Source organism: Quercus suber, unplaced genomic scaffold (assembly GCF_002906115.3).
Source record: "Quercus suber isolate HL8 unplaced genomic scaffold, Cork oak 2.0 scaffold_232, whole genome shotgun sequence".
In the NCBI taxonomy this organism is placed as follows: domain Eukaryota; kingdom Viridiplantae; phylum Streptophyta; class Magnoliopsida; order Fagales; family Fagaceae; genus Quercus; species Quercus suber.
The window spans coordinates 910,053-1,032,581 of NW_027069689.1; the positions used below are offsets into that span (position 1 = coordinate 910,053).

At 35.1% G+C, this 122,529-nt stretch overlaps 6 protein-coding genes, 1 long non-coding RNA gene, 1 other non-coding gene and 1 pseudogene across 9 annotated transcripts; 4 read left to right on the forward strand and 5 right to left on the reverse strand.

Annotated features, from left to right (window-relative positions):
* Window positions 1-41,878: 41,878 nt before the first annotated feature.
* Window positions 41,879-44,221, reverse strand: LOC112016536 (uncharacterized). The gene is made up of 2 exons (XM_024049092.2): window positions 42,393-44,221; window positions 41,879-42,193 (listed from the first exon to the last, which is right to left on the reverse strand). The coding sequence occupies exons 1-2, from the start codon at window positions 44,155-44,157 to the stop codon at window positions 42,084-42,086; spliced, it is 1,875 nt and encodes a 624-aa protein (XP_023904860.2). The 5' UTR covers window positions 44,158-44,221; the 3' UTR covers window positions 41,879-42,083.
* A 4,517-nt stretch (window positions 44,222-48,738) lies between these two features.
* On the reverse strand, window positions 48,739-52,849 carry LOC136070413 (putative F-box protein At4g05475). Its single transcript, XM_065780324.1, has 4 exons — window positions 52,281-52,849; window positions 52,100-52,124; window positions 50,083-50,537; window positions 48,739-49,377 (listed from the first exon to the last, which is right to left on the reverse strand). Exons 1-4 carry the CDS (start codon window positions 52,697-52,699, stop codon window positions 48,951-48,953), a joined length of 1,326 nt encoding a protein of 441 aa, XP_065636396.1. The 5' UTR covers window positions 52,700-52,849; the 3' UTR covers window positions 48,739-48,950.
* A 20,550-nt stretch (window positions 52,850-73,399) lies between these two features.
* Window positions 73,400-74,407, reverse strand: LOC112016514 (uncharacterized). The gene has a single exon (XM_024049075.1). The coding sequence runs from the start codon at window positions 74,405-74,407 to the stop codon at window positions 73,400-73,402; it is 1,008 nt and encodes a 335-aa protein (XP_023904843.1).
* Window positions 74,408-78,103: 3,696 nt separating this feature from the next.
* Window positions 78,104-79,338, reverse strand: LOC136070411 (uncharacterized). The gene is made up of 2 exons (XR_010631652.1): window positions 79,118-79,338; window positions 78,104-79,011 (listed from the first exon to the last, which is right to left on the reverse strand). It is a non-coding gene; the product is annotated as an uncharacterized LOC136070411 (long non-coding RNA).
* A 5,686-nt stretch (window positions 79,339-85,024) lies between these two features.
* On the forward strand, window positions 85,025-85,717 carry LOC136070414 (uncharacterized). The gene has a single exon (XM_065780325.1). The coding sequence runs from the start codon at window positions 85,025-85,027 to the stop codon at window positions 85,715-85,717; it is 693 nt and encodes a 230-aa protein (XP_065636397.1).
* An 11,723-nt stretch (window positions 85,718-97,440) lies between these two features.
* LOC112016542 (uncharacterized) lies at window positions 97,441-98,227 on the forward strand. The gene is made up of 2 exons (XR_010631653.1): window positions 97,441-97,606; window positions 97,812-98,227. It is a non-coding gene; the product is annotated as an uncharacterized LOC112016542 (transcript).
* Window positions 98,228-103,342: 5,115 nt separating this feature from the next.
* LOC111987176 (proteasome subunit beta type-4-like) lies at window positions 103,343-108,405 on the reverse strand (annotated as a pseudogene).
* A 1,493-nt stretch (window positions 108,406-109,898) lies between these two features.
* Window positions 109,899-114,556, forward strand: LOC112000859 (uncharacterized). Of its 2 annotated transcripts, none has more exons than XM_065780320.1 (2): window positions 109,899-110,893; window positions 112,120-114,093. In XM_065780320.1, the coding sequence occupies exon 1, from the start codon at window positions 110,311-110,313 to the stop codon at window positions 110,890-110,892; it is 582 nt and encodes a 193-aa protein (XP_065636392.1). In that variant the 5' UTR covers window positions 109,899-110,310; the 3' UTR covers window position 110,893; window positions 112,120-114,093. The 2 variants fall into 2 exon arrangements, with proteins under 2 accessions (XP_065636392.1, XP_023888796.1); XM_024033028.2 differs by lacking the exon at window positions 112,120-114,093 and adding an exon at window positions 114,126-114,556 and having other exon boundaries at window positions 109,900-110,893.
* Window positions 114,557-117,676: 3,120 nt separating this feature from the next.
* Window positions 117,677-120,091, forward strand: LOC112000852 (G-type lectin S-receptor-like serine/threonine-protein kinase LECRK1). Its single transcript, XM_024033019.2, has one exon. The coding sequence runs from the start codon at window positions 117,677-117,679 to the stop codon at window positions 120,089-120,091; it is 2,415 nt and encodes an 804-aa protein (XP_023888787.1).
* The last annotated feature ends 2,438 nt before the right edge of the window (window positions 120,092-122,529 follow it).

Consider the following 122,529-nt stretch of genomic DNA (forward strand, 5'->3'; position numbering starts at 1 on the left):
GATGATCAATTTGGTTTGAAGGACCTTGGTTCATTAAGGTACTTCTTGGGTTTAGAAGTGGCAAGGACTAATGCATGCATTAGTTTGACACAAAGAAAATATGCTTTGGAAATATTGAAAGACACAGGTTTTATAAGCTGCAAACCTGTCAAATTCCCTATGGAACAAAACCTAAGATTGTCTAAGTATGAAGGAAAATTACTTGCTGAACCAAGGATGTATAGAAGGCTTATAAGAAGATTATTTTACTTGACTTTGACAAGGCTTGATATAACATATGTTGTGCACAAATTGAGTCAATTTGTGTCACAGCCTAGAGAGCCTCACTTGTTGGCAGCACAGAGTACTTCAGTTCATCAAAGCTTCCCCAGGAAAAGGGATTTTCTTCCCTAGCAATACAATTGTATATTAAGTCTTTTTGTGATGTAGATTGGGCTGGATGCCCTAATACTCGTAGGTCTCTCATAGGATACGCAGTGTATTTGGGGGATTCTTTGATATCTTTGAGGTTTAAGAAGCAAGGAGTGGTGTCTAGATCCTCTACAGAATCTGAATATAGGGTAATGGCTAGTGTGGCTTGTGAGATTACTTGGCTAATGTAGTTGCTTAAAGACTTGAAAATTGACCATCACAGGCTTGCAATGTTGTTTTGTGATAATCAGGCAGCCTTATACATAGCTACAAACCCAGTTTTCCATGAACAAACCAAACATATAGAAGTTGATTGCCATTTGGTTAGGGAAAAAATTTTGGAAGGTAAAATCAAAAACTTTCATGTAGCAACTAATTCCCAAGTTGCTAACATATTTACTAAGGCTTTGGGCATGGTAGCATTTACAGACTATCAAGTAAATTGGGTTTGAAGGATATATTTTAGCCGAAGTCCTTGAAGGAAGCTAGTTCAGTTCAAGTCACAGAGTCTAAGACACTGGACTTGAGGGGGAGTGTTGAAGCTGAGATAGGAGTCCAGCAACAAGATGAGCAAAACGACAATAGTAATAGAGATGAGCAAAATGACAATAGTAACAAAAGTTGTGAATATAAAACGGCAAGGAAGAAAAAGAAGGGAAAACACACCATTTCATTTAAGTAACAGTTAGTAGCAGTTAGTTACATTTTGTGCTAGTTGTCATTAGCTTATTGGCTGAAGGTTTTGAGAGTTAGTTATGCAATTTGGGTGCCAATTCTTAGCCCCTGTTTTCTGTGTATATAAGAACTTGTGGCTAATTATTTTGGTAATTGCTTGTAACAATTTTGATGAGTGAATATAGATTTTATTTTCTCTCTCAAAGTTATTTGCAAGCTCTTCATGTTTTTTGCTTTGCATTTTCTGATTTTACACTTTCCATTAGATGACCAAAACATCAATAAGTTTTTTTGTGTAGGTAAGAATTGAATCCCAAATCTCTTATTCAATTATAAAAGTCTACTAGTTGAGTTAACTGAAACCACGTTTAAGGTTCGAATGTAATTTAATAGTGTTTTAAAACTTAATAATACGTAATGTTAAGTTGTCTCTTTTTAAGAAAAGTAAAATAAATAAATAGATATGTTTGAAATGAGTTTGGATTTGTTAAATATATGTGGAACAAATTTAAGATTAAATTGTTAAAATTTAATAGAATTTGGAACGAGTTTGAGATCTATGATTGAATGGACCGAAGTGGACCGAAATGAACCAAATGAACTAAATTAGACCTAAATCAACCAAGAGGACTGAAATGGATCCAATGGACCGAAGTTCAACCACCAACTTTGCAAACTTTCCCATATACAACGTCAACCTTCTTCAAACCATAACAATCATGATTTTTATTGGTGATTACAGTTGCAATAAACCTACAAATAGCAACCTACAACTCTACATCTTATTACACTAATTACAATAGAAGCAAACCAGCAATATTCCTCATCCATTAAGTATTGTATTCCTGTGTCATTTTATAGTATTTATTTTGAGTGCTTGGATATACATTTTTTGGATAATTTTGTGCTCAAAATTAGAGAAAGAACACACAAAACATATACAACATACAAAGAAGAATCATATACATTAACTAAATTGAAATGGTAAAAACGAGAGACAAAGATAGCCCCAAATAATCCATTCTACTGACCGAAGGTCCTCCTTAAACCTTCTAGAAACCAATAATCTTGTGCTTCATTGTAGCAAATCCTATATCAAACACACCCAATCAATGTCGGCTCAATTCATTTTGTGTACTAAGGGGAGCATTTTACAAATAGTTTTTAGTTTATTCCAATATTCCAATGAAGGTCCTATCATCGAACACCTCTTTACAAAAAACCATCAATTTAATATATATTTTTTAACAACTTAAGCCTAGATTGAATTTTTTTTTTTTTTTTTTACTAATACAATTATGATCATGCCAAAATTATGCAATATTAACCATTTTATTGGCATGTTAAATGTTTTTCATGCAAAATATGGCCACATTTCTATGAAGATTTTTCATATGCATAGAGCATTTTAAATATAAAACAAAAAGTTTTAAAAACTTGTAAATTTTAAACAGTGTTATTTTTATTAAATACCTTGATTCAACTTTAAACAAATTCTTTTCATACCTCGCTCAAATTCACAATCTACAAAAATAGAACCTAGTTTATGGCCTACTTAACACATTTTAGGGTCATACACAAATGTAAAATGTATTATTATTCAATATTTTATAAACAATACATGAATTAGAAAAAAGAATCCAACATTTTTATATTATTTAGTACATTAAGTTGACAATTTTTATATATTTATATAAACGTATTTTAAAACTTTTAATTCTAAAAATATCAAAACAATCCTTATCAAAATAAATTCCATATTTTAAATGAACACCGTCTGTTTTGTCAATTTTGATTTTTAGTAATGAATTTGTCTTGAAAATTATTAGTTCTAATTTTAATTTTGATCGAAAAAGAAAGAGTAAATTTTTTTAAAGATTATAAATTTTTACACTCATAAACTACCACAAACACACAAATCTATTATCTATCCATTTAACTATATAAAAAGAGCCTATGCGCTTAACTACAGTAGTTTTGGTTTAGTCAAGTGTTGGGCCAAAACGGTGCGTTTTGGGGAGAGAAAGGCAAAATTTAAATGGTGCATTTTGCTGGGAAAAGAAATTTTCAACACACAGGCTTCCAGAGAAAGAGGCGGTGAGAGAGAGAGAGAGAAGGGAGCAGACGAGTCGGTCAGATTCGGCTTCTACATTGCTTGCTCGATATCTTACTCCTTATGAGTATGTTTCTTTCTCTCTTTTACTTTTTCTAATTTGTCGTTTCCTAAAAAATTTCTCGGATTGACAAATCCTTCTTCTTTTTTTCACCCTGAAATCCCCCTCCTCCTATTCCATGAGGAGCCTTTGAATCTTTGGAGAATACAATAACTATTATCATTTATTTATTTATTATTATTTATGGGTTTCTAGAGAAGCTAAATGGCAAAAATCTTAGTTAAGTTGGGAAATTGTTTTTTTTTCCTGGGGTTTTGTGGGTTATATTAACCAAAAAATGGGTACCCAAAATTCTATTTTTAATAAAATGCATTCAAGAACTTTATATTCATTTTGATGGTTTTGATATACCTCTAGTTGAGGTATTTATCAATATATATATATATATATATTTACACACACCTTTGGTTGAGGTTGAAACATACTTCTTGTGTATGTGTCCACCAAGTGTTACTTATCAAAAAAAAAAAAAAAAATGTGTCCACCAAGTGTTTGTGGAAATGTTTTGCTATCACAGTTTGCTTAGGAATTAATATTTTCAAAATGTGTTTACTGAGTATTCACTGGTCTCTCTATTTGGGGTGGGGAATACTCTTATTTTTATGCTATAACTTTGAAATCAAAGTACTTATTAATATGAAACAAAAGAAAACAGAAACGTATAATCACAAATTTGTCAAAAGTGTGTCGTTTGTACTCCATGGGATTATGTAAGATGTTGAATTAGGGAGTTCATTAATGACATATGGTGGTTTAGGTGTGAGTTGGAAAGGGCAACTGAAATTTACTTTTCTTTTTGATAAGTAACTGAAACCCAGAGTACTTTCTTATTGGAAAATTATGAACTTTACATGCATAATCTTATTTCATTGGAAAGAAAACCATGGCATTGTTGGAATTTGTTTTCCTTTTTGGTGGAAATTGTTCATATGGAGATTTATGTTGTTCTGGTTTTTTAAATTGCAATATATGTAGTCTCAAACAATGTTATTCTAATACATATATTTTTTTAGGGTAAGGTGAGTGACAACAAAAAAAATTATTTTATATAGAAATATAGGGGATTAATTAAGACTCAGATTGATAAATGGAGGATTGTTTGTTTTTTCAAGATTGATAAATGGGGGAATTAAGGATTTTTCTCCCTCAATACAGTAGAGGATAAAAGGGGATGTTTGTGGCTCTTGGTGTTCATTTTTTTTATTTTGTCTTGGTAAGAACAATCTTCTTCTTCTTTTCTTTTCTTTTTATTTTTTATTTTTTATTTTTTATTTTTTATTTTTTATTTTTTATTTTTTTATCTTCATAATTTGATGATGGATATCTTGCCATTATCTAAATACTTGATTTCAGGCACTCCGTAGTATGTATTCATTCTTTATGTTTGATGCACTAGCATTGATTTTGGTGATTTTGGAATCATGCCTGAAGTCTATAGCTCACCAATCATTTGCCTATAAATTACACAATGAGACAGAGTTGCATGGTTAGTGTGTGTGTGTGTGTGTGTGTGTGTTTTTTTTTTTTTTGTTTGGTGCAATTTAGTTTTATTTTATTTTTTAGTGTTAGGATTAGAGATATATTGAATTGGAGATTCATATAAGGGCAATAATTTATTAAGTACTTTCAACTAGATTGGATTGGTAATTAGAATTATTATAGCTCACCTTCATGTGTATGTTGGACCATTAGAGAACATCATATTGATTGATGCTCTTGACAACTTGTGTACAAACAAATGGTAGTAATCACCAAAGGTTTTAATTTTTACCCAAGAATCTCTTTGATGTCCCCAGGCTTCTGATTTTTTGCAATTAATGACAGAAGTTGAAATATTTCTTAATACTAATTTTTTTCTTTGTTGTTATATGGTATGAGCATATCTGGCGACCCTAATTTTTGTTTTAAATAGTAGTTTCTCAAAAAAAAAAAAAAAAAAAGCATATCCTTATGCCTTTGTTCTTTGCAATTGTTCTCATAAAATCTTCTTGGTGTATAATTTATCGTACTAGAGGAATTAATCTTCCATTGAAGAACCTAGCAAGATACGGGATGGAGGAAAAACTAATAGACATGGCATAGTAGTTAAAACTTAGAATTTTATTTTTTAGTTTTCTTGTTATAGAGGATTGTTACAAATAAGATATTCTATAGCATCAATCCGGAGATGAGGATGTTTTCTTTTGCACATGGTGCTATGCTGAGTTTCAAGACTTTTCCTAGAAAGGTTTATCTTGATGTGAATAAAGAAAATAACAGAAGTTTGATTTGAGTTGCATGCAACATGGTTTGCCAATGTAGCACTACTTCCACCAAATGATCTGCATACTAACACACACACACAAAGGAAAGATAAGGAAAGAAAAAGTTTTAGATAGAGCCACAGAGTAGCAAATCAAGATTCAAAGATGGGAGCTTTTTGGATAGCATATGTACTTAACTTTATGATGTGTCTTTATTCAAAGCAAATGTATGCATTTGAACTGTAGGGTTCAAGTGATAGCTCAATGGTAATAATATATTTTGTATTGACCCTGTCTATGATTCAAAACTCACATTCTCCTCTCTCACTATCTATCTACTAAAAAAAAGTATATATTTGAAATACGTTATGATGTTTGTATTATATCAATTCCAACATTTTGGCTCACTTTTTATTTGCATTTTATACTCAATCAATAACAACTTTTTATGTATTCTTTTTATTTTTCTTATAAAATAATCAAAATTTTAAATGGAATAAAATTATACACATGACATACTATGATTAGTGGAGTATAAAGCGAAATACAAAAAGTGGGACATGATATCTATTCTTGTTATATGTCCTATTACATCATTGTTTCTTTTGCATATAGTAAAATTAATGTCTCTTTTGATTAACAGTAAATCTCTCAGTATTCTTTAAAAATCAAATTATTTATATCTTTTTATTGTGTTATAAATAAAATCTAGAAATTTTCTATAAAAAATAAAATAAAATCTAGAACTAAACTTAATCATGACTCTTTTTTCATGGCAAGCACGTGCCTTGCACATACTGCACAAACTAGTATAGTAAAATGTATTAATAAAGTATTGAACAATAAAAAAAGAGTATAATATTTTATTAAAATTTTGAGTCTTAATCAAAACTTTTACAACGTCAGATAGATAGACAAAGCATACATTAAAAAGATGTCATTTTTTTTTAAGTGAGAGCCCTTGCTTTTTTTATTATTATTTTTGTGCAATATTATAAGACAAACAGAAAAAAAAATATATATATTTTTTAAGGGACCTTCTTTAATTTGGGGTTTTAGTCTATTACCTAAATTGTCTAATGGTTGAGCTGCCACTGCCGTCAATCTACAATCAAAGCCAAAATAATGACAAAACTTATAACAACAACAAAGAAATAAACAAATATCACATTGACACACACACACAGATATGTACAACTCTTAGTTTGTGACCTAAAATTACATGAAAAGACAAAAAAGAACTTCAGGAAATGTTCTTGAGAAACCCTAATCCTAAAAATTTATATAAATAATATGCTCAGTTGTAGAGAAAATTAAAAAAATAAATAAACATACACATATTTACTTAAAAAATACCATACTCATCCTGTAAATTGCTTCCAAGTGCGACTATGGATCAAAATAATTGACCCAGATTGAAAATTTCGCAGTCTTCTACAAGCATTTAGGATACAGGTAATGGTCAATTGTTTTTTTTTTTTTTTTAAATCAAAATGAGGCCCATCACATGTTACATATATATATAATTATATATGATGAATCTGATGGCACACACCGTATATTTGCTCCAACTTGGCCCACTGGACCTACATGGATCGAGCTATAACAGCTTTCTTTGATCTCCTTCTTGCCCTTTCCACTTTTCTCCTATTCACTTCTTTTACGAGCAGAGGCTCTTCAATAATGGTGGACAAACCTGCAAAAGTTACCATCAAAAAGTGATTGACATTTTGCAGTTTGCATATCACACGCTAAAAAGTTACACAAACGTTGGGCACGCTATGGCGTAATAGGTAAAAAGTGGGAAACCCCATTTGAAATTCAAATTAATCACACAAATTTAATTCGTACTACATATTTATATAAATGATTAAACTCAAAAAAACTTTTACTTACCAGATAGGAAATCCTTGTTCTCCATCATCACCCTCATCATTTCACCACGTTGTTGCTCGTCATTGTTGCACTCATGGTCACCGTCAGATTCTTTGACTTTTCTAGCTTGATTGCCCATGTTTTGACCGGACAACAGTGAATTGGAGCGTATTATCCTACATTATTTGAGAAAAAAAATACACATTGGTATATTAAATAATCACATAAATTATACATTCATTCATAAAAAACCAAAAATTTGCATCCATTTGATATAATTACCATATATCACTACATCAAATTATAAACATCATTTAAAATTATACACTCATTCATTAAAAACCAAAAATTTGCATCCATTTGATATAATTACCATATATTACTACATCAATTTGTAAGCATCATTTAAAAAGGTCAAAATCCTCAAAACGTGACACCTTGAGATGTTATTTTTTACTTAGGTCAAGCTAACACTCTATCTTTCTACATTAGAATAGCAAAACTTGATTTATTGGGATGTTATTTTTCATTTAGATCCAACTGAGTTTTCTGTCAAGTTAAAGAAGATTACAAGAAACCAAGATTGTTTGGGATTGTTAAAATCGTACGATCCTTCCGATCCTGAACTATTGCAAAGATCTTTAAAAGATCCAAATCATTTTGAGCAGCAGGTTCATAAAATCGTAAAATTCAAATCGAGATTTTGACAACCATGACTAGAGCTCTAATTCCATTAATAAAATAATAAGACTTTTCCAACCATAACAATAATAAAGTCTTCCAACAAAAATAATCCTTTTCCATAGAGTCCAAATTTCTCGTGGTCTTTCATTACATCAATAACTCTCCAAAATAAAAGATCCTTAGCAAAGACAAAATTACAATTTCTCAAACACTTAATCAAAGCTAAACAGTAAAGCGAATGAGAGTTTCTAAAACAAACTATAATTGGTGTCGAAGTAACTAAAGGACGGGGATTTGGGAGGCACCAGATTTATGCCATACCAATAGGGCTATACCTATGAGGAATATAGTATAATCTTGGTCACTGTTTTATAATAGTAATTCAAACATTAGGGTGGTTTCATTTACTGACATAGAATCATGAGATAGCAATTAATGTTATGTTGTGATTGATGATGTATTGATACACCTTTGGACTCATCCTTACAGGTTCTACGAATTGGTTTTGGAACGCATGAGTGTTGGGTTATAGGGACTTAGGAAGGCACATAGGTACATAGGTAAGTGGTGTTCAATGTTTTTGTAAGGCATGAGTGTTGATGTCACCACCCAAATCCAAACCTCTTTTTTTGCAATTACGTACTATGTGTTGATTCGAAACTAAATAAGTAATATTTGATTTGAAACTAAATTGTTTATGAGCACCTTAAGAAATGGTTTTTGGAAACCTTATGGCAAGTTGTGAATAGAAGCATAGTACCGTAGCTAGTGCTTAGCAAGGAGTCGTGAATAGAAACACAGTATCATAGCTAATGCTTAGCAAGGGGATGGTCCCAAATAGGGGACAGTGTACATTGGTAGCTCCTTAGAAAGGGAGTTTACAGGCATGGTTCCTAAGAGGGAGTCATACCAACTTTAGGTTCCAAACAGGGAACCTCTCCAAAGAAGGGGAAAGGGACCGCACAACCTTTTTAACGGGGCGTAAATTTTGTCCAAGTATAAAGGCTTAGGGAATTATTTATGTGATTATTTTGATTTGTTATGATGTTGCTCGCAGTAAATTGGATTGGTCATATGACATATTTTGTAATCATGTTAAATTCATGAGATATATGTTCTACAATGATCTTTTATGAAAAATCTGCTTATGAAATTTTGAATTTTTGCAAAGTAGTGATTTTCTTAAAAATGTACTATTTTTTTTATATGGTTTATCCCCACGCCTTATGTTATAGTAAATTTCACTTATTGAGTTAACTCACATCTCTTTATCCCCTCCTCATAATTCTTGAGGCAACAGAGGATTAGAAAGTTCTCAGGTAACAACTGTTGCAAATAGGTTGAAATTGGAATCTTTACTGTTTAGCTTTGATTAAGTGTTTGAGAAATTGTAATTTTGTCTTTGCTAAGGATCTTTTATTTTGGAGAGTTATTGATGTAATGAAAGACCACGAGAAATTTGGACTCTATGGAAAAGGATTATTTTTGTTGGAAGACTTTATTATTGTTATGGTTGGAAAAGTCTTATTATTTTATTAATGGAATTAGAGCTCTAGTCATGGTTGTCAAAATCTCGATTTGAATTTTACGATTTTATGAACCTGCTGCTCAAAATGATTTGGATCTTTTAAAGATCTTTGCAATAGTTCAGGATCGGAAGGATCGTACGATTTTAACAATCCCAAACAATCTTGGTTTCTTGTAATCTTCTTTAACTTGACAGAAAACTCAGTTGGATCTAAATGAAAAATAACATCCCAATAAATCAAGTTTTGCTATTCTAATGTAGAAAGATAGAGTGTTAGCTTGACCTAAGTAAAAATTAACATCTCAAGGTGTCACGTTTTGAGGATTTTGACCTTTTTAAATGATGCTTACAAATTGATGTAGTAATATATGGTAATTATATCAAATGGATGCAAATTTTTGGTTTTTTATGAATGAGTGTATAATTTTAAATGATGTTTATAATTTGATGTAGTGATATATGGTAATTATATCAAATGGATGCAAATTTTTGGTTTTTTATGAATGAATGTATAATTTATGTGATTATTTAATATACCAATGTGTATTTTTTTTCTCAAATAATGTAGGATAATACGCTCCAATTCACTGTTGTCCGGTCAAAACATGGGCAATCAAGCTAGAAAAGTCAAAGAATCTGACGGTGACCATGAGTGCAACAATGACGAGCAACAACGTGGTGAAATGATGAGGGTGATGATGGAGAACNAAAAAAAAAAAAAAGTTGATTGAAATATTATCTTCTTGTAGTTATGGAGAATTATATATAAGTATACATCCATTAGTTGTTTTTTTTTTTTTTGGTAAACTGGAAATATTGGACAGAAACTAAAGATAAGAAGAGCTGCTAGTGCAGCGTCTACAATACAGAGTCCCTAAGGCATCAAGCCTGATTTGGTCCAGAATACAATCAGGGGAACATCAAAAGAAATAAAATCTACATCCAAATCAGCACCCATTCTGGCAAGAGAATCAGCACACCGATTAACTTCGCGAAAGCAATGTTGGATCCTGTGAATAATTCAATCAACTTGATATCTATAAATCCGTAACAAATTATGCCAATATATATAAACTTTGAACAGACCATATGCAATTTAGACCTCATCATGATGATCCACAAACAATAGATTGTTCTAAAGCAATTTCTTAGTTTAGTCCAAAATCAGCCCCACGCCACGAGGAGACGAAAGCCAAATTCATTCCCTTTAGATTTATCATCCCACGAAACAACTGAAGTCAAGCATGGTTATGTCCTAAGAAACAACTGAACCATTCATATGGTATGTAGATACAAATAATAATAATAAAGAAAAAAAAAAAAAAAAAAAACAACCGAACAAGAGGTTGTGATTAACATACCCAGAGAGGAAGCCCAAAAGCGTAGCAGCCATTGATGATAACGTCCCCTCCAAACCGGGAATAAAATGTATAATGCTTAGAATAAACGTAATAATTTCCAGATACTTTCTGCGTATGTCTCCCTGGTGGCGGTCTGAAAAATTACAATGCTAATAAAACGATCTCTGTTAGATGGTATGTCGTCATCATCATCGACTCCATCCTCATGGATCTGAGGCGGTTTGCCAGTCCTTACATAACAAAAGTAACGCCTCCCCAAGTGAAGCAGGGTTGTCGAGGATTGCAACTGCCGAGGAAAGCGGTGGTGATAGGCTATCAATCTAGCTACTAGTTGAAACTCGTCTTCCTCTTCTCCCTCACGCTCCCCCGTTGTGATCATACGAAAGCGGTTGTGATAGGCTATCAATCTTGCTACTAGTTGAAACTCGTCTTCCTCTTCTTCTTTTCCCCATTCTTCCTCTTCTCCCCCTTCTTCCTCTTCCTTAGACTGACACCCTAAGTCTATCTCTGTTAACTCCTCTTCTGTTACGGCTAATTTTACTACTCTATTGTGGTAACATCCATAAAGGTTATTTCCTACAAACTCAGTCTTGCCCGTGAAATTACGAAGATGAGAGTCAAGGACGCTAACCTTATATGTCCATTGCTTTGTGTCAAGATTGAAACGGTAGACATACCTTCGTCCCAGCCGCATTCCTACAAGGAAAGCCACCCTTCCCACAACAGCATTCCCCACCCATCTCCCCCTAATTGGAGGATTTGGCAAGACGGACCACTGATCACAGCAAGGATCATAGAACTCAAAGTAAAAAAGCCTTTCGTCTTCTAAGTCCTCGAGGTTGCTTCCAATCACGTAAATCTTCGCATCGGCCACAAAGGCCAGAGGGCTGGCCTTTCCACTATGCATCGGTGTGCGCGGCAACAACATGTCCTTCATTCTACGCAGTAAATCAGGGCATTTGTGGTAGAGGGTTAAATTGAAAACATAAACATCTTTTGGCAAAACATTCCGTGTTCTATTCATGAATTTTCCGCCAAAAAAATACAATTCGTGGCGCAACTGAACACAACACATGCCGTCAGGATATTTACTGGTTTCAAGTTGGAGGATGGGTTTGAGCGGGCTTGGATTCCTTATTTCAGCGTCTTGGGTGGCTTTCGTTGGAGGATGACGAAGAGAATATGGTAATTCAATCTCAAACAAGGCATACGAGCAACTGAAGTATAAGTACAGCTTGTTCTTTTGCGTTACATGTGACGGTCTATCTAAAAACAATTGTGACGGTGGGTACTTAGATTTCCGCAACGATATTGCTTCCTTAAAGAAGGGGCAAGATTGCAGTCGTTCAATAATCAATTGTAACGGCGGTGAATCAACTTCGGAAATAGTCGCCAACACCAGTGACAGAGAGTGCCATAATTCAATAAAAATCCAATAATCATCCCTGCTTCCAGATTTTATAATCTCCACCGCCAATAACAGTGAGTCGCGTAATATTTCAAAATTCGATTGTGACGGCGGTGAATCAGCTTCCTCTATTTTCGAATTTATAGTCTTTAATTCCAATAATAGAGAGTTGCGATACGAACCTAACAGCCATTTTTTTTCCAAATACGTTTCCATCGTCTCCATCTCTAAATACAGCTTCTTTGATTTTGTTAATGAATTGGTAAAGCTTTCTTTGGTCAGTCAAAATGAATGAAATTGGGTTCGTGGGTTGGTTAGAAAGGAATTTTTTTTTTTTTTTTTTTTTTTTCACTGGGTCATCCACGTTACCAAAATTGGCTCCAAGGGTGTATTTGGGGTTTGGGTTTGTATGAGAGTGTCTTCAAGTCATTGTTGTAATCTCCAAAGTTATAGTGAAAAATTATTCTGTCGCCTCCCGTGGAGGTAGGCATATTGCCGAACTACGTAAATTCCTTGTGTCATATTATCTTCTCTCTCTCTTTTTAACTTTGTGTAAACAGATTTATTTCACCCAATTCACACAACATTATGTATAGGTGTCATGCTGCACTGGTGTTAATTTAGCAGAAACATACTATTGTAATTTATCCTCAAAAAAAGTTCCTCTTCCTAATTTAATTTAGTTTGATGTGTCCTCGCAAATATAATTTATGTTCCCGCAATTGTCTTCCTCGGTAATTTTAATGTAGAAGGTAATAGAATCTGCATATAATCTGCATATTGATGTGTGCTTCACAATATGTTCTTGCAGGTGTGCTGCCTTGTCAAATTTGGAAGAGAGACCTGTTGAAATCCATTTTCCAAATGTAATATACCTTTATATAAATCTCCAGAATGCGTATATATATGTATGCTTTATGTGTATATGTATATATATATTCAGTTTTTGGATTCTATAGCTTTTTTGTATGAAAATCAGTTAGGTGCTTATGATTGGGTGACATATATAATATGTTAGGTTTTAAGGAATTAGGAACTAATGTATTAGAACTTCATTTTGTAATGTTAGCAAATCATAATCAAAATGTTTTAGTCTTGTTTAGACTTGCTCAAAATATATATTTTATGTAAAGTTGGAATCGAGTTGCTGCGGGATTTACTGTGTAAATCTGTCTAGCTCGATCAATCGATAATTAGACTCGACCGATCGAAAGTCGTGCAGATTGATTTTTCTGCAGAATTTCCAACTCAGCCCAAGCCCGTTTGACGTGTAAGGTTTTATGTTTTGTTTTAGTATAAAAGGGAAACCCTAGCCACGTTTTGAGGATGCTCTTTATGCTGTGTGTGTGTGTGTGTGTGAATCTTCTGTGAGATCTAGAGTTGTTTACCTCTACACATACTTAGGGTTTCCAAGATTCAAGATTATGTCAAGAACTTGGCGATCATTCAGTTGCATATTTAAGAGCTTAAAGATACACAAGCAAGAGTGCTTGTACTTGTTGGGAATCCAAAAAAGAAGTAGTCCGTGGACTCGGAGCTGTCACGTGGTCATGATAGTAAGTTTCCTACTCGATGTAGCAATTGGATGTTAGTGGTCTAAGTTGCTATTGTGTAAACTTTAATTCTTTCATAGTGAATTCAGTTTACCTTGAGGATAGCTAGGTTAAATCCTCCCCAGGTTTTTTACTGGTTTGGTTTTTCTGAGTCATCATATCTTTGTATTTTTTATTTTCTGCACTTTACATTGATATGATATATTTGTGTTACCTGGGGGGGGGATGCACCTATATTTTTCATTAATTAAATCACTTCTTTCTTTTTTTTCTTTTTTTTATGGGAAAATCACTTCTTTATTAATAAAATGAAATTCTGATTGATACGATGTTTTATTTGTCCGATGCCTTGATGCCTGATGGTCTATCTAGGGCGGCCCTAATCAGGTGTCCCGGTCTTAATTTTATTTATATACCTTAAAAAAAATTAAATTTTAAATTAATATATGTTGCTGTGAAACAACATCCCAATTCCATACCCCCTCATGCCTTAAATCAGCAACTGTAAAAGTCAAGGTCATTTTGAGTAAGGGGTCCCGCAATTAAACTCCCGTAAAGACTCACCGCTTATCCAGCTGTCTGACCAAACTCTAACCTTTGACCCATCTCCTATACCCACAACAAACACCTTTTAGAAATACTAGTTTCAGACCTTTGTAAAGCTTTTGCAAAAATTTTAGCCTGTTTATCTTTCTTTTAGCATCCCTTTGTAATTATAACAGAAAAGAAGTGTATTTGTTATTCCACCGTTTGCAAAAGTTTTAGCCTATTTAACTTACCAATTTGCTGGGTATCTTTTTATTTTTCCGTATTTGCTTTATAACCAGTGAGGGATACCATGCAGCAATGTATCAGTGGTTCCAGATCTGTATAGTTTAGTGTTTGTATCAATGTATCCTCTAAACTCTTTTATTAGTTACCATGTCACCCATTGTATAACTTACCAATAAAGAAAAAGATACCAAGTTACTCACTGTGTTGGGTTTTGTTTGTTCATTGGGCACCAATTACAGGGTTGCTTGCTGTTTCATTGATAAAAGGAAAAAAAATGAAGAAGTGCACTTGATTGAATCACTTTCTCAATTGTGCATATAGCTAGAATCATGAGAAGAGTCACTGGAAAAGCAGCCCCTCCTTTATGTGAGCTAGAGCTCTTTTTTGTTTTTTGTTTTTTGGTTTTTGTTTTATTTTTGGTTTTACACAAACCTAGTTAGTAAGTCTTAAATCCACAACCTTACCCTCCATCCCATTTTTATGGGACAAAATTTTCATTTGAGTAAGAACTCATTTGCATGCACTTGCTTTTAGCATCATAATAAATAGATAGATATTTGAATTTGTTATGTGTTGGAATGGCTTGAATTGTCAAAATTGGTGGCTTGACAATTAGACAACAAACAATCAAGAAGTTGCATTTAAATGTTGCATGAACTCATAGCCGAAATTATTGACATCTTGGTTGATAGAAGTCTTGCACTATTGACATGTGTGGGGCCAGAAAATCAGGCAACCTCGGCCCACCTCAAACCAGGCCCAGAGACCCATGCCGAGGATGCATGTTGGGTCCGAGGATGAAAGTACGGTGTCCAGCCCCCAAGGAACATATCTGAGGATGACCCCATCCTCGGACATCCGAGACCTCAGAAGTACACGAGCACCATTCCACCAAAGAGGGGTCTTCTGGAAAATCCGAGGAGGAAAGGGCAAGCGCCACGCGTCGACAACGGGAGCACGGTGAAGGAGCAAGTCTAAGGCGAGCTGTCAGCTTCACATTAAATGCCCTCAACTAACGTCCTAGCCGCATTAATGAGGATAGGACTTTTGAACAGTGTTGTCTTGGGTGCTGCAACCCACAGGAGAAATGGGGATGCGGCTGATAGGACAAGCTCTCAAGTGGTGGCCTGGCTGATCAACGAATGTGGGGTTAGGATCAGTTTAGAGAGGTGTATATAATGTAAGGAGTCTCTCTTGAAAAAGGGGAGGAGGAAAAAATCTGCATTAAGAAGTACTGTAGCAATTTGTATTCTCCCAACCCTTGTAATCAATCTTCAAAGAAATAATAAGAACTCCAAGCTCCGGAAGACAGGTCCGATGAGCATCATTGTGCACCCCAATTCATGTTTAGGTTGTTTAGCCCACATGCAACCATGCAGGCAGTTGCATTCCTTACTAGGGCCTAGTTCTTAAGTCCACTCTCTATAAATTCATTGAAGGGCAAGCTGGGCTTGGGTCCACTCTCTCAACCCGTAAAAGTGCTCAAATCTGGTCCCTACAACATGCATGCATGCTTCACCTCTTAGCTGAAATGTAAGACTCCTTGGCATTCATGAATTGTCTAGAAAGTGCAAGGAACCGATTTGAACAATATTCATGCATTCTTTGTTCTAACTGAAAAGTATGACTTGATTAACAAAGTCAAAGATATACAATTCATTGTATGAAAGCTTGCGTGAAGAAAGACAACATTCATGCATTGGATGTTTCATGAATTGCTTAACCACTATTGTTGACTTCCTTAACAATAGAAGTCTCTAGTGTGCTGAAATTATGGAGATTTTGGCTGACCTTGGCTATAAATACAATATGTGTGGAGCAAATGAGAGCATGCAAGTGAGCTACGGATAACTTCTTCTGTGTGTGTGCACCAGAGCTAGGAAGTTGTGTCTTGTAATTTGCCTAAATACAATAGGGTGTTCTCTATTTGTTTGTGAGAGAACCAAGGGTGTATTTGGGGTTTGGGTTTGTATGAGAGTGTCTTCAAGTCATTGTTGTAATCTCCAAAGTTATAGTGAAAAATTATTCTGTCGCCTCCCGTGGAGGTAGGCATATTGCCGAACTACGTAAATTCCTTGTGTCATATTATCTTCTCTCTCTCTTTTTTAACTTTGTGTAAACAGATTTATTTCACCCAATTCACACAACATTATGTATAGGTGTCATGCTGCACTGGTGTTAATTTAGCAGAAACATACTATTGTAATTTATCCTCAAAAAAAGTTCCTCTTCCTAATTTAATTTAGTTTGATGTGTCCTCGCAAATATAATTTATGTTCCCGCAATTGTCTTCCTCGGTAATTTTAATGTAGAAGGTAATAGAATCTGCATATAATCTGCATATTGATGTGTGCTTCACAATATGTTCTTGCAGGTGTGCTGCCTTGTCAAATTTGGAAGAGAGACCTGTTGAAATCCATTTTCCAAATGTAATATACCTTTATATAAATCTCCAGAATGCGTATATATATGTATGCTTTATGTGTATATGTATATATATATTCAGTTTTTGGATTCTATAGCTTTTTTGTATGAAAATCAGTTAGGTGCTTATGATTGGGTGACATATATAATATGTTAGGTTTTAAGGAATTAGGAACTAATGTATTAGAACTTCATTTTGTAATGTTAGCAAATCATAATCAAAATGTTTTAGTCTTGTTTAGACTTGCTCAAAATATATATTTTTATGTAAAGTTGGAATCGAGTTGCTGCGGGATTTACTGTGTAAATCTGTCTAGCTCGATCAATCGATAATTAGACTCGACCGATCGAAAGTCGTGCAGATTGATTTTTCTGCAGAATTTCCAACTCAGCCCAAGCCCGTTTGACGTGTAAGGTTTTATGTTTTGTTTTTAGTATAAAAGGGAAAACCCTAGCCACGTTTTGAGGATGCTCTTTATGCTGTGTGTGTGTGTGTGTGTGAATCTTCTGTGAGATCTAGAGTTGTTTACCTCTACACATACTTAGGGTTTCCAAGATTCAAGATTATGTCAAGAACTTGGCGATCATTCAGTTGCATATTTAAGAGCTTAAAGATACACAAGCAAGAGTGCTTGTACTTGTTGGGAATCCAAAAAAGAAGTAGTCCGTGGACTCGGAGCTGTCACGTGGTCATGATAGTAAGTTTCCTACTCGATGTAGCAATTGGATGTTAGTGGTCTAAGTTGCTATTGTGTAAACTTTAATTCTTTCATAGTGAATTCAGTTTACCTTGAGGATAGCTAGGTTAAATCCTCCCCAGGTTTTTTACTGGTTTGGTTTTTCTGAGTCATCATATCTTTGTATTTTTTATTTTCTGCACTTTACATTGATATGATATATTTGTGTTAACCTACGAAACAACTAAAGTCAAGCATGGTTAAGTCCTAAGAAACAATTGAACCATTCATATGGTATGTAGATACAAATAATAAAAATAAATAAATAAATAAAACAACCGAACAAGAGGTTGTGATTAACATACCCAGAGAGGAAGCCCAAAAGCGTAGCAGCCATTGATGATACCGTCCCCTCCAAACCGGGAATAAAATGTATAATGCTTAGAATAAACGTATTGTGCCCCGAAAAATTTCCAGATACTTTCTGCATATGTCTCCCTGGTGGTGGTCTGAAAAATTACAATGCTAATAAAACGATCTCTGTTAGATGGTATGTCGTCGTCATCATCGACTCCATCCTCATGGATCTGAGGCGGTTTGCCAGTCCTTACATAACAAAAGTAACGCCTCCCCAAGTGAAGCAGGGTTGTCGACGATAGCAACTGCCGAGGAAAGCGGTGGTGATAGGCTATCAATCTAGCTACTAGTTGAAACTCGTCTTCCTCTTCTCCCTCACGCTCCCCCATTGTGATCATACGAAAGCGGTTGTGATAGGCTATCAATCTTGCTACTAGTTGAAACTCGTCTTCCTCTTCTTCTTTTCCCCATTCTTCCTCTTCTCCCCCTTCTTCCTCTTCCTTAGACTGACACCCTAAGTCTATCTCTGTTAACTCCTCTTCCGTTACGGCTAATTTTACTACTCTATTGTGGTAACATCCATAAAGGTTATTTCCTACAAACTCATTCTTGCCCGTGAAATTACGAAGATGAGAGTCAAGGACGCTAACCTTATATATACATTGCTTTGTGTCAAGATTGAAACGGTAGACATACCTTCGTCCCAGCCGCATTCCTACAAGGAAAGCCACCCTTCCCACAACAGCATTCCCCACCCATCTCCCCCTAATTGGGGGATTTGGCAAGACAGACCACTGATCACAGCAAGGACCATAGAACTCAAAGTAAAAAAGCCTTTCGTCATCTAAGTCCTCAAGGTTGCTTCCAATCACGTAAATCTTCGCATCGGCCACAAAGGCCAGAGGGCTGGCCTTCCCACTATGCATCGGTGTGCGCGGCAACAACATGTCCTCCTTCATTTTACGCAATAAACGAGGGTATTTGTGGTAGAGGGTTAAATTGAAAACATAAACATCTTGCGGCAAAACATTCCGCGTTCTATTCATGAATTTTCCACCAAAAAAATACAATTCGTGGCGCAACTAAACACAACACATGCCGTCAGGATATTTACTAGTTTCAAGTTGGAGGATAGGTTTGAGTGGGCTTGGATTCCTTATTTCAGCGTCTTGGGTGGCTTTCGTTGGAGGATGACGGAGAGAATATGGTAATTCAATCTCAAACAAGGTATACCTGATTCGGCCAAATGAGCAACAGAAGTACAAGTACAGCTTGTTCTTTTGCGTTACATGTGACGGTCAATCTAAAAACAATTGTGACGGTGGGTACTTAGATTTCCTCAACGATGTTGCTTCCTTAAAGAAGGGGCAAGATTGCAGTCGTTCAATAATCAATTGTAACGGCGGTGAATCAACTTCGGAAATAGTCGCCAACACCAGTGACAGAGAGTACCATAATTCAATAAAAATCCAATAATCATCCCTGCTTCCAGATTTTATAGTCTCCACCGCCAATAACAGAGACTCACGTAATATTTCAAAATTCGATTGTGACGGCGGTGAATCAGCTTTCTCTATTTCCGAATTTACAGTCTTCAATTCCAATAATAGAGATTTGCAATACGATTCTGATAGCCAATTTTTTTCCAAATCCATCGTCTCCAACTCTAAGTACAGCTTCTTCGATTTTGTAAAGCTTTCTTTGATAGGTCGAAATGAATGAAATTGGGTGCGTGGGTTGGTTAGAAAGGAATTTTTTATGTTTTTTTTTTTTTCAATGGGTCATCCACGTTACCAAAATTGGCTCATTTAGTCAAAAGACTCAAAACTGGGTGATGCATGATAGGGGACAGTGGACCAACCCTTCTCTGCCATGGTACAAGGTCGACGTCGATGGAGCGGTATTTGATTCCCAACAGGCCTCGGGTGTGGGGGTCATCATCAGGGATCATGGTGGCCTAGTAGCAGCGGCCTTGAGCAAGAAGGTGGTCTGCCCTTTGGGTCCTTTAGAGACAGAAGCAAAAGCTTTGGAGGAGGCTGTGGACTTCGCTTGGGATGTTGGTATTAGGGATGCTCATTTTGAATGTGATTCAAAGATGGTTGTAGATGCTGTGCTCGGTGTTAGCTGTGCTCAAGCATCCATCTATAACATCATTACAGGCATTGGTCAGAAGGTACAAGCATTCAGATCTTTCCGGTTCTCACATGTTAAGCGCATAGGAACTGGTCAACTCACATCTTGGCTCAGCATGCCAAGAATATTAACAACTATGTAACTTGAATAGAGGAGAATCTAATTTTTGTTGAGTCCGCTTTGGCTCAAGATATACTGTTTTTATCTTCTTATTAATAAAGCTACTGTCTTTCTATAAATAAAAAAATAAAAAATAAATAAATAAAAAAAAACTGGGTGAGTAGCATGCACCTCTCTCTCTCTCTCTCTATTTTTTTTTTTTTTTTGGTTAAAAGGAAAATACATTAAAGAAAACTAGGTGGCCATAGTGGCCAAAGTAGCGGTAGTAAGTCTACCATAGCATCTGTAGTTACATAGGATTCAACTTCTAAGGATGGGGAAAAATCAAAAATAACAAAATCTTACTGGAGAGAGCACCCTCTTCTCGCCAAGGCATCGGTGCACCTATTCGCCTCCCTAAACATGTGCCCCATTTTGACTTGGTGAAAATTGCTTGGGAGTAATCTACAATCATTAAGAAGGGGGAGGAAAGAGTTATTAACTACAAAACTTACCAAAAAAAAAAACAACTGTCTTGGCGTCAAGTTCTACTTCAATTTCTTGCATGCACCTATATTTTTAATTAATTAAATCACTTCCTTATTAATAAAATAAAATTCTGATTGATACGATGTTTTAGGGCTATTTGGTGAGTTAGTTTGAATAATGTTGTTTGAGTGTTTTTAATATATGTGTGGATGAAAAAATGTGTGAAAATGTGTGTTATGTTGTTTAAAATGTGTAGTTTTGTATTTGAGTGGGGCTGCCAGAAAGACCCTTATTTGTCCGATGCCTTGATGCCTGATGGTCTATCTAGAGCGGCTCTAATCAGGTGTTCATGTCTTGATTTTATTTATATACCTTAAAAAAATTAAATTTTAAATTAATATATGTTGTTGATAATTTTTTTTTTTTTTGAAATAAACACATACAAAGCAGAGAGAAAGAAATATGTCGTTGACAATCTTAGAAACCCCTCAAGATTAGGGAATACCCTTGTTTTTTAGATTTGAATCCATAAAAAAATTAGGTAATGCATTTTTCTTTCTTTCTTTTGTATAAATATGATAGAATTTCAAATGTTCGTGATTATTACTTTTAATTTTCAGGTGAAGAAATCAATTAGTTTTTAATGTAGGCAAAATTTAAACTTTATATCTCCTATTTGAAGGTAAGAGATTTTTAAATTGAGCTCACTAAAATCTAAATGATTTAAGTATTATTTTTTATAAATACGATAAAATTTCAATTTATGACATATTTAATATGCATAAAGTATTTTAAATATAAAGTAAAAAATTTTAAAAACTTGTAAAATCTTAACGGGTGTTTTCTTTATTGAATAACTCAATTTAGCTTTAAACAAATTCTTTTCATACCATGCTCAAATTCACAACCCAAAGAGCCTAGTCTAGGGCTGACTTAACACATTTTTGGGTCATACACAAATGTAAAATATATGTTATTATGTAATATTTTATAAGCAATATGTGAATTAAAAAAAAGAATTCAACATTTTTATAAAATTTAGTACATTAATTGGACAATTTTCATATAATTATAAAATGTATTTTAAAACTTATAGTTTAAAAAATATCAAAACAATTAGTATCAAAATAAATACCATATCTTAAATGGCAACTGTCTCTCTTGGCAATTTTTGTCTTTAGTTATTGAACAATGGATGAATCTGTCTCGAAAACTACTACTTCTAATTTTAATTTTGATAGAGAGAGAAAGAAATAGTAAAATATTTGGAAGATTAAAATATTTTTCACTCATAAACTACCACAAACACACAAATATAGTAAAACGTATTAATAAAGTGTTGAATATTAAAAAAAGAGTATAATATTTTAAAATATTTTTTATTAAATTTTTGGGCCTTAATTAAAACCTTTACACAAAACATTTTATTGGCTAATAGAATATATCCCTTTTTCTTTTGTTCCTTTTAAAGTGAGAGGTCTTACTTTTTTATTATTATTTTTGGGCAATATTATATGATAAATAGAAAAAAAAAATACTATTTTAGGTGGTCTTCTTCAATTTAGAAGCTTTAAGTTTGAGCTGCTCCTGCCCTCAATCTACAGTTAAAGCCAACATAAACACAAAAGTGATGAAACCTATAACAGCAACAAATATATAAATAAAAATCACATTGACACACACACAAATATGTATAACACTATAACTCTTAGTTTATGACCTAAAATTACATTAAAAGACAAAAAAGAACTTCAAGAAATGTTCTTGAGAGACACTAATCCTAAAAATTTATCTAATAATCTTAGTGTTACTAACTGTTATTATTAAAGGTGTTCATGTCTTGATTTTATTTATATACCTTAAAAAAATTAAATTTTAAATTAATATATGTTGTTAATAATTTTTTTTTTTTTTTTTAGAAATAAACACATACAAAGCAGAGAGAAAGAAATATGTCGTTGACAATCTTAGAAACCCCTCAAGATTAGGGAATACCCTTGTTTTTTAGATTTGAAACCCCACTTTCCATAAATAAATTAGGTAATGCATTTTTCTTTCTTTCTTTTGTATAAATATGATAGAATTTCAAATGTTCGTGATTATTACTGTAGGGTAAATTTTTGTTGCCCAACCCCAAAGGATATGGGTTAAAGGCCCAACGAACCCAGAACAATGAATTTGTAAAGAGTGGATCGAAGGTTTAAACGCTGGCCGGCGTTCACGAAGCATGAACTCTTTTCTTTCTTTGAAAAATACTTAGACCAGTTTACAACTGGGGGATGCTCCTCGGACCATGGCCGAGAAGGCTTTCTCTCCCCCATTCCAAAGAACCCCCAAAAGCCCCCCCACTACATTTTGCTCACATTTCTTATATATCCTCATCTTCTTCCCTCTGTTAATCATCTATTGGCCTTCCTCCTGACTGCCTATCCTATCAAAGGTCATATCCGTGCTCAAGTGGCTCACCCTGATCGATATCACCCCGGCAAAGGGTTACATCCCCATTAATGCAGTCAGAGGGGTTAGGTGAACGTATTCAATACCGAGGTGATAGTTCGCCCAGAGCTCGCCCTTCTCCATACCGGGGTCTCGGACGACCGAGGATAGGGTCATCCTCGGACCCATCATGCGTCCTCGGCGTGGGCCATTTGGGCCTGGGTTGAAGTGGGCCTTGGCTACCCGATTTTTTGGCCCCACAATAGCCCCTCAAAATCTTGCTGCACGCATCCTCGGGCGGGGAGAAGGATTTTGACATCCTCGGCCTTACCCCCCTACCCCTCGTCAGTGCTAGGGTCCATTCACCTGCCAAGGGCACGTCGCTGACGTTTCAGAGCACGTAACGTGTCCATCATTAAATTCAGGCGGCTCTGTGCTCCCCACGTCCAATGGGGCGTTACCCATCCAACGGTGGAGATTCGTCTTGCATTTATGGGCGGGAAAAACCCGCATGGTTCCTCGATTTGGGGTATAAATACCCGTACAAACCGTTTCTTCCTGCTCCTCATTTGTAATCGAGAATATTCGTGCGCCCCTCCTGAGTTCAGCCACACTCTCACTAGCATTTCCAGTACAAAAGCCTGTCCGAGGAGCCCTTCCTCTTTCCAGTAAGTCGCTCTGTCTATCTTTGACCTCTCTTTCTCTTTACCCTTTTTTCTACTTCGCCTGTTCTTTCTTAGTTCTTTTAGGCGTCAACTGGGATGGATAGGTTTAAGAAATACGTCGATACCGCGGAGGTGATGGAGAAATTCATCACCGACCGCAGAATTCCCGGCAATGTGGGCCTGAAATATTGTGAGGACAGGGAGTGGCGCATACACAGGCAGGAGGGCGAGGTGGTGATTCCCATAGTCGCCTTCCTTGAAGGAGGGATAACAATCCCCATGGGGCCGGTAATGAGGGATTACCTCATGCACTTCCGGTTGGCCCCCACCCAGTGTGGGATAAATGTCTTTAGGATTCTGGGCTGTGTGGACGCCCTGAACGAGAAGATGGGGCTGAGGTTGACCCACCACAACATGAACTGGTGTTACAACCTTCAGCTTCCTAAAGGCAAGTCGTATTACCTGAAGACGAGAGACGATAGGGTGCGGCTCATTCAGTGCCTCCCCGAGTCCAGCAAGGGGTTCTATGAGGATTTCCTCATCGTGTCAGGGGAGTGGCACGATGGCCTTCACTGCCCAACAACAGAGGGAACACCAGGTGGGGCAGTGGGAGACAGCTAGGGTTTCAAGCTCTCGTCTTTTTTCTTTCCCCTTTCTTTTTTTTTTTTTTTTTACTAACGCGGTGGTGCTTTCCGTTTGCAGACCCGCAGGCCTTCCAGCGTCACTTCCATCTGGTTAACCGGGAAGATTTGCAAAAGGTGCTGAGGGCGCCAGTGTATATAAACAAGGATGACAACCAGGTTAGGGCCGCCCACATAATTTTGGGTTATACACCTACCCAGAAATCGTTTCCGGTTCCGAAGCACGTCATCCTCACCAACGATCGTCGACTTCAGAGGATTACTGTGACCGAGGACGGATTTTCGTTCCCCGAGGAGCCCTCCGACCAGGAAGCTGTCACATTAGCCGTCCCCTCCTCTTCCCAACTGTTTTCCGAGGCCACCGAGGAAGCTCCAAAGGGGGAAGGGGAACGTTTGACGTTTTCGCTCAGCTTGATCAGTCCGAGGATCCTCCCGGGGACTTGGGTGATCCCAATTTGAGCAAAGCAAACCTCCTTGCTTCAGAAGCCCCTCCTCGGCCGACAATGGGTTACAAGAGGAAGCCCACCACCAACTTGCTGGACCTGCTTGAGGGCCAGCCAGGGGAGTCCCAACAGAAAACTCCTACTCCTCCTCCGAAGGCTAAGTCGACTTCCGCTCGGCAGAAGCTCCCTCCTTCTCCTTCTCAGACGCGCTCGCCCTCTGGGTCCATGCCTGCTGGCCCTAAGAAGAAGAAGGATAAAGGTAAAAGGATCGTGGAGGATAGGACGGTGTCCTCACAGGAAGAGGACACTACTTTACGGCCGTCCAAGCAACTTAAAATAGGCGACTAAAGCCAGGAGAGGCAGGTCGTCGACACCACCTCCTCCGAGGTCCAGGCTTGGCTCCCAGCCCCGATACTCCATGGGTAGCCCTTGAGGGATAACGCCTCCCTCAGGGATTTCAATAAGGGCGAAGGCGCGCGCGTGGCTGATGCACTGGAGAGGAGCTTGCTACTCCCAGCAGATATGGCTGAGCTTAACTCTTTGACAAGCGAGTAGGTCTTCCTCAGCCTCAAGCGATATGTAGGGATGGTAAGGGCTAGAACCTCGACTCTTCCCCCACTCTTTTTATTTTATTGGGCTTATAATACATTGGTTGTTCTGGCAGGTTGTCCAAGCTATCTTTATGTTGGAGGGGGCGACAAACAAGCAGAAGGAGGACCTCAAACGGGAGCGTGCTTGGTGCTTCCAGGCCACCGAGACTCTGAAGAATTCCGAGGCTGACCTCACCAAGGCCCGAGAGGCTTTGACGGCAGCGACCAGGGAGCGGGACAGTGCACTGTCTGGTCTCGAGGGTGCCTAGACCCAGGCCAATGAACAGACGAAGTGCCTGGACGAGGCAGAGGAGCAATTGCGGACCGCGAGGGGTCTAATCACTAATCTGCAGGCTAAGGTTACAAAGGCCGAAGAGTCCCAGAGGGAGGCCGAATTGGCCAGAGACCAGGCTCGGCGGGCTAAGGACGAGGCTGACCATGGCAGGGAGATGGCCGAGCGTGCCAAGGAGGAGGCTGAGACCGCAGCCTATACTGATGGGATGGCTTTGGTAGAGGCCATCTACAAGGCTCAAGTCCCGGGGGTGTGTAGGCGATATTGTTCCCAGGTTTGGGCTGAGGCCCTCAAACAAGCTAGGGTGGAGGCCACGTCCGACCTATGGAAGGCAGAGAACGTGTACTACCCCCCCGCCATCCGCGAGGCCGCCTCTGAGGACCCTAAGGTTGGGGACATTGTTGAAGAGGTAGGGGCAACTGAACTGGGGGAGCATTTAAGCGAGGAAGTGCCCCAAGAGATAGTGGACATCCCTTCCGATGATCCAACCCTCACCACTGAGGAAGCAGCTGCTCTCGCCGTACCCCCGCAAGCCGTCCCCTCAAGCCAGGGCTAAGAGGGATTAGGGGTTGCCTCTGTTCAGCCTGAGTAAAAGGAGTAGGCTCCCCAGCGTCTCGGCTTGTCCTACTTTCATGTTGTCATTTTATTTTGTTGTGCTTCTCCTCGGTGTACTGTGGCTCTTGCCATGCAATTTTTACGAACTCATTGTTGTAAGGCTAATTTAATCTCCCTTTATTTGAATTGCTTATTTGTGTACGCGCTGCCTGCTTTTCCTTTTTTCCTTAGATTTGTACGATTTTAGCCTAAATTGTATGTCGGCCAATCGCGCCAGTAACGATGATAAGGAGAGAGAACGTATGCATGGGCAGCTCTCTTGCGTCTCAAGGGCTAGGTGGGGCTTGGTCCTTTCCTAACTTGGGATATTTTGTAGTTAGCCTCCCTGTAGGCTTGAGTCCGAGGGCCATGCGATGCCCCTGTTCTGTTCGGCACCCTGGTCTAATTGAGCGGTTAGTTTCCCCATAGGCCTGAGTCCGAGGACCATGCAGTGCCTTTGTTCTATCTAACGCTTTCATTTCTCTGCAAGTATCTAGTTTTCCCATAGTTTTGAGTCCGAGGACCATGCAATACCTTGGTTCTGTCTAATACCCAGGTATAGAGGAGCGATTAGTTTCCCTATAGGCCTGAGTCCAAAGACCATGCAGTGCCTTGGTTATGTCTAACGCTTTCATTTCTCTGTAAGTATCTAGTTTCCCCATAGGTTTGAGTCCAAGGACTACGCAATACCTTGGTTCTGTCTAGTACCTAGGTATAGAGGAGCGATTAGTTTCCCCATAGGCTTGAGTCTGAGGACCATGCAATGCCTTGGTTCTGTCTAACGCTTTCATTTCTCTATAATTATCTAGTTTCCCCATAGGTTTGAGTCCGAGGACCATGCAGTGCCTTGGTTATGTCTAACGCTTTCATTTCTCTGTAAGTATCTAGTTTCCCCATAGGTTTGAGTCCAAGGACTACGCAATACCTTGGTTCTGTCTAGTACCTAGGTATAGAGGAGCGGTTAGTTTCCCCATAGGCCTGAGTCCGAGGACCATGCAGTGCCTTCGTTCTGTCTAACGCTTTCATTTCTCTGCAAGTATCTAGTTTTCCCATAGTTTTGAGTCCGAGGACCATGCAATACCTTGGTTCTGTCTAGTACCCAGGTATAGAGGAGCGATTAGTTTACCCATAGGCCTGAGTCCGAAGACCATGCAGTGCCTTGGTTCTGTCTAACGCTTTCATTTCTCTGTAAGTATCTAGTTTCCCCATAGGTTTGAGTCCAAAGACTACGCAATACCTTAGTTCTGTCTAGTACCCAGGTATAGAAGAGCGATTAGTTTCCCCATAAGCTTGAGTCCGAGGACCATGCAATGCCTTGGTTCTGTCTAACGCTTTCATTTCTCTGTAAGTATCTAGTTTCCCCATAGGTTTGAGTCCGAGGACCATGCAATACCTTGGTTCTGTCTAGTACCCAGGTATAGAGGAGCGATTAGTTTCCCCATAGGCTTGAGTCCGAGGACCATGCAATGCCTTGATTCTGTCTAACGCTTTCATTTCTCTGTAAGTATCTAGTTTCCCCATAGGTTGAGTCCGAGGACCATGCAATACCTTGGTTCTGTCTAGTACCTAGGTATAGAGGAGCGATTAGTTTCCCCTTAGGCGTGAGTCCGAGGACCATGCAGTGCCTTGGTTCTATCTAACGCTTTCATTTCTCTGTAAGTAGGGGTTTGTCCTCGGACCGCTTTACTGGAGACGATTCCTCCTTAGGTCGGATTATGATTTTACACGTGGCGTTGATCCCGCCTCCAGCTCAAGCCCCCATCTTTTTCATTTACGAAGAGCCCCTTGGCCGTTCGTGTTTCGCGCTTGACGCTTCGGTGCGCGAGACGCGCATTCATTAATGTCCTCGTGAATTAACACAAGTCCAATGGTCTACGGCCCCCTTGGAATTTGGTAGCTTCATTATTAGCCCTGCTGGTAACTCTCTTTTCAAATTCTGCATGGATTAATTCTCACCAACCTTCATCCTCTATATAAGGCTTTCCGGGGGGATGGCTTCTCCATAATCCATGAACCTCCCAACACAAGCAGAAAAAACACACCCTTTCAGCTCCTCAAGCCCCTTTAATGACCCCGCCGGAATTGTGACCGGAGTAAGTAGATATGGGGCGGCTTTGGGCGGGTGTGAGGACATCCGTGCCAAGAGCCGTTGTGGCTGCAGCCCCCACTGGGCTTCCGCTGCGGCAGAGTCTAAGCGTAACCCCGATGGCGCCATGCACGGTGGCTCGGAGGGATGTCGTTAAAATACTTAATGTCTCTCCTCGGAGTGCACCCCCGACGGAGGAGACGTGCGAACTCATGTCATGGGCGGTGCTCGAGTGTTGCCGACTCCAACGGCCAACGCTCGTGAGGATTGGAGAAAATCAAGGGAACATCACGGGGGAGGGCGTCTCGGAGCCCCTGCATCTGCTCCTCGCTTTGTTCAAGCTCCGCCGCTCCGAGAAAGGAGTTGTTGGTGGCCTTGAAGCGAGCTAGCCTCAGCCCCCTTCCGCCCCCTTATTGTCAAGTTCTCCCATTCTCTTGATGCCAGTAAGGGTATGAGTTGACACTTCCCTCTAGCTAGCTTTAGGACGGGTCCGTCTGGGCCTCTGATTGTAGAACCTGCTTGTAGGAATGGTTTTAAAACACGCCTGCCTGAACCTCTGATTGTATTCTGTACTTTTCTTTTTTTGAAATAATATCAAGCTTCCTTTCTTTGCTGTATTCATTTTTTGTATCACCACCAATCTTTCATGGAGCGATTACTTAGAACCATCGCCTGTTGCGCCGGCCAGCGCACTAATCCTTCCCACAGACGGCGTCAATTGTAGGGTCAGTTTTTGTTGCCCAAGCCCAAAGGATATAGGTTAAAGGCCCAACGAACCCAGAATAATGAATTTGTAGAGAGTGGATCGAAGGTTTAGGCGCTGGCCGGCGTTCACGAAGCATGAACTCTTTTCTTTCTTTGAAAAATACTTAGAACAGTTTACAACTGGGGGATGCTCCTCGGACCATGGTCGAGGAGGCTTTCTCTCCCCCATTCCAAAGAACCCCCAAAAGCCCCCCCTACATTTTGCTCACATTTCTTATATATCATCATCTTCTTCCTCCTGTTGATCATCTATTAGTCTTCCTCCTGACTGCCTATCCCATCAAAGGTCATATCCGTGCTCAAGTGACTCACCCTGATCGATGTCGCCCCGGCAAGGGGTTACATCCCCATTAATGCGGCCAGAGGGGTTAGGTGAACGTATTCAATGCCGAGGTGACAGTTCGCCCAGAGCTCGCCCTTCTCCGTACCGAGGTCTCGGACGACCGAGGATAGGGTCATCCTCGGACCCATCATGCGTCCTCGGCGTGGGCCATTTGGGCCTGGGTTGAAGTGGGCCTTGGCTACCCGATTTTCTGGCCCCACATATATTATTACGTAATATTTTATAAGCAATACATGAATTAGAAAAAAGAATCCAACATTTTTATAAAATTTAGTACATTAATTGGACAATTTTCATATAATTATAAAATGTATTTTAAAACTTTTAGTTTAAAAAATATCAAAACAATTAGTATCAAAATAAATACCATATCTTAAATGGCAACTATCGCTCTTGGCAATTTTTGTCTTTAGTTATTGAACAATGGATGAATCTGTCTCGAAAGCTACTACTTCTAATTTTAATTTTGATAGAGAGAGAAAGAAATAGTAAAATATTTGGAAGATTGAAATATTTTTCACTCATAAACTACCACAAACACACAAATATAGTAAAATGTATTAATAAAGTGTTGAATATTAAAAAAAGAGTATAATATTTTAAAATATTTTTTATTAAATTTTTGGGCCTTAATTAAAACCTTTACACAAAACATTTTATTGGCTAATAGAATATATCTCTTTTTCTTTTGTTCCTTTTAAAGTGGGAGGTCTTACTTTTTTATTATTATTTTTGGGCAATATTATATGAAAAAAAAAAAAAAAAAAAACTATTTTAGGTGGTCTTCTTCAATTTAGAAGCTTTAAGTCATTGCTTAAATAGCCTAGTGTTTGAGCTGCTCCTGCCCTCAATCTACAATTAAAGCCAACATAAACACAAAAATGCTAAAACCTATAACAGCAACAAATATATAAATAAAAATCACATTGACACACACACAAATATGTATAACACTATAACTTTTAGTTTATGACCTAAAATTACATTAAAAGACAAAAAAGAACTTCAAGAAATGTTCTTGAGAGACACTAATCCGAAAAATTTATCTAATAATCTTAGTGTTATTAGTTGTTATTGTTAAGGCAAAAAAGTAATTTTAGTGTTAGATTTAAATTTGAACCAATAATAACTAACTAATTATGATTTGTTGTAAAAATATTACAAACGTAACAAATTTCTTTTTTATTTATGAGACAGGGCTTATTGTGAGGGTGAGATGCGAAAGAGATGTGAATGAGGGTGATGTGAATGAGGGTGTGGAGTACGTGGACTCTGAAGGCTAGGGTTTTGGTGTTTATGGGTTGACTTATTACTTTGTACATGGGCTTTTTTTTTCCTTTAATTGTAAGTTTGGTCCACGGGCTATTGTTTAAATTTCTTCTACATGAATGTTGGGCTTGGGCTTCTTTAGGTCATTAGTTCAAAGACAAAACCCCCCATACACATCAAACATTTTCACAGCTCCCTTTTTTGCAGTAAACACTCTCTTATCTTTTCACGGTTAACTCTCTCTTCCAAACCCAAACCATAGCCGCCACCACCTCTCTCTAGAAATCTGGTTGCCACCACGTCTTCAATCTTGGTTGCCATTGAGACTTTGGATGAACCTAAAGCATCTCTTTTTCATTGTGGTTAACTGGGTATAGATTGTTAAGGTATTTAGCTTACTTTCTTCTGATGTGGTTTTCAACTTTTGATCTCTCTAGCTTTGGGTTTTTGACCTATGGTTGTAGTGTGGGTTTCGATCTATGAGTATATGGGCTTTGATCTGTCACTGTGGTTACATGAGTTTTGATTTGTGGGTATGTCTTAGAATGACCGACTCAACCGAGCCGCACCGGTGCTCAAATACCGCACCGATGGACGCCGGAGAACCGATCTTTAGTGATGATGAACGGAGGTGGTGGAGAGGTAACCGATCCCTACGGTGCGGTGGCAAATTTGGCCAAAAACCCCGCCGACTGCACCGTGCACAGCCCCCATAAAAACCCGCACTGTAAGTTTTGCTCACATGCCTGTATTTTGAACACATTTTGTTTACACATGCTCAGATTCACATTCATACGTGAACACAGGACATACACACACGGCCACCCACAGCCCAGTAAACTCATTTTGACATGTCCTCAAAACCCAACCTGAAGATACCCACCCAAAACAAACCCCAAACCCAAATCAAATACCCACATACTCACACCTATAGCAATACCCATTTTGAAATCAACAACTACAACCAAACCTTGAATTTGCAAATAACCATACCCAAAAACCCCATTTTTCGAAACTCCACACTCAATCACAAAAATCAATCAAAATACAGCATAAAGGTAAGAACTTTCAAGCCATGGTTAGAGGAAAGAGCAAAAAGAAATTGAGAGGCCTCCACCGTGAAGGTGGACCGGTGGTGGTGATAAGTGGCAGCGAGCTCTTGGAGCTGGCCGTATAGGCTCGGCCATGGCTGGGCTGAGAGAACCAAGGGAGAGAGTGAGAGGGAGGAGCTCGTATGGTGGCTCACGGTGGCACGTAGTCATTGTGGTGAGCTTTGAAGCTCCAACCATGGGTTTGGTTTAGAGACACAGAGATTGAAGAAAAGGCACGGGTTGGTGGGATTAGGCATAATTTGATAGTTATTTGGGTTTATGAAATAAAAAGAAATATAAGGATAAGATAAGATGGGTTGATTGGGGTTTTGTGTTTAGGCCGGATTGGACTTATTTGGGTCAGCTGTCGTTTAAAACTAGAAACCACACAAGCCCACTCCACTAAAAATGCCCAAACCCACGCATTAAAAAAAACTTGTAGCCAGCCTAACCTTTAAAGTTTAAACCCAGCTCCAACTCAAGATTCATTTTAGACTCAAGCCCATCAGCTCACATAATCCCACAAAGTCCAACCCGTGAGTGTGTGCGCAAATTAGAGCCAGAAAACTGAATTTGAACCCAACAACAGCTCAATCCGAATTATTCGGCCCAATAATCAACAAAGACCCACTCATTTGACGAACTTTCAAAGTTGCATGCTGTGGTCGGTGGCATATCTTCAGTACCGATGTAGGACCAGTGCAGCTATCGGCGTCGAGATGTGCACACCGACGAGAACCTAACCACACCAAGTATGGTTAATATATATATAATTTTGGTTTTTTTTTTTTTTTAATATATGGCATGCTGAGCCCTCAAACTCTTAGAGCATTAGCATTGGAAGATGCTACTGCTATTCTATTTTACCATTTCAAAACCTCACTTTATCATTATACCATCTAATTTTACAATACCTCCTACATCTCAAACTTCTATTTCACTCTTTTACTCATTAAAATATTATTTTTTAACATTTCTTTATTATTTATTTTCAACCATTTTTTTCTGGGCTTTTCAACAGTCACACACTCATAGCCACACACAGAGCAAACCCACACACAGGGCCACACAGAGTAAATCCATTCAAACCCACACACACAGCCACACACACACACCGATCAAAAAAATCATCACCGGAGCAAACCCATTCAAAAAAAATCATCCCCAAAGCTACCGGAGCAAACCCATTCAAAAAAAATCATCACCGGAGCAAACCCATTCAAATCCATTTAAAAAAAAAATCATCACCGAAGCCACCGAAGCAAACCCATTCAAAAAAAATATTCCCAAAGCCACCGGAGCAAACCCATTCAAAAAAAATCATCACCGGAGCAAACCCATTCAAATACATTAAAAAAAAAAATCATCACCGAAGCCATCGGAGCAAACCCATTCAAAAAAAATCATCACCGGAGCCACCATCGGAGCTTGCCATCAACCGATCCTAGCCCACCGATCCAAACCCAGCTCGCCGATCCACGCTGATCTAACCTCCAACCTCAAAAATCCAAAACCCAGCACCGGTGCAATGAGAGAGAGGTCGTGCGATGAGAGATGAGAGAGAGGCCGTGTGAGATGGGTGAGAAATTTCGGAGATCCGAGTGAGAAATTTCAGCAATGAAGCTTCAGAGATGAGAGAGCAGATGGAGAAACAGAGAAGGAAGAGAAAGAAGAGAACAGAAAAAATAAGAGGGATGAGAGAGAAATTTCGGGGGAAAATGAGTAAAAATTTTTTTTTTTTTTTTTTGCAATACTGTGAACAGTACAATTCTATGTTTAGAATTGTACTGTAGCAGTATTGCAAAAAAATTTGCAATACTGCTGTTTACAATTCTCTAATGCAAGGGTTTTTGAGGCTTAAAATGCTAAATTGTCCTTAGATTTGGCATTAGCATTCACCAATGCTAATGCTCTTAGGCCTGTTTGGTATATAATCTTATAATATTATATATATTTTTACATATTAAAAAAACGAAAAGTAGATGTTTTAACAGGTAAGTTTCACCCGCGTGCGAAGTCAAAAAATATATAAAAAAAAATAACGTTACCGTGTGTCAGTCCTAAAGTCTAAATGGTCTCGGTCTTGCTTGTCTTGCATTAAATAAAAAATAATAATAATAATAATAATAATAAAAGAAAAAGATTTTTTTTTCCTAAAGTCTGTCACTATGTAAGATTTTTTTTTTCTTTGTTTATTCCCAACCACACACGTACCCACTACCGGGACCCTGAGCCTGAGTTGTCTAACACTCTAACTTGTCTCTTTCTCTCATTTTTACACTTTTGCTCTCAGACTCAACTCACTCAGCTCAGTCACCTTACTCACCATTTTCTTCCAAACCCTAATCCCGCCGAACAAAGTCTATTGTTTCCCAGTTTCCCTCTCGATCTCATAATGTCATTCTCCCACCTAACCATTCTTCTCCTCTTTTGCTCTCAGTCCATAATTTTTCTTCCAAACCCTAGTCCCGCCGAACAAATAGTAAATTTTCCCTTTTAATTTCAGATTCTCAAGCTCCCAACCAACCATTTTTCTCTAATCTTTTGCCCTCACCCACATAACTTGTTTTCCATACCCTAATCCCACCGAGCAAAGAGTAGTTTTCCCCTCTCAAATTCTCAATCTTAGGCTCCCAGTCACCTATGACCTAACCTTCTACTCTTTAAGAACACAAGCTCTTAGTCTCACACTCTCAAGACTCGTCTCTGATTCTTAGTCTCTTTCTCACAAAGAAAGACTTTCCTCTCAAGGTCTCATGGAATTCCTAATCCCTAATTAGTCAGTCTCATTCTCATCTTCGTTCTCCACCATGGCTCTGCCACTACGTAGTTCTATCTTTGGTAACCCTAACCCCTAATATTTTTGGTTTTATTTTGAGTTCACTGAATGTTTCTTGTTGATTCTTATATATATATATATATATATATATATTTTTTTTTTTTTCCACTCCACTAAAAAATGCCCAAACCCACACGTTAAAAAAAAAACTGCAGCCAGCCTAACCTTTAAACCCAGCTCCAACTCAAGATTCCTTTTAGACTCAAGCCCATCAGCTCACAAATTTCCAGCAAGCCCAACCTGTGTGTGTGCAAATTATTGCCTGCAAACTGAATTTGAACCCAACAACAGCCCGATCCGAATCTATTTGGCCCAATAACCACTTCCATGCCAGCCCACTCACATTCAAACGAAGACCCACTCAAGCAAATACCCACTCATTTGACGAACTTCCAAAGTTGCATGCTGTGATTCTGTAATCTCATATATATTGTTAACACTCTTCATTAATTGAGTACTGTACTCAAATAATAAATAATGTTTACAAAATATTTGTCACATGCACGAGAATGTTTTAATGTTTGAGTTTTAATCTTTTTTACTACTTGATTTTTGGAATTCTACGTGATTAAGGAGGGTTTTATCTTTGTTTGGAGTACTGTATACGTGCACTTACAAGATTGTTTTTATAAAAATAATTTTGTCAAGTCTACTTACATACTACTCCGAACAAAGACAAACACTCACTACCCACGTAAAAGTCCAAAACCAAGTAATAAAAGGGATCAAAACTCAAAAATTGTTACTCCCTCTTTCTAATTTTTTTGTCCTGTTTGAAAAGTCAAACTTTTTAAAGGAACATCATTTATTGTCTTGTCTACCTTTTAAAAATGTATAAGTTTCCAAAACTACCTTAAAAAAATTTATTAAAAAATTGAATTAGTAAATTAATAGGGGTATAATAGGAACATTAGTAAATTAATGACTTTTATTTTTTAGAAACAAGACAATATTTTGGGACATTAAAATAGAATAGAGGACAAAAAAAATGGGACGGAGGGAGTAGAATATTGTCGTTCATGTGATTTTGTTAGGGAACAATAGGTATTGTCTTGTGTTGCACGCAGTGATATATATCATATATATTGTTAATATTCTTTATTAATTAAGTAATGTACTCAAATAATAAATAATGGGTTGTGTTAACGTGCACGTAATGAATATGAATTTGAATATATATAAGAAAGCTTGGTAATGAATTCAAATTTCATTTCAATCATAAATCTGAAACCAATTTTTAATAAAAGTATTTATTTAACACTAAACATTGATGTTTTTATAAATAAAAGGTGAGTTTTGGCTAAATAAACAACTGACTAGCGTTAAGTTGAGCAAATTTCCCCTCATTTTCTAATTTTTCTTATTAGGCTTCCCCCGAATCACCTGTCAGCAATCCTTATTGGCTAGTGAACACCCATCCAGTTCAGTAATCACAATATTGCATAAAATATTGATTAGAATTTCTCTTAAGCCATTTCCTTACTCTCTAAACTAATTTAGAGACTTATTTCCATAAATTATTTGCAATTTATTCGTGAAAATTTACGTTCGTGGTCAGACGAGCATATCAATAAGCAACCATTAGATAATCGGTTATTTAAAGCATAGAAGATGTATGTATACTTCTCAAACAAGTGGAGTAGTAGTTTGTGTGAGATTGATATTTCGAATCTTCTATCTATTTGGCCGCCAACAAAAGAACCTAAAAAGTTGAAATTAGTGATTTAAGATCGCTCTCCTCTATCCTTTGACTTAAAACTTGTTTAATTGTCGGGATATACCCTCAAGGTAGGTCTTGTGTTCATTTGAGGCCTTGTTTGTATTTCATCGGCTATCAATTCAATCTTGATAACCCACTTTGAGAGAAGTCTTTTATTTTGATTTTTCAATATTCAACAAATCTAAACACTTGGATGAACACTCATCCAAGAGTCTAAATTTGTTAAATATGGAAAAATCAAAATAATAGACTTCTCTCAAAGTGGGTTATCAAGATTGAATCGACAGCCGAGGAAATATAAAACGAGACTCTAAATGAATACAAGACCTACCTTCAGGGAATATCCTACCAGTTAGGCCAGTTTTAAGTCGGAGGATAGGGGAGAGCAATCTTGGATCACTAGTTTCAACTTTTTGGGTTTCTTTTGTGGAAGGCCAAATAGATAGAAGATTCTAAACGTTAATCTCATTCAAACTGTTGCTCCACTTGTTTGAAAAGTATAAATAGTTAAATACATTTTTCGTGCTTCAAATGATTGATCATCTAATGGCTGGGCATGAACTATGATATGAAAGTCCAATCATGAACTAAATGGGTTTTCAAATTGATTTAGAGAGTAAGGAAATGACTTGGAAAAATCGAATAAATATTTTAAGTGATATTGTAATTGCTTAGCTGGATAGCTATTCGATAGCTGATAAAAATTGCCTTTAGGGGTGATTTGAAGAAGCCTAAATAAAAAAAAAATTAGGAAACGGGGGAAATTTATTTGTATCTTTCTTTTTCTTCGTTCTTTCCTGATTTGTGTGTGTGTGTGTGTGTGTGTGTGTGTGTAACTTGAATGATTAAGTTATTATTTTAGGATAATTACAATTAACCCACTTGTGGTATGACTCATTTTCACTTTGCCTACTCATGGTTTAAAACTTACACTTTGCCCACTTGAGGTTACTTCCGTTAGGGCTCTGTTACCCACCATTTGGTTTTTTCCGTTAAAAACAACTTTCTCTTTGTGTCTTTATGCAAAATACAGGTCCTTTGCTGAAATTCCTTTGAAAAATAATTAAAAAAGGAAAAAGGAAAGAAAGATAGGATTGTTTATGATGAAACATTAAAAAAAGTCTACATTGGGACCTTTTTTAATATCTTCATAACACACTAAACCCCATAATTCAAGCACAAAATATCTTTGTAACACACTAAAAATCTCTCTCAGCTCTCACGCTAAAAATCAAATCAAATCTCTCTCATCTCTATAACACACTTAAATTCTCTCAACGTTGTGAAATTGAGGTCACCATCGCTGTTGGTGGATGCCGTACCGAGTTTCCTCCGAACCCACAGCTGATTCTTTGTGACGAGCCCATCTTTTCTCTACTACGACTCAACTTGGTGCCGCTCCTCTTCTCACTTTGTCGACGGCACCAAAACACCGTAGAAATCCCTCTACTTACACTCCAACAACGACTCTTGATCATTCAACGACCGCTCCATCGAGGTCACCATCGCTGCCATGAAATCAACGACCTCATGTTCGGGCAATTGGGTGTTGTTTTGCTTGGAAAAATTCGAGGCGAATCGGTGGACTTTTGGGGTAGTGGTTGTGGATTGTGGGTGTGCTTGTGGCAATTCTGGGTTTCTAGTTTTTGAATATTTTTGGGTTTTCAATTTTTGTTGTTTGAAGTTTTCTAGGTTTTCAACTTTTTTGGGTTTCTAGTTTTTGGACATGAGGAGTTTCAATTCTTCTTGTTTAAACTTTTCTGTGTTAGCAGGAGATTTGATTTGATTTATTTGAACGTTGTTGAGTTAGATTAGGAGTTTTAATTTTTATCCAATTTTTCTCCTACGACTTTATCATGCTTTCAGATGTATAATTAGTTTGTTTGTGGTTGAGATAATAAGTTCAAATACAAGTTAAAGTTCTAAGAAATTATATAATAATTAGGATTGTGGGTGTGCTTGTGGCAATTCTGGGTTTCTAGTTTTTGAATATTTTTGGGTTTTCAATTTTTGTTGTTTGAAGTTTTCTAGGTTTTCAACTTTTTTGGGTTTCTAGTTTTTGGACATGAGGAGTTTCAATTCTTCTTGTTTAAACTTTTCTGTGTTAGCAGGAGATTTGATTTGATTTATTTGAACGTTGTTGAGTTAGATTAGGAGTTTTAATTTTTATCCAATTTTTCTCCTACGACTTTATCATGCTTTCAGATGTATAATTAGTTTGTTTGTGGTTGAGATAATAAGTTCAAATACAAGTTAAAGTTCTAAGAAATTATATAATAATTTTTACCCATAGTACATTTTGATCTTGTTTTCTCTTGAATTTTTATGTGTTTTATGTTTAGGGAGGAGAGAGACAAAAAAATGGTACAAAAATACATATTTAACCTTCTTTTTAACGGAGGTGGGTAACAGATTCTTAATAGAAGTAACCCCAAGTAGGTAAAGTGTAAAGTTTTAAACCACGGGTAGGCAAAGTGAAAACGGACTATACCACAGATGGGTTTACTGTAATTATTTTTATTATTATATTAGTCATATCAACATTTAGTGTGCCAATAGTGCATTTTGTTTGCCAAATAAGACTTTTTTGTTAGTGGGTTGATGATAAAGACAAAAGTAGAAATAATTTTCTATTTTCAAAGATTAAGGTAGGTGCAAAATTAATTTAGGAATCAAAATGAAATTATGTTCAAAATGTAAGGATCAAAAGTATATTTTTATTAAATAAAATAATAAAATAAAAAACCCACCTTCCGTCGGGAGATTAAGGGTCATCGAATTATTAGCTATGCCTTTTGGTTTTTCTTTTTTCCTCATCAATTGGTCAGGACCGATATCTATGTGCATCATAACATTCTCATCCGTAAACGTGACTAATTTCAAGCCCAAGACCTTTCCCAAGAACTAGCTAGAGCCTGGCCCGGACTTAAAAGAAGACGAGAACTATAAAGATATAAAAATGGGCCTAAACTGATTCAGTGGGCAGCCTTATTTATAGTATTAAGGAACAAGACAATAACCTCGAAGGTCCTCTACGCCTTTAAAGATTGGGGAATACCCTTGTTTTTTGAAACCCCACTTTCCATAAATAAATTAGGCAATGCATTTTTCTTTCTTTCTTTTGTATGAATACGATAGAAATTTCAAATGTACATAATTATTGCTTTTTATTGCTAGGTTAAGAAATCAATTAATTTTTAATGTAGATAAGATTTGAATTCCAAATCTCTTATTCGAAAGTAAGAGATTTTCAAATTAAGCTAACTAAAACTTACAATAATTTAAGTATTTTTTTATAATACTATAAAATTTCAATTTATGGCATTTTTCATATGCATAGAGTACTTTAAATATAAAATAAAAAAATTTAAATATGGGTGTTTTCTTTATTAAATACCTCAACTAAACTGATTCTTTTCATACCTTGCTCAAATGCACAATCCAAAGAACCTAGTCTAGGCTAACTTAACACATTTTTGAGTCATAAGCAAATGTAAAATGTATATTATTACTTAATATTTTATAAGCAATACATGAATTAGAAAAAAGAATCCAACATTTTTATATAATTTAGTACATTAATTTGAATATTTTTATATAATTATAAAATGTATTTTAAAATTTTTAATTCAAAAAATATCAAAACAATTAGTATCAAAGTAAATATCATATTTTAAATGGCTACTGCCCTCTCTTGGCAATTTTTGTCTTCAGTGTGGAAGTGGACATGAAAATACAACACATGCTTTATGGTTTTGCCAACATATTCATACGGTTTGGGAATCGGTGTTTGGATGAATAAGAAAGGTTACCTAGGGTTGTCATCATTTTTGGACTTGATATCGCTAGTCGGAAGGCAGGCGAAACAACTAGACCTCTTTGCTACAATCGCATGGTCAATCTGGTGTCAGAGAAATAAAATAAGGTGTAATGAACGAAGTTTGCCACTGGGAAGATTATGGAATCAGCTGCCTCACTCTGACGGAATTTCAAAAACACTACAACTCTGGTGTTCATGTTCCACGGCAGTGAGATGTAAAATGGAAACCACCTACAGCTTCCATGATGTGGAAGACAAACTTCGATGGGGCTATGTTTTCAAATTTTGATCTGGTCAGAATTGGGATGGTAATCAGAAACCAGGCGAGGTAGGTCATGGCAGCATTATCGGAAAAAATAACCAAACCAGTTTATTCTTGAGTTGGGCTTTTAGCAATTTGTGTTTGAAGGAGATTCAGAAGTCATCATTAAGGCCCTTGACAATGGAAATTTTTCTTTGACCGGCATTGGGCACATTGTAAAAGACATTAGGTCTATTTCAAGTTTGTTACAAACCATGCCCTTCTCTTGTGTAAGGAGGCAGGGCAACTCTGTGGCCCATACTTTAGCACAAAGAACGTATTAGTCTAGATGAAGAATATTTCACTAAATATTTATTGTTTTGTTTCTTTTGATTTTCCAGTCATTCAATAAATTGCCGATGAGTTTGGCCTCTCAAAAAAAATAAGACTTTCTTTTTTGACAAAAAGGTAGAAAAAAATAAGACTTTCAATAATGAATATGTCTTGAAAACTACTACTAATTTTAATTTTGATAGAGAGAGAAAGAAATAGTAAAATTTTTGGAAGATTAAAAATTTTTTTCACTCATAAACTACAAACACACAAATATAGTAAAATGTATTAATAAAGCGTTGAAAATTAAAAAAGAGTATAATATTGTAAAAAAGAGTAAAATGTATTAATAAAAAATATTAAATATTTTTTATTAAATATTTGAGCCTTAATTAAAACCTTTACACACAACATTTTATTGGGTAATAGAATATATCTTCTTCTTTTTTCCTTTTAAAGTGAGATGTCTTACATTTTTTTAAAATTATTTTTGGGCAATATTATAAGATAAATAGAAAAAATATATTCTATTTTAGGCCTTAAGTCATTGCTTAAATAGCCTAATATTTGAGCCGCTCCTGCCCTCAATCTACAATTAAAGCCAACATAATCACAAAAGTGAATTTTGGATATTGGTTTTTTTTTTTTTCGTGTAACTGTGTGTGTAATATGTATAACACTATAACTCTTAGTTTGTGACCTAAAATTACATCAAAAGACAAAAATGAACTCCAGGGAATGTTCTTGAGAAACCCTAATCCTATAAATTTATCTAATAATATGCTCAGTTGCAGAGAAAATTAAATAAATAAATAAACATACACATATTTACTTCAAAAATACCATACTTATCCTGTAAATTGCTTCCAAGTGCGACTATTGGTCAAACTAATTGACCCAGATTGAAAATTTCGCAGTCTTTTACAAGCATTTAGGATACAGTTAATGGTAAAAAAAAATATTATCAAAATGAGGCCCATCACATGTTACACATATATGATGAATCTGATGGCATACACCGGATATTTGCTCCAACTTGGCCCACTGGACCTACATGGATCGAGCCATAACAGCTTTCTTTGATCTCCTTCTTGCCCTTTCCACTTTTCTCCTATTCACTTCTTTTACGAGCAGAGGCTCCTCAATAATGGTGGACAAACCTGTAAAAGTTACCATCAAAAAGTGATTGACATTTTGCAGTTTTCATATCACACGTAAAAAGTTACACAAACTTTTGGCACGCCACGATGTAATAGGTAAAACGTGGGAAACCCTATTTGAAATTCAAATTAATCACAGAAATTTAATTTGTACTGTATATTTATATGAATGATCAAACTCAAAAAAACTTTTACTTACCAGATAAGAAATCCTTGTTCTCTATCATCACCCTCATCATTTCACCACGCTGTTGCTCGTCATTGTTGCACTCATAGTCACCGTCAGATTCTTTGACTTTTCTAGCTTGACTGCTCGTTGTCTTCGACCGGGCAGCCGCGAATAGCCACGTGGCATCCATCTGTTTACTGATCATACGCGCGGCATAATATGGGATCTTCACGCGCTTGGTCACGCCAGACTTAATGCAACCATTGATGAACATTATGCAATCCATCAAGCTCTCTTTGGCTAACCCTTTCATGTCATAAGCTTGTGATCTTCTCCAAAGACTTTTACTATGAGAATTGGCTGGAGTGGCTAAGCAAAGAGCACGAGTTGAGTCACTAATAGCACAATCTGGATCTCTAAGTAGCAAATGACACTGAGCTCTATTACTATATAGCACCATTCTTTCTTTCCTTGACTTTAATGGGCATAGGTCTAATGCTTCAGTGTACTTAGCTAAAGCTTCTTCTATTTCACCTAACCAAAACATATGGTTTGCTTCTTGTTTAATCAGACACACTAAAACCCTTTTCTCTTCAAGTTTATCTTCACTCATTAGTTTCTCTTTCTTCCTCCTCTCAACTTTCAAATTCCAGACATCTTGCAAAGCTCTTTGGACTCTTTGGTTTCTGAACTTAACTTTACTTTGTTTGTAATCTAAAAGGAGTGCTTTTGTGATTGTTTCACCCAAGTTTGGCCTATCTCCAAGGCTTCCAAGTTCAACCAAATCAATAACAAACAAAGCAATTATCTCAAAAACTTTGTACCTGGTATTTTGGTCATTGAGAAGTAATAGTAGACAATCTATGCCCATGTACTGCCAATCATCTGAAGATCTTGAAAGATTACAGACATTCTCAATAATCTCTTTGGATTCAGCAATGTATTTTCTTCCATCTTTACTATAACACAATATTCTAACGAGTCCAACCCAAGCTGGTGAAGAGTGATTCACCAATCCACCCCACATACCACACAGTTTTTCCAAAAAGTCTTGCCTACAAATGAGACTCAAAGACCTCTCTTTGCAAGCAAAGCAATTTAGGAGATATAGACACCAACACTGAAGTTGACTAGCCCATTCTTCACCTTTCCTGTCCTCCATTTCTGAATCTCCAATACCTCTAGTAAGCAAATCACAATGATACTTCACTCTCTTATTTATATTCTTCACCCCAACAAAGTTAATATACACCACTTCTAGGCAAGTGCAAGCTAATTTCATAGCTAACTTGATCACTTCTTCTTCATACTTTGCTACAGCTTCAAAGGTTTTCTCATAGCTAGCCAGGTGGCCAAGTGCTCTGACCGCAACCCTTTGCTCAACCCAGCTGATCTTTCCTCTTAAGAGCTCCATTAATGGTGGTATGACACCTTGCTGGACTGCTATTTCTGTGAACTCAACCTTGTTCATAGTGTAAGAGCCAATGACATGAGCAGCATAATAAGGTATATAAATGTTTTGGTCTTTGAGAAGCCAATTTCTATCATTGATACCTTTGTAGATTAAGTTTGCCATGCACTTGAATATGCCGAGGGAGGGGAACTCTGGGTCATCAGGATGAGTCATAGCCACATGCCACAGACCACTAAGCACCAAAACATGGTCTTGGTGGTCTGTGAAAGGCATTTCCTTGAAAAAGTTTGCTATCGCAACTCTCCTGAGTGATGGTTCTGGCTCTTTCATTGTGCAAAAGAAACAAGATGGATTAGTGCAAGTCTGCTCCTCCTTGCACATGTTGGCAATAGCGGTTTGGGTGGTGGAGATGGTGAAGGGGTTGATCTTCTTTTTCTTAAGGGAATCCATGGAACTGACAAAATTTGGTTTTAGGGTTTTGTATTTGCTGAGGGTAAATGGCTTATATAATGAGATTCTAGGAAATAATAAACTCAATTATTACTTATTAGGCTTCAACCACCTGACATAATGGCTTATATAAAGAGATTCTAGGAAATTTTTTAAGTTATTATAAATTTTATTATATTAAACTTAATTATAAACTAATGTAATAATGAATGTAATTATTACTTATCAGGCTTCAAACACCTAATATATACATTAATTTGTAAATTTTATGTAGTAAAATTTGTAGTATCTCTAACATCACTCATTTAAGTAATATTAGTAACAGAACATTTTTTATAACACTTAACATAGTTTAACATGATTGGAACTAAAATTATTTTTACTTTATCCACCTGTGAACCACTTTTGTTATGTACTAATCACGAGTTATGTAAACCATTTGTGGATGTATAATGAGAAAAAGAAAGTTTTGGAAAGTGGATGTGGGAGTGGCCGATTGACTGGTGTAGTTGCAGCTAGCTGCAGGAAGTGAAAGGGTGAATTATGCTACTTCTGACTCAAACTGTACTTTGCTGCATTTGTTTACGTGCTTGATCATGAGAGACCAATAGTCACGAGGGCATCAAATTTTAAAGAAGAAATCTAACTAGCTAATTCACTTTTCTTTTCTTTTAATAAATTAAGCATTTGGCAGTTTTTACTTATATATTCAGTTCTGCAGAAAAAGTACAGAATTTGTTTGAGTGTTTCACTCTGTGCATTCCAAATTTCCAAGTACTTTAAGCTGCATTTTAAGCTGCAAAGTTGAACATGCATATCCAGCACTAGCTGATAGATTTTTCATGTCTTCCATAATAATAAGATGATATTAGCTAGTCACTCTGAATATATAATGTAATGCTCAATGCTTCACAGGACACAGTGAAAAAACAGATAATTAAGCCCATCTAAAACTTAATGTTTTCATATTATCTGGTTTAATTCTACGTTTTTAGGGTCTTTTTTTTTCTTGCATTGGTTGTAATTATAATATTTTTATTATAATATTTATATTCTTTTCTCTGCTTTGCAAGTGATTCCCACATCAGAAAGCAAGTGGTCCTCACCTTTCAACTTGCTTGCTAGGGTTTAGACCTCCACATTATACTAGGTTTAAATTTGCTTTCTAAACAATCACTTTAGCACTTTGCTGCTTCTACTTTTTCTCATTCTCGTCGCTGGACATCATATCTCTTGTTGAAGTGCATCTTTGTCTTTTAAAGGGATCACGTAAGCAAGGCAAAATCTTTGAACCTCCTAAAAATTACAAATATATGAACTCATGTGAGGACAAAACTTCCGGATATCTATGTACAATTGTCATGATGTTGTCTACTCTAGATTTTCGTTTAAGCTTCTTTGTCAACAGCTCTATTGCATGCTACTCCTATACCTCTTCAAACGCTTTGATAATTTAAACAGTAACTTCATGGTATATTCATTACTTTTATATATGAGCTGTAATTTTCAAAGGGCATTGCTATAGGTTCTATCACTTTTACTATGAACTATAAAGTGACAATGAATGTGGTTAGTACCAAATCAACACTATAAATATACAATAGTCTGTAAAGGTTATATAGTAATATTTTTAGTATTTTTCTTTGTTTTATGTTTAAAAAATTAACATATCCATTTGTTAGTCTTTTGTAACATGGACACAATTTAAACAGAATTTCATGACTACATGTTGTATTGACCAATGCGACAAAAACAACAATATATTTCTCAAGAACATTTAAATTCAACCATGTAGTTCATTAGTTATTAATTATACTGACTAATGAATCACATGATTAAATTTAATTAGAAAACTTATGGTACTTCAATTTAAGAAAATGTGATTGAGTTTTACCTATGTAGCATTACTCATATTCACATTTGAAAAGAAGAAGAAAACATTATTCTTTTTCAAATAGAATAAGGATGATCAGATATGGATGTCATATGTCAAAGATTAATTATATAGCCCACAATTCCCTGTGATTTTTCCACTTCCAAGTTATGATAATGTTATATCTTAAATCTATTGTGCACATATGGGAAAAAAAGAAGAAAACATTACTCTTTTTCAAATAGAATAAGACGATCAGATATGGATGTCATATGTCAAAGATTAATTATATAGCTCACAATTCCCTGTGATTCTTCCACTTCCAAGTTATGATAATGTTATATCTTAAATCTATTGTGCACATATGGGCTTGCTGCAGAAAGTTGCGAGGGACCACAGCTTAGATATGGGAAATTGTCTCTCTAAATTACAGAAACTGCATGTGGTCCCTTCAACATGCTTCAACTTTTACCCCATATAAATATTAAGCACCATAAGGAAGAACCGTAGAATCCAATTCTAAAAACAAATTAAAAATCAGTATATGTACAATTGGTGTAGGTCTCAAGAAGCGGCTATACCTTATAATGTCCTATATATAGATAAAAGCATGAAAATCTGGTTTTTACACATTTTAATCCTTGTCTAGTACTGGTAATTGGGATTAAAGAATAACCCTATGCCTTAAAACCATTGGATTTGGCCCTGTTGATGTTGATAGTATTTTATCCTGATGTTTTATTAATCTCCTATTTGAATATCTTGTACTAGGATGCATATTGTTGTATTTTATTGCTTTTAAGTACAATTGGCGTGGAAAATTGCTGTCTGTTTCTAAGCTTATAATGATGAAGACTAGATACGCTATCAGAACACAGCAAACTATGAAGCTAATTAAGGGCTTCTTTAGTTTGATTAAATTCCTTATATCCTTCTACCCAGCAAAAGACAAAGTCCTTGTGTCCTTTAAAAGTATTCATGTACAAGGAAACTTCAATTGATTAGCATAGTTATACCAAATACCAAGAAGAATCTGCTATCTCAACAATATTGGCCAAGGCTCCAGGATGTTGTAGAACAGTGATTCTTATATCTGGAACCTTTTTTTTTTTTCTTTTTTACAAGTGGAGGAGTGGAAGTTTGAACTCAGATACTCTCCATTGAGAGAATCAACTATACCACAGAGTTACAAGACAATTGGCTAAAAACATAAATGTTTTATTAGTATAAGAAGTAAACATCTTTTAGTGCAAATAACATAGGCTATTCTGTAAAAATAAAAACAAATTATTATATTTCACAGATTAGTCTGCAATAGTAAAGGAAACAGCAACAAGCAGCATACAAGAAAGCATTTTTCTTCTCTACACAACATGAATAGGATTATTTTAGAAAGTTTGTGATAGAAAACTGGGAGAGAGTTCATGCATTAACTTGACTTGTTGTCTTAGCATGAATGAAAAGAATCCAAGCTTAGGCTCGCTGGCCTTCACACGTTTACAAGCTTAAGAAAAGTGTACAAATAGGAATATTCTTAATCTGAATGAAATTTATGTATTTTTCAGCACAATAGAGAAACATATATGAATGTACTGAATGGCATCTATGTATTGTTTGGTACAAAGTGTCTGTATAACATGTCCATATATGTAAAACAATTGACCTGTGAGACCCTGATTGAATTAAGGATAATTGATGATTCAAGTAAAGCCGCTATCAAGAGGAATGCTAATTATAAATAAATCTACATAATCACGTACAAAATATGCTAAACGTTAACAAGAAGAAAAAACTAAATGGGCAAAGCTACTAATAGACAATTGCAGCAATACCAAAACTAGAGAAAGTTGATCAAATGTTTCAACTCTACTGTTCCAACTTTTGACCATTTCATAATTCTTGATTATAAATTAGACTTTATAAAGAAGAAAGGTAAGTCTACAAATACTGCCTAGAAAACATGTTACTTTTGCATTATGCAAACTTGACCTTATCACTTGCTATCATAGTGGTGGTAAGCACCAATGAATTCTTCCAAATTGCCAAGCACTCCATCTTGTAAAGTATTTCAAAAAGTGAAACACATTTAAAGAGATTTGGCATGACACAGAACGTGTAAAACAAATTTATATGCTAATAGGGACATGCTTAGCATTCACTAGGGCACCCAATTTCCACAATCTTTTTCCTAAAGGCTATGTTGTGTCATCTTCTGTTTCTACTTTATCAGACAGAAAGGATAATTAATTCCATAATAAACTTTTTTTTGGAAGAACAACAAATGACAGAAGGATCAATAAAGCAAATACAATTGTTGTAAGAATGAATAAGAAACATATTAAACGGAGAACTACTCTAGAAAACCTTGATATCCCATAGAACGTGGTATATACTATAAGGTTGTTAAAATTAAGATCCTACATAAAAACAGAGGAATGATCAACAAGATCATATTGTAAGATTAAGCATCATTTAAGTTCAAAAACCTATTGAAATTACAAATAATAATGTAGCACTATGATACTAGATTACTATTAGCTATTCTATTCATACGTAATTTAGATTTTAGTCAGACTATTGATAATCATTTTGAGCCATTTATTAGATGGTAGACTTGTAAGATTTTGAGATCAAGAATCTAATAAACATGATATATTGACGGTGATAATTAAACAATAGTAACTAAATAGAGATAGAAACATACAACAACCAAATTAACAAACATCACCATAAACCATAATAAGGGGGGAAAAAACAACAGCAAAAACAAAAACAAATTGTTGGTTGGTACAAACTAGAAGTAATCCACGTCTTCAAGTGCCTGCACACAGGTCTTCATCAACAACAATCTTCAAGCATAGGTTCCTTGATAATCAAAAGTCTTGATATGAGAAGCAAGTTTCAATATCTCATCATCTACATTAAATCCACTGCAGTACCTCATAATCAAGAGCTCAAGGTGTCTGCAGCCCTTTAAAATCATCACAACATTCTCACGGGACAAGAGACAACTACTTAATCTCAAGTACTTGATTTTTTGTTCTAATTTGACTATGGCCATTGCATCTTCATCTCTAATTTGGATTTCACGGCAACATAACGCCTGAAACTTATGGCAATGAGTGCTGATTGGGGTCAAAATCTGATCAAGATAATAGCAAATTTCAATAGATAACAACTCTAAATTCTCCCAACTGCCTATAAATTTAGAGAGATGCTGCCCCTCGTCCCCAAACATAAACTCCATCGGTATATTAAGGCACTTCAATTCTGGGCACCTGCTAATAATTTTTCATCTTAGAGAATATGTTTATTGTTTTTTTTTTTTTTTTTTTTAAAGGGAGTGCATTTCACTATATAAATACACACATCAATTGAAACAGGTTTTAAAACAAAAGTAATCCTATTATTTAATTGAAACAGATTTAACAATAAGATAAACTAATAACATTAAGGTAAATTGAGATATTTAAATATTAATGTCATCAAATTCTACCCCAGTAAGAACCCCACATACACTCAAATAAAATTGCAACATTCTCAAAATAAAAATATTTTATAAAATAGTTATAAAAAAAACTAAATTAAAAAAAAAATCCAATTCCATAAAACTAATAGTCTATAACACATATTTAAACACGGAAGTATAACTTATGTAAAAATTAAGTACAAAGTAAGTTGTTTATTGAAATTTAAGTTATTAAACTAAGTTCAACATTTTTTCAAATAATAGAAAGCATAAATTTTAATCAATACAACCACATAGTTGAGTTCAATTTTTCTTGAAAAATAACATAAAAACCATGTAGTTGAATTCAATTGAAAACCTAAGATACAATACATAGTATTAAGGAATTGTCTTCAAGTTTTGCCTTTCAATTTAGTGAAAAGAAGATCATTTAAACATATGTGAAGAGGCTAATATATTTATTAAAAGAGATGGGGAAAAAAAGCATGAATATAAGGAAAAAAGATAGTATTACTCTTGGGAGACATATTCCAAGGACTGTTGAGTGAAGAAGCCAGCAATCACAAGCGTAGTGGCACATCTTTGACTGCGATCAACCACAAATTTTATGAACGCATTGGTTAAGTCATTGTTCCCGTTTAGAATGTTGAAGTCATCGAAGAAAGGTGAATTGTAGGGTGGGCGTAGATAAGGTGAAGATGCGAGTTCGTGAAAATTAAGGCACTTCCAACACTTGGGGTCCAAAGAGGCTTTGTACCAAGACTTACACACCAAAGGAATGTTGGTTAACAAGGATTCAATGTCTAATTTTCTAAGCACTTCAACCAAGCAATCTTGGTTCAACTCCTCCCATCTCCTATTCCCCATCTTCTTCTTTGATGGGTAGTATCTCCCACTCCTATTCCTATTCCTCTTCCTCTTCCTCTTCCCCATGATTGATTGGTTTTTCTTTGAACACGTGCTTAGATGCTAGTATATATATATATAGGATGGTACGAGACTATTCGGATTATGAATTGTAACCGTCGTAACATAACTGAACTCTTGTGTTCGTGTTAAACACGATGATACGCAGTGCACTGCATCTACACGGCGTGAAGCCTGTTCGTGTTCTATTTAAATGTGTCTAACGCTTATATAGGTCTTTCCCTTTCTTTTATTTATTTTTATTAAAAAAAAAAACCTCTAAATTATTTAATTCAAAAAACACTTATATAGATTTCTTCCTCACTTATTGAATTGAATCTCCACTTATTATTTTTTGATAAGTACGATTAAAAAAAAAACTATTGGCGTAGTCAATCTATTTGGTCTATTTCGGTCCATTTTGGTCAACTTTGGTCCATTCAGTCCATTACGGCCCATTAAGTTCACTTCGGTCCAATCAGTCTATTTCAGTCTAATTCGGTCCATTCGGTTTATTTCAATCTACTTCAGTTTAATTTGGTCCGTTCAGACTACTTCAGTCCATTCGGTCCATTTTTTATTAATTGGGCTTTAAATAATAATTTAAACATACTATAACATGTTATATATATATATATATATATTTTTTATTTTTTTTGGTAAACAGGGCAATCAAGATTAACTAAGAAACGGCAGAAACAACAGCTTGGGACCATACATACATGGTTCCCATAGCATCAAGACCAACTAAGAGAGCAACATCGGGGGGGGAGGAGTGGTGGTGGTCAATGGAAAATTACAAAATCTTAAGAAAGATTATATCGCCGTGAGACAGGGAAACTGTTGTGCAGTCCAACAGTTTTAGATTGTTATTATTCTGCGGCTTTTGTTGTTTGTATTTTTTAATTATATTATAGTATTAATTTGTGTGTGTTTTATATATAATATAGTGTTTCTTTTTCTTACAGGTTGTGGGGTTGGGCAGTGAGAACAGAAAAAGAGAGAGAGAGAGAGAGGAAAAGAGAGCTCAGGGGTTGGTTGGTCGGTTGGTTAGATTTTTGGAAGGGTAAGTTGGGTAACTATCAACATTCAGCAACAGGACGAGACGTTATCATTTTTTTTTTTTTTTTTTGGTATGAACANAAAAAAAAAAAAAAAAAAAGGGAGTGCATTTCACTATATAAATACACACATCAATTGAAACAGGTTTTAAAACAAAAGTAATCCTATTATTTAATTGAAACAGATTTAACAATAAGATAAACTAATAACATTAAGGTAAATTGAGATATTTAAATATTAATGTCATCAAATTCTACCCCAGTAAGAACCCCACATACACTCAAATAAAATTGCAACATTCTCAAAATAAAAATATTTTATAAAATAGTTATAAAAAAAACTAAATTAAAAAAAAAATCCAATTCCATAAAACTAATAGTCTATAACACATATTTAAACACGGAAGTATAACTTATGTAAAAATTAAGTACAAAGTAAGTTGTTTATTGAAATTTAAGTTATTAAACTAAGTTCAACATTTTTTCAAATAATAGAAAGCATAAATTTTAATCAATACAACCACATAGTTGAGTTCAATTTTTCTTGAAAAATAACATAAAAACCATGTAGTTGAATTCAATTGAAAACCTAAGATACAATACATAGTATTAAGGAATTGTCTTCAAGTTTTGCCTTTCAATTTAGTGAAAAGAAGATCATTTAAACATATGTGAAGAGGCTAATATATTTATTAAAAGAGATGGGGAAAAAAAGCATGAATATAAGGAAAAAAGATAGTATTACTCTTGGGAGACATATTCCAAGGACTGTTGAGTGAAGAAGCCAGCAATCACAAGCGTAGTGGCACATCTTTGACTGCGATCAACCACAAATTTTATGAACGCATTGGTTAAGTCATTGTTCCCGTTTAGAATGTTGAAGTCATCGAAGAAAGGTGAATTGTAGGGTGGGCGTAGATAAGGTGAAGATGCGAGTTCGTGAAAATTAAGGCACTTCCAACACTTGGGGTCCAAAGAGGCTTTGTACCAAGACTTACACACCAAAGGAATGTTGGTTAACAAGGATTCAATGTCTAATTTTCTAAGCACTTCAACCAAGCAATCTTGGTTCAACTCCTCCCATCTCCTATTCCCCATCTTCTTCTTTGATGGGTAGTATCTCCCACTCCTATTCCTATTCCTCTTCCTCTTCCTCTTCCCCATGATTGATTGGTTTTTCTTTGAACACGTGCTTAGATGCTAGTATATATATATATAGGATGGTACGAGACTATTCGGATTATGAATTGTAACCGTCGTAACATAACTGAACTCTTGTGTTCGTGTTAAACACGATGATACGCAGTGCACTGCATCTACACGGCGTGAAGCCTGTTCGTGTTCTATTTAAATGTGTCTAACGCTTATATAGGTCTTTCCCTTTCTTTTATTTATTTTTATTAAAAAAAAAAACCTCTAAATTATTTAATTCAAAAAACACTTATATAGATTTCTTCCTCACTTATTGAATTGAATCTCCACTTATTATTTTTTGATAAGTACGATTAAAAAAAAAACTATTGGCGTAGTCAATCTATTTGGTCTATTTCGGTCCATTTTGGTCAACTTTGGTCCATTCAGTCCATTACGGCCCATTAAGTTCACTTCGGTCCAATCAGTCTATTTCAGTCTAATTCGGTCCATTCGGTTTATTTCAATCTACTTCAGTTTAATTTGGTCCGTTCAGACTACTTCAGTCCATTCGGTCCATTTTTTATTAATTGGGCTTTAAATAATAATTTAAACATACTATAACATGTTATATATATATATATATATATTTTTTATTTTTTTTGGTAAACAGGGCAATCAAGATTAACTAAGAAACGGCAGAAACAACAGCTTGGGACCATACATACATGGTTCCCATAGCATCAAGACCAACTAAGAGAGCAACATCGGGGGGGGAGGAGTGGTGGTGGTCAATGGAAAATTACAAAATCTTGTAAAAGCAAGGCACCTCTCCTAGCAAGAGCATCGGCACATTTATTGGGGGGGGGGTGGTGAATGGAAAATTACAAAATCTTGTAAAAGCAAGGCACCTCTCCTAGCAAGAGCATCAGCACATTTATTTACTTTTCTATAACAGTGTAGAATTCAGACTCTCGGAATTTTCTTTTATCCCTCTTTGCAATCAGCAATAAGAACATCATTACCATGGGTTATCTCATCACCTTTCAGTAGCAGGTCCACCACAATCTTCACATCCATTTCAATCAACACATTAGTCAAGTTCAAATCAATGCATAAACATCCCTTAGGCCCATAGTTCTACCGCCACAATTGTGGTATGGCCAATAGCTCAAGCATAACCACGCACCCAATTTCCAATGGAGTTTCTAATAATACCACCACCACCAGCTTTGCCCGGATTACCCAAGGAGGACCTGTCGGAGTTTAGCTTAAACCAGTAACATGTTATATGTGTTCTGTGGAATGAGAGTACATTTTTTTTTTTTTAATATTATTGGATTTGTTCAAATTAGTCACCCTATTGTAGTAGATTTATAAAAATAAAAATAATAAAAAAAATTAATAACATCTTCTCTATTTATAAAAAATAATATTATAATTATGTAATTTAAATCTTTTATCAAAAAAACTTTATTTCATATATATATATATATATATTATTATTTATTAATGCAAAATACATTATATGTTTCTTTACATAATACTTATAAAAATAGAAAATACTTTTAAACAACACATGCACTATTTAACCTACAAAATTTACATCATATTCTTATAAAATAATTATATTACATTATTTCATGCATTATGTGAGTTTGATACTAGTGAGATATAATACACTTGAATAATTTTATTAACCACCACGTAATGAGTTGGAGATCCGATTTAAAGAAAAAATGCCCCCAACAAAAGATTAATAAGCCATATTATTTTACTCAAGTAAAGTAACCCAAAAAAAAAAAAAAAAAAAACATATAAATCACCATGAGTATCTTGAGATTTTCCATTTGTGAAATAATTTCTTTGTTTTTTATTTCTTCATTTAAAAAAAAAAAAAAAAACATATAGAAATGAAGTAAAAGTTTGGCATGATTTTTTTCTCTATCTCTTTTTTGGTGTATACTAATCGGCACGCATCAAAATAAAAATTTTTATGAGTGTTGATGAAAAGATATAAAATTATAAGTATATATATATATATATTATTTATTAAATGATTATGATGATCGAGAGTCTTGTGTCGTGTGATTCACTACCAAAAAGAAAAATGGAAAAAGCAAGACAGGAGCGGTCTGAACTTTGAAAGGTTTGTTGTACAACATAATGACGCAATGTGAACAAGGAGAATGGCTTAATGATAACGAGCTTCTCAGCGTCAGCGTTTTAATTAGTGTTCAACAATTTTAATCATACACAATTTGCTTTCTCGTAACGGCTTTTTAGCAGCAATAGCATGCTGTCATAATCTATAATTAGTAAGTTAATGTTGGTGTTCAACTAAAAAGTATAATTTTTAAATTTTAAAAGAAGAAGAAATTATTAGCATTTTTTATATTTTACGTCCAGAAAAGATTGCAGGCGTGCTAACCACTAAAATTTGGAACAATCAGAATTAAAATGCAATGTTAAAACAATGTTTGGATAGGATATACACCGAAACTAGAGAAGTGCAAGCTCATGTTTACAACTTCAAGGTAAACGATGACATGTTTACCAGTGCTCAAACTGTCAGTGTCAATGTCCATAAGCACAGCATACATTCAAACTCAAAGAGGGTCTTCTTTTGGTTTAAATATGCTGATAAGAGAGGTCTTTTGGTTTAAAATCTCTAACTACATAGTGCACACTGCACAGCATACATTCAAATTCTATCATAAACAAATAGGAAAAAGAAATACTGCACTAATATGTTACACATTCATGATTCATAACATAGTACTCAAAATATTTTAAAAGCCATATCTTTTTGGAGTGAAACTCTCATCACATGGCTATGCATATAATGTTAAATGCCTTCACGGACGAAATTTTACAGGAATCCTAATTGATCTTGAAGTATCACAGTTGAATGCAATCAAGAAATTTTTTTTTTTTTTTTTGGTATGAACAAAGAAATGGGTAGAAAGAGCTATCTAAATTGGTGTCTTTCTTGAACATGATCATAGTAGTCGTTATCACGTTTACTTGTTTACGAGAGAGATGCACAATATAGATTATTGTTTGAACTTTTATTTAAATTTTTTTTCTTAAATATGTTAAACCAGTAAAATATTTACATTTTAAAAAAGTAAAAAATAAAGTTAGATTTTAAAAATTTTATAAATAAAAGTTAAAAGAAAAAAATTTTCCATTTCCCAATAGCTTTTTGCTAAAAAATATTTTGAGAGATTTAAAAACTATAAATAAAAGTTATATATAAAAGCTAAAAAATAAGAAGCCAGTTTATAAGTTATTTCCAAAAACACACAAAATGTAAAGTATATGTTAAATAAATTCCTTTTTTATTCTTTTTTTTTCTCTAAAAAAAAGAATAAAAAAATAATTTATTCTATTTATGATATGAATATTAATATTTTATGGGTCTTGGGCATTAGTTAGGATTGAATTTTTAATTGTAATTAATTGGCCTTAAACATGGGTTGAATCACTTTCAATTTTAATTATATTTGTTTATTAATTTTTGCAAGTGGGATCCATTTTATTTTTATTATAGATTGTCCTAGGGGTACATGTTAACATACTCTATATAGAGTAATTCTTAGGTACTCCTGGAGTATAGAGAATGGTGTTCTTTCCACTCACATTCGTAGTGTGGTTCGTTCATTAAATTCATGATGGGGTCTATCATGAATGTGAGAGGAGGGAGCACAATTTCTTCATATTTTGAAAGTACTTAAGAATTTTTCCTCTCCATGTATATTTATAATTGAAAAAAAAAAATGTAGGGTTTTAGGGCAAGACAAGCCCTTCACATGTATGACCTTTTGTCCTATGATCCTAGCTAATAATGGTGACTCAAACCCATGCTCAGAGCAAGGAGGACAACGGTCAATTACCAGACCCCACTAAAGATTGATATTTCTATTTAGTATTTATAACGAAAAGATATGTCAATTGAGCTAAATCTAGTTGGCTTGTTTATCCATATATATCTTGAACTATAATATGAGTGGTAATATTTATCTATATTATTATTATAAAAAGAATAACAAATTTGGTATCATATTTTGGCTGTCTAATAAAAAAGACATCTTTCTCAAAAAAAATAAAAATAAAAAAGACATAAAATTGATCAAATTATGCATAATTATAAATTCTCTAAAAAGGAGTTATGGCAGTGATCTATTCCATATTTATTTTAGGTTACGTTAATGGGTTCTTTTAACACAATTTTTAATAAACCATATTATGAGAGTTTTAACAAAAATTTTATGAAAAATATAAAAAATGTCAACAAATTAATTACTTTATCATTTTCTCATAAAAACATTTCTAAAAGTAGTTTTTAAACCAACACCCTTAGTGTATTCATTAACATTTCCTATTTAGTTTTTGGCATGTGGACCTGGAACGTTTGGCTGGCAAGAAATGGTAGAAAAAGAAAAAGAAAAGTTTGAATTTTTATCAAAGAATCTTGAGTTTAAGTTGTTTGGGATAAAATTGAATTTTATTTATTTCTATATCATTTTTTTACCATTTTTTTTAAATTTTAATAATATAAATGTTTCTTTTTATTAATTTTTATTGTTTTCCTTTAAATTGAAATTTGTTTTTTCTTTTTTGATGTGGATTTTTTTTCCCAATTAAGGTGATGGTATGAATCTTTTTAATGGTAATTAATTTTTTTTTATTATTATTTACTAGTCATGTGCGTGTGTCAAGTGAGAATTCTATCAACCAAGTAAGAGAATTCCATCCTTAAGATGACAACAAGGGCCAAATAAAAATTTGTTCAAAAATTTAAAGACTAAATTAAAAGTTTTCAAAACATAATAATTAAAATGAAGGGTTTGGCTTGTGTCTAGTGGCTCTAGCCACTGGACACAAGCTCCTCCCAAAATGAAATACTTAAAAATACCAAAAATATATTTTTACCTTCTGTTTTTACCCTTTTTTTTTTTTTTTTGAGAAAACACCTTCTGTTTTTACCTAAATAAAAGTGAGAGGGATGTGTTCTCACCATAATATGGTCAAACGGTAGTTTCTGCTTTCTTGGTTTCATCTCCATCTTATTATAATATTATTATTTTTTTTAATAATAAAAAAGAGTAAAAAAAAAATAAAAAATTCATGACAGGCATGAAACGGCGCCATTGCAATGACTACCGTTACTCCGTTAGCAACGGTCAAATGGAGAGAAGGTACGGTCAAAGCACAATTGAATAATGTATTTTGTTTTTATTTTTATTTTATTTTTAAAGGAAAATTAATAAAGAATTCATAGTGCAAATCAATGATGTGCTTTCTGTTCAATTATTATTATCAGCATGGTAAGCACGCGGCAGAGATGGGTGTGTTTCTCTTTTCTCTTTTTCAATTTTTTCTTTTATTATTATTTTTTTTTTTATTAAGAGGTGAAAAATGTATTTTATGGGAAAAAAAAAATAATGTTCTCATGTCAGCTTGAAATATTTTATTGACCTCTCAAAAACATAAAAATATTTTATTCATCAACTTAATTTATGAAAATCTAGGGCCCATGAAAGCTCTACCACTATACTTTTTTTTGTAGCTGTGCTCTGCTATCTTATCCTCTCAAATTTTTAACTGTTATATTGTTTTATTGAGCGGAGGATTCTCATGATCTACATAAATTATATTTTTTTGGTAGATTAGATTCCTTTGTTGAAAACAACTATGAAAATAGAGCAATGCTTGGTATCACAACTTGCGGCACAAATTTTTACTAACCACAATTCACCACATGAGTGAGTTGTAGCACCAGCTTAATTCATGAAAACATATTTATTAATAAATGATCCTTCTATTAAATAGATCAATCATGTCAACCAACAGATTTTAAAAGATTTCAAAACAAAATATTTGATCACAAAGAATCGTTTTTGTTTTAATATTCCAAGTATCTATGGTATATTTTTTTTTCCCTGGTAGATTACTACAATATATGACAATGAATTGATTTTTATTAGTCAAGGACTCGTGGGTAAGGAATGTACTGGGGGGTATTATAACTTTTAAATTCATATATTATCAAGGGGAAAAAAGGGGTTTCTAACAGCAACACAATGTAATTTTTTGTTAGTTCAAAAAGAAGAATTTTCATCTAGCTCATTTGGTTCGAGAGTTTCTCAAAAAGAGAGAGAGAAAAAAAAAAATCTCATTTGGTTCGAGATATTTAAGTGAAATCAATAAAACAACACATAATCACAAACCAAGTCAATTATATTGTATGATGTCAAACTCTAATCCCAATTATGCCATGTTTCACATTCTAATCTTCTCCTTAATTTTTTTTTTTTTTTTGGATGAGAAATCTTCTCCTTAAATTGTTCGCTCATTACCTCATTTTATCTGATTCTAAGAAATTAAATGGATTCCACTACTTTCATTTTGAAAAATAAATAAATAAATAAATTGATTGAAATCTTAAAAACAAGTTAAAATTCTTATGATATTTTAGACTAATGTACTTTTTTACCTCTAACATTTGAGGTTGTTTTTATTTTGGCTCTTAATGTTTCAAAATTCTCATTTTAGTCCTTAATGTTTGGTTTTATTTTCAAAATACGATTATAATAAAGGAGTATAGAGAATGGTGTTCTTTCCACTCACATTCGTAGTGTGGTTCGTTCATTAAATTCATGATGGGGTCTATCATGAATGTGAGAGGAGGGAGCACAATTTCTTCATACTTTGAAAGTACTTAAAAATTTTTCCTCTCCATATATATTTATAATTGAAAAAAAAAAATGTAGGGTTTTAGGGCAAGACAAGCCCTTCACATGTATGACCTTTTGTCCTATGATCCTAGCTAATAATGGTGACTCAAACCCATGCTCAGAGCAAGGAGGACAACAGTCAATTACCAGACCCCACTAAAGATTGATATTTCTATTTAGTATTTATAACGAAAAGATATGTCAATTGAGCTAAATCTAGTTGGCTTGTTTATCCATATATATCTTGAACTATAATATGAGTGGTAATATTTATCTATATTATTATTATAAAAAGAATAACAAATTTGGTATCATATTTTGGCTGTCTAATAAAAAAGACATAAAATTGATCAAATTATGCATAATTATAAATTCTCTAAAAAGGAGTTATGGCAGTGATCTATTCCATATTTAGTTTAGGTTACGTTAATGGGTTCTTTTAACACAATTTTTAATAAACCATATTATGAGAGTTTTAACAAAAATTTTATGAAAAATATAAAAAATGTCAACAAATTAATTACTTTATCATTTTCTCATAAAAACATTTCTAAAAATAGTTTTTAAACCAACACCCTTAGTGTATTCATTAACATTTCCTATTTAGTTTTTGGCATGTGGACCTGGAACATTTGGCTGGCAAGAAATGGTAGAAAAAGAAAAAGAAAAGTTTGAATTTTTATCAAAGAATCTTGAGTTTAAGTTGTTTGGGATAAAATTGAATTTTATTTATTTCTACATCATTTTTTTACCATTTTTTTTAAATTTTAATAATATAAATGTTTCTTTTTATTAATTTTTATTGTTTTCCTTTAAATTGAAATTTGTTTTTTCTTTTTTGATGTGGATTTTTTTTCCCAATTAAGGTGATGGTATGAATCTTTTTAATGGTAATTAATTTTTTTTTATTATTATTTACTAGTCATGTGCGTGTGTCAAGTGAGAATTCTATCAACCAAGTAAGAGAATTCCATCCTTAAGATGACAACAAGGGCCAAATAAAAATTTGTTCAAAAATTTAAAGACCAAATTAAAAGTTTTCAAAACATAATAATTAAAATGAAGGGTTTGGCTTGTGTCCAGTGGCTCTAGCCACTGGACACAAGCTCCTCCCAAAATGAAATACTTAAAAATACCAAAAATATATTTTTACCTTCTGTTTTTACCTAAATAAAAGTGAGAGGGATGTGTTCTCACCATAATATGGTCAAATGGTAGTTTCTGCCTTCTTGGTTTCATCTCCATCTTATTATAATATTATTATTATTTTTAATAATAAAAAAGAGTAAAAAAAAATTTCATGACAGGCATGAAACGGCGCCAATGCCCATGACTACCGTTACTCCGTTAGCAACGGTCAAATGGAGAGAATGTACGGTCAAACCACAATTGAATAATGTATTTTGTTTTTATTTTTTTTATTTTTAAAGGAAAATTAATAAAGAATTCATAGTGCAAATCAATGATGTGCTTTCTGTTCAATTATTATTATCAGCATGGTAAGCACGCGGCAGAGATGGGCGTGTTTCTCTTTTCTCTTTTTCAATTTTTTCTTTTATTATTATTATTTTTTTTAAGAAAATTCTAACGAGTATTCTTAGGATACTGATTAATAATTCATTTTAAGAAAATTTTGATACCATTTTTATGAAAAATAAAAAAAAGTCATCAAAATATTAATTACTTTTTTTTCATTTCCTATAAAAAAAATTTTTAAATAAATTATTAACCAGTACCCTAAAAATACTAGTTAACATTTCTCATTTTTTTTTATTAAGAGTAGAAAAATGTATTTTATGGGAAAAAAATAATGTTCTCATGTCAGCTTGAAATATTTTATTCAACAACTTAATTTATGAAAATCTAGGGCCCATGAAAGCTCTACCACTCTACTTTTTTTGTAGCTGTGCTCTGCTATCTTATCCTCTCAAATTTTTAACTGTTACATTGTTTTATTGAGCGGAGGATTCTCATGATCTACATAAATTATATTTTTTTGGTAGAGTAGATTCCTTTGTTGAAAACAACTATGAAAACAAAGCAATATCTGGTTTCACAACTTGCGGTACAACTTTTTACTAACCATAATTCATCACATAGGTGAGTTATGGCACCAGCTTAATTCATGAAAACATATTTATTAATAAAAGACCCTTCTATTAAATAGATCAAACATGTCAACTAATAGATTTTAAAAGATTTCAAAACAAAATATTTGATCACAAAGAATCGTTTTTGTTTTAATATTCCAAGCATCTATGGTATTTTTTTTCCCCCTGGTAGATTACTACAATATATGACAATGAATTGATTTTTATTAGTCAAGGACTCGTGGGTAAGGAATGTACTGGGGGGTATTATAACTTTTAAATTCATATATTATCAAGGGGAAAAAAGGGGTTTCTAACAGCAACACAATGTAATTTTTTGTTAGTTTAAAAAGAAGAATTTTCATCTAGCTCATTTGGTTCGAGAGTTTCTCAAAAAAAAAAAAAAAGCTCATTTGGTTCGAGATATTTAAGTGAAATCAATAAAACAACAAATAATCACAAACCAAGTCAATTATATTGTATGATGTCAAACTCTAATCCCAATTATGCCATGTTTCACATTCTAATCTTCTCCTTAATTTTTTTTTTTGGATGAGAAATCTTCTCCTTAAATTGTTCGCTCATTACCTCATTTTATCTGATTCTAAGAAATTAAATGGATTCCACTACTTTCATTTAAAAAAAAAAAAATTAAATTGATTGAAATCTTAAAAACAAGTTAAAATTCTTATGATATTTTAGACTAATGTACTTTTTTACCTCTAACATTTGAGGTTGTTTTTATTTTGGCTCTTAATGTTTCAAAATTCTCATTTTAGTCCTTAATGTTTGGTTTTATTTTCAAAATACGATTATAATAATTGCGTTTTACCATCTAACTAAGGATTTGTTTGGGAACCACTTATTTTGTTGAAATTAAAAACTTTTTTGTTGAAAATATGTAAAATAAATAAATAATTAATTAAAAGCTAATTTTTGGAGCAATATGACCTACTTTATGAACAAAAATAAGCTAAAAAGTAAAATAAGTTAACTTTTTCTCAAATTTCAACTAACTTTTTCTCAAATCTCGATCACAACCTAAGATATTACTGAATTTATTTTCAACTTAGACCTGATTTGATCCCGTATCTCATATTTGCCCATTAAACTAAATAGAATCCACCTCAATTTACTCCCTCTTTAATCCCATGCATAGACGCAAATACTGCCAAGCAGCAAGCACCAACCATTGGTTGATTGAGTTGGACCTTGCCTTTGACTTGTGTCTTCAATCAAATAATGTGATGCATATAAAATCTAGGTGGTTCAATTTGTGGACCATTTGGTGGATTTTTCAAGCATGTGGAGAGATATCCTAAGCATGTGAAAGCCGACAATGATGCGAGCGAGCAACCTGAAGTAATAGCCCTTTCCTCCTAGTGTTTCAATCCTAAAAGTGTAGTACTACACACATTTCAACACAATTTAAACACATGGCAAGCAACAATTAAAATACTTTTCACTAAGTTCAAGTAATGAACCATATGTAATGTGTAAATAACGTAATTTAATCACACATTAATAAATATACAAGTTTTTTTTTTTTATATAAGTAATGAATATGCAAGTTACGTCAAAGTGTGTGAATAAGTGCGTGTTCATAAAAAAACTTAAATTAATTTGGTCCCAGTGCAACAAAGCAGCATGAATCGTAAAATCATATTGTGATGTATAATGCTTGCTTTAATGTCCAAAACCAGGAGAGCTTCAATTCCGTGAAATGGGGGGCCTAAACTCGTACAAATTTGACCTAACAGAAGAAATATGGTACGACTTAGGATACATATAATAATTATTTATATTCTTTGAAACCGACATTACGTAAAAACGAGTTGCCCACTTATCTTTTTCAAAAAAAGGCTTCCATTAGCTATCTATACTTTGGAAGCACTACTTCTCAATCACTACGCTAATCACGGAACAATGTTTGATTTCTATTTCGAATTAACCATTGATTTTTTTTTTTTTTTTTGGACTGAATCATTGAATTATGAATCTTTTAAAATTTACAAATAGGGAATTAAACTATTGGGGACATTGGCTCTTGCGATTAGCAAACAATATTAGTTGGACTTTTCATTTCTCTCTTTTGAAAAATCAATCCTGAACCCAAAAAAAAAAAAAAAAACAAAATAGAAGAAAATTTCTTACATTCTTCTTAATCTAAATTGTGCGTTAAATCCCATTAATTCCTTATAGTTAGTAAAACTAAGTTGTCATATAGGGTCCCATCAACAAAAGAAAAGAAGTTGTTATATAGCGTTCAATGGCGCCATATAGACTTAAAAGACTACGTTGAAATCAAATATAATTTAAAAGGATAGAAATAAATTTTTTTTTTAAATGAAGACTATAAAGATAGAGATAAAAAGTGTAATTTATAATTTAGCATTTATTAATTTAATATTTACAAAAAGCATATGCACAAATTATTTTAGTATCGGTCTTGTTATTTCCTTTCACAAAAAGGAATATGAAAATCCTTTTTATTAGGTATAAACACCATATAAGTGCATCACCAATAAACTAAATAGATAAATAAATGTGAACATATGGTAAAATTATACATAATGTCACTAGCAAACCTAGCAAATAGAATCAAATTAACTAAGGTGGTCATATTTCATAACCAAAGTAGTCAATATCATATTGGAAACTATTTTAATTTTTCGATGGAACAAAATATTCAGTACCAGTTTATACCAATATATTAACCACTATATACAAAAATTGATATATTCCAAGGTTAGAATAACTACATGAATCCAATGTGCTAGTTTAAATAACATGTTTTATAACTATTCTTTTAATTTTTTTAATTATTTTTTTGTATATTGGCCGAAACCTTCAAAAAAATCTCCAACATAACCTATAAATATCAATATTTTATTCAGTATGTTTAAGAGTAATATTGATACTGTTCTAGTGGTTAGTATAAGTTTATAACGCATACTGCCAGAATGATTGATATTGATCTGGTATTGACTATTTTGATAGAAACACAATAGCCGGTATGTAAATGGACAAAGTTTAGCTACAAAATTAGTTATAACCTTAAGCTACAAACTTACTTAATAAATTAAATACTACAACAAACCCAAAAGAAAAGAAAAAGAAACAGAAAATACAACAAACCCCCCCTCTTTTTCCATAAAACATGAAATCTCCTCTCAAATTTTGAGTGTAACACTTAATCTATTATGATATTACTTTATACATTTTCTTTTATTGAGAAATAATATTATTTTATACATAAACATTTAAATATATGTGAAAATAAATAAATAAATTAGTCATATGATAACTTGTATTCATATTTAAAGGGTTGTTGGTTACCCTCAAAAACTTGAGTTTAGGGTTTTTTATCAACTAGAAAACTTGGAGTTAAGACTTTTTAAGTGTTACACTTAAACACGAGTTCGGAGTTCCTTGTTCTATGGGGTCACTTTTGGATTTTATGTATTTCTCAAAAATTGAAATATAATCTTTTATCTCTTGAGAAATTCTAGTCCAAAATATTTTCACAATAAATTCTAAGTAATAATTTATTATTAGTACTAATTTAGAACTCATTATTGAAATTACTTTTTTACACATCAATAATAATCAATAATTTAAAACTTATTACTAAAATTACTTTTTACTTATCAATAATAACAATAAGACATTTAGAATTTGCTATGAAATATTGTAAATATATCATTTGCTTTATTTCTTTTATCCTTTTCCTTTTGGCCAGGCTCTATAGAGTAAAAGTTAGGGTAGAGGACAAGTCGCACCAAATCAAAAGACACAAATCACAAAGTCAAAGGCTAATAGGAAAAAGAAAGAGAGACCCATCAAATGGAATCAGCTGCCAATGCTTGCTCCAAAAGAGAAAAAACGCCTAGAGAGATTTTTCATTTCACATCTACCTAACCTAGCTATTATCTATGAAGAAATAACACTGTCCAATGGTCCCTATGATTGAGTTCCCAAACTCTGCAACCGTATCACTGGACATGATGCACTAAGATATCTCTGTTTCCCGATATGATCTTTACCATTCCTTTGTCAATCTCTGTTGATGATGATAAACTTTTACTCTTACAAGGAGCTATAGAGAAGAAGACAAATTTTACTTTGGGCTCTTTCCTCAACGCCTTTATCATTGGTCTGTGGGTCCTCTAAAAAATTTGTTAAAAAACAACCCCTAGTACTGAGTGTGAGATGACAAATCAACTAGCCTTGTTGTTTAAAATTGAAAGTTGAAACGTTTCCATCCTATTTTCCTGAATTGCTGACTGATTTGCCTGGTGCTATTGATCCAAATTCCTTTATTTAATGGGAAAAAAAGTACCAATCATCCAAAAGAAAATGTATATCATGACAACTTACATCTTAACTTTTTAATTTTTTTTAGTTTAAATCTCAGATTTTTATAAAAACTACCAGGAGGAAACTTCATTAACTCACATTACAAGCAAATGACATTGTTTTACTGCTTTAGTACTCCACTATAGTCGTTCTCATTATGTTAATTGTCTATATTATCATCTCTCTTTACCATGTTCTATACTCTCTCAGAGTTATAATAATACAAACGATCAATGACAAAATAGTGCTATTTGGATGTAATATTTGTTAATGAAAATTTGTCTCCCAATTTGTAGGTTACTTCATTAGATTTAGTGATTTTCAATAAATATAAATAAAGGGGGTAGATTGTAATGGATTATAATCACTATGAAGCATTCATAGTGGTGGTCGTAAAATCATTAATTTTTTTTTTTATTACTTCAATTGCCAAAATGCATGCTATATTAAAAGTGCTAAAAAAAGAAAAAAAAATTAGCAACATGCTACAATGATATTACTAGTAGCATATTGCTACTCTTATTTAATTCATTTATTTTCATGGGTGAAAAAGAAGTGCTAAAAGCTAAATTTTTTAATACATTTGATGTGAATGCTTTGACAAAATTCAAAAAAGTTAGTTTGTCCCAAAGGAAAAAATAATAGGTTTTTTTTTTTTTTTAATAAAATAATTTTCTTTAAGCTCTCATTCTTTGCAGTTTTGCACTAGACACCCACCTTTCTTTAATATATTTTGCTTATGGATCTCATCCATGTAAATCTTTTTTCTTTTTTAAATAAATTTTTTTGAGATTGTGGCCATCGCAAAATATTGGGGATAAGAATTACACATGCCCCTGCATAAGGACCTAAGGTGGTTGTTGTGGGTTCTAAGATAAAGTCTAGGTTTAGAAGATTTTACTGGCCTAAACTCGTTGAAAGACTTGCATATTAAAGTCACCGAATTAATTACTATGTTGTCTACAGTTCTACACCTAAATGCTGAAAATAAAAGGCAATTGATGCGTTCACAAATAAAAGCGGAGAGAATTTAGGATCGAATTCAACTTTGGACAACTTTAGACTTATCTAAAGACTAAACCTACTCGTTAGGTATGCTAGAGGCCAAAAGAGGAGGAGGAAAGAAAAAAACAGAAAAAGAATAATACCTATGTGCCCACCAATGGGTTTAGGTGCCTAGAGATTTCTGGTCAATGTTAGTGTGCCATTAGAATTTGGAGCACAATTTTTGTAAGGAGTTTGGTTATAATTAAGTTATGCATTCTAATTACTTTGGGAGTCAAAGTACTTCTTGAGATGGGATTAAGGTTTTGTTTAATGGGTCTACATAGACATCAGTAGCTTGACATTCTTTGAGGCATTAAGATTTCCACTATTTGTTTATTCCGAAGAGATGAGAGATTGGAGGGAAGGGTTGATTTACAATTTGAATTAACTATTATTATTTGGCTTTGAACCCTATGTTTAGATGGAAGGAGATAAAAGGATTAAGGTGATTGAAATATAATAAAAGGTTAGTTCTTTACTAGTCTAACCACTTTCCTCTATTCTCCTCCTTAATTCTCTCCAATACGCTAGAAGTCATTTTTTAGATAATAATAGGGCTTACTTAAAAATCAATTTAGAAGATTTTCTTCAACTTCAATGCGAAGATTCAAAGATTATCAAAACGTGTTTTTTAATAATGTAAAATCACTATTAAATTGAGTCAAATGACGTATTTTTTAGTGACTAAATAATGGATCATTTCAATAAAAAATTCAAATGAATTTCAAATGTCTTTTGTTAATTTGGAAGAAAATTTTATTTGTTTGCTCTAAATATTTTATTTAACTATAAAAAAACTTTATCAGTTAAACTAATTAAAACTCTAGATCACTTCCATCTTAGTGTATAAGTTTGCTCCTCGGTTAGGCTTGTTCCCTGTTATTGGGTTTGTACGCATGAAAGGCCGAAACCACTTTTGGAAATGCAAAAGCCCATTTGGTGGGCCTTAGAACATCCTAAACCAGCAAATAGACAAACCCACAAATCATTCTTCTATGTAAATATCTTGCGAAGTAGATCTTATCACCATAACTTAAGGTTGGGCTACCATCTTTTTTCTTTTCACTACTATTTAGAAGTGAGGACAGTATGGCTATCTTCTGGGTCATGAGAATTGTGGCCCAACTAAAGCAGGGACCATTAAGAGAGGAGGTTCTTCATACTATCATGGGCGGCCTTAGTTTGGACTTGGGCTTGGATCACTCATGACCAGGCCCAATAAAATCTAAGTTTTTATTCTCTAGTGTTTAGGAATTCTTTTTTTTTTTTTTTTTTAGAAACTTTTTTCTTCAAGAACATCCTAAACCAGCAAATAGACAAACCCACAAATCATTCTTCTATGCAAATATCTTGCGAAGTAGATCTTATCACCATAACTTAAGGTTGGGCTACCATCTTTTTTCTTTTCACTACTATTTAGAAGTGAGGACAGTATGGCTATCTTCTGGGTCATGAGAATTGTGGCCCAACTAAAGCAGGGACCATTAAGAGAGGAGGTTCTTCATACTATCATGGGCGGCCTTAGTTTGGACTTGGGCTTGGATCACTCATGACCAGGCCCAATAAAATCTAAGTTTTTATTCTCTAGTGTTTAGGAATTCCTTTTTTTTTTTTTTTTTTTTAGAAACTTTTTTCTTCAATTTATGATGTCTGTTCCTAATAATATCTCTTTATAATCAAATTAAGACATCAATTGGTTTTTGGTTATAGGAATTCTTGATAAGCCTTTTTTTTTTTTTTTGGTTGGAACGTAAACTAAGTCTTGATAAACCTTTTGGGTTTTGACATTGTATTGGACAAAAATCAAATTTTTCCTTCATATAGCTGAAGGTGAAGTTGCGTTGTATTGTTCATATCACATTGGCTACAAGTTAATGGCTTATTAGGGCTTGCAGCTTTGTTTTAAAGGCTAGCAAGTAGCAAACTCCAAAATATTTACAGTATTTACTGACATTGAACTCTGAACTCTCAGACTTTCCATACATAACAATCCACAATCTTATTCATTGGGGTTGGTAGTTGGGTAGTTGGGTTGATTTATAAAAATGTTTTGGATTGGATTGGACATTTCGCATCATGAAAATGAGATGTGTTACATCCACAATATTTTTACAACATTTTCACAACAAATTATAGGTGTAAAGTTGTTATTGGTTTTAATTTGAATTCAAAATTTAAATTATTTTTTTATCTATCCGTAACAATCAATAACAACTTACCATTTAAGATTTGTTATAAAAATGTTGTGGACAACATTTCTCTTATGAAAACATGAAATCGGGTTGAAAACTTGAAATCATACCTAACTCAATCTGTGCATACCCCACATAAGATATATAGACATCCTGTATGTACTATGTACTTCAAATTAATTAAGGGGTTTTTTTTTTTTTTTTTTAAGTTACTCACTAACAAGAAAAAGAAAAAGGAGGAAGGATCTCTAACAATTAGTAAATTATTTAAATAGGTTTTTTTTTATTAAAAAAATTATAAAAATGGTAATAAATATAATCAATTCAACTTTAAGTTTTAATCTCAACAAATTGGGATCTACATTTTTCTTATTCTTATTCTTCTTTATTTTATGTTGTATTCTATCATAATATATACTGTAATATCTTAACCTCCATAACCTTTTATTTGTTTGTATCTCTATTAAGTATTAACTACTCTTTCTTTTCTATATTTTTAGCTGTCTCATTACATGTCCTACTATTTCAATTCTACTGTGGTATCAATTCAAAACCTTAGAAACAAACATCAATTCATTTTTTGTTTAATGAATAAAATAACATCATCAAAAAACTTCTTCTTTTTTTAAGAAAGTAAAAAATCTCGCAATTTGTGGGACAAGATATGAGAAGAGGACCTATTGGCTTTATTTACAACTGCAATTCTTTGTTAGTGTGTTACTGTTGCAATTTGTGCAAAGTATGCAAAGTTATGTTTTATATAACTTTAACCTAAAAAATACAAAAAAAAAAAAAAACAAAACTCTAACTTCTTTTAATTTTCACTACTTAAGTAGTGAAAATATTGTGTCAGGTTTATATATGATGTCTCAACAATCAACATTTCATCATACTATTTTACTTGTTGCCTATAAGACAAGCAAAATATCCATAAACTCATAATGTGATTGATTGAAATTGGAACCTTCAGATTTACGTCATGGCCGTTGTCAATGATATTTGCTATAATGTCATTTGACATGGTCAAAAGCGAATTGGTGAATGGTGAATCGGGTTACAGGAGATGATGAACCAGTCCACAAGGACCACAACAACAACACCAACACCGACGTACAAAACCGACTAATCTCAGTGAACATCATATAATTTTTTTGGTAAGAGGGATAATATTAAAGCAAACTAAACAGAGCTACAAGGAACAGGGCAGAGCCTGTTAACAAAAGAACCTTGGCAATCAGCCTCTAATCTAGCAACAATGTCCACAGGCGGACTTGTATGAATAACAAAGTCTAAGGATTGATGTTGACCTATCTTAGCTAATCTATCAGCACACATATTAGCTTCACGGTAAATGTGTCTAAAACAAAGGCGAGGAATTCTGCTAGCCAAAATTTTACAGTCTTCAAACAGGGGAGAGATAACTGAATTAGCATAAAAAGGATTGGTGATGGCATCAACCAAGGCTTTCGAATCAAGCTCAATAATAATGCCATTAAGATTCATCTGGTTGCATAATAAGAGACCATCACGGAGACCCCAGATTTCTGCCGCAAAGCTGCTTGTTTTCCCGATCCTTCTAGAGCATCCTACCACCCAATTGCCTCTGTCATCTCTCACCACTCCACCTGCCCCAGCTAACTTCAACATTTCATTGGCAGCACCATCAGTATTTAGCTTTAACCAGCCCTCACTAGGCATCTCCCACCTGACTTGCTTGATCACCAACCTTCTACTGTTCCTCTGATAGTTTACACAGTGAAAGAATTCTGAAGCTTGCGTAGTTATCATATTAGCTAAGGTTGGGTTAACACCTCCGTTCTTGAACACCACCTGATTGCGATGCTTCCAAATCAACCAAATGGCGAAAGGAAAGAGGATGTTCCAATGTAAGCCCCTTTGAGACCGAAATGTTTTGTCCGTGACATTGGACTTCAACCAGTTTCGAAGGTCTTGTGTGAAGAAGTTGGAGTTGGAATGACACACTCCGAGTTGATGCCAGACTGCCCTGACCACGTGGCAGTCACGAAGGGCATGGGCGATAGATTCTTCTGCAACGTTGCATAAAGGGCAAGTGGTATCAACAGGCATACCTCTTCTAGCTAGAGCCTCTCTAACACCAATGCTACAATGCATGCACCTCCAGATAAAAAATTGAATTCTAGGCAAGGTGTGGATACTCCAAATCCACTTTCCCGAGAAGGCATCAGCTCCCAACAAATTATTAGATAACAAATACGCACTTTTCATGTCAAAGCCCCCTTTAGGAGAATATTTCCAAGCCATTTGATCACAATTCCTGGAGAACAACGGGATAGGCACAACTTGGATATCCTCTTTAAGATCAGAGGGAAAAACAAAAGGAAGGCTAGCCCAATTCCACCCAAAGGCAGTCCTTACCTCATTGAGCATCAGATTGGACGATTCCAAATTGAGAGGACCTTGGATGGAATCTCTAATGGGCCCACGGTCTAACCAACAATCTATCCAAAACCTTAAATTGCTTTCCTGGCCTGGAATCCACTTGACACCTTGTCTAAAAACTTCTTCACCTTTGGTCAGACCTTTCCACGTGGGAGATTTAGAGAACCTAGAAATGTTTCTTGAATTGATCCTTTGGTGAGTACAATATTTAAGCCTGAGCACTTTAGCCCACAAGGAATCCCTTTCTGCATGGAACCTCCAGTTTAACTTTGCAAGAAGGGCCGTATTTCTACCCTTGGCAGATTGGAGACCCAGACCTCCTAGTTCTTTGGGTTTAATAACCTCCCCCCAGTTCACCCAGTGCATTTTCTTGACCTGGTCCGTAGATCCCCACAGAAAATTTCTATTGACTCGATCTATGCCATTTAAAATCTTGTTAGGCAGCAAGGAATTCTGCATGACATAGCTCGGAATGGCAGAGGAGGAGGCTTGAATGAGGACCAGCCTACCAGCCATGGAAAGAAGATTGGCCTTCCACCCCGCAAGTTTTTTCTTCACCCTATCAAGCACGAAATCAAAAACATGCCTCCTGTTCCCTGGATGCTTTAAAGGAAAACCCAGATATTTGCCAAGATTGGAAGTTGGGTTGAATCCAAGCAGGTTTGCCATGCTATTCCTTTGATCTGGTTGCACATTTGGTGAGAAGAACACCCTAGACTTGGTGACACTGACCTTCAGCCCAGACTTAGAGCAAAACTCATGGAGAACAGATTTAATAATATTGCAGTTATCCACATCAGCAGTCCCAAAGAGGACCAAGTCATCTGCAAAAAACAAATGTGAGAAAGCTGGCCCACTCCTCGAAGCTTTAATAGGCTTCCAAGCTTTGGTGGTACACTTCTCTTCAATAAGATGACCTAGATACTCCATGCATAAGATGAACAAGTAAGGGGAGAGAGGGTCCCCTTGCCTAATGCCTCTCGACGGGGTGAAGGGCTTAAGGCGGCCCCCATTGAATAGAAGGGAGGAAGAGACCGAAGAGACGCAACTCATGATAAGGTCAATGAGGTTGGCAGGAAAGTTATAATTGATAAGCATCTCTCTAATGAAACTCCACTCGATCATATCATAAGCTTTCTCTAGGTCTATCTTGATGGCCATAGTTCCCTTATTTCCTTTCGTTCTTCCTATGGTATGGATGAGCTCCTGGACAATTATGGCATTATCTGCTCCTCTCCTCCTCGGAAGGAAAGCAGCTTGGAACGGAGAAATGAGATAATCTAAGTGGGGCCTGATCCGGGTGACTAAAACCTTAGTAATCACTTTATATATTGAGTTACAAAGGCTGATCGGCCTATAGTTGCCAATGGTTTCAGGCCCCTGAATTTTCGGGATCAGCACAATGTGGGTATTGTTGAGGTACTCTGGAATTTTCTTGGTCAGGAAAGCTTTCTCCACTTCGTCTCTCACAGAGCTACCCACAATCATCCAAAACCTCTGAAAGAAACCTGCATGTAAACCGTCCGGCCCAGGAGCTTTATAAGGTTGCATCGACCAAAGAGCTTCCTTTATTTCCTTAGGAGTGACCATGGCAGCCAGGGACTGGCTTACGTCCTCTGATAAATGCGCATGCCATTGACTGATGGGCTGAGGGATCCGTTTAACCTCCACCTGAGAGGTAGTATAAAGGTCCATGAAGCCTCTTCTAAAATAATCCATAACTTCCCTCTCCTCTGTGATCCACACCTCGCCTTCATCTTTGACCGAAGCAATCAAATTCCTCTTTCTTCTGGCTAAGGTGGAGACATGATAGAAAGAAGTGTTCCGATCCCCTTGAATCATCCAATTTAGCCTAGACTTTAGCATCCAGAGGTCTCGTTCCTAATCCAAAACTTCCTCAAGGTCTTTTTGGAGTTGACTCTCTAGGTTAATAAGGTCAGGTCTTGGGCTGTTGGCCAATGCTTTTTGAGCACCGTACAATCTAGCCATTATTCTTCTCTTCTTATGAAATATATTACCAAAGTGGTTCCTGTTCCATAAGGTGGCCTCCTTGGAGAAGCACTCAATGGAATCAGCTAAATTCAAGTTTCGGCTCCAAGCTTGAGAGACAACCCTGGGAAAGGTAACATCTGACAACCAAAATTCTTGAAACCTGAAGGGTCTCGTGAGGTGCAGAGTTCTGTTTGGAAGAACTTCCAGAAGGATCGGACAGTGATCAGAATGACATCTGGGGAGGTGGATAACTTTTGCATCTGGATAGAGCATACACCAGTCAGGGTTCATAAAGAACCTATCTATTCTTTCCAGGATAAGATTGGAGACATCCCTTTTATTAGTCCAGGTGTACCTCGGACCCGAGAACCCCAAATCTACCATACTGCATCTGTCAAGACAATCTTTGAAGGCGAGGGATCGATTAATACTAACTCCTCTACCTCCAAACTTGTCACCATCAACTAGGGGCTCGTTAAAGTCCCCTGCCATGATCCAAGGTAGCTTATGCAACTCTGCAACCTTGGTTAAGTTATCCCACAAGACACCTCTCTCCTCACTCCTAGGACTAGCATAGATAGCAAAGAAAATCCAATTCAGGTTGGAGGACCGTACCTTAACTTCTGCGTGAATTTCCTGTTCTGTACTAGCAAGCATCTCCACTTCCACTCTATCAGAATTCCAAAGCAGCCAGAGACCACCAGTATAGCCAATGGTCTCCGTATGGAAAGCTCCATCAAACGACAATCTGTCAGTGATCTCCTTCGCTCTTGCTCCACCCACTTTAGTCTCCATAACCACCAGCATCGCCGGATCATGATGATGCACAAGATCACGAATGTGTTCCTTGAAGGAGGGCTTAAGTGCACCTCTACAATTCCAAGCAATGATGTTCATTAAAAAAAAGGGGTTTGGGGAGGGACAAACATCATAAGGAGGAGGCAGCTCCTCCTTCCTCAGAATCCATACTATCATCATCAACAATAGTGTTCTCTAAACCTTCCTTCGAGCCAGAGTCAAGCAATGCTCCGCATCTTCCACTTTTAAAACTCGAGCTATTGGGAGCAGGTTGGCCTCCGTGACTGGCTTGCCCATCGGTGGGTTGGTGAATCTGCACCTCCGCGCCTCCTTCCGTTGGCCTTGGACCCGATTCGTTACTTGAGTGGGTTTCGCTCTTATCACCACTAATACCACTACTTCCTGTGCAAAGACCCAGCTCGGTTTTGGTGGGAGCTGAAAATTCGAAAGTTTCATCAGGGCGCTGATCGGATTTGTGAGACGAAGACTGAGGTGAGGAGTATAGGTGTAAGGAATTTTCAGTGAGATGGGAACTAGCGGCGTTAGCTATGGATGAGGATGAGCCTCTCGCAATGGCTCTCTTACCCTTTACTAAGTAAGAGAAACGTTTATGTGGTTGGGCCAAAAATCCAAGCTCGGGCCCCAAACTTGATAAAGTGGCAGGCCTTAAAGTATTGCATGCAGCAGCGAACTTCAAAGGCCCATCGTGGAGAACCTCACTGCGACCCGAATCAATCGAAGTTGTTGGGCCTTCAAACTTCTGCCCCCGGCTTGGCTCTCCTTTCTTTCGCTGGGCCTCTGGACTGCAGTGAATATCTTCACAAGTCATGCTTTGTCTATGAGTGGGACCAGGCTCGGACATGCTCATCCTACCCGAAAAATTAGGACCTGGTGGGAGTGAGGTATTCCGTGCCTGTACACCTGTCCACTCCAGCTTCTTGCCAAGTGTAGCCCCCTTAGAGCCGTTTCTCTTCCTGCGCACTACCATCCAAGGGCCGTACTGTCCTTCAGGCTCCCCTTCCTCACACACGTTTGGTGTGCCACCACTGTCATCAGTACGACCAGCTTCGTGCTCGGCATGATGTTTGCGTGACTGATTTCCCTGGTCTTCCTCCGTCGCAGCCAAGGGGTTCTTCCCCTCCCGGATGGTATAGGGGCAGCAATCCGCTCTATGTCCGATTCTACCACAGGAAAAGCACAAGCGTTGTATACCTTCGTACATCACTCCTTGTTCAATCCGACCAATGATCACGGTATTGATCAACGGTTTGTTTAAATCAACTTGGATGCACAGTCTTGCATTCTTGCCTCTGGCCTCCATGACGGTGTGGAAGTCAATCCTCAAGACCTTTCCGATGTTCTCGCCAATTTGTTTCAGCACCTCCGGTTCATAAAGCTCGATAGGGAGCTCGTTCAACCTGACCCAAACAGCAACAAGAGAAACGTTTGCCGCAGAAGGTTTGAAAAACGGTTCCCACGCTCTCAAGGAGAGAAAATGGTCTCCGATGAACCAGGGCCCCTTCTTTATCATGTTGTCCAAATCCTCCTTAGAATAAAATCTAACAAGGAAGAAGCCATAAGTAAGATCAACACAGTCCATTCTGCCTGACGGCTTCCAAAGTTGAATCAGTTTGCTCTGGAGATAGCTAAGCCCAATCGTTCTTCCCACTAGCTTGATAATAATGGCTTTCGACCAGGGACCTCTAATACGTCTTTTAGTCTCCTTAGTTAGTTTCATAGCAACCACACCTACCCGAGTTAAATCCCCAACGTCAACCTCATCGTCGTCTGAATCGGGATCCTCCTCCATTTGGTCCGTTAAGTCAAAAGCTTCTGCAAAAGCACCCGGGATTTCCCCAACGAGTTTGTCCCTAAACGATTTCTTGCCTTGGGTGTTCGGACCAGAGTCCCTCTGCAACCAAGGTTCATCCCTAGAACCTTCACTGAAATCTGCATGATTAATATCTTTAACCTTTTTGTTACTTCGGGCCAATTCTGCTTCCTCCTCTCTAGAGAGCGTTCGTGGCTTCATTCTCCAAAAAAAAAATACAGTATTCACTATACTACTGGTGAACATCATATAATTCTTATCAATTGTCCCTACAAATCGAGTGCCAGTTGGCAAAGGGACTCCACATATTTTGTCCGCTACAGAAGTGACAAAATGTCAGGTTGAATGCAAGATTTAAACTCTGTGTTACTTAGCAATTAGATGTTTTTTTTTCACCTCAAATTCGTTTATAGGTATTTACAACTCACAGTGATACAGGAAGTGAATTCAGAGTCTTACCATTCACCTCTATTATTGAACAATGAGTTGCTTCTTGGTAAAAACAACCGTTGACAGAACAAAGAAAGCATATCAAGTTTTTCAAAATTGAATTGAAAACTGGACCTGTAAGTCAAAGATTTGGACTCAAATCTACCCAATGAAAGTCGCATTCTTATGCATTGCTGGACTGATTTGGGCTACACAGCCCAGTGATGAAAAATTATATAGCTTGGACTTGTTAGATGGTAGTTGGTATGATTTAGTTAAGTGGGGAAAAGAAAAAAAAATGTAATATATACGATATATAGCCAATGGAGGTCTTTCCCACATTCATATTAGATTGCTAACCCTTGTCTTATTCTATAACCCCATTCGCCATTGTATACACAGTATTTGGTTAGGTTTATATTAGTTTAGGTACACTGGTACAGTTTTCAAAATTTAATATTTTGATAAGAACCAGAGGAATCACACTTTTTTTAATGTATAACTGTAGGTTGATTCAATTTCAACTAATCAGTAAAAAGCTAACCCAGGATGCTTCTTTATTAGGGCATATTGGGACAGCTAGTCTCTAGTGGAATACACCTTGAGCTTGCATGGGAACCAGCTCAGCTGATGAAGCGAGTCAAAGGGAAAAGAAATTGACCTATCTGTGTGCATGAATGGGATTGGGGTCGTTTCTGGTGACAAATAATCAAATATGAAAGCTTTATTTCCAGCCAATGTCTGAGCTGGCCCTCTCTTTCTCTCTCTTTTCTAGTAGCTTCTTTCATCTTTCAAGCAACTCGAATCCAATAGATTTTTATAAAATGGACACACAAGCGGTCAATGCCAAAACTAACACGTTTTGTGAAAGGTAGTCACTAACTGGGGATCGTTTTTACTTCTTTGTAGCAATTATTACATGCAACTGGCATCCATGGACCATGCATGGCCACCCAATTTAGCAAACCTGGGGTCTGTGAGTCATGACAGTTGGGTTTATCCGAGTTCAATTCAACAAATGAATTAGTCTATTTTCAATTAGGTTTTGTATAGCCCATGACTATGTTTGTAATACTATATAAAACCACCATTTGAAAGAAGATTCTATTTACTACGGTGAGGTGTGATTTGATAGTAGGAGTTTTCATATCACTTTACATGATATTTGATAGGAATTGAGTAATTCAAGTAGTATTGCTTTAACAAATGTGTCGTACTCATGATAAATGATAATAAATTCATCAAAATCTTAGTGGTACATGTAATATTACACATTATCATTACATTGCATAGAATCAATAATTAGGTGATGACTGGTGTCAAAGGTTTTTTTTGGGGGGGGGGGGGGGATAAGAGCATCTAGAATTTTTTCTGGGGGGCAGTACCTCACACCCACGTTGGGGGAATGTGGTACGTGGACCTAAATGCTTCTAAACGCTCAGGGGTATCCACCATGTATTCGAGTTTTCCCATGATGCTCAGTTGACACTGATGGCCGAAGAGAAAATTAAAAGATTTGGTGAACGATGACTCACCGGGATTAAATCGGAGAGAGGATTTCAGGCTTGTGGGAAGGTTTTTGATGGCTCTCAGGAAGCCTGAAAGCAGCGATTGGGAGTTTTGGACGGAGCGGTGCGTCTGTTCTCTCTGGAGCGTCTGAAGATTCGCGAAGTGAAGAAGAAATAATGTCCTCTGAAGCTTTATACGGGGTCAAACGAGGGGTCAGGGGCACTCCCGCCCAAATTTCGAAGAACAACCTCAGCCGTTGGATCATTTAATCACCGTTGGATAGGAAGGGCGAAGCGTCACCTGGTGCAATTAATGAGGCGCCTGGGGAATAAGGAAGCCGCAGCGACATTAATGAAGCAGCAGTGCCTATACTTATACACGTGTCAATTCAAGTTTGTCTGTTTACAAGCTTTTGCCCCAGGGGAAGTCAAAATCCTACTTTTTCTCTTCGGATGCGTACGAAAAACTACAATTTTGAGGGGCTAATGTGGGGGGAGAAAAACCCAGCCCAACTTATTGGGCCCGAGGCCCTGAATGAGGAACACTCTTCATCCGAGGAGATAAGGCCTTCAGTCGGAAGCCCACGCCAATGGGGGACGCCTGGGGATGAGCACGTATACCATCCGAGGAGATACTCATATGTCCGAGTAGTCATGCGTCCTCGGATCCGAAGAGGTTTGATCAAACACGAGTATGGGAGGTTCAAGTGATCTATTTGACAAGTGTCAAGGGGGAGAAGGACCTCGGACACACATAGAGATAACGACAACAGAGAAATATCAAGGAGGCATACTTCAACCACCGCATTTAATGCACTGCACCTACCTTCCTGGCCGCATTTATGTGGATAGGACCCCTGAACAGTGCTTTCTCAGCTACCGCCACTCGCATAAGGCTAAAAGTGGGGTGATGGGACATGTACTCAAGTGGGTGCCTGGATGACGAACAAATGGACGGAGGAGATGTAAGAAGGCAATGCTATATAAGGGAAGGGTACCTCTGATAGAGGGGGATCGAAAAACAGGAGAGAGAAAGGGTACCTTACATGGTTGTAGCTCCAGCAATTGTAACCCTTGATTATCAATGAACAACTTCTCTTCGGACAGAGTACTCATTAGTCCGAGAGCACATTAATTCAACTTCTCTCATTGGTGTTGCTGTTTAATACTGTAATTTTCATTATTTGCCTAGCCCTTTCGCCCACTCTCTACAAAATTTATTGTTTTGGGCTCAGAGGGTTCCAAATCCATACCTCCTTGGGCTTGAGCCGCAAAAACTGACCCCACAATATATATATATATATATAGCCTGCGTTTGGATAGCAATTTTTCTTACTCAAAGTAAAGTTGCGTTTTGTGTATTTTTTTTTTTTTTTTTTTGCCGCACGGGGGACAAAATTTACTGTGCATATACTGTGCGTGTACTGTTTATGCACTGTTCATGCATTGTTCACGCAATATTTAATATTAAAAGTGGTCCCACAATACTATTCACACATTTAAAAATTATTTTGCTACAGTGTTTTCAGCAACAATCAGTTTTTATCAACTTTCAGCAACAATAAGTGCTATCTAAACGGACCCATATATATTGACTTCCTTGTTCAGCCAACGTAATCATACAAAAGTTTCGGCCTTAGGAGGAATTCACAAATTGTCAAATTCCATGGCAACCATTCAATTTGAGAAATCTTCTCATACACTATTGTATTGATTGAATTAATTGTCTCATTTCAGAGACTTTTTTTTATTTTATTTTTTTTTTGTATAAAATATATTCAATGAAAAAAAAAACCTCGTTAAAGTTTAATTTGTACTAAGCAACCTCCTTAAGGACGGTTCAAAATATATAATCAACATTTTTAACCCATAACTAACTATATTATGCCGGCCATATCATCGATTACAAGTACGCATTCATCTACGCAGAGCCGGCTTAACCATTTTGGGGGGCTTTGGCAAAAATTTTACATGGATTCTTTTTTTAACTTTAAAGTCTAAATTTGTACAAATAAAAATTAATTTATTACATGGTTCAATAAATTAGTATCACTATAATACAAATGAGTTAATATAATATACATCAAATAATTAATTGGTGTGATAATTTATAATAATTGATAAAGTAAGAGTTTGCATTAAAAAAAAATGTGATAACTATTTAATTAGTGTAGGGTCATGTGGGGGCCAGCTTAGCTTAGGCCTTGTGATGTGTTGGGGTTGTGGACAAGATTGCACAGTGCTATGTGCACTGTGCAGTCTTCTCCTATCAAGTTGTGTGCATTGTTATTGTGCAATATTCTGCATTTTAAGATACAATGTGGCTTTTTTAATGCATTTTATTGATCAATAAAAGTACCTAATTTTTTTTTATAATTAAAATATATAGATAAATATATTATAATATATAAAAAATTACAAGTGGAGGCCTTTTTTTATTTGGGGTCTTAGGAAATTGCATCAATTGCTTATATGGTTCAACCCGCCCTGCATCTACGATATTACCCCCTTTAGTTAAATTGATTAATTTCCTTCTTTTAATGAAAAATATGAATAATAAATTATTATATTTTAGTTTCTTTGTAATTAAATAAATGATAAACAGGAGAGATATATCAAATGTTAAAGTATTTTTCAATTAATTAAGGGCCAAAATGGGCTTTTGCCCCTTTTTTTTTTTTTAATATCTAGCAAAATGCCTCATGTATGAAACTAATTAAGAAAATACCCCTATTTTAAAACTCGATTTTTGGAATATTAAGTTATAGCAAACATGGACTTAGAATTTTTTTTTTTTTTGGAACTAGAGTTTCATGAACTTGAGTACTTCACATGGAACTCGAACTCGAGTTCTAGAAAAAAAAAAAAAAATTTAAATTTTCAGTTTGCTATAACTCGATTGTCCAAAAATCGAGTTTTAAATTGAAACTCGATTTTTAGAAAATCAAGTTTCAAAATATGAGCATTTCTCTAAATAGTTTCAGATATGTGACATTTTACTAAAAAGTTTTGGTGAAATGGACAAATGTCAATTTCTCCTTAATTAAGAGTAGATGTGGGTTTTTTTTTTTTTTTTTTTTTTTTTTAAATGCTTATAACAAGTGAAGAGATGAAATTCGAAAACCGAGCCATCCTTTGTGAAACCGTGTCATAAGATATATATTTTTTCTTGGACAGAAAACAAACCGTGCACTCAATGAGAACTATGACTTGCTTTTCCCAAAAGAAAAAAAAAAAAACTCCAAAACCAAAAAATCAAGAGAGCAAGATAACAAATGAATATCATGTACTATACTAAAATTTGACCAATCACACTTGAGAGGAGATTTGATTGCAAGAATGACATCTCATAAACTATTCTAGAAATTTACCAATCAATCTCAAAGAGAAAATTTGATTGCAGGAATAACATTACGAGAGAATTAAGAATTACCAGCTAAATTTTGAAAGAAAACCAATATTTTACCCCCAAAAAAAAAAAAAAAAGGATTTTGAGGGCATTTTACACTTATTTTGTCTCTACATTTTCTATAGTATATTCTCAATAAAATAAGTAATCAACAAAACATATCCACACACACTTATAAGTTTCGTAATTTTCATCTTTTAATATTATGTGCAAAACTTAAATTCAAACACAAATAATACCAGGGCATCATCTAGATGAGTTGGAAGTTGGAACTATTTAGTAGAGAGTGTTTATAAATGAGAAATGCTAACAGATGTCCTTAGGNTCCAATGGTTTATGTAAAAGCAAAATATTATCTATAATAAAAAATGAGACAAAAAAAAAGTCACTCCAATAGATTCTCTATACCTGATTTTTTTTTTTGCTTATGAACAGTAGCTCATCAAGTCTGATGCGTTACTATTCATTCTTTAAATGCTTTTTTTCTATTATAATAATTAAGTGTTGAATAAAAAAATGTTGGAAGATGTGTAGTTGTTAAAAAAAGAATAAATAATGAATGAAGAAACAACATTTAAATGAGATAGAGAATCTGTTAGAAAGTGTATTTGAAAAAGTTGGTAGATAAATGTAAAAGTCATTATTTATTCTCTAAACAGTATAAAAATTTAATGAATTTACTAAAAATGCTCTAAAACTTAGAGGCTTGGAATTTGGGCTCAAGTGTTGTTTACTTTTGAGTACACGTGATTAAGGGTTCTCAAAAAGGAAAATTAATGGTCTCATGAAGAGTTGGCATACATGTTGTAAAACTATATATGGTCTCAGTATAAGAGTTAATTACTCTGTCTGGATAGACCTAGATCTTTGTAAATCATGCCCTACGATGATTCTATGGAAATTATGAATAAGCTACATAGTTCTCACACAAGTTGTGAGCAAGTTCCTAGCCTTGCTTATGGGCAAGACATAGTTGACTGATTGATTTTTCTAACTATTTTATTTTTGGTCGGAAGACGTAAACTAATTGAGTTGAGCATGCTGTTTTTTTACTTAAGAGAATGTTCATATAGTAAGCATGCATGTACACGAGGTTGCATCTTTTATTAAATTAAAGTCAATATGAGCAAAGGGAAAAGAATGGTATATTAAAAATGAGTTGACCTATGGAAAGGAATGGTTGTATCTGGCCCTTGCTCTTCCTGGCTAGTAATTGAGTTTGTGGATGGAGTAATATATTAGTAAAATTAATGCATCCACCAAAAGCAATTAGGTTTTGCACTTCTAGGCTAGCAATTGAGTCTTTTTTTTTTTCTTTTTTCTTTTTTGTAGGGGGGCCCAAAGGTTAATAGATTCTAGTTCATAGTGCCCCTAACAAACTAGGAATTGAGTTTATTGATACTAAATAGAGTAAAACACTAAAATGCATCTAATTCATTGTGGTTTAATAAAGTTTTGTGGAAACATTTTGAATTTTGAATTAGTTTAATCACACCCTAAAATGCCATTAGTATCTAATTATTCTAATTTATTATTTCCACCCACTTGGATTGTGATAGGGAGATTGAGAGGTGGATAGTAATGATAAATTTGATTGTGATAGTGAGAGTGATGGGTTATTGTTGTTTCTAGGAAACAAATTAACTAAAAATAGTTGAAAGTAGTTTATTAGAATAATTGAATAACTGAAAATATGCATGATTGGAAAGGGTATATATATATATATACACACACACACATACTAGACTCATCACACATGTTTTAGGTGTGCAATAAGGCTCCTTTTATTTATATATATATATATATATATATATAAATTGAGTTTAGTGACATAATATTTAAAAATGAGATAGAGATAAAGTTCTAAGTTTTAGAATCTTGATAAAAGTTTGAAAGTCTAAAACTTAGGAACTCTTTTAAAAATAGTAAATTAATCTTTTAACTAGCTTATACTTTTAAATTTAAAATTATTCAACTAAAAGATAGGGGTATTTTACGCAAAATGATGAAACTCAAACATGCAATCCTATTATTAATAATATAGATATACCATATTGTAGGTGATTATCAAAAAATACACCATGTTTTAGGTTAATAAAGTTGTATCAAAAATTCAAAACGACGAGAAATGATTCTATGCTCTTGATGGACTATGTTAGCACTGTGGCGTGATCCACCCACCCAACAAATAAATGCCATGTGCCATCATAAGTTGAATAAGATCCTAGTTAGACATTCAAAAAACCAACCGCGGATTTTTTTTTATTTTTATACATCAATCTGATGCTAATTAAGGTTAAAACTATATATATATATTGTGGGGGGAGAAAAACCCAGCCCAACTTATTGGGCCCGAGGCCCTGAATGAGGAACACTCTTCATCCGAGGAGATAAGGCCTTCAGTCGGAAGCCCACGCCAATGGGGGACGCCTGGGGATGAGCACGTATACCATCCGAGGAGATACTCATATGTCCGAGTAGTCATGCGTCCTCGGATCCGAAGAGGTTTGATCAAACACGAGTATGGGAGGTTCAAGTGATCTATTTGACAAGTGTCAAGGGGGAGAAGGACCTCGGACACACATAGAGATAACGACAACAGAGAAATATCAAGGAGGCATACTTCAACCACCGCATTTAATGCACTGCACCTACCTTCCTGGCCGCATTTATGTGGATAGGACCCCTGAACAGTGCTTTCTCAGCTACCGCCACTCGCATAAGGCTAAAAGTGGGGTGATGGGACATGTACTCAAGTGGGTGCCTGGATGACGAACAAATGGACGGAGGAGATGTAAGAAGGCAATGCTATATAAGGGAAGGGTACCTCTGATAGAGGGGATCGAAAAACAGGAGAGAGAAAGGGTACCTTACATGGTTGTAGCTCCAGCAATTGTAACCCTTGATTATCAATGAACAACTTCTCTTCGGACAGAGTACTCATTAGTCCGAGAGCACATTAATTCAACTTCTCTCATTGGTGTTGCTGTTTAATACTGTAATTTTCATTATTTGCCTAGCCCTTTCGCCCACTCTCTACAAAATTTATTGTTTTGGGCTCAGAGGGTTCCAAATCCATACCTCCTTGGGCTTGAGCCGCAAAAACTGACCCTACAATTGGCGCCGTCTGTGGGAAAGAGCTTGTGCAAGAGTGAAAACAACAGTTGATGATGGCGGGACAAGGTGAACAGCAAGCAGAATCCAGGGCATCCCAACACATGGACCATTTCGCCAACCTGGAGGAAGGCAAAATCGTGAGGTAGCGTACACACAGTGCGCCTTAGCCAGGGCCAATCGCAGAGCGGAAGTCACAGTCCCATGCAAAGGAGAACCGCGACTTGCAACTGGAAATAGAAAAACTAAAGAGAGAGCTGCGCCATGCAAAGAGGAAACGGGCTTCCTCGTATTCTGAGGATGATCTTGATGATGAGCGAGATGTCTCTTATCAGCACAAATCCAAAACACCAGCCAGCGAGTCCTACACTTGTGAGGAGGAATCCCATCGTAAGAGACAACGTAGAAGTCCATCACACGAGGACATGGAGAACGATGCCATGAACAGGGCTTTGAACCAGATATCTGAGTCGCCTTTCACGCGCAGGATAGAGGGGGCTAGACTCCCTCGGCGTTTTAACCAACCAACGTTCACCATCTATAATGGTAAGACTGACCCCGTGGAGCATGTGAGTCATTTTAACCAAAGGATGGCTGTCTACGCCAGAGACGAAGCCCTGATGTGCAAGGTTTTCCCTTCCAGTCTAGGGCCTGTGGCCATGAGGTGGTTTGACGGTTTGAAGGCAGGCTCCATCAACTCCTTCAAAGAACTCACTCAGGCATTCGGTTCCCGTTTTGTTACATGCCGAAGAGCGGTCAGACCTGTTTCTTCCCTGCTATCCTTATTCATGCGGGAAGGTGAATCCTTGAAGGCATACTCAGATAGGTACTGGGAAATGTTCAATGAGGTGGAAGGTAACAATGATGCAATGGCCCTCAGCACATTCAAGCTCGGCCTCCCTACTGATCACGGTTTGAGGGCGTCTCTATCTGGCAAACCGGTTGCAAACGTGCGTCAGTTAATGGACCGCATAGAGAAGTATAAGAGGTTGAAGAAGATCAGCAGCAGGGCAAGGGAAAAGACAAGGTTATCTCTCAGGAGAGGAGGGATTCGCGGTCGGACCGCTACAATTACAATAAACCGCGAAGGGATTTTGCCGGGCAATTGGGATCGATGAATCCTCAGCCGGTCAACGCCGGTTCAAAGAGCCAGTACACCAGGTCCTGGAAAAGATCAAGAATGAATCGTTCTTCAGGTGGCCGAATAAGATGATAGGAAACCCCGAGAAACGCAACTATAATCTCTACTGTCAGTACCATCAAGACCATGGGCACACCACGGAGGATTGTAGGAGCCTGTGGATTACCTGGACCAACTGGTCCGCGATGGTAAATTGAAACACCTCCTGCACCCCTCCAGTGGCCGAGAGCAAACGGGATCGGGGCCACGCAGAGATAACCTCCCAAAGCCGCCGCTAGGGACTATAAACGTCATCCTCGCTGCGCCAGGAAGAACAGGATCCTGGCCATTGAAAGTTATGTCGGTAGGTCGACCACCCGCAGGGGAGTCAAGCCGAGGGCCTAAGAGAACTAAGTCTGGCGCCCCGTTAGTCATAGGATTCTCGGACGAAGACATGATTGGCACTACCCAACCCCATGATGATGCACTAGTTATCACCCTCAGGATAGGAGGGTACGATGTAAAGAGGGTGATGGTGGACCAAGGCAGTGCTGTGGAGGTAATGTATCCAGACCTCTACAAAGGACTAGGCCTAAAGCCCCAGGACCTGACGCCGTACGATTCCCCCCTCTTGAGCTTTGAAGGAAGGCCTGTCGTTCCGAAAGGCCGGATACGCTTACCAGTGCAGTCTGGCACCGAGGTGGTGGAGTTAGATTTCATAGTTGTGGATGCATATTCGCCCTACACGGCACTCGTGGGTAGGCCTTGGATCCACGCACTGGGGCTGTGCCCTCCACTTTGCACCAAAAGGTCAAATATCCGTCAGAAGGGCAGATACGTGAGATCCGAGGGGACCAGTCTGTTGCTCGTCAGTGCTTGATAGGTGCCATTCAGCGTAAGACCCCAGCCGAGTCCTCGGACGCAGCCGGGAGGGATTCATAGCAACTACAGTTTCGGGGATTGCCCTTTGAAGAGCCAAATGAAAGCGCCCAATGTGAGGATCTGACAAAAGTGGTCTTCGGAGATGATCCTGATAGGTTCTTTCAAGTCGGATCTCAGCTGCCACTTCAAGAGAAGGAAGAGCTGATAGAGTTCCTTAAGCGAAATCTCGATGTATTTGCCTGGAATCCCTACGAGGCCCCAGGGGTAGACCCGGAGTTATATGCCACCACTTGAAGGTGAGTCCACTGATCACCCCCAGAAACAGCCCATTCGGCGCCCATCCAAGGAGCATGCTGATGCAATAAGAGACGAAGTAGCGAAACTCAAAGTGGCGGGGCTATCAAAGAAGTTTTTTATCCCGAATGGCTGGCAAATACTGTGGTGGTGAAGAAGAAGAGTGGGAAATGGCGAGTATGCGTAGACTTCACGGATTTGAATAGGGCATGCCCCAAAGATCCGTTCCCAATGCCAAAGATAGACCAGCTGGTCGATGCCACTGTCGGCCACCCTCGGATGAGCTTCCTAGACGCCTTCCAAGGCTACCACCAGATACCATTGGCCCTAGAAGACCAGAAGAAGACCGCATTTGTCACCCCTATCGGCAACTACCACTATAAAGTAATGCCGTTTGGCTTGAAGAACGCGGGAGCTACCTACCAAAGGATGATGACGAGGATGTTCGAGCCACAGCTGGGCAAGAATATTGAAGTTTACATAGATGATATGGTGGTAAAGAGCAAATTTGTAGCCGAGCATGTGAAGGACCTTGAAAGTACCTTTGAGATCCTACGAAAGTACAAGCTACGATTGAATGCTTCTAAGTGCTCGTTTGGGGTAGGGTCCGGAAAATTTTTAGGATACATGGTCACGCATAGAGGAATCGAGGTCAACCCCGACCAGATAAAGGCCATCAATGATTTACGAGCTCCTCGGAATCCCAAGGAGGTTCAGAAGCTAACCGGGATGACCGCTGCCCTCAATCGGTTCATCTCTAGATCAGCAGACAGGTGCCGTCCTTTTTCTCCCTACTCAACAAGTGGAAGGGGTTCGAATGGACTGAGGAATGTGCTTCTGCGTTTCAGCAACTCAAGGATTATCTGGCTCGGCCACCTATCATGTCCAGTCCTGAGCCTGACGAGTACTGTTCGCCTACATCGCCGTAGCTCCCTATGCAGTAAGCCTGGTGTTGATACGATCGGATTCTGGCGTACAAAGGCCTGTTTATTACGTAAGCAAGTCGCTGCATGAGGCCGAGATTCGCTACCTGCCTCTGGAGAAGGCTATCCTAGCCGTAGTGCTGGGCACACGGAAGCTACCTCATTATGAGAAATACTAATAGATGTCCTAAGGGTAATAGTTAATAATTTATTTAAAGAGAATTTTTATAAAAAAAAATAATAATAATTAATATTTTGACAATTTTTTCTATTTCTTATAAAAGTTGTGTCAAAACTTTTCTAAAATAAATCGTTAATCATTACCTTAAGACTTTTTATAATAATCTAAAAAAATAAAAATAATATTATTTATTAAAGATTATTAAAGTAGGAAATAATCTACTCTTCCCCACTTTTTTTTAAAACCCCTAAAACTGGTCACGTGAGTGGCACGTTTTAGTCGGCAGAAGACGGGGCCGACCATCCCCTGTTTCATATAAAGTAATGTAAGTTGTGCACTGCTAGCTCTGCTTTTCGTACTCCTTGGTAAATTCCAGAACCCACACTATTCTTAAATCTAAAGCTATCGATTACCAACAGACAAAACAAACTGCTGTGCTGAGGAACCTTTTTTATTTTTTATTTTTTGGGGGGAGGGGGAAGCTACTTTACATTGAACCCATTTAGATTGTGTCATGTGTATATTGACTTATTGTTGAACAAGTTTCAAGTCCAGTGCAACTGAACACGATCCACCAAATCTGTCCATCCCAATTTCCAACTCTCTTTATAGTGCTCATTTTAACCATGTGAGAAATCAAAGATAAATGTTAAATGACTTTTTCCCCCTTTCTTTTTGGATCACTTTTATTAATATCAATCACAGGACAACAACAAAGACAAACCTTAATTTCAAACTTGGAGTTGATTACGAATTTTCAATTAATTAGTTAGTGTCGGCTACATATATTATTTCCCTTCATTATATTTTTTCTGGGTCTTTCTTTACTTTTTTTTTTTCCTCTTAAATTGAAACAACTCACTCTTTTTACCAGAGCATTAGTCATTTTCTTCTAAAAATGATTTCATTCATAATAGAGTCACTAATTGAACATCAACCTACTGCACCCCTCCTCTTTTTCTCGAGTTTAGGATCCACTGTGAACAAATATATATGACACTAAACACCAATACATGAAGCTTAATACCTATCACAATATATAACTATATTATTATTGTTATTACTTTTTATAGATATAATAGAATTTCAATTTATATTGTTTTTTTTATAATAATTTTTTAAATCATTAAATTAAAATATCAATTAATTTTTAATGTAGATGAAATTTGAAACTCAAATCTCTTATTTGACGTTAATATATTCACTAAGGAAACTAAATGAAACCCACCACAATATGTAACTTCATTGACTAAAAAAAAAATTATAAAAATTTCGTATACATAAACTCTTTGAAATCGAATTGTCCAAAGCCATCGCTATCGATTATATTGCTAGAGATCATCAAAAGATTGCGTAGCTTTATGAATTATGATCATGGCAGATGGCATATACATGTGTTGTCAGCCAGATTGAAGAAGCTTTTACAGTTGGGGCTTCTTTTATAATGGGAGTATGGATCCCAGTCAACATTGGAACAGTGATCACTGCTAAAAGATGCCTTGGTGCTGCGCAAAGCGCTATAATGAAGCTCATCTCTCTTTATTTCTGTTTTAGTTTTACTAAATAATTGGAATGCTTTGGAAACCGTTGAAGCAAAGGAAATGTTTGCTACTATGCAAGCTTGATACGTGAAAAAATTATGATGGATCATTGGGTTTATTCTTAGAGTATACACCAAAAAATAGAAAAAATAATTAAATAAATGATTGAAGTACATTTTTAAATTTTTTATATATAGAAATGATTAATATGCATAATCTTTTAATAATATGACAAAATAGATTGAAGCCTCTTAATAATTAATATACCCAATCCATTAGTTTGGATCGAGTGTAACCTTTTACGTTTAAGGATTTCATTGAACCTCTTTTTCTTTTTCTTTTTTTTTTCTTTTTTTTTTTAATTACTTAGCTAAAAAAAACAACATTAAAATGGATCTCTCATATATATTATTAAAAAATTTAGCTCAACTTACCTCTTTTATTTTTTTTAATGGGTTCCAATTACCTCAACTGGTAAAGTTTTTTATAGTTGAATAAGAAATCTGGAGTTCAATCTCCGCTTACATCAAAAAACCAATTGGTGTCTTAGTCTGATAATAAAAAGCTATCATCAAAAGCAGACGTCATAAGTTAAAACTCTCTAAAAAAACTTTCTTTTAATATTTTTAACAAAGTATAAGGATCAAATTCCTCCTCATATTATAACAAAAGAATTAATAAAAGTAGTAGATGATTTTGTTATTTTATTTTATTTTTTTTAAGAAACAAATACACACACAAAGAAGAGTGAAAGAAATTTTAACACAAAACACATTATACTTTTACTCAAAAGTCATAGTAATTTTTATTAGAGAAAAAAAAAAATTGTAAGTGTATAAATTATTCTAGAAGCGTTTTTCTTGTTGCCTAAAAATTATCTTATAAATAGAATACTCCTATAATACGAGTTCAGACTTTAGACTGATCCTTATGCCTTTCATCGTTATCCCTCCTACGTACTTCAAATTTTTTTAGAAAAAACGCAAAACGTGTGGAAACTTCACGTAACCTTTAGAAGCAGGGAAAGACAAATTTAAGCTTAACGGAACGGCCTTGTGTAATTAATAAGTCCCGTAAAACTAGAATAACGCATTGTGTGGAGTAATTAGGTGGGTCCAGTCAACGAGTGACACGTCAGCACACCCAAAAAAAAAAAGTCGACTGCATTGACTGGACTGGAAGGAAAGGAAGTACTTTAAAGCTAGAAGCCTAGAAGTCTCCTCCACCAGCCGTGGCCCCATTAAAACGTAGAGGGTCACATACTTGATACTTATCCTAACAACTTGCTTGGATGTCAAATAAGTGATTGGAGCGTTTTAAGTGCTGTATAAATGTTGTAATTCAATTATCAATTTATAGTCAAGCAAGTTATAACAAAATGTGTAAAAACTAGAATAACGCATTGTGTGGAGTAATTAGGTGGGTCCAGTCAACGAGTGACACGTCAGCACACCAAAAAAAAAAAGTCCACTGCATTGACTGGACTGGAAGGAAAGGAAGTACTTTAAAGCTAGAAGCCTAGAAGTCTCCTCCGCCAGCCGTGGCCCCATTAAAACGTAGAGGGACACATACTTGATACTTATCCTAACAACTTGCTTGGATGTCAAATAAGTGATTGGAGCGTTTTAAGTGCTGTATAAATGTTGTAATTCAATTATCAATTTATAGTCAAGCAAGTTATAACAAAATGTGTGGTCTTATAAGAGTTCACACATAAACTATAAAACTTTTGAGCACTTACTTAGTTGGCACGGGTATTTACATCTTCAAATCTCCTACTCATTATTTCCTTAGGGTGTACAAGTTTGTTGGGTGTATCTATTTTTCTAGATTATATACATAATCTTATTCTTATTTTCCAGGTTTATTAAAGTGAAGTTGTTTGAAAATAATCCTACCTAAAAAAAAATGAAGTTTAAAAAAGTTACTTTGAAAAAAATACAGATTAAAATTGCTTTGTCAAATATGAAACATTAAGTTAAGGTACATCTTTTTCTTCTCAAAAAAAGTTAAGGTACATTTTTAATACTTCATTAAATGATGTTTTTATACAATTTTCAAAAAATTAAAGTTAACAACGCAAATACTAAGAAAATCACACTCAATAACCACTATAAATTTGTGTGGGTAAATGATTAACAAGCGTTTTTTTTTAATGTAAAAAATTAATAGATGCCCTAAGGACATTCGTTAATAATCCATTTTAAAAAAAATTTATGGGAAAAGAAAAAAAAATTAATGTTTTGACAGCTTTTTTCATTTTTTATAAAAGTGATGTCAAAATTTTCTTAAAATTGATTGTTAACCAATACACTAAGGGCACTCGTTAGCATGACCCTTTGTTTAAAAAATATTGTTATAAACTTTTTATAGAAAAAAAAAAAAACTGATTTTTTTAATAATTTTTTATATTTTTCATAAAAATTGTATCAAATTTAAAAAAAAAAATACTCAATTAACAAAAATTATCTAAGAACACCAATCAACAAAAATCATAAAATATTATACATTACATTACAACTCAATTGAATAATTTATTATTCCTGTCCCATAGGCACTTCTTACCAAGGAGTCCAAATCTTCTGTCCCACTTTTCTTACTCCACTCATACTCCACCAATAAATACTTGACACGTGTTCACTTAATTAATTAAATACTATCATTATTGACTTATTAATACTACAATTATTAATTAATAGTAGTATTTAATTAATTAGGTGAACACATGACAAGTACTTATTAACAGAGTATAAAGTAGAATAAAAAAAGTGAGACAGAAGATTTGGACACCTTACCAAGATTTACTTCCAAAACCAAATGCACCTTGTAGCTTTCTCTATGAAAGCCAAATTGACATACTGTAATTTGCTAGTTGATATCTTGTTCATTTAATTTTCATGGTACACTTTGCAAACCGTTTCACCTACCCCTAGCTCTTTTTTTTTTTCTTCCACTATAAATACTCCACTCCCCTACTCCATGTCTCCACCAACTCACACATACACATACCCTTTGCCTTTGAGGCCAAACTAAGTACATTACATTTGTTTCTACACATCTTTTCTCTACATTTTCTGAGACACAGTCAAGAAAAAAAAAAAATGAAGCTCGCCTTTGCAACTTTCCTGCTTGTTTGTCTTGTCCTCAGCTCATCTTTCTTTGAGGCCACAATGGCTGGTTCAAGTAAGATATCATATACTTCTACAGACTTAAACAACCTCTTTCTTTTTTTGAAAACTTCTGTATTATAAAAGTTGAAATCTTGCTGGATTTACTTTGATATTTTGTGGTGGAATGGTTTAATTATCACGGTACATTGAGATTCAGTTCTGTATCGCTTCGATTTATCCAAAAAAAAAAATGCTAATAAGTTTGTGTTTAAAAACAAAATATAGGCTTCTGTGACTCAAAGTGCCAGGTGAGGTGCTCAAAGGCGGGAGTACAGGACCGGTGCTTGAAGTACTGCGGTATTTGCTGTGAGAAGTGTCACTGTGTGCCATCTGGGACTTACGGGAACAAGGACGAGTGCCCTTGCTACAGGGACCTCAAGAACTCCAAGGGCAAGAGCAAGTGCCCTTGATCATTTCTTGGTTGGGATTCTAAGTCAAGGACCCTTATATTCATAGAGTTTTATTTATTCAAAAAAAAAAAAAAGGATATATATTAATAGATTAGGCCATATAGAAGATGGAATATCAAAGAAATAAATGGGGGTCCTTCGTTTGTTTGGTTGTTAATGTGATAGTGTCTGTCATTAAAATTTGTTTATGTGTGTATTGAATTCTGTCTATTTGTAATTTCTCATTTGCAATATATATAATAATAAGTTATTTAATTGTGTTTTACCAAAAAATATTAATTGCGGAGAAGTTGATGATGTCTTACTTAATTGTGTTTATGAGAGCATTTATGATATGTAACCATACCTTGATTGGAGATCAGTTCAGCCATGCATATCTTATAATGAGCAATGAAAGTTACACACATTTTAAAGGAAAGTGTATAACAAATGGTCTTAGGGCATTCGTTAATAATCCATTTAAAAAAAAAATTTAAAAATAATTAATATTTTGACAGCTTTTTTCATTTTCCATAAAAGTGATGTCAAAACTTTCATAAAATAAATTGTTAACAAATACCCTAAGAGCACTCATTAGCATGACCCTTTATTAATTACTCCATACGTTCTATTTTTTTTTTTTATCCTGTTTGAAAAATCAAACTTTTTAAAGAACATCATTTATTGTCTTGTCTACCTTTTAAAAATGTATAAGTTTCTAAAACTACCCTTTAAAAAATTTATTAAAAATTTGAATTTGTAAATTAATTGGGGTATAATAGGAACACTAGTAAATTAATAACTTTTATTTTTAGAAATGTGACAATATTTTGGGACATCTCAAAATGGAATAGAGGACAAAAAAAGTGAGACAGAGGAAGTATTACACATTCACTGTATATACATTATCATATAACGGAAATTGTGTTTTAAAAATATAATTCTTTTAAAAATGCATGCAAAATGTGAAATAATGAGTATTTGCCAATAGAGAGTATGTATGAAACGTGAAAGAGCAAAGTTATGTTTGGTAATAGTTTTTGTTTTCTATTTTCAAAAACTTGTTTTTAGGAATATAAAAAAAAAAAAAAACAATTTTCTTATATTTTTAAAATAAAAATTATGTTTGGTTAGTAGAAATTAAAAAAAAAAGTTTTTGAAAAAAAATAGAAAATACTAAAATATGTTGTTATTAGGATTTGAATTTGAATACTAACTCATTAAATGAGACAAATTCATTAAATTAAATACATATTTTCATTGACCTTTGAAAATTAAAAATTGAAAACAACATTTGCATGTTTTCAATTTCCTTCACAAATTGAGTTTTGAAAACAATTTTTATTAATTATTACACATTCACTGTATATACATTATCATATAATGGAAATCATGTTTTAAAAATATAATTTTAAAAAAACCGTGCAGCAAAATGTGAAATAATGAGTATATGCCAATAGAGAATATGTACGAAACGTGAAATAGTAAAGTTATGTTTGGTAACAGTTTTTGTTTTCTATTTTCAAAAACTTGTTTTAGGAATATAAAGAAAAAACAATTTTCTTATATTTTTGAAATAAAAATATGTTTGGTTAGTTGAAATTTAAAAAAAAAAGTTTTTTTGAAAAAAAATAGAAAATACTAAAATATGTTGTTACTAAGATTTGAATTTTAATACTAACCCATTAAATGAGACAAATTCATTAAATTAAATACATATTTTCATTGACTTTTGAAAATTAAAAACTGAAAACAACATTTTGCATGTTTTCAATTTCCTTCACAAATTGAGTTTTGAAAATAGTTTTTATTTTCTGTCTATTTTAGGTTGCCAAACAAGTTTTTTTATTTCAAAAAAGAAAATTGTTTTTAAAACAAAAAATAAGGGAAAAAAACAATTCCCAAACGTAACTTAAGATTTTTTTTGTCCAATAATACATTTATGAAACCAAGGGTTCGTTTTTACTTATTTGTAGCAATTATTACATGCAACTGGCATCCATGGTTCATGCATGGCCACCCAATTTAGCAAACTTGGGGTCGGTGGGTCATGACAGTTGGGTTATCCGAGTTCAGATCAACAAATGAATTAGTCTTAATTTGCAATTAGGTTTTGTATAGCCCACTACTAAGTTTGTATTACTGTATAAAACCATCATTTGAAAGAAGATTCTATTTACCATAATGGAGTGTAACTTGAAGATTAGAGTTCTCATATCGCTTTATATATATTTGGCAAAAGTTAAATATCTAAGTAGTAGTACTTTAACAAATGTATTGTGCTCATAATAATAAACTTCTCAATATTCTAGTAGTACATATAATATTACACATTAGTATCACGTGATATGGGATCAATGATTAGGTGATGACTTATGACTGATATCAAAGATTCTTTTTTGGGGGATCCTAAAACTTGGGAGTTTGGAATTTGGGCTCAAGTGTAGTTTACTTTAATTTGAGTACAGGTGATGAAGGGTTCTCAAAAAGGAAAAATAATGGTCTGATGAAGAGTTGGCATACATGTTGTAAAACTATATATGGTCTCATATATAGAGTTAATTACTCTGTCTGGATATACCTGGATCTTTGTAAATCGTGCCCTACGATGCTTCTAAGTATTATGAATAAGCTTCATAGTTCTCACACGAGTTCTGAGCAAGTCCTAGCCCTCTTATGGGCAAATCAAAGAACTGATTGATTTTCTAACTAATTTATTTTTTGGTGGAAGACGTAAGACTAATTGAGATGAGGATGCTGTTTTTTTACTTTACGAGAATGTTCATATAGTAAGCATGCATGTACACGAGGTTGCATCTTTTCTTAAAGTCAACATGAGCAAAGGGAAACTCTATTATATCTTTACGTTATCTTCCAAAATTTTTCGAAAAAGTATGGAAACTTCACGTAACCTTAGAAGCAGGGAAAGACAAATTTAAGCTTAACGAACGGCCTTGTGTAATTAATAAGTCCCGTAAAACTAGAATAACGCATTGTGTGGAGTAATTAAGTAGGGTCCAGTCAACGACTGCATTGTACTGGCTGGAAGGAAAGGAAGTACTTTAAAGCTAGAAGCCTAGAAGTCTCCTCCACCAGCCGTGGCCCATAAAACGTAGAGGGACTCATACTTGATCATATCCTACAACTTGCTTGGATGTAATAAGTATTGGAGGTTTTAAGTGCTGTATAAATGTTGTAATTCATTATAATTTATAGTCAAGCAAGTTATACAAAATGTGTGGTCTTATAAGAGTTCACCATAAACTAAAACGTACTTAAGTTGCCAACATTTTCTATCTCCTACTCATTATTTCTTAGGGTGTACAGTTTGTTGGGTTATCTATTTTTCTAGATTCTTATTATTCTTATTTTATTTTTTTAAAGTGAAGTTGTTTGAAAATAATCTACCTAAAAAAAATGAAGTTTAAAAAGTTACTTTGAAAAAAATACAGATTAAAATTGTTTTGTCAAATATGAAACATTAAGTTAAGGTACATTTTTTCTCAAAATTAACTTTACATTAAATGATGTTTTTATAAATTTTCAAAAATTAAAGTTAACAACAAATACTAAGAAAATCACACTCAATAACCACTATAAATTTGTGTGGGTAAATGATTAACAAGGTCTTTTAGATTTTTGTGAAATAAAATAAAATTGAAAATGTATAAAATAATTAATTTGAAAGTATTGTACATTTTTATTAAAGTTAATTAAAATTATTTTTTCAAATTATTCTTAAATTGAATCAATAGTTAAAGACAAAAAAATAAATAAAAATAAAAAAAAAAACTAAAATTTATATCTATGTACATTTAAAATTTTCAAAAAATCTGAACACCAAAATAAAATATAATATAACATTACATACAAGCGTAATTAATTTTTTTTTCTCACCAAACTACCAGAGTCCAAGTTACACTACAATACTACTTAAGTGACTATTAGATTAAAAATATTGTTATAAAACTTTTATAGAAAAAAAAAAAAAAACAAATTATTTTAATAGATTTTTATATTTTAAAAATTGTATAAATTTAAATACTTATTAACAAGAAAATTATCTAAGAACACCAATTGACACTAGAACATCATTGACATAATTATTATTCAATGTCCATTGGGACTCCTTACCAAACACTCCAAACCAAATGCGCACCTCTAGCTTTCTCTTATGAAAGCCAAATTGACATACTGTAATTTGCATAGTTGATATCTTGTTCATTTAATTTTCATGTACACTTTGCAAACGTTTCACCTACCCCTAGCCTTTTTTTTTTTCTTCCACTATAAATACTCCACTTTACTCCATGTCTCCACCACTCACACAACAATACCCTTTGCCTTTGAGGCCAAACTAAGTACATTACATTTTTTCACACATCTTTTCTCTACATTTTCTGAGACACAGTCAAGAAAAAAAAAATGAAGCTGCCTTTGCAACTTTCCTGCTTGTTTGCTCTTGTCCTCAGCTCATCTTTCTTTGAGGCCACAATGGCTGGTTCAAGTAAGATACTCATTACTTCTACAGACTTAAACAACTCTTTCTTTTTTTGAAAACTTCTGTTTATAAAAGTTAAATCTTGCTGGATTTACTTTGATATTTTGGGTGGAATGGTTTAATTTCACGGTACATTGAGATTCAGTCTCTGTATCCTTCGATTTATCCAAAAAAAAAAATGCTAATCAGTTTGTGTTTAAACAAAATATAGGCTTCTGTGACTCAAAGTGCCAGGTGAGGTGCTCAAAGGCGGAGAGTACAGGACCGGTGCTTGAAGTACTGCGGTATTTGCTGTGAGAAGTGTCAGTGGTGCCATCTGGGACTTAGGGAACAAGGACGAGTGCCCTTGCTACAGGGACCTCAAGAACTCCAAGGGCAAGACAAGTGCCCTTGATCATTTCTTGGTTGGGATTCTAAGTCAAGGACCCTTATATTCATAGAGTTTTATTTATTCAAAAAAAAAAAAGGATATATATTAATAGATTAGGCCATATAGAAGATGGAATATCAAAGAATAAATGGGGGTCCTTCATTTGTTTGGTTGTTAATGTGATAGTGTCTGTCATTAAAATTTGTTTATGTGTGTATTGATTCTGTCTATTGTATTTCCCATTTGCAATATATATATATATATATATATATAATATATAATTGTGTTTTACCAAAAATATTAATTGCGGAGAAGTTGATGATGTCTTACTTAATTGTGTTTATGAGAGCATTTATGATATGTAACCATACCTTGATTGGAGATCAGTTCAGCCATGCATATCTTATAATGGCAATGAAAGTTACACACATTTTTAAAGGAAAGTGTATAACAATGGTCTTAGGACATTCGTTAATAATTCATTTTAAAAAATTTTAAAAATGAGTGTGTACAAAATGTGAAATAATAAATATATGTGAATAGAAAGTGTGTACGAAACTGTGTATAAGAAGATTTTTGTCCAATAAACCAAGGGAACAATTTGAAGAAAGGGAAAGTTTAAGTCAAAATTACAAAGTGAAAGAAATCCCCATGATACGCTAAAGAGATCAATTTCACCTTAGATACGCAGTACATTAGACCAACTTTTAAACAATAAATCAACGAAATCAATTTTTTTTCAATATTTTTTATCACAATTATTAAAACTATCTCAACAAAATTGTGATAAAATATTGAATTAACTAAAAAAATTGTAACATTTTTATTGTTTATAAAACTAGAATATGAACGTCAAGAAAATTTGAAAGTTTAAAATGCTCTCACAGGTCACAACTAAAATCACTGCCACACGGTAAAGAAAGCATTGCTATAGGAAAAAGAAAAATCAGGTTGTCATTTGGCAAGGTAGTAGAAGCCAGCTGTCATGTTTGTACGTTTTATTTTTTATTATTTTTTTTTTTTCCTTCTAATAAACTCCAATTTATAGTTCATTGTCTTGCTTGTACGTAACTAATTCATAGTCCATTTAAAGTTTGGGCTACACAAGTTCTTGGTTAGAGTGGCCCCTTTAACGTGTCTTTTCATTTTAGAAAAAATATTTGTTACACACTAACTATTGTATGCTTTATTTAAATTGTAAAATAGTATGTAACAACAGTTCTTTGTCTTCCTTTCAAAAAAAAAAACAGCTCTTTGTCTTTGTTTTTGTAGTTTTTTATCTTTTTTTGCAGTTTTATAAGTTATAGATCAGCTTCATAAAATATATATATTATATATATATTAAAATATACTGTGTGGTCAGTTTTATGTTTTTTAATCCAATTTTTTATTAAATAGAATTTATATTACTCTTGTTAACATTTATAATAATCATTACTCTTATTTTATTTTTATTTTTTTTGTATTACTTTAAAAAAAAAAAAACTCTAAATAGCTTGGTTTACCTGCGGGGCATGTTCACTTGCACTGTACGATGTAACAGGCACTTGTTTGTAAGCGATTCCCTATTCTTCACTTATGGTGACCAACTCACACATGCCACGTGACACTCCTAAAATTCAACAACGCCTTGACTTAAATTGACACTCCAGGTCTCACCAGGATTTGGNAAAAAAGGGTAATTGTCCCACATTATTTAAAAAAGTGTGTTGTGTGTAGTATAACTTGCCCCACCCTCCCTTAAAAGTTACCATGGCTTTTGAGTGGAATTGTGGTGTGTCTTTATGTTAGAACCTCTTTCCCTCTTCCTTGTGTGTGTGTTTGTTTCTCTTAAAAAAAAAAAATAATAATTACTACTATATTTTTATTGCATGATATGTCTCTAAGTGAAAGAAACATGAAGTGGGTTCAAGCTCAGCTCATTGGGAACCTTTAACAAATGGAAGAGTATTTCTTGTAACATGACATTAAAGTTTAAAAAAAAAAAAAAAAATTAACTCTTTTTCTGGGCCAAAAACAATAGTAAATGACACCACTGGCCACGGCATTGAAAAAAAAAAATCACATATTTCAATTTTAGGGGTAAGGATTTGATCCAATGTCTAGTTGCACTGGATCCATCTGGATGATGCCATATGTCCACTCTTGGACAAGTGTTATCATTTTGATAGATCTAATGCAACTAGACACTGAACCAAACACAAGTCCCAATTTTAAGGGATTGGTAATAAATTACCAATTGTTTTAAAAGTTTAAATTGTTAGAAACTAATATATTTAATTATTTAATTAATATTCCAATAATTAGTCTAGTAGTTTCTCTGAGAAAAAAAAAATCTAGTAGTTTCCTCACCTTATGAGATCCATGAGTTCAGTTCAAATCTTCTAAACAACACCTTGAAACTATTTCTAAGAATTCTTCCATATAATAACTTTGTGGGAGACAAAGGACTACACACACCAACACATTAAGGATCACTATTAAGGCTTTGTAAAACAAAATAGTCTTTGCAAATCTTATTGAACAATAATTGAGGCATATGAAACTCATCACCTTGCTCTGATCTTTGTCAATGGCTTCAAAAACCAGTGAGAAGAGATTTTGGCATTGGTCAAAAATAAAAAGGGGGTACACGTTAACAACATATTCCAATGTTTATTAAACGTTTCTCTCAATGGCGACGCATGTGAAATAAAGCCAAAACCAATTATCCCCATATGAATAATATGTTAAAAGCAATAAAAAATTCATTGCAACGTGTACACGTTTCTCCTAATAGCTACAACATGGCAATTAAAGCCAAAACTCAATTATTCAATGGATAAGATTTACAATCCAAAGATAAATGCAACTTTGGAGTCAATATTCAATGGATAGGTTTATTTTACACAAATTTGGAGTACAATATAGCCGCCATCATATCATATTAGGTTCGTTTCATAGTCTCACCCATACATGTCTGTTGTCCATATTCATGCCAATGCCTATCATGTTGCAATCATCATATAACTCTAATAATACTTGTTGGAAAATTTAGACCCCAGTTAATAGAATTAACAAGTTTTAAGCTTAAGTTGTTAATTAGATTTATTATGAATAAATCTTGTTAAAACAAAAAAATATCAATATCATATCAAAATCATGCAACGGAAAAATAAATAAGACAAGATATGATAACTTGGAAAAACTAATAAAACAAACTAGTTTCACAGTAAAAACATCTGGGGAAAACCTTCCCGAAAAGTAATCCACTATAGTAAAGAGAAGTTTTAGATTTAGTACAAAACCTTTGTCTCTAGACTCTACAATCCTCGTAGATGAACTTACAGCAAAAACTTTTTACCGCTTCAAAACCTCTGAACTCTTCAATATATGAACGCTACCCTTTTGATACACAGATCCCAGTACGTGACTAATCAAAGATACACGGCTCTTAGTACATGACTAACACACCAACTTAAAGAAGATGTTGGGTGCAAAGTTTTTCACTTTATCAACAATGATGATCAAGAAGCACTTGATCAAGAAGCACTTGACGCAAAGACGCAGTAGCTTCTTTTTGAAAGAATAAGGCATTGGTCACCTTTTGCATATGTTCTCCTTGTATTCTCTTATGTGATGACATCTAAAATAAGCCTTATATAGGTCTAGGGTTGTGAGAAAAGAAATCCTACATAAATACATAAATATGGGCCAAAAATCAAATCTGAAAATCTGAATTCCTGTAACCTCGATAGATACCTCGATAACTATCTATCAAGCAGCTATCAAGATTTAATGAATTAGCACTTCTTCATTTGTTTCTTGGACAGACTTACATGACTTCAATACTAGACTTGAACTCTTGTTCTTTAGAGTATTAAACACATCCTAGATCTACTCAAATACAAGTAAAGTTCGTTTTGTCAAAGAATTAGCCAATTACATAAAGTAGTGACATATGTTCCTAACAAGTGAATCACATATGTCCTAACGAGTGTTAAGTACAAGAGATTATTTAATCTTACTCATCACAAACACAAACCACAAAACTCATTTGCTTTGTTGTGCATAGAGATGCTCATCTAAGTTACAAGAGATACAAAGTTTAGAAAATTTGGTTTCAATGGCCATTCAATGTACACAAGTACCAATGGACACAAAACATACATTGTTTTTGTATTTTTGTATTTTTCCTTTTCATTTTTATTTTGAAAATAAAACAAAATAACAACTAAACAAAAATAGACAAATAACATGAAAGCAGAAAGAAAAATGCATATGCATGAAGACATGATAGAAAGGTGCAGATGCATGAAAGCATCGTTCCAAAAACAGATAAGAAATCAAGTAAAAGGAGTCTTACTTTATATAGAAAGAATTAAAGAAGAGGACAAACAGAACAAATAATTAAGTTTTAGGCTCCTTTCTCACCCACACAGCACGAGTCTTTGGCCGTGAAGATGGAAAGACACGTGTCCTAGTATGTCTACTAAAGGACATAGAAGAATTAAAATTATCTTGAAAGTGAGTTAAAAAGCTCAAAGTTTTTAATAACTCTTCAAACAAAGGTGTAGGTCCTTGAGAGAAAACCTGTGACCGTTTGGACACTTGCTTTTGAGGATACAACTTAAATCAATTAGGACAAATGTGTCTAGAAACACCACAATGGTGACAAACATGAAGTCTAACAAAGGATTTAGAATTAGTTAAATCAATTTTGGATTTCATACCTTTAATACCTTTATTACCTTTCTCAGATTTTGGCACAAAGACAGTTCTTGATCCAGAAGCCGTGGAAGAGGGGGGGTCGGAGAAAACATCATATCCTAAACCAGTCTTATCAAAACTAGGCTTTTGAGTACTTAATACCTCATCAAGCTTTACACTAAATATCCTCTCTATTTAAGTTCTAGCTTGACTAAACTCAACCTCAAAACTCTTGACCTTCTCTTCTAATGAGGTGTTCTCTACAACAAGAGTCTCAACTAATCTTCTAGTCTCATCTAGCTTGACTAACAGATTAGTTTTTTTAGTTTTTACCTCATTAAGCTCTTTTCTACAAAGATGAGAAGTCTTTTTAGATTTTATAAATTCAGTGCTTAGTTTATCATAGGCTTCCTGAAGGGTCATCTTCTTGGGTACTTCATCATCAGAAGAATCCTCACTGTCACTAGCACTCTCCACAATCACCTTATCGGTTGAGACAACAAATGCCATAATGTGACTACATTCATCCACATACTCATCAGAATAGTCATTCTCAATATCACTCAAAGTAGCAAACAACCCTTTAACTTTTGACTCCTTGGTCTTTTCTTTCATGAGGTAGTTTGGACACTCTATCCTCATATGACCAAAACCTTTACACTCATGCATTAGATGAAGGTTTCTCATTCTTGGCCTTCCTTGAGGATTAGATTTCCTAGGAGGTNTGGCTGAGAAATGGTTACACCTTCTTCAGTGATTTTTGCTATCTGTGAAATCAAAATTTCAGGCATATTAATAGATTATTTATGGAAAACTAGAAAACCAGGCTTCCATCTAGAACTAAATTATAAAAATAAAAAATGTTAATTGAAGTACAGCAATTATAAGAAACAAACTGATCTGATTCATATTCAGCCACCTCCACAAAGCACATTATGTTGGGTACATATATGTGCTTGCTTGTGCAGTAGCTTATAATCATGCCAAATTCAAATAGAATGGTAAGATATGGAAATACTTGAAAACATTCAGCAAATAAAACAACATATATTAGGGGTATTACAACTTTTTTACTACAAGAGGTTTATAAACTGACGTGTGATTCCTAGAAGCTTATTGTTTTCTTTTCCATTCTTAACTTCTCTGCTGCTTAAAACTTGCGCTCATGATATTGTTCACTTTCAACAATTGTTAAAACTTGCACTCATGATATTGTTCCCTTTCAACAATTGTTATTTTGTGTCTTAGCAATGAAAAATTTTTGTAGAATAATGAGAAATTATAAAGCTAATAGGGACATGCCTACTTCAAGTCTGCCAGCCTTGGATAATAATAAGACAATTAATTATTATTAACCATCTTTCATAATTACAAGTTTGATTAGAAAAGGAAAAGGGAATGACACATAAAACAATGTGTACAAACCCTCTTCAAAGAATACAAATCACATATAAAGGGAGTAACAAACATCAACAAAAGGCATGGAAAGGACGCTGCCTAAGTCACGCATCCAATCAAACAATGAAATAATAAAGCAGATAGGAATGCCTACTTCAAATGATCAGCCTTGGATGATAATAGGACAATGAAATTATTACTGACCATCTGTTTTTTGAGCATCAACTACAGATTTGGGCATCACCTGACTTAGCTCAAACAGACGAGGACACAAGATCAAATGTCCAAAGCCACACAGCAATGAAGAAGCAGGTGATCAATAAATTTCCACTATGCTTGCACATACAACACCAATCAACTATCAATTTATACCTCTAGAAGGTTGTCAACAGTTGGGATTTTCCAAGAGCTGTGTAGTCCACCCGAAGAAAACTACCTTCCATGGACCTTGGCCCTTCAGATGCTCTTCCAGGAATGGTGCAAATTCCTGTATAATTCTAAGGGCATCATAGTGCAATCAAACCTTAAATACTCCATTTCTTTACTGGCATCTACACTGCTCTATAGGCTGAAGGAATTGAGGATTCCAATGTCTACCCTCATTATTGACCATCTATTTGAAAATCCAATTTGGACGTTTTGAACCATATTGGGGTCACTGTGGAACATTCAGTAAACCCTCCCTTCCCCCCACCCCTGCACCTCTTTTTTCGGGTTGGCAGAATTCTCATGATTGCCTACATGCATGAAGGCACACATGTATACATACAAACACAACAAGAAAAGGAGAGAAGGTTATAATTTTTTATTTATTTGTAAGTTACAAAAGCACTCCATTGGGTTTTGAACCTATGACTTTCCTTTCAGTCATTCTTATCGCAGAAGGAAGTACCATGTGATCTAGAGCTCATTGGCAGAGAGGGTATTTGAGACAGGATTTAAAAATCATCTAAAATTTCAAGAAAAAATAATCACAAAGATATCCAATTTTATGAATTAACAAATAGAAATGATAGGAAGAAAATAACAAAGTTAAAGTCACAATTTCAAAGAATAATAAAACTAAATGATTCAAAATCGTGTGGAATATATACAAATTTCACTGCAAAAAGTGGACACAAAATGATCAAAAAATTGATGAGCATAAACCAAAAAGAGAGAGAAGAAGAAGAATAAGAAAGAAACAACAAAGCATGCAGAGAAGTTGTGGAAACCAGTGAAACTACAATCTTCGCTTCGCTGACAAGTCAAACAACTAGAAAAAGATTGAGTATGTTACATGCTATATCATTGCATAGCCCATTACTTATATACTAAGAGTTTTGGTATGTAACAGAAACCATTAAGTGAACAATAATGAGGAACCAAACCTGGAGCTTGTTGACAGCAGTAGTATCACGATATAGGAGTACACGCATGCATTTCTCCAGCAACTTAACGCCATCCTCAAAGCTCAAGTTATCATGCAACTCATCACGAAGAATTGGCCATGCAAGTTGATTCCCAAAACCAGTGGCCACATGGTTGTCCTCAAAATTTACGCCTATCATGCTGACCTGGATAAGAATCACAAATTACAGATTGATTAATATCCTTAAATGCATATTGCTTACAGTTCTGCAACAAATAAAAGGTATAGTTAGGTTTACCATGCCAAGGTATTTCTATCCATTTTTCACTCCACCAAGTATAAGTGAATTCCATAGTGGATTGAACTTGTTACGCCTATTTTACATCACTCAGGTTAAATAGCTGTGCACCTCTTTAGGACCTAAAGAGTTCCCATCATCCCACATATTGTCATATAGACTGCAAAAATAATCCCCGATACCAACAATCACTTAGCAAGAAGTAGAAAACAATACAAGCAAACACAAATACCCAGAAAAGATAACAAGGAAGGGACAAAAATTGTGATGTTCCAGCTTTTGCTACTTTCCAAGTACTTTTTCCTCTTAAAACAACCTGCTTACATTAGCTCATCAAGATAACGTAGAATCTCCTGAAAATCACTAATTTCTCCACTTGCACCAAGAAGAGAATGTTTTCCAACTGGCTTCAATCGCTCAACACTCTTGTATGCAGGGTATATCCATAAGAACCTGCCAATTAATCCATACATGATATGAAAAACCAATAGAAAAGTATCTCGTTGTTATAGATGAGCACAAAAAAGTGCATATCCTAAAATGTTTCTAATGAGTCATGACATCCAAAATCAGAATTCTGGAACAAGTTAATAGCACATTCTGGGTCAGGAGAAATACAATATATCTCACAAATAAAGATGCACCTCAGGCAGTATAGAAAAACCAAAACAGGAAGAAAAGAGTTGACGGTGGATGATGGTAACCATGGGTGATAGAACACATCTAGTCACTACTCTAACAAGTAAACAAATTGCCATATGATTCAGACAGAAAATAAATTGCCATGTGCATATCTGGGATCTAAGGCAGAAGAATTAATTCCCTCAAATCAGCAAACACAATGTACAACCACCCTAACCCTGACTCCCAAATGAATTGCTGAAACTTTGGAGTGTGTGTTACACTCCTTTGAAGTTATCTGTTGCACACTACGCATACCATAGATGATAGTATTTACAAAACTGGAAAGAAAGCACTAAATAATAATAATAAAATCCACCAATATGGAATGGTCAGCCACAAGGTAAAAAAAAAAAAAAAAAAAAAGCATGGTCAAACAGGGAAATCAAAGACTTAATAAATTCAAGTAACATAACTTCATTAAAAAAGACCAAAAGGGGCATGTCTCCAAAGTACACCATGATTATACAAGAGGGGCGCTTAAAAATTAGCAGAAAACATATCTTCCAAGAGAAGCAATTAATGGAAATCTTTAAAAAAATAAAATAAAAATAAAAAAGTCCCAGTGAAGGAAAGTGAGAAATCAGCCACTAAGCAAAATGTAACCATCTTTGGCTAGCATTCATTCTTTGATTTGACATGTTTCACGCATTTTGCAAGTGCCATGGACTGAATGTGTCCAAGCATTTGAAATTAAAGTACATCATAGAGAAAAACACTAGTAGAATATGCATTAACCATGTCAAAAATAGAAGATAAATAGCAAATTTGCCTTTGTGAATATAAAACCAAAACCAAAACTATATTCTTGTTCTTTTTTTCTTTTCTTTTATTCATTTTCTTAAATTTCTCAACAGCCAAAGGGGTCCAAGAACGATATCAATCAAGTCATAAATAGAAGAAAAAAAATGAATATATGAAGTTGCAATTAATTATGAACTGATTTAGTATCTAACCTCCCATGTCAGCAGCCATAAGAATTCCATCCTTGTATTTGATAGCAACTACAGATGTGCCATGACATATGGATTCCTAAACAATTACAAAGAGATTGCAAAACACAGTTGTGTCACTAAGTGTCATCAGGTCCTCATTTACACAAAACGCCTCGTTTATTCTTCAGTCTCACTCAGTCTTCTTTTGTGTTTTGTACTCTGGACTTGTATCTTCATTTCAACAGTAGTTAATATGCCAAATTGGTTTCCAAATTTTTTGAGTCTTCTTTTGCACGCACACCTCCCCAAGCAAAAAACAGAAGTCAGCTAGATCCAATAGAGATACATGTAGCTTTAAAACAATGGCCTTTCATGCTTCCAAATCATATCAAGATTAGCATTCACAGCAACTGCCCTCCCAAGTATGGAATGTGATCCAATGAACAGTATCTAAATGAAAAAAAAAAAAAAAAAAAAGAGAGAGAGGAAGTTAAGAAAAAATTAAGATATCCAGGCCAACAATTTAAGTAAATTAACAAGTAATAACACCAATAGTGATACCAAGGAATTGTAAAAGGTAATAAAAACTTAAAAGCCATTTCAAGGAAAGATCCTTCACATAAGTTCATGATATTTGCAAACAATTTAAAGCACACAATTCCAGGAAGATAAGGACATGCCCGGTCCTTCTCATATACTATAGCCTACTCTCTTGACATATAAAATAAACATATTGCAGGAACATATTTGCAAGAAAATGTTTCCCGAACAGCCTATTCACTGGGAATGTGACGAGGCTTTTCTAATATTTTTAATTCCTCCTTTACTCTATGTTCCCTTTTTTTTAGGAAATATTTGAAAACAGAAAATGACCACTCTAAAATTAAAAATGCAAAGGGAGTTCAAATCTCAAAAATTCTTGAATGCGGTGAATAACAGATTGCAAGAACATTGTAATCATAGAAAACTGAACTAGATGATCATAAGATTGAATGCCTGTTAGATTGGGAAGATTATTTAACATCTTATGAACTCAACTCACCGTCTTCCCGTTACTAGTTTGAATCTCAGCTTCCTCTCCATTCACATTTATTATTTATCCATCAATCCAAACTAATTCTGGATCTCCAACCCAAACGTGAGAGCCAATAACAATGTTCTTTGGCATGCCCTGCAGCAGTTGAAATTTACAATAGTATGCATGCTTAAGATCAAAGCCGATACACAAATATAAATTATCTCATCATTTTTTTAGGGTAAGAATAGAACACACACACTCACAAGTAACATAATAGAAATTTGTTATATGCATATACAAATGCTAGCATTGGTGTGTGCCACAACAGACATTGATGTTTACATTCAATAAAAAGGAAGCTTAAGAGGGATTTCATGTTTTAGCTCATAAATTTCCAGACAAAGAAACCATGCAGATAGAGATCTCAATGGGTATTAACACACTTAGATATAGTTCATTCAAGATTTTATAGCAAAATTTTAAACCTGTTGTTGAAAAATAACCAAGCATAGATATCATTACGATCATTTTTTATTTATAACATTATCAATCTACTGAGAAATGAGAACCATACGGACATCCCTACTACAATTGGCACTATTGTCAGCTGGCCCCAATATATTAATTTGAATTCAGATGATGTATATATTTCAAATATCTTCTACTTCAATGGGAGTTTTACAAGAATAGCATGCATACAAAATGTCTGTAAATGCCATCACCCTTTTTTCTTTTGTAAATCCAACAACCTGATGCTTTTTATTTCTGAATTTTCACAATTTGTTATGGACAAAAGTAACAGTGTCATAAAATTCAGAGACACCAAGATTCAACTGATGTTTGAGAATTGATCTGTAACAACTAAATCCCTGGCTATGAACAAGATTGCACAGAAAACACTAATTTTTTTTTTCCCCTTGAAACTCATGAAATGAAAACAAAAACATAACACAAGGAACCGATAAACCCAGCAACCAAACATCGGGCATCAGAGGACACAACCTAATAAAATCTCCACCAGCCAGTCCTTGGCCATTAACACACACGCACACTCTACTGGTACTGGGCTTCACACCCATTATAAAAATCTCAAAAACATTCAACAATAAATAAATCAGATTTAAAAATAATAATAAAAAAAAAAAGCAATAAAAGAAATAGATAATTTTTAGTACTATAAATGAAACAAAGGGATGATCTTTGGCAAAGAAAAAAAAATTCATAAATTTGATTACCAGATCTAATCACATTTGGGTGGGTAGCTGAAACACTGTAGGTTCACATTCATTCTTCGGTGGAGAGGTAACCGGAGCATCACTGGTGGCTTTTTTTGGAGGCATGTTCGGCTGGAACCGGAAGAGAGAGAGTCAGAGAGAGTTTCTGAAATTTTTGAATAGAAGAAGAGAGAGAGAGAGGAGAAATTGAAAGAGCAGAGAAAAAATGAGGCTGACGTGTCTAATTGAGCTGTCCAATTCTTGAGCATTAGATCAATTGAATGGCTAGGATTAAAGCAATTGGGTACTGCAAGGGATATGAATCCGTGTATGTGTCTGTCATAAGGCATAAGTATTGTTTTGATATTGAGAAGGGCGTGTGTTTACTTCTCACCGAGGTTTCTTTTCTCTTCTCTCCTTCTCTCATGTAGCCTATTCATTTTTCTCTACCGCGCTTCTTTGATTCTCTCTCTATTTCACTTTGCATTTTCCTCAAATCTCACATTTCTATGCTTCTTCGCTTTCTTTCAATTTTTTCCTTTTCTTTATTTCCCTTTTGGTTTTTGTTTTAGATCTTTGAACCTTTAATGCTAGTATTACTCATCTGTTATTCCAATCAGTGTCGGTCATTTCTTCTCAGTTCTCAGCTTCAACTTCTTCAAAAGCCATGAAAGCAGCTTTATCACTATCAACCTCATCGACTCCAACAATGCTCGTATAAACATTTGTCCATAATTACCAATACGCCCCCACAAAATGAGGTATTTACGATTCATTTCACACATTCACAAATCTCTCCCCCAAAACCCTAGCCCCAATTTCCACACAACTCAAAACCCTAATCCTAACCTCTTAGCCCTAATCCAATCCAAGCTCCCATCTTTCTCAACCTCTTCTGCTCAGGAATCGAAGCCACCAGCTCCATCAGAGCAAGTCTCAGCGATCGTCGATGAGCTCTCGGGTCTCACTCTTCTCGAGGTCTCGGACCTCGTCGAAGTTCTTCGCGATAAATTGGGGATCACTGAGATGCCGACGATGATGGTGATGATGCCAGGGATGGTCCCTGGAGGACTGAAGGGGAAGGGCGGTGGTGCGGCGAAGAAGGTGGAGGAGAAGGCGGAGAAGACTGTATTCGATGTGAAGCTCGAAGGGTTTGATGCCGCGGCGAAGATCAAGGTAATCAAGGAAGTGAGGACTTTTACCGATTTGGGGTTGAAGGAAGCTAAGGATTTGGTGGAGAAGTCGCCTACGCTTTTGAAGAAAGGCGTGACTAAGGAGGAGGCCGAGTCAATTATTACTAAGATGAAGGAGGTTGGCGCCAAAGTTTCGATGGAATGAGGTAATGTCGTAATGTAGTCTTGCCATTTTTGTGAATTTTTGAGTTTTTGTATGTTGGTATGTGAAATGTGATTGAATTGGTTTCGTAAAAATGTAGATGTTAACTTATGCTTGATATGTTGTTTGGAGCTCAGTGCTCCTAAGATATTAATGTTTGAAAGAGTTCTTAGAGATTATGGATAGTGTGTAGTACGGTTTCTAGACTATTATGGCCTGTTTAGAGAGTAGAGTAGAGTAGAGGTGAATGGTTATCCTTTACCTTGTCTGGATGTTTTTAAAATTTGTAAGAGGTCCTTCCTCTTCCTCTTGTTTGGATGTTTTGAAATTAGGATGGAACGGAGAGAAAATGATTAAATATTTTTAAATAGACAAATTTACCTTATTTGAAAATGGACTTGCAACATTAGTCTATGGTTAAATATTTTTTCTCTTTTTTTATTATACTAAAAAAATCATTCTTAATTGATAATAATTAAAATAAGGAAAAAAAAATTGGTTTGTTTGTTTACTGAAAAATCAACAAAATATTGAATTTTGAGTGTTTCTTTCATTTATTATTATTATTTTTAATTTTTTTTTTTTCTTAGTACGTGAATTTAATTTTTTGAGGATTTGCAGAGGAATTGAGACTCAAAAAAACAAAAAAGTTAGGGAGAGTGACTATGAATTAACTCAAAAAATAGGATCTTACTATGTAATTTAAATTCAAGTGTTTGCCCACTTACTATTCAGAAAAGAAAGCAGCTCAAAATTCTCAAGAGAATATCCCTACTAACTACTAAGCAATAGCACACAAATTTCGACCAAAACAAATGACAATAATTTCTCAAAAAAAATGCAGAATTTCACATGCTGAAACATTTTTTTCATGACCATACCTATCCATTTAGGAACCAATGCCACTTTGAATCATGATGTGAGATACTAGAATTTGCCAAACATAGAGCCCATTGAGAATGCCTTGTCCATCTAATTTGCCAAACATAGAACCAATGCCACTCTCACTACCTAAAGTTGAGGACTGATCTTCACACTGGTCACAACTATTTTGTTTGTGATCTGAATTAGTAATATACAAATACTTTCTACTAGGCAACCACAATGCCCCTTGAACCACAGAGATCCACCACACCAAAGACCTCTCAGTTTCCTTTTTATCTGGCAGAATAGAATGACGAAGTAATGGCCGACCGGGTTTTGATTTTGGTAATTCTTTTATCAACACAGAAATTGAACTAGACGCTGCTTCTTCCTTCTGTGCTGGCACTATAGCCAAAGAAATATCTTCAACGCCATCATTGGAAGAGCCTTCTGCAGATTGCTCACCACAATTATCTGGCAAATCAGAGTTCGACTCACAAATTGAGCATTTCTCCTTTATAGCACTCTCTCTACTATCCAGAGCAGCTTTAGCTAAGCCCTCCTCCAATTCTTGGTAAGTACCATTCTCAAATCTCTCCTTTAAACTCACACTGGCATTGCCTTCGTTCAGTACTTTCGTGTTCTTCTTTAGTGTCCTCTGAATCATTCTAAGCAACCCATTTCGATGATGATCTTCAGTTCCTGTATTAAGTACATAAAATAAGAAAATTGTACTATAATTCATTCCAGAAACACAACAAATCAATTATAAAAAAATCCAAAACCGTTGGAGTAGCTTGCACTTGTTGAGACCCTTCTCTCTTGAACACAACTTTCCCATTATTAACAGCAAGAACCCAACAATCCTTGGACAATTTTTTAGCACAGTACTTAGCCAGCGAGGTCGATGGCTGCAATTTAATGTGGTTACAAGCAGTTCCAACAATAACAGTAGAATATGATTGTGCTTCCTGAACTAAAATTTTCTTAATTGATGTACCTCTGCAAATCTTAAGCTTGAGATCCACCTGCAACATTTCAACCAAATCCTCTACTGTTCAAAATTTTGTTAGCTAAAATAAAAACGCTGAAAGTACAAATTTTCAAAATTTGTACAATTATTACAACTGTTAACATCACTCAGCACTTTGCTAGTCAAGAGGTTACAAATACAATCTAACATACATCATTACCTAAAATTTTGAGATGGCATTAAATGCATGCCACAGTGTGGGATAAAGACACCACAGTAATCCCAAAGATGGAAACAAGCTTATAAGTTTGATAGAAGTTGCCTTAAAGACAAAATGATGACAAACATATCTTTATTATGCATCAAAGGAACAAAAGCACAAAATAGACCATTGTATTGCAGCTAACCCATGAAGGTCACTCTGCAAGAATAATATGCATGAAACAAAGCACAAAATATTCAGATACTGTCACTTCTAAAGAAAGATGAACTTGAAAATTTTGGAATTATCTCAGGAAAGAATATGAAATGATCTTTAAGTAACAAATTTGTAAAACCTTTTCACGTACTCTCTCAAGCAGAATATAAGCATTTGAATATCATAAATGAAGAGGACTGTTATTTGGACTGACAGCTTAGGAGTTAGATCTGGTAATGAAAGTGAAAGTAGTGTCAATGAGTATACCTGTGATGGGGGCAGGTTACTTCGTTATTGCAAGTTGGCAATAGTTTTGTTGTGATAGTGGGGATTAAGTATACCTGTCCAATCAAGAATGGAATTTTCATTACTGAGGTGCAATGGGTAATGATGTTTATGGCAATGGAGGACAGATAGGGATGTAAGTGAATCTTGATTGGCAGTGATCATCTTCTCTTCCTATTCGAAGAAAATTTTGTTTTCCGTATTCATATGGCCAAAAACAGTGTGAAGCAACTCTTCTGGCCTTCTTTTTCTTCTGCATATTAGGGTTTTAAACGTGAAAATGTTGGAATTGAGTAGAGAAAGCCATTGAGAAAAGAGAAGAAGGATGTTAACTTTTAAATTGATTTAGATGATGGTTCCCTAAACATGTCATGGGCAGGGGGATACTAGACCGTCAGTGGAAATTGGGCAATTACAACGTCATTAACTTGCACTTCAATTGCTGAGATGCACTAATGATCTGCATGCTCCATCTAGTGTGAAATAGATTGCTTCTCACATGGCAACTGGCAGAAAATACGTGTCAGTTATTTTAAACCTGGACAATGTATTTAGATGTATCACATAAACAGCCTAATGTTCTAAGGCAACAATGTTAAACATTTATTATCAATGCAATGTTACTAAACTACTATACTGGTAAAATAATGCTTGACAATTTCCATACCTGATCTTTGGTTTTTATTTTTGGTTTAGACTTGCTGGGGGTAATGAGGACGAAGAACAAGAAGTGTGAGGCTTTCTTGTATGGATTGTCAACATTAAGGGCGGCTGATGTTAATGTATCTCACTTGAATTACTTTTGGCAAGTTATAGAGATTAGTTTAGGTTTCTTCATAATGCAGGCATTCTTTGTTATAACAGCTTTCCTTATTTTCTTTCACTTGCAAGAAATGCATCCAAGCAAGTTACACTCAGTTGTCCCTGCCTTGCTTCTCTTTTGAGTAAAAATTTCTTTTTGACTCTTAAGACCTATTGTGGAACTAGTTTTTGAGGATGAATTCATTCATCTTATGGACTATTTAAGAATTGTACCTTGCATCTATTTACAGTGGCTTGTTTCTGCTGCCAGAAATAACCTTGCCACTTGACATACCTGAATAAAAGGATGCCAAAAAGTTTGAAGAGGACTGGAATGGGTGTGTTTTTGTGCGTATGGGCTGTCTCATTGCCTGTTTATCTTCTAATGAAATATTGTTCATTACCGCCTCTTAAAGTTACACGTTTTTGGTCTAAATCTTGGGTCCGTTCGGATAGCACTTATTGTTGCTGAAAGTTGATAAAAACTGATTGTTGCTGAAAATACTGTAGCAAAATAATTTTTAAATGTGTGAATAGTATTGTAGAACTCACTTTTAATATTAAATATTGCGTGAACAGTGTGTGAATAGTGTATACACAGTATATGCACAGTAAATTCTGTCTCCCAAAGTCAACAAGTGCGGCAAAAAAAAAAAAAAAAAAAAAAAAAAGAAAACGCACAGAGGAAACGCGCCCCGCAACTTACCCTCCTATCCAAACCCGTACCTTATGTGAGTTAAGTATGGGTGATGCCACCCCACTCGACCAAGTCAATAATTATTTGTTCAGATTAAAGTCCTTCGGTCACTAGAGGATGAAGGTCTTGGTCGTGCCATATTTTAATGTGACTCACGCAAATTGTACTTAACCGTTTGGTTAGGGGCGTGGTCGCTCCAAGTCAGTATTAAAGCATTCGCATCAGTCCGTGTATTTTACATGCCCATTTTTACACTAAAAACTTACTTTTTCTATTTTACACATCCTCTTTTACAAATCACCCACATCAATTTATCTATTTTATCACCACTTTTATTTAAATAATCAATTTTCTCCATTTTTTTATAATTTCCTCAACTACCTTCTTATTATAGGCGCACACTCTCTCTCTCAGCTCATTTTTTCTCAACCATCATTTTTTCTGATTTTGCTCTCTCTCTCTCTCTCTCTCAGCCCATCTCCCTACCCATAACCCATCTCAATACCCACGAGCTCCGCTGCGCAGCTCCGATCCGATCCGCAGCTCCGATCCAAGCTCCCACGAGCTCTGATCCAAAGCTCCGCTCCGCAGCTCCGATCCGAGCTCCCACGAGCTCCGATCCGCAACTCCGCACCACCACTCCGCTCCGCAGCTCCGATCCAAGCTCCCACGAGCGCCGATCCAAGCACGCCGATCGGTTTGGATTTTGTCTGTGGGTTATTTTGTGGTGTCTGTGAGTTATTTTGTTGTTGGTTTTGTGGTGGTTGATTTTTTATTTTGTCTGTGGAAGTGTGTATCGGAGGAAGAAGATGATGAGGGGTTGGTTGAGCAGATGGAGAAGAGAGAGAAAAAAAGGAGCGAAATTATAAATATTAAAATAATCTATACATGAGCTACAGTAACCGTGTATATATACACAGTTACTGTAGCTCATGGAAATTTTTAAATGAATTTACACGGTTTTACACAATCTGATATGGGAGGATTTTTGGCCAAAATGTGTAAAATGAGGAAAATTTTGTATTATACATGATTATCCATATGCTGATGTGAATGCTCTTAGTGCATTAGTTTACTGTTTTCCTTTGCCACTTAAGACTTTTCCATCCATCAGTTGCTTGCAGGGAACTTTTTGGCACACGAATAAATGTTAAAGGACTAAATGAAACATTTGTAAAAGTAACATACCATTCTGAAATATGAGGCAAGGTTGAGTACCATAAGTGTAATTTAACCTTTCAAGTTTCTACTCATGTGTCTTCTTTCAAATTCTAAGATTCGTTTAGATACAACTTATTTTGCTGAAAATTAAAAACACTGTAGCAAAATAAATTTTAAATATGTGAATAGTGCTGTAGAACTTATTTTTAATATTTTTTTTTAGTAAAGTGGTTGTAGGTCTCATGAACAGTGTGTGAATAGTAACTTTGTCTTTCATACAGTGTAATCGCATTCATCAACAGTGCCGGTTACTGTTCATAAGAGCTGGAAAAAAAAGAGAGAGAGAGAGAGAGAGAAAATGCACAAATGCAAATGCGAATCCAAACCCCACCATAGTGTGAAACAATTGATTGTTTCATGCTGATTGATTGTGTTATCTGGTGCAAAGGAATCCGCAAATACTGGAAAGAGTACCAAGTTTCTAACTAGGAAGCTCCCTTTCCTGAGGCTAAACATATAAATGTTATGCATTTTTGGAAAAATCTTGATGGATTTTAGGATGGTTGACTTGTAATGTAATATGGATAGTATGATTTGTATATGTATCTGTTTTTTTTTTTTTTTTTTTTTTTGGTAATTTGAATAAATTGTGAGAATAACTAACGGGATATTTCATGAAGAGTACAAAAGTTGGTTTGTAAATAAAACTCTTTTTTGGAGGGTAAAAAAATATAACTTTTTAAACATTTGGAAAAATGATTAACTTTTAGTATTGTTCACATCCATTATTATATAAATATATTAATTCTCTTTGATCCAATATTTTATGGTTCTTCATGCTTATTTACATATAAATTTAATTCAAATGTTATATGGGGTTTATAGATTATTTTTATGCTTTAAGTAATGCTTTACTTAGTTCTTTTGCAAATGCAAATACTAAGGAACATAAGCATATTGCTACCAAGTCTTTAGAAATCGTATTTTCATTTTTTAAAAATTTTTTTGTGAATGATAGAAAATGCTAATGAATATGCTTAAAAGATAATGATTTTTTTTTTTTGGCAATAAATAAATATTATGAATATTTTGATCAAACACACATTATACCTTTATAATAAATAAATAAAAAATTCGTGTGAAACACGAATTTACGACTAGTGTGTGCATATATATTTCACAAAAAAAAAAAAAAAAAAAGACTTGTAGATGAAGATGGCTTGCGGAATTCTTAAAAAGTTGGTCCACTACCACTAGATTGGTCTTTTGTGGAATTCTAATGGCAGGTCATTAATTTCATCAGAAAATCTGATGTTGATGTTAGGGTATGGGACCAAACAGAACCGATGAAAGTGAGTCAAGTCTACTCTACCGGGCTCTGGGGCAGCTACCACTAATAGATGAAGTTTGACTAGAAATTTCTGTCATTAATTCTGCGTAAACTTGGGGTTGGGGGCCTTTCTAATTCCAAAAAAAGAAGGATAAAATCAATAAATCGCTTATTATTATTATTATTATTATTATTATTTCATTTCAATCTCCTTAACTAAACAAGCCTTCACTTATCTCTTTCCCTCACTCTTGTCTCATGGGTTCTATATCTCCTCTCTTCTTACTATCCATGTTTCTACTTGCCTTTGATGTAAAAGGCCAACCACAACGAAACCATTTTGATGTAAAAGGCCCACGACAACGAAACCATTCCAGCAATGTGATACCCTTGGGCTCTTGGCTTTCCCCCATTGCTAACCGTACTTCTTGGCTCTCACCTTCTGGCCTTTTCGCTTTTGGTTTCTACCCACGAGGCCGCAAAGGCTTCGCTATTGGAATATGGCTGCATACTCAACCAAATCACACTATTGTCTGGACTGCAAATCCAGATAACCCTCCTCTCTCCTCAAATGCTACATTGAACTTAACAAGCGATGGTATGCTGCTCCTTCGCACAGAGCAAGGTGAAGAAAATTTCATGGCTAACTTTCTAGATGAAGATGACCCAGAACCTGCAGATTCAGCTTCTATGTATGATTCTGGTAATTTTGTGCTCTACGATAACTCTTCTAAGGTTATTTGGCAAAGTTTTGATAACCCAACTGACACCATATTAGGAGGTCAAAACTTGTCCAAGGGAGACGAGTTGGTGTCTAGGTCAGACCACTCAAGTAGACGTTATTGTCTCCAGATGAAGACCAATGGAAACCTTGTTTCCTCCCCTGTAAACAGTACAGATGGTTCAGAAAATGTCTATTGGAACGTGGACACTTTCGATTTCTCTGATGTTAAGCTCAGTCTTAACGAAAGGGGATTTCTACGCTTAACCAATTACAGTTCCAGCTTAGTCATTTTGGCGAATAATTCTTACCCTGACAAGAAAGAGACTAGTACTATTATCTATCGTGCAATACTTGATTCTGACGGAATTTTTAAGTTGTATTCACACCACTTTTGGGGCAATAGTAACACTAGCTCAAATGTGTCCTTGGAATGGTCATCTTTGCATGATCAATGTGAAGTCAGAGGTTTTTGTGGCTTGAATAGTTACTGCACAGGCACTGGCTCCAAAGCAGAATGTCACTGTTATCCTGGATTTCATTTCTTGAACCCCAAAAATAAGTTGTTGGGCTGTTACAACAATTTCAGTGAAGATGGTTGCAGCAAAGGTCCAATGATACACTACAACATTACTGCTTCACCGAATATATCTTGGGGTGATTTTCCTTATTCAGTGCAACTTATAAATCCGGAAAACTGTTACAAGTCTTGCCTTGGAGACTGTAATTGTGGGGCTGCTTTTTATTTCTACGTGAATGGCACTTGCAATAAATTCAAGCTTCCACTTAGATATGGTAGAAGTCAAAATTTATCAGTTATAGCTTTCTTTAAGATGTTTCAGAGAAATGGTGGAAGTTTAGATGATCACAATCCAGTTTTCCTGAAGGATAGCAAAAAAAAAGTCATTTTGATTCTTTCCCTAACTTTGGGTTCCATTGCATTGCTGTGTTCTGTAATTGCAATATCTTGTTTCTTCATATATAGGCATCAAGTTCATAGGTACAGAGAGCTGTCCCCGGAAAATGTGAATGTGGAATTTGCTGAAAATTTTACTTTGCGTTCGTTTTCTTACAATGAACTTGAGAACGCAACAGACGGATTCAAGGAAGTGTTAGGTGAGGGTTCTTTTGGATCAGTTTATAAAGGGTATGTATCCGAAGCTAACAAAACTATTGTTGTTAAGAGACTAGAGAAATTTGTGGAAGAAGGGGAAAGGGAGTTTCAAGCTGAAATGACTGCCATTGGACGAACTCATCATAGAAACTTAGTTCAATTGCTTGGTTTCTGTATTGAGGGATCTAGGAAGCTTCTTGTTTATGAATACATTAGCAATGGTTCACTTGCAGATCTTCTCTTCAAGGCTAAGAAGCGCCCCCTTTGGAAGGAAAGAGTGAGAATCACACTAGAAGTGGCTAGGGGGGTCTTCTATCTACATCAAGAGTGCGAGGTCCATATCATCCATTGCAATCTGAAACCTCAAAATATACTCATGGATGATACTTGGACTGCAAAGATCTCAGATTTTGGATTGGCGAGGCTATCTGTGCCGAATCAAACAAGAATTTCAATGGGCATTGAAGGGACAAGTGAGTACTCTGCACCTGAATGGCAGAAAAATTCCCCGATATCAGTAAAAGCTGACATTTATAGTTTTGGCATGCTGCTTTTGGAGATTGTATGTTGCAGAGGCAGCATAGAAGTAAATGTTTTAACGACAGATGAGATACTTCTTTCTAACTGGGTATATAACTGCTTTGTGGCTGGACAGTTGGATAAGCTTGTGGAAGATGAAAATGTAGACATGAAGACGCTAGAAAGAATGGTGAAGGTCGGCTTGTGGTGCATTCAAGAAGATCCAGCTTTGCGTCCTCCCATGAAGAATGTAATCTTGATGTTAGAGGGGACAATGGATATAGCGGTCCCTCCATCTCCAGATATTTCTCATTCTTGATATATCTACCAGCAATTAGCATTCATTTTCATATTTGTATAAGCTTACTTCGTATGATTTTTCTTTTTTACCAAAAGTTGTGTGTATCTGTTTGTTTGTTTTTCTTTATTTTCTTGCTTCTTTTTTTTTTTTTTTTGGCTGCGTTTGTTTGTGTATGGATCTTTTCATATAACTATTTATTCCTTTTACTGGTGTTGATATTAGTTACATACAACATAATTATTTAAATGACAAATTTTAGCTACAAAATTAGTTGTAACCTTAGGTTACAAACTTACTTAATATTTTTTTATTGAAGGTAAATTTTAACAAATCCACCATTGGATTACATCTTCTTCTTATATCCTCCATACTTGCAAAATTTCAAGAAAATTAAAGATCAATTGCTATGTCATCAATAAATTTTCTAAATTGCAAGTTTTTGTAATTTGATATTATGCACAAAATATAATCTTATAGATTATATAGTAAATAATATCCGATTGACATAAAATTTAACATGTGTATTAAGAGCTTAAAGAATATGCAATTCAACAATTAGATTTTCAAAATATATTGTAATATTTATTTTATTGAGTGAGTTTGTAGCTTTAAGTTACAACCAATTTTGTAAGTAAACTTTATTCTTATTTAAATTAAGAAGGGGCCAACAATTTCAAAGTAGGGGAATCCAGCAACAAAAAAAAAAAAAAAAAAATTAAGTATGGGAGGGCATATTTGAATCTTGTATGCCTTTAAGTAGACATTTATTTAGTAAATTTAATCACACACATATTGCCCTAATCCTTAAAAGAGAAAACCCTAAAGTACTACAGAATTAAGGCCAATCTCATCTCCGAAGTGCTAGCAAACAAGTTGAAGAGGTCCTCATTTGGCTGACAAGTGACTCTCAAAGAGTTTTTGTCCTAGTGCGTTTGGTTTCTGACAACATATCGATGGCTTACAAACTATTTTACACAGTGACGAATGTTAGGAACCTAAATGGTCTTTCTAATGGGATGGATGAGGATTGTAAGAAAATGCATGGAAATTGTAAAGGAATTGACTTAATTCAAGGTAGTCACCCTTCATAGAGAAATATTAAGAGATAGAGAAAATGTATTAAGCAAGGAATTGGTTTAACATAATTTAATTTACATGACATGATTTAATTGGACTAACTAATATATCTAACAATTTTATGCGGAACTTAATGGCCACTTCATTAACAGAGATGAGGGAAATGGCTTGAATAAAAATGATATATAATGGTATGGATCAAAATTTTCAAACATTAGATGATAAAATCAAAATTACTTCAAACTTTAAGGATTTAAGTTAAAATTTAGTGAAAATTAAAATAAAATAGTGCTATTTTTTTTTTCCTAAATATGAACAAAGCAACATATCACATTAAAACTTAATAGTTTTGAGCTAAAATGACATTTAATCGACACCTCATTAACTATATAAACAGAAAGGACTCTTTTCCAAACACCCTCTCCCCTTCTTCTCCTTCTTCTTTCCCTCCCTTCTTTATCTACTTTTTCTCATCTACTAATTTTTTAATGGCTTTCTCATGTTTTCTTGTTCTTTCTTCTCCTTGTCATTTCATTTTATATCTACTTTCTATTATCTCTTATTCTTGTTTTCTCTCATTTCATTTCAATCTTTTGGCAATTTTTTATAAGAAATATGATAAGCTTCTAGTAGACTGATAAGCTTTCATTAGACTAGGTTGAGACCCAAAACATTTACACCGCAAAGGATTTGACAAGCAATTGCAGGTATCTTCCACCAAAACTGTATAATCAGAAATTTCCTTGGCATTCCTAGCCAGAAGATGAGCAGTTGTGTTGCCTTCCCTGCAAGTGAACGAAGAGTTCCAAGCACTAAATTTAGGTGTCCAAGATTTGACACTTGCAATTAGATGCTGAACTTGAACTGGGGCAGGGCCGGGGCTATCGAGAGCATTCATAAACACCTGAGTCGCCTTCAAGGATGATATCTCTAAGGCTGCATTTGTTTCAGGTGTAAATGGAATTGGGAAAATATTTTACACCCTTGTGCGTGTTTGGGTGCACATGCAAAATAAAGTCAAACTGAAAATAAAAAAGTTTGACTGTAAAATATGCCCCTTGACCCAAAAATAGATTACACATCTATTTTACCTTCAAACAATTTTCAGACTCGCACAAGCCAAGAGAGAGAGAGAGAGAGAGAGAGAGAGCTACTCACACCAAGCCCATGCCAAGAAGGAATGAGAGGGTATCGCCGGTGAAGCCTTGAACCAGCCACCGACCCACGGCCCTGCCGTAGTGCCTAAAGCTCGTCGTCGTTGCCAACTGAAGCTCATCATCATTCAAAGTTCGTCGTTGCTGCCACTCTGTAGCTTGTCTCCTCCACCTCTCAATCTCGTTGCCGCCGCCTCTAGAACGACCCCCCCCCCCCCCGCTCCT

Coding starts and splice junctions, on each gene's coding strand:
- LOC112016536 (XM_024049092.2), bottom strand. CDS start 44,157: ATGTGCAAGGAGGAGCAGACTTGCACTAATCCATCTTGTTTCTTTTGC. Junction 42,194..42,392: donor GAACAAGGATTTCTTATCTG/GTAAGTAAAAGT, acceptor TAACTTTTACAG/GTTTGTCCACCATTATTGAG.
- LOC136070413 (XM_065780324.1), bottom strand. CDS start 52,699: ATGGGGAAGAGGAAGAGGAAGAGGAATAGGAATAGGAGTGGGAGATAC. Junction 52,125..52,280: donor TTGGAATATGTCTCCCAAGA/GTAATACTATCT, acceptor ATTGTATCTTAG/GTTTTCAATTGAATTCAACT. Junction 50,538..52,099: donor CAATTGAATTCAACTACATG/GTTTTTATGTTA, acceptor TATATATACTAG/CATCTAAGCACGTGTTCAAA.
- LOC112016514 (XM_024049075.1), bottom strand. CDS start 74,407: ATGAACATCATTGCTTGGAATTGTAGAGGTGCACTTAAGCCCTCCTTC.
- LOC136070414 (XM_065780325.1), top strand. CDS start 85,025: ATGGAGAACGATGCCATGAACAGGGCTTTGAACCAGATATCTGAGTCG.
- LOC112000859 (XM_065780320.1), top strand. CDS start 110,311: ATGAGGTATTTACGATTCATTTCACACATTCACAAATCTCTCCCCCAA.
- LOC112000852 (XM_024033019.2), top strand. CDS start 117,677: ATGGGTTCTATATCTCCTCTCTTCTTACTATCCATGTTTCTACTTGCC.